Here is a 116530-nt window from a genome sequence, read left to right as displayed (position 1 = left end):
AATGAAACATTAATGAAACATAATGTATTTCAGAACAACACTAATGTATTTGTTACTAGTCTGCTAGTCTGCGGTCAGGACCTGTGATGCCAGTTTGACCTGCCCACCACTGGGTGGTGCTATGTAAATGAGGTCTGTTTACCATATTCCATAAATAAGTGTAAAATTGGCAGTGTTGGGCAAGTTACTTCAAAAATGTAATACATTATGTATTACTTGTTACTGTCATTTCAAAGTAATTCGTTACATTAGAATATTACTGTCTCTGAATTGTAATGCATTACACTACTGCTGCATTACTTTTAAGTTACTTTCACCAAAATAACTGCAAATATATATATACTTAAAAGTTAGGGCTGTTGCTAATGACTGTAATGTGTTGGTGCTGAGTGATAAAGTAAATAGATCGTTTGGTAACTTATAGGAGCCACGCCCCTCAGGTGGTCAGCCAAACCTAAGGTGTGTGCGCGCTGCGTGCGTGGGGGAGGGAAGGGTAAACGAGAGAGGTGGATCATACCACTGGGGGAGGGGGTCCTCGTTAAAATATTATTTTTAAACCACATACTTTCTTCGATTGTGTTATTTTTGTCATCTTATCATAGCCAAGCCCTTTTAAAATAAAACAATACATTTTTTTTAACTCTTATTTTTTAGGGGTGTTGGGACAAAGTTTAGGGTGCTTGAGCACCCCTAAAAACGGGCTATTGTCCGACGTCGAGCCTGCTTCAGCCCTACAGGAAGAAACGTTTTACAATTTGTGCTGTATTTTTCTCCTCTGCTGATCTCGCGGTGTTATTGGCGATAGTATACAAACAAAACACCACTTAATTTCGGGTTAAAATGCATTGTAACACGCGTTACTGACCTTTGTACAGAGTAAAATATTACCCAATTTTTTGGGAATGCCTTACATTACAGCAAAAAGCAATACATTACAGTAATTACATTACTTTTGTAACGCGTTACTCCCAACATTGAAAATTGGTGGTACTGAGTTGGAGTGAAGTTGACTAACAAGGTGAAATACAGAATTGGGTGATAATGTTTTGCTACATGCTTTACAACCAGTCAAACCAAAAAAGGGAACATTAAACTTAAAAGTAAATATAAATGTACTTTATTTATATAGCACCTTACATCAACCGATAGGTGAACCAAGGTGCTTTACAAAAGATTAAATAACGCTTTAAAACAACACACTGGAAAACAAGTACAGTAATAAAACAAAGCTAAAAAAAAAGAAACTAAAAACACTAAATGAGAGGATAAAAAGTAAAATAAAAATAGAATAAAAATAAATTTAAAAGTGTCACCACACTACCGGGTACTAAAAGCCATTTTAAAAAGATGCGTTTTAAGTCTTGATTTAAAAAGGCCCAGGTCAGTAATGATACGCATGTCACTGGGGAGCTTATTCCAGAGCTTAGGTCCAGCAACTGAAAAGGCTCGGTCTCCCCAGTGTTTAAGTTTTGACTTGGGCACTTCCAATATGAGTTGATTTGACGACCTCAAAGTTCTACCGTAATCACGAATGGTCAGCATCTCAGATAAGTAAGATGGGGTGAGGCCGTTAAGAGCTTTAAAAACAAACATTAAAAGTTTAAAATCAATTCTAAAATGGACCGGGAGCCAATGGAGGGAATAGAGAACAGAAGTTATGTGCTCTCTTTTTTAGTGCTCGTTAAAAGACAGACAGCTACATTTTGGACAAGTTGAAGGCGGCCAACAGAGGACTGGGAGACACCAGTATACAGGGCATTGCAGTAGTCCAGTCTGGAGCTTATTAGAGCGTGAATAGCCTTCTTGAGGTCATGACGGTTTAAAAAGGTTTTTACTTTTGCCAGAAGGCGCAGCCAACAACTTGACTACATTGTCAATTTGTTTGTCGAATTTCATAGAACTGTCAAGTTTCTTACAGTCTGATTGGCAGTTGAAGGCCAGGTACCAAATCCGTTTGACACAGACTCTCCAAACACAATATATTCGGTTTTATCTTCATTTAAGTGTAGACAATTTTGGGTGAACCAGTGCTTAATGTCCACAATGCAGTCAACTAAAGTGCTTCATGCATTACCAGGCTTCAGTGGCAGATAGATTTGCAGATCATCTGCATAGCAGTGAAAAGATAAGTTGTGCCTGGCTATACTTGACCCAAGTGGTAGCATGTATAATGAAAACAGAATAGGGCCAAGAATGGAACCTTGCGGGACTCCACAGGAGAGAGAAGCACAAGAAGAAGACAAGTCACCAATCATCACAGAGAAGGTTCTTTTGGAGAGATATGACATAAACAATTTAAGTGCAGTGCCATGGATGCCAACATAGTGCTTCAGGCGTGACAGGAGGACTGTATGGTCCACCGTGTCAAACGCTGCTGTGAGATCCAGCAGCACTAAGGCAACAGGACCCTTGGTGTCAACAGACAGCATAATATCATTGTGCACCTTTAATAATGCAGATTCAGTGCTATGACGAGGCCTAAACCCGGATTGAAATTTCTCAAGAACAGAGTTGTTTTCCAGAAAGGGCTGTAACTGTATAAAAACAACTTTTTCCAAAACTTTAGAGAGAAAGGGAAGATGGGAAACAGGTCTAAAATTAGATAGCACTGAGGAGTCAAGGTTAGGCTTTTTAAGAAGGGGCCTAACCACGGCATGTTTAAAAGCAGCTGGGACGGTTCCTAGACTAAGACAGGTATTGATAAAAACCACAAGACCAGGCCCTACAGTGTTAAAAACCAGTTTCAGCACTCTAGCAGGAACAACATCCAGTGGCAATTTGTAGGCTTCAAAGATTTCACTATGTCACCAAGGGAGGAGAAAGAAACCAACTGAAACTCCTCAAACACAGCAGACACAGCAACACTGGGGCAAATGAAAAATCCTTATTAAAAACTTTCCTGGTACTCTGTCTGACAGAATCAACCTTGTCAACAAAGAAGTGGAGAAAATTTTCACAGGTGGTAGTTGAGACATTAGCCAGAGCAGAACTAGGTGGGTTTACAAATGAATTAATTGTAGTGAATAGGACCCTGGGACAATGACTGCTGCTAGAAATTATATCAGAGAGATACTGAGATTTTGCCTCCCGTAGGGCCCTCTGGTAATCAGCAAGACAGGCATGCAACATTTCTAGAGAGACATGCAGTTTGTCCCTTTTCCATCTCCTTTCAGCCTGCCTGCAATGTTGCCTAAGGGCACGGGTATTGTCATTTATCCAGGGATCCGTTCTTGGTTTGGCCAATTTATGCCGAAAAGGGGCAATAGAGTGCAGAATCCCAGAGCAGGCGGAGTGAAAGGAAGAAAGGATATTGTCTGGACAGATAGGAGAAACCATGCCGTTCATGGCAAAAAACTGTGAGTCCCTGAATGCAGCAATGAATTCATCTGCTGTGGTGGAAGTGATGATGCGACGCTGGCACGATGGAACAAGAGACTTTCTGGCTGTTGGGGGGGCTGTATATTCAAAAACAAAAAGTAGCAATAGAAAACTAGAAGAACTACTACACAGTGAACTGAAAGACTAAAGTTTTATTAAAAATACTTGAAATCAAAATTGTAGCCTTGCTCACCTAGCATCATGAAAAGTAATGACCATAAAATAAATGATACTATTGATAAAATAAATCATACTGTTTGTCCATTGGTTTGATAAATGCAATTTCTGTATGATTCCCGTTGCGGGCAGACTGGGACAAAAAAATCAGTCCTGGCATTTTGGACCAGACCGGCCCACCACATTTGATAACACACACCTTTTCTGTCTTTGGGTCTATTGAATGTGCCACTGTGTAGCTCTTTAAAACCACGTAGCTTAAGCCATGCAACGAGTTAACGGGAATCAGTGAGAGTGGATACATTAAATACACTGCAAAAAGGTTCAAGTCAGTTAAACTTGCAAATGAAAGTTCACCTGCTGCCTTAGTCAACTTTGTTTCAACTCAGAAATTAACATTTAAAAAGATGATAGTACTAAATTTTTATAGTTGACTCAACTTTGTTTTTGAAGTTGTCAAAGCTGATTTAATGTTTTATCACTTGTTGTTTCAACTCAATAATGTGAGTTAAAACAAAAAATTATTAAACATCACCAATACAATAACTTTCCTTAGGTAGTTGAACAAACACATGTTTCTGCATTATTAACTCACAGTTTTGAGTCAAAATAACTTACTATGTTTATATGACTTCCCATTTCAAGTTAAGAGGATTTAAATTACAAATTTGTTATAACTTACATGGTGCATGACAGAATACACTGAATTTTTGCATTTGTCCAAAAATACATTTATTAGTAATTAAACATGTAAACATGTCACCCGACTAGCCATTTACAACAGTGTCAAAGTTTGACCAGTGTGTCTCACAATTAGCTCTTGCTGAGCATTGGTTTGGTTTAATGCTCATGATGACCTTCTGTTCGCGGGCACTCAACATTAAGGCAGTAGATGGCTCCCAGCAACATGCCAAAGCCAGTGGGCACATCTCTGATGTTGTGTAGGATGATCTTCTCCTTTAAAAAGTAAATGTATGCTGCAGAGGCCCTTCATGCATGATCAGCAGTGCAACTTTAATTCCTCTCATTATCACATTGAGGGTTTCACCATGAGTCTGAAGACATAAAAAGACATACACATCTTACTTTAACCGTCTTTAGAGTGAGTGAGTGAGTGAGTGAGTAAATAATGGGACTGAAAGGCTGTGGTATCAACCAATGATAAATAAAATAACTCAATTTAAAACTAAATCTAAAGAGTATGAAATGTGTAAATATAGTGTCTGACATCACACATCCTGATGGCGGTGGAGGAATCATCTGAAAGGTAGTGCGGGAGACCAAGTAGGGAAGCTGTTCATTGGTTTTGGTTTGTGTCCTACAAAAGCAGGTAATAGTACGTGAATGCAATACACAAGCTAGAATCTTAATCTTAGTACTCTTTGATAGGAAATAATCATGTACATACCTCCTTTTGAAGACAATCCAGAATGCTGCTCAGGGCCAACCTCCTCCCCGATGCAGTAGCTTCTGGGGGGAAAAACCTCAGCAGCACATGAAATAAATAACGAATATTACGGTCACATTTAAACACTACACCAATTAGTTATATATTTAACATTTTACACGTTTTAACAAAAGCGTGACCGATTGTCCACCATAGTGGAGGGGTTGTTATGTTAGCTTACCATCAAAGCCATGAATTTAGCTTTTACGGGCTATTAAAAAACCTACACAGTTACTGTTATTACGAGCTAAATGGGAAACGCGGAGTGGATTTCAGTCTGCTACGGCCAGTGCAAAGACCTGTTGCATCATCAAGTAGCAAAATTGAACTCTTAAATGCACAGTCTATTACAAACAAATCCTGCCTTATTCATGACCATATCCTGGATAAACGTCTGGATTATATGTGCATTACAGAGACCTGGCACCCACCAAATACTTTTTCCTCTTTAAATGAGAGCTGTCCCCAGGGATATAGCTACCTCCAGAAAGCTCGCAGCACAGGACGCGGTGGCGGCCTGTCAGTTATCTATCGCAGCGATCTGGAGCTATCTCTGCAACCATTACCTGAACTGTCTTCATTTGAATGCCTTGCATTTAAATCTAAGTCCCCTTCCCCTGTGCTGTTCCTCCTCATTTACCGACCACCAAAACCAAACCCGTCATTTATCACTGAGATGTCAGATCTTTTCACAACTTTCTGCACATCCTCTGCCGATGTCATAATTTTAGGTGATCTGAACATCCACGTTGACACCCCCTCCTCCCCTTTTGCAGCTGAATTTCTTCAGATACTGGACTGTTTTAATTTAAAACAACTTGTTGATGTCCCCACGCACACCAGGGGACACACCTTGGACCTGGTCATTACAAATTCTGCCCCTCTCACCAACCTGCAGGTGTATGACCTAGGTGTGTCTGATCACAAGGCCATTTCTATGGATCTGCAATCCCCATCCAGCCTCTCCAAGCCTAAGCGGAATATCTGTTTCAGAAACCTAAAAAACATAAACCCAGAACTCTTGGCAGCAGACTTTCAACATCTTTCCACACACTTTTCATCAGCCGATGAAGCAGTGGACTACTACAACAGCCATCTGAGCAGCCTCCTGGACCTCCATGCCCCTGTTAAAACCAGAACAGTCACCTTCACCCGCTCAGCTCCCTGGTTCACAGATGGGCTTCGTAAGATGAAGGCAGCAGGGCGAGTCCTTGAGCGGCGCTTCAAAGCCTCTGGCCTCACTGTCCACAAACAAATGTACCGGGTGCAACAGCAAAAATATGCTCAGTCCCTCAAAGATGCAAGGTCACAGTTTTACTCCGATGCCATCAGAAACAGTCCAGGAAATTCCAAGCAGCTTTTTTCCACCGTAAATCACCTTCTCAAACCACAACCCCCTCCACTTACTGCCACTACAGAAGAGCAGTGCAATAAATTCATGGATTTTTTCACATCAAAAATTGCACATATTCGCTCTGCTCTTTTTGGTCCTCCCACCCAAACTGTTCCTACAGCGTATACTGTCTCACAACCCCTAATCTGCTTTCCTGTGGTTTCATCAGAAGAGGTGCAGAACATCATCAGGAAGATGAAATCCTCGACCTGTCCTCTGGACCCTCTCCCAACCTCCCTGGTGAAAACCCATATCACTGTCCTAACCCCCCTGATCACCGCTATTATAAATCATTCCCTCCAAACTGGTCACGTTCCCCCTGCCTTAAAAAATGCCATAATCAGACCATTACTCAAAAAACCCACTCTTGATCCGGACGTCCTATCCAACTATAGGCCCATTTCTAATCTCCCCTTCATATCGAAAGTACTTGAGAAAGCAGTTGCCACCCACCTTCTGGACCACCTCAAACATAATAACCTTTTTGAAAAATTCCAGTCCGGTTTCCGCTCCGCTCACAGCACAGAGACCGCCCTCGTCAGAGTCACAAACGACCTCCTCATGTCATCTGATGGTGGCTCTCCCTCCCTCCTCATCCTCCTGGATCTTTCTGCTGCTTTTGACACTGTCGACCATGGCATTCTTTTAAACCGGCTCCACCTCACCACTGGACTCAATGACACTGCTCTCAGTTGGTTCAAGTCATACCTCACAAACCGGACAGAATACATCTCCCTGGGTCACTCCAAATCACATCCACACACAGTCACCTGCGGTGTCCCCCAGGGATCAGTCCTTGGCCCCATCCTCTTCATCCTCTACCTCACCCCCCTTGGCCAAATCATCAGCCGTCACAAAATTTCATTCCACTGCTATGCTGATGACACGCAGCTTTATGTAAATGCCACAGCTGCAACCCCATCCTCACTGTCATCCCCATCAAAACTCACCTCCTGCCTGGAGGAGATAAAGTCATGGATGGAGCACAATTTCCTCCAACTAAACAGCTCCAAAACCGAAGCCATACTGATTGGCACCCCTCACCAGACCAAATCATCATCCATAACCAGCATCACCTTCTCTGGCGCCAACATCCCCCTTTCATCAACAGTCACTAATCTTGGTGTAAAAATGGACTCTCAACTCACGTTTGAAGCCCATATAAATCACCTCTGCAAGACCTCCTTCTACCACCTCCGTAACATTTCCAAACTCCGCCCCATTCTCTCCCTCTCAGATGCTGAAAAGCTGGTTCATGCTTTTGTCTCCTCCAGACTGGACTACTGTAACGCACTTCTCATCGGGATTCCTAGCAAGAGTCTGCAGAGGCTTCAGTACATCCAAAACTCTGCAGCTAGGATCCTGATGAGAGTGCGGAAACATGAGCACATTACCCCCATTCTCCACTCACTCCACTGGCTTCCCGTCTCCACCAGGATTGAGTACAAAGTTTCCCTCCTCACTCACCAATGCATCCATGGACACGCACCCCCCTATCTCAAAGAAATCATCAATCCACAAAACACAACACGCTCCCTCCGCTCCACTCAATCAAACCTCCTCCACATACCCAGAACCAGACGGAGGACCATGGGAGATAGGGCCTTCTGTGCTGCTGCCCCACGTCTGTGGAATGCCCTCCCTGACACCTTGAGGGCACCACAATCCACTGACTGTTTTAAAAAAGGTCTTAAGACATTTCTTTTTAGCAAAGCTTTTGGTCCCCTTTAGATGTTTTTTCTTTTTTAAAACCTTTTCTTCTTCTTTTTAACCTGTAGCACTTTGAGATATTTGATGTAAAGTGCTTTATAAATAAAATTTATTATTATTATTATTATTATTACTGCACCGACAGACAATGGAAAAATAGTTTATTAGCGATTATTAAACTCACCTTGCACTACTCCATCCACCTGACCATCCTGCTTGTTGGATGAAGAGTAAAGATAGTGTTATGTCTGTGAAGGTTCTCAGTCATCCAGGTCATGGTAAGATCCAAAAAAGGTTCAAAAAGGGCAACTGGACTTGTAGAGTTTTTTGAGAAGACATTTCACCACTCATCTGAGTAGCTTCTTCAGTTCTAGGGGACTGGTGGGAAGTCTGAGGTTTAAATAGGAACTCCTGCTGGAACTTGCTTGTTGTGTTAACAACCAGAAACCAGTGCAGCTAATCTCCATTAACAGTTGAGTACTTACCTCTCGTTGAGGACTGTTTTTGTCACCGTCCTCTTCCCTATGAATGGTACTATGACGACTCTTGTCCATCAGAGGCTCCAGTGTCAAGGTGTGAATGAGGTTGAAACTTTCTGGCATCTGACATCTTCTGTTAATTAACCACCCAGAAGCTGCAAATGAGGAAAGAACAGTTGACTTGGCATCAACATCTCATGCAGACTACTCCTTTGGCACACTTAACCAGCAGGACATGCAGGAGCTAGTTGCTGCAGTAAACCCTCTTGAACATGATGGTAACAAAGGAAAAACATCACAGAGTGCAGGAATTTGTATTCCACAAGATTGTAAATGTGTAACTGCAACACAGCTGCTCTGGTCTTTGATGGCTCTGGTAAAAACAAAACAACATAAAAACTTTTCTGTCATTTTATAGACAATCATAAAAATAACTGACAGATCATCATCAGAATGAACAATGTATCAATTAGTAGTGGTGAACATTTGGTAAAGCCTGTCAACTACTACATACTGACAGACTTTAGAAAGACTGAACAGTCATGAAATGTCTTAACAGAAAGCAAAAATAAAATCAGAAAAGCCACCCACCAGTTTATTCATTTTACGTCAATGTGCATAGCATTGTGTTGTTCTTTTGTTGACTACACTGCACTAAAAATGGCTCCATTCATGAGAGCCACAAGAAAATGGTAATCAAACTCATCATCATCTGCCAGATTCTTTCTGTTAACAAAGATCTGAAGCTCATTAGCGCATGTATGAGCGATGGGAAGGTGTTTCGTGCCATCATGGACAAAAGTTAGTTTTGGACTGGGAAAAAATCCAATTGCAGGTGCTTCCTGTTGCAAAGGCAAGGATGTGTCCAGGACTCAGTGTCAGGGTGAACGCCTTTTCTGCCTCAGTTAGGTTCCTATTATGAAGACGTTCCCCAACCTCTTTCTCTACAAAGGTAAAAAACAACAGACAATAAAAACATTACAATCCATGTACCGCTGACATATCTTGAACTCAGATTATAGACAGTGAAATTCCAGTATTGTAATTCCTACAGGAAGGTCAATGTAAAGAAAGGGAAGTACAAGGTTGTAACACTTGTATATGCAATACGAGAATTCATAAATTGCATCTGACAAACAACAATAACCTTTCATCAGGCTTTCTAACTGGTAGGTCACAACAACTCACTCATTCTGGATGAGTCAGAGACTGTGTGGCCCCAAATATTATTTAAATACTTAGCTATCGGACATCTGACTTATTTTGACAGAGGTGCATGAAAGACATGCATGTTAGCCATTGCCATGGTAATATCACCATTTAATTAAAAACAGAGAGGCTACGTTTACATTTTCCTTTGTAGACAAGATGGACCAACACAGATTTATCCCAGAGTATGTAAAAGATGTATTTACATACTGGATTACTGATAAAAAAAAAAAAAAGGACTAAAAGCCCAGTGTGTGACAAGTAACTCAGTCCTTGCACAAGAGCAAGAACCATTAAAATTAATATGTTACTTAAAATTGAAACATCACTCATACGAGGATGACTCCAGATGAAAATTTCTATAAATTTCTTACTGATATTTATTGAATACAGTTGAACTAAGAATACAGCAATTCCAAGTGTGACATGATCCAGTAGACAAAAGCATCCTTTCTTATTAGTTGCATAAAATGTGCATTAACTTTATTTGGCCTCTTGTCTGAGTTGGGAATGGCAGAAAAGGTTCGAGAACTGCTGCATTAAGTTTGCTAATCAATGAACACTGAATAAAATGACTTTATTATGTAAAATTGTTGACATTGTTGCCAGCTTTGACTCAGGCTATTTTATTTTCAAAAGAATGTGCACAGTCAGCATATAAAAGCATCAATATCTCTACATCAAATAAAATAAAATTGGGGCTCTGTCTTTTGGTGCTTTCATCACAATATGAATGATAGGTTAATTATGCAGCCCCACTGTTAATACTTTATTTACACATCAATTTACCTTGTACACAGTGAAGAAACTCTCTGAACTTCACCACCATTAACTCCTCCTTTGGTCTTCTGTTGCTTCCTAGAACCGAGTAGTTGGGTTTCAGAAGGGTAGCCACAACATCTACTGTGACATCATTTGGTTTTTCAGGCATATCAAGAAGGACCCTAAGGCAAGGGTTTTCTTTCAAGAGTGGTAGAACCTGTGAAAACAGAATTGACAGAAATTATGCATCAATACATTATATTCTAGTACTTTTTAACCCTATTTAACCCTATTTTCACTTCACACAATTAATGATCATAGTAATGTTCTCTTTCTAATGATTGTTTTTTTAAATTAGTCGATTAATCTAAAACCTTATTTATTGATTATTCTCAAGATTATTTCTTATTACTTGAGTTATTGTAAAAATTTACCCCAAATATCAAACTTGTCTCATAAAAATACTTATATGATCATCTAATCCTGTTTTTTCAGTCTTCATAACTGACTGCCAATGGAGGGCATCAGCCTAGTAGTGTATTAACAGTAGGCTATTGAAAGTGCAAGTATTGAAATGGAATAGTTTAAAAAAAAAAAAAAAAAAAAAAAACTTTTAGCAGGGAAACAAACCTCCGGAGGAGTCACAGAGAAGGATCTTTCACCCTGAACGGACAGTCATGCAATAGACGTGCACAGAACAGCGTGAAAAAGATCACCTTATATCGATCATCTATGTGCATAATTTGTGGTACATGTAAGATGATGTATGACTTGGTAGATTTCTTTAAAGCACATAGTATTATGAAAAACAGAGAACTGATGGCTTGACTTGAAAAAAAAAGTAGAATTAATCAAGAGGCAGGTTAAGGTGTGAGGGAAAGGTAGCACGGTGTGGGGTTTACTGTACTTAAGCACAGCTCATTGGCATTTCACATTAATGGTAGAGTCAGTAGAATTTTCCTTAAAAAAATTCAATATAGACTTGTACAAAAGTTATGCTGCTAATTCATCACTTCTGGGCCTCTAGACATGTGGTGGTGACTGTGTCTGCTGAGTCTTGCCCTCTGCCTGTATTTTGATGTTTTGGTTTAGTCAGGACGTTTCTGGGTGGGGGGTGGGTGCGTTTCCTCACCAATGACAGAGCATAGGTGAGGTTAAGAGTTGATAAAACATAGCGACTGGACGCCATTCAGACAGGAGAAGATTGCAGATGCAGACGTATTCCTACAAAGTCTGTTGTGTGGGTACAACTAGTATAAGTATACACTAAGGTACTTCTGGTGGCATTGAGCCGAGAGGAGGGGCCTAATTTGTGTGTATAAGCCGCAACGGACAAATGCTGCTGACTCTACCTTTACCAGAGTTATTAAACTACTGGAAAAGTGCGGTCTATATTTACTTCCCAATATTTATTCATTTAAAATTTTCAAAAAGGACTGAACAGCATTCAGTGTGCAATAAAACCATGCACAGCCATTCACTTAATGTTGTGCAACAGAATGCAATTACAGTTACAGTTCAGGCTAAACTTACCTCATAGTACTTCAGACCCTCGACTAACTGATTATAGCAGCTCTGTCGTTGAATGAGGACATGGAAACGTATTGCATTCTGCACAAATGCATCTTTGTTGTTCATGCTGACTGGGTTTGGAAGACCTTCGATTTCATATCTCCATGAGTCACAGCATTCCAGTGCTTGTTCCAGCTCATCTGTCGTTGCTGCCTCATCAACCTCAAGGTGCATAATGGAAAAGTATGAAAGGGAAAATTCATTCACAATTAAACTAAACGACATAGGAATTGGTGTAGAAGCCAAGAAAAGCTATCAACACTCCTATATATTGTACCTTCTTCAGGGCTTCTCTCAGTGCCATGTCAGCTATGTCATCTGGAGTAACATTCACCTGAAAGCTGTTTCCTGTCAGAAAGTAGTCCACAACAAGAGGAGAAAGGAGAGCTGGAGGTTCACCACCCTGTACTATGAAGGTTGACATCATCTGTCCAATAGTGTGGTACACTCCATTCTGCATATGAGAAATGTTCATTCTTGGAATGAAGCCTTTTGGAGACTCTAGAGGAAAGGACAAAAACAATTGTGCTTATATATTAAAGAGAAACAGTAACTCAAGATATCATAAGCAGACCATTACCCTACTAAATAATCTAAATCTTGGGAATAGAAACAAACTTAAGAAAACATGCGTCATATTGACCTACTGGGCCTATGGGGTTAAAATGTACCAAATTCAATTCAATTCAGTTTTCAATTCAATTTTATTTATATAGCGTCAATAACAATACAAATCGTCTCAAGACGCTTTACAAAAACCCGGCCTGAAACCCCCAGAGCAAGCCTGAAGGCAACGGTGGCAAGGAAAAACTCCCTTTTAACAGGAAGAAACCTTGAGCAGAACCCAGCTCATATGGAGGGACCCATCTGCCTAAGGCCAGCTGGGTACAGACAGAAGAAAGAGAGAAGAGAACAGCAAAGAGAGAAGAGAAGAGAACAGCAAGATAAACATACATCTGTCATAGATACACATATCTGACTAAAGTGTACATGTGGAATCTTATGATACAAACTGATGATGTTACATGACAGTTTGAAAATGTAAGAGGAATCATAGGCAGGTTGGAGAATTGTTCATTCAGGTAGGAGTGGATAACTGCAGGATTCCATGAAGACTGGGCAGGCTGATGAGACCACGACAACAGATGTAGTATAGAGCTCCACAGGAAACACACCACTCCAGGCCAGAGATACTCACAAGAAGAGGGGGGAAGAGGGGGGGAGAAGGGGGAAGGGGGGGGAGGGGGGTGGGACACACACAGCAGTAAACATTCTATATAGTAATAGCACAGAATTGTATGACTAGTAGTATATAGGAAATTGGAGGGCAAGAGCTCTGTGCCAGAGAAAAGAAAGTGGAGGATGCGAGAGAGGAGAGAGAAGAAAGAAGGAGGACATGTGTTTGGTGCATCGTCCCCCAGCAGCCTAGGCCTATAGCAGCATAACTAAGGGATGGTTTAGTCCAGCCCTAACTATAAGCCTGATCAAAAAGGAAAGTCTTAAGCCTGACCTTAAAAATAGAGAGAGTGTCTGCCTCCCGAACCCAAACTGGGAGCTGGTTCCACAGGAGAGGAGCCTGATAGCTGAAAGCTCTACCTCCCATTCTACTTTTTGAAATTCTAGGAACCACAAGTAGGCCTGCACTTTCAGACCGAAGTGATCTGCTGGGATGATGTGGTACAATAAGGTCTTTAAGATACGATGGAGCTAGGCCTTTAAGGGCCTTGTATGTAAGGAGGAGGATTTTAAATTCTATTCTAGACTTTAAAGGGAGCCAGTGAAGAGAAGCTAAAACTGGAGTAATATGATCTCTCTTGCTAATTCCTGTCAATGCTCTTGCTGCGGCATTTTGAATCAATTGGAGGCTTTTTAAAGAGCTATTTGGACAGCCAGACAGTAATGAATTACAATAATCCAGTCTGGACGACACAAATGCATGAACTAGTTTTTCAGCATCACTCTGAGACAGGATGTTCCTAATTTTGACGATATTACGCAGGTGAAAGAAGGCAGTCCTGGTCACTTGCTTTATGTGACATTTAAAGGACATATCCTCATCAAATATAACACCAAGGTTTTTTACAGTAGTACTGGAGGCCAAGGTAATGCCATCCAAAGACACCATGTGATTAGATAATGAATCTCTGAGATGCTTAGGACCGAATACAATAACTTCTGTTTTGTCTGAGTTTAAGAGTAGGAAATTACAGGTCATCCAAGCCTTTATGTCTTCAAGGCATGCTTGGAGTTTAACCAACTGATTAGTTTCATCTGGTTTCATAGATAAATATAGCTGGGTGTCGTCTGCATAGCAATGAAAGTTTATGCCATGTTTTCTAATAATCTTGCCTAATGGCAACATGTATAACGTGAAGAGTATTGGTCCTAGCACAGAACCCTGAGGAACTCCATAACTTACTTTTGTATAAGTAGAGGAATCATTATTGACATGAACAAACTGGAATCTGTCAGATAGATAGGATTCAAACCAGTCTAATGCAGTTCCTTTAATCTTGACCTCACTTTCAAGTCTCTGTAGTAAAATATTATGATCAATAGTGTCAAATGCAGCACTAAGATCTAGCAGAACAAGTATAGAGACAAGTCCACTGTCTGAAGCCATGAGGAGATCATTGGTAACTTTAACCAAAGCTGTTTCTGTACTATGATGAACTCTAAAACCTGACTGAAACTCTTCAAACAGACCATTCTTGTTTAAGTGGTCACACAACTGATTAGCAACAACTTTTTCTAGAATTTTGGAAATAAAAGGAAGGTTGGAGATTGGTCTGTAGTTGGCTAAAACATCTGGATCTAGAGTGGCTTTCTTGAGTAAGGGCTTAATTACAGCAATCTTAAAAGACTGAGGCACATATCCTGTTAATAAAGATAAATTTATCTGGTTCAATATGGAGGTGTTAATTAATGGAAAAACTTCTTTGAGCAATTTAGTTGGGATTGGATCTAGAAGACAGGTTGATGGTTTAGATGCTGTAATTGTTGAAGAGAGCTCAAGAAGATCTACTGGGGAGAAGGATTCCAGATATTGATAAGGTCTTACAAAAGTTTCTAATATCACTGTACTTAATTCACTCATCAACTAAGCCACATGACACTAGCACTCTTCTTACAGGAGACATCCATTTCTGTTCTTGAGCCCGAATCTTATATCAACCAATTCGTAGGCTATAGAAAGGGAATTGGAACCCTTTGTTCAATATTTTATGAAGCTGGTTCCATTTTACTCAATGAAGACACATCAACAGAATGCCAGGAAAAAAAGTCACTTTAAAATCAGCATTATTTTGTATTTGCTCATGTGTGTTAAACAATGATTAACAAGATACTCGTGTTAGTCACAAATGTGCTAATAATGACCACACTAATGACTAATAATAGAAACTGTTGCACAAACCGAATGTCATCAGTTACTTCAGATTAGATAAACACAATGATCATTTTCATGATATTTTTGTTTTTATTTCATGATACATCAGGTTCAATACATAAGTTTATGATACACCAAAAATCCATTATGACAGTGACATACAATACAGCATGTTACTGTCAACAATCTTTTTTTAACCTTAAGATATTTCTTTCCCTGGTCGGGTCATACACTCTTATCCACTGAGTCTGGAGTGGAACTCTTTGACTCTGTGTGTAGATGGAGGTCAAGGCACAGGGTTGTTGGCATACACTGTCATGCTGTTGGCCCTGGAGTAACTCCGATTCCAGTGCTGCATTCGGCTCCAGTACCTTTCTGTATCCACTGTGTCCAAATGAGCTGATTTCAGAACAGCATAGTAGTGTAAGGTGTTGTGCAGAGCACGAAATAATAGCCTACAGATAAGAACACATTAGTCAGTTTTTTAGGACTGTGGTTTTACATGGAACAGTTTAAGGAGGGTACAACATTAAACACCGAAAAAGAAATTCTTCTGAAGGCAATATATCAGGAATGCATTGAGGATTTATTTATATATATTGTTTTTAAATTAAATATATAAAGTCAAAGTCACTGTAACGTCATAAAACATATTTCTGGTCATAACTTAGAACTAAAAATGTCTGTTAGGATAACAAGACAAAGTGATGACATTTTATATTATAAGGTCTTTTTGATATTACAAAATTAGTTTGTGCAATGAGAAGGATGAAGGAAAATCCTTTAGGTAATTCGTGTATTCATGAAACGATAGGAGATTGATCAACTCCAGTGGAGCTCAAACTTAATTTCCAGGCAGTTCGCAGTCAGAATGAGTAAACACCAAAATAAGTGTAGGATTGGAACGTGGGAATATGGATGATGTACCAGCTATTTCACATATACTGTTAAACTCAAACAAAAGAGAAATAGAATAAAAAGGGAAGGGGGAACTTTCCCTTTTTGGGGTTGTATTCTTATTTATTTAGTTTTTTAAATGATTGGTTGTTATTATTACTTATTTTGATTGTAAAGAGTGGGGGTCCTAGGCCAAAAAAGAGCAAGGCATGGAAAAAGATTGGACCATAATTAACTCTGTAAAACTCTTAATGAAATTAAAATAAATGGATTAATCTACAAGGTCCCCGAAAGTGACCGCCTGCTGTCTCGCATACTTTTCATTTTCATCTTCTGTACCCGCTTATTCCTGTTAAGGGTCGCGGGGGTCTGCTGGAGCCTACCCCAGCTGTTTGTCTCGCATACTATTACAGTCAGGGGGCCAGGAAATAGTCAAAGTAACAGACATGGATGATGCTGATGACTCTCAGTACTGAAGACATCAATGCTGAGAGATTTCTCTTTCCAGGGTGCAATCTGATATTCAAGTGAACAGTGACCCAGTACCAGACAGCATACCGAAAAATGTCTGCAATATCTGAAGACAATGGGATGCATCAATCTAAATTTCTACTTTATTTGATTCCATATTAGACAACCTCTTTTTAATCTCCATGTTTATTGAATTGTTCCTAAACTGCTTTTGTGTGTGTGCCTGTGTCAGGCTGCATCCTGCTGGGGATGGCTGCTGCCACCAAGGAGTGTCATTGTTATGGGGTGGGAGTAACAGTCTTGTCTCGGAATCTACTGCATTTTTACTCGGTCTTGTCTCGGTCTCGGTCTCGGTCGTGCTAGACTCGGGATTTTTTGTCAAGACCAGTCGAGACCATGTGATTTTTGTAATGACGCGAGGAAAAACGGGTTTGCCTGGAAGGGCCAACATGTTTGCGTGTGGACGTTTTCAATAGACGTTTTCTGAGAAAGACCCACGGATAGCGATTTGCAAAGAATTTCTCCACGTCGGGTTTAATTTATCACCTGAAGTCCAAACATCCAGATCGCTATGCTGAATATGAGGCGGAACAGAAAAGGAAAATCCCTCCGAGCACGCCCACTCCACAATTAGAACGCCAGTCATTTGAATTAAATTGCAATAAAGTTACACACGGCCCACAACATGAATAACAAAGAGCATAGGCTCAGGAACAGATCACAGAAAAAAAATCCATCTGAGGATTTTCAAGAGCAGCGCAGGCTGCTCGGCTAGGTGCGCATATACAGTACTAGAAAAAGATAACTTCTTCTTCGCCATTACATTTTTCATCTCGCGCACCCCTAGAGGCAGCTCACACACCCCCACCACACTTTGGGAATCCCTGCCTTAGATGATCAGCCGTTCTCTGTTTTAGAAGACGTGGGATTTCGTTTGCATAATAATTTCTTTCGGTGTTTTGTTTTTCGGTTTTTGGCCTTGGTTTAATCATTTTTGGTTTAGAATTTTTTGGCAAGAATTTTCGTTTCGGTACATGCCTAATATAAAGCAATAACATAAAGATAATTAAAATTGTTCAGCCAATATATAAGCCTATGTGTGTGTATAACCATCTGAAAAACTTGGTTATACCCAGGGCTCTGAAGTTATGAACTTCGTTTTGTTTGTTTTTTGACAGGAGCGAGGGTGAAGTGTGTTTGAAGATGACCAACATTTTGAAATGAATTTATTTTTCAATATGACAAGTAGACTAATGCTTCTGTTTATTCAGTTCGGTCTCGGCTTTGGACTTGGTCTCGCCCCTCCTCGGTCTTGGTCTTGACTCGGTCTCGCCCCCTCAAAGTCTTGGTCTTGTCTTGGTCTTGGTATGCTCTGGTCTTGGTCTTGACTCGGTCTCAGGTTAGGTAGTCTTGACTACAACACTAGTATCTTGTATGGTCTAAGTGTACGATACATGTCTAAGTATCATTCACATGAATGCCAAGTCAAAAAAGTTTCTCAGCAGAACATTGTCGTGTCACAAGATGTTCAATGTTATCCACTTCACCTGTCAGTGGTCGTAAAGTTATGCCTGATCAGTGCATGTGTACTTCATGGTACATTTAAAACATTTTTGCACTAAATACCCTTGACAATATAACTCTTGTGCCATATTTTCAAATCAACTCAATGTAAGGCGCACTGAAACGGCATCCTACAGCAGCATTTGTTTATGTGTGCATATGGGTGTATTTACAGTAGTATATAGAGTAGTCACGTGTGTACCTGGGTAATAGAGCTGTCACAGTAGTGAGAGCACATATGATGTAGAAAAGTGGTTGGGACATCTGCAGTGTTTCTACCCCCAATGGGTTAGTAAAAGGGCTGCAGGTCACACAGAGCACACTGAAGAGCAGAACAAAGCCAAAGTAGAAACCACCACTGAGCACCAGTACTGTCACATGGATCCAGGTCTAAAACACAAGCAGATGATTAGAGACTCAACATCACAAGTGAAGACGGTTGTTGATGAATCCTCATGCTTAGCTGTTCTCAATCAAATCAATTTTGGACTGTGTTTACAGTTTTGCAGAATACGCACACCATTTGTGTACCATAGGGTAACAGAAGTAACATCCAGGGCACACAGTTATTCCAATAGCAAAACAATTGAGACAAAATGTAGTCTGATAAGAAGTAAAGGCAGTGAGTCTGACCAGAGTATTACTCTCGATAACTTGGTGCAGCAGAATGATGAAGAGAGCTGAGGCATTGATTGGTGAGCCAAAGGAGAGCTCCCCAACATCTGATCCTGCAAATGCCTGAGATAAACACCAAAACAATCATAGTTACAAAGAGTTTTTAACTATACATTTTATAAACCACTGTATATAATTTGTTATGAGGAGAGGTCTAGTGGAGAGTTACGGGAAAGCTATGTAGATGCAGAGAGGCTCTTACTCACTGTGTAACACATCATGTTCTGATAACCTAGACAATTAGCAGGGACATCAAAGTCCTGCTGAAAAGGGAGAGGAGAGCTTTTGTGGCAGGGGACACAAAAGCTCACCTGTCAGCGGTAATAATGTTATGGCTGATTGGTGTATGTACACACAAATAAACACCAGAATACTAGAAAATGTCTCATTTGTGTTTTGTTTCTAATTATTCTGTCATTCCATATTCTGTTTCCATTTTTATCTTATTTTGTAGACGTCTTTTGATGTATAGGCCTATGTAAGTCTCGTTTTTAACTTAACTGTGTCATGAATTTCCCCTACAGGGGATTAAAAATAAAAATGCCCTCTGGAATGAAAACAATATGACAAAACAATGATTGATAATGAGTACTCACAAAATAAGGCACGAAGAAACAAACAAGGCTTTGGTAAAAAGCATCCATGACTGTGATCCAGAACATGTTGGGAACATTAACCTGCACGGAAACCATTCCCATCTGTTAGTGTTTCTAAACATAGAGTAAGCAGGTATATACATGTCACAATATAAGAGGCAACTTTCTAGTTAACATATTGGTGACCATCCAAATTTAAATTTAACTTTGAGGTCTTACTATATATAGTCTGACTTTTTAAAGTTATTATATCAGAATGTTGCAATCAGTTTTGTTCTCAAGCACTATATTAAGCCTTTTTGTCATGGTGAGGACACAACATTGCTTGCTTGAGTCAGTTTTTTTCCTGCATTCTGACCCATCCATTTGTTCACACAGTAGCGTGTATAGTCAGAGAAGGGGGCCGTGCCCAGAAAGCAATTTGGGGGTTAGGTGCTCGCTCAGGGCACCTCAGCCGTATGTTCCGTATTTTCCGGACTATAAGGCGCACCTGAATATAAGCCGCACCAGCTAAATTTTGGGGAAACTGCAGATTGTTCCATATATAAGCCGCACCCGACTATAAACCGCTGGTGTTTTAATGTTTAATTACCGTAAGGGTTTCTTCTACCACGGAGGGGATTGTCGGGACAGAAATGACTGTTTGGAAACGCAAAACATAAATCTTTCGATCAATCAAACAAAAAAATCTATCGATCAAACTTTCACATCTTTGACATTGCAAACAGCATTTGTGCAGTGCACAAATAATACAACGGTGCGCTCCTAGCGCACTTCAGTCATAGTAGGCCTACCGTAGTGCAGTATAACAAAAAACAAAGCTTACAACGCTTGACGAGGCAATAACGTTAAATGGGTAAATTTAATTCGTTTTTAAATGTGCTTGCCTGTAACACGGCAGCAAAAGTGCAGAAACCCAGCTGCTCAACAAAATAACCAGCATCTTTTTCGAAAACAGCCAACACAGCAGTAAAGGTGCAGTAACACGGCCGTTTACTGTATCAAAATAACCAGCCTACTATACCAGAAAAGTCAGTTCTTAATCCTCGTGTCATCGTCTATGACATGATAGTGCGCCCCTGGTGACCGTTAGCTGTAAAAATCCATCCGCCGTTGTATGAGCCGCAGGGTCCAAAGCAAGTGACAAAAGTAGCGGCTTATAGTCCGGAATTTACGGTACACTGAGATAAGGACATCATGGTGAATGTCATGTATGTATGTTTATTTTGAAATCTCAGATTCTTAATCTTTTACAGTCCATGACAGGTTCCACAGATGAGCATGGTCACACACCAGATCTCATTGAATTATCTACCTTTTTCTGTTTATTTAACACTAGAGCACACACCTCACCTCCTTACAATAATCCATCACTAAACCTGCACTGCTGTTTTTACCAAGTTTGAGTCTGTACATCTTTCTCTTTTAAAGGAAATCACTGGTCATTTGCAATGCTCAGCTTGAGACTAATTTACAGTTAGCCAGGTTAGCCATGACCATGCTCAGAACCACACCAGCTCAGTTTCTCCTGAACCTCCATCAGCCATAGGGAGCTTTCTGCAACCACCAATGCAGCACTGCACTGATGCATACATTTAACAGTGCCAATACGAGGCTTAATTCCAGCTCCACAACCTGGAATGCAGATGAAGGGACTTATATCAGCAGTACCAGCTCCAGCTATAATGCCAGCATCTGCCATCAGGTCCGCAATGCAGTCCTCACTGACAACTACAAAGTCATCAATTGCCAGTCCCAGCTCAGCTAACCAAGTGCCACCCTTACTGCCATGTTCAACTACACTTGTAGTTTCAGCACTACCTCCTACAGTGCCGTCTACAGTAGTGTCTCGCAGCCCCAGCCATGTCATTGCATTCTGTTTCTTCACCTGTTCAGCAACCAATGGTAAATACGGCACCATTTTTAAGGCAACACCTCTCCCTAACCCAGCATCATGTGGTGTAAAGTGGTAAACCCCTTCAGTGTCAGCATCAGCAATGACCCACCTGGAGCCCATAGTGCCAGGTGCCGTTCCACCCAACCGACGCCACCAGCTCCAGCTGCTGACCCATCCAGTTTTACTACCACAACTTGGAGCAGAACTGTTACTTGTCCCTGCTGCCAATGTTTGAGAGATGTGGCTTTGCTCTACTGAAGATGACACTGGATAATGCTGCTGAACAGCTATATTGAATTCAGTGAACAATAAGTATCAGGTACTGCTCAGCCACTTGAAACTCCCCAGTACTTTTCAAACAGCAAACATCTATAAGCACCAGTCACACCCATAGACTGCCACACTTCTGGCTCTGCAGGAGAAATATGGGCAAGCAAGACAGCTTGTGCAGTGAGTGCTGGTTGCCATCCTAAGTAGCACTCAAGATGGGCGACGCTAATGCTTTTGACTCTTTTGCGCTGTCCAGTCCCTAGTAGGTGTGCTGCAGAGTCTTGAAAAACAGAATGACTATGAGCTCATATGTGGGTCCTACATAGACCCGCTGCTAAGCAAGATCACTTCCAACCATCGAAACAGCTTTGTGGAGCACAGTCTTAATCAGCGTACTCTGCAATCTGTGCCAAAATTACAGACATGTTTTCCACAGCAGGGCCTTCATCAGTTCCCGTGGCTGATGACAGATTTTGTGGTGGTGATGGTGGTTCTGTGCAGTGGACTCAGAGAAGTATTTGTATTTCATTATTAGACTATTATTGCTGGTGGGGTGATTAGTAGGCTAGCCCAAGGCTAAGCTACTTTTTGGCACTGGAAAAAAAGTGTTAGGCAGTTTTTATGTAGGAGGTTAGGGACAGTGTACAAAAATGAAAGAAAATCAAACAAATTCTATCAATTTATCTATTGCGTTATGTTATGCCAATGCAGCTGTGCGCCTCCTTACAAGAGAATCCAATAATTCTAGGCGTATTTGTAAATGTAAAGCCACCACTCACCAACATGAAAAGTGAGTCAGCGGGCAACATTCTGATTTCATTATTAGGCTTTTAATTGTTTAACTAGTAGGCCTAGGCTAAGCTACTTTTTAGGTGTGGATAAAATGAGTTTGGGACACTTTTTATGTGGGTAAAGACAATGTAGGCTACATTGAAAGAAAATCACACTAAAATGACATAATTTTGTTCATTGCCAGTGTTATGCCAGTGCAGCTGTGTGACTGTTTATCAGAAAATCCAATAATTCTTCAACCTTATGTAAAACAAAACAAAACAAAACAAAAAACTAACTCCACAGTCTCTATTCATGTTTTGTTGAGCTTGGTTGAGATAGCACCCCCAGAAGAGGAAAGTGTTAGTGAGAGAGATGAGGCTCAGTTTGCTATAAAAACGATCGAAATGACGGGAATCATACCGAAATTGCATTGATATCACAGACCAATCGACAAAAAGTATAATTTATTTTATGGGCATTATTTTTCATGATGCTTGATGAGGCACCTGACCACATGTCCCTGTTTTAATTATGTTAACCGTTGTGTACTATTGGGGATGAAAACAGCTACTCGGGGTCACTTTTTGCTTTTAATTTGACTATAACTTTCACTCTATTGCAGCAAATGGAATGGAATTTTTGGGGAGGAACCTTAATTTTACATCAATTTTGAAAATATGATCTCAAAATTTTCAGTAGACCAATAATATACTGTGGGCAAATTTAATACCCTCTCATACTGTTAGTGGCTGAAAACAGCCACTAACTTTGACTGCTGTAAAAATATATCAGATAAATATTTTTTTGCTTAAATCTGTTAATCAACTTCAGTCCTGATCAAAACTACTGAATATAAAAAAAAGAAGAAAATAATCTAAATTTTAACCCTTTAAATGCTAATTTAGAAAATAAAGTCACTGATATGGGGAAAAATACACACAAAATGACTTATATTCAATATAAAAAATGATCGGCGACAGGAGATTTTTTACCTGTTATCACAGTTTTGGATATGTCAAAGATTAGAAGCAGCGTTGCCTTTTATGCATATTTAGTTTTTGGGCAGCATCAGATTTTCATTAAAACTCCCTTTCATACTGTTAGTGGCTGTTTTTGCCCCACTGACTCCCATTATAACCACATTATTTGAATGTACAGACATGACACTAAATAACAATGCATTTTACAATCCTGGTGATTGCCCCTGTTCAGAAGGGCTCAAATTTGGCAGTTTTACTGTTGACCACCAAATCGCGCCATTTACCCATTACATAGGCCTGCTGTATAAAAAGCTTAGTTTCTGTATTTGATATATGGAGTTTATGAGAATGTTAGTGTATGTGTGTGTGTGTGTGTGTGTGTGTGTGTGTGTGTGTGTGTGTGTGGTGGTGGTGGTGGTGGTGGCCATTTGCTCGTGAGAAGAACAACAGGAAACATGAAGAGGTACTTCATCGTCAGAGAAGCTCTTGAAATTATTATGGAGACCGAATCCCTTGCCAGTGAGCTGCAGGATCCATCAGGAATGTCCTCCTGCTCAGCATGAGGTACCGGGAGCCAGCAGTGACACAGGGCCCAAAGAAGAAGGCAGAGATCATTGTCGCCTACAACTGCTGCAAAGGTGGTGTCGACAATCTGGACAAGGTATGTGCCAGTACATATTTACCACATGTATCCTATTCCTGTTGATTTTTACTGAATTTGTGCACTTGTAAGAATGCATTTAGGAGATGCATTTTGAGTTTTGATAATGTTTGCATGATTATTCCCACTGACATGTGCGGCTATAAAATAAAATTAAATACTTATAGTTAATGAAATCAGTACTTATTGATTTCTTGTTCTGTTATCTTTAAAGGTTGTCGGCACCTACAGCATCAAAAGGAGGACCAAATGGAGGCTACAGGTGTTATTTTTTAACATGGTGGACGTCTGAGCATATAATGCTTTTGTTATTTTCATTGCTGTGGATCCCTCCTGGAACCAGGGAAAGCACTTCAGGAGGAGGCTTTTCTTGGAAGAGCAGGGAAATTCTTTGGTGTCTCCAGCAATTCTAAGGAGAGCAACTTCCTTGTGCCCCAGTTGCTGCTGCACTGCTGAGATGCGGGTTGCTGCAACTGCCCTGTCAGAGCCATAGCCAGAGCCAGCAGCAACCACCAGCAGCTCAGCACACACACACACACACTAATATTCCTAGAAACTCCATATAACAAATACAGAAACTAAGCTTTTTATACAACAGGCCTATGTAATGGGTAAATGGCGTGATTTGGTGGTCAGCAGTCAAATTGCCAAATTTGAGCCCTTCTGAACAGGGGCAATCACCAGGATTGTAAAATGCATTGTTATTTAGTGTCATGTCTGTACATTCAAATAATGTGGTTAATGGGGCAAAAACAGCCACTAACAGTATGAAAGGGAGTTTTAATGAAACTCTGATGCTACACAAAAACTATATATGCATAAAAGGCAATGATGTCATTTATCTTTGACATATCCAAGACTGTGATAACAGGTAAAAAACCTCCTGTCTCCGATCATTTTTATATTGAATATATGGCTGTTTTCAGCCACTAACGGTATGAAAGGGTAGTGTTTTTGAACAGTACACTTTTACCTAGTTATATATGCTCCCAGTGCCTTGTGCTGATATGTGAATATGTGTAATTAAGTGGACAAGATGACTGATATGACCACGCATGGAATTGCACTCTCGGCAATACAGAGGAGTTTTTGGAAATTCAACTAATAAAGGAGTTGGAGAATACAAATGGAGAACGCACAATTATGATACACTGCTACTACTACTCGACCATTACAACATTTTTAATGTGTCCAGCAAAGTGTAAAACTGAAACCATCTCTGTGACAACATGATCAAGCTCAGCATTTACCATTCTTTTGCAGATAAAATTGCTACTGAACTCATATATTTATGCTTAAAGAATACAATTAACAATAATGGTAATTACTGTTCCTTAAATAATGCTTAAATGGATAATGTTTTGTTCTTTTTCAGTGTTATAACTGAAGACATGAAGGCCACATTAAAATGCTCCAACAAAAATATTCATGATTCTTTATTTTACAAAATAGAAACAATCAACCTAAATGCACAGGTGGAATTTTAGGAATGTTAAGCACCTTCATTGTTCAATGTAAATATAGATAGAGATTTCAAATCCACTGATTTCATCTGCAAGGAAAAAGTGAAACACTGAGAAATCTGTTGTTTTGCGAGCTACAGGAATGTGTCTGACATGACAGCTCAGCTCTTTTTAAACTCCACCCAATGCAGCTAAAGTTGGAGGAAAAGGTCAAAGGTCAAATAATTTCCATTTGGATAAAATAACAGGGGTATAAGGTTGCAAGAAGAAAAACACAGCGCACACACACTTAACCACTACTAAGCTGCATTATCAGTCATCGAGATCTTTGTTTTGAGGGCGCTGGAGAAGTAGCTTTGGGACAGTGAGGCCACTGGTTTGATCACCTCTGTGTCTATAGTTGAGTTGCCTTGAGCAAGCACTTAGAAAATTACTCCCCAGACACCATGCATGACTGCCCACTGCCCTTGTGTGCTCACATAAATGAAGAGAAAGAAATTCCTTTTATGTGTGTACATAAAGACATGTCAAAACTGATTTAATTTGATTAATCATGATGATTTTGAGGAATGGATTCCACTGGTTTCTGGAGAAATTCATGAATAAGAATTTGTTCATGTGTTTCAATTCCAGTCCTTTATATATTGATATATCCTGGTGGCGAAAGCTCTTACATGAAAAAATCAAATCAAATCATTAAACTGAAAAAAAAAAACAGCTTTTATTCATCAGTATTTAGATTGCACATTTTTGGATTTGTATATCTGTGTGCATGTTGTCACCTTGGAATGTTGTGCAGCCTGGTAGAGCTCAGGCAGCTCCATCAAAGTGTCTGCAGGTGTTTCTTGATCCAGGATGCCATATATGAGCGGAGGAATTGAGGTAAAGAGCAGGTTGAAGAAGATGAGCACCCATGAGTTGGTCATGACACTTCCAGAAAAACCACAGAAGAACTGATACCAGAACAGCAGAGTTGCATACATCTGCAAGTCAAAAAAAAAAGAAGAAAAAAAAAGAGTCACAGCAGTGCGTTATAGATGTTTGCTACTCCTCAGTGGTGTTGGAATTTTTCAAGTTCTCAGTTAATAACTTTTATGGTATTTCTGTTTCTGTTCCCTCCCATTTAAAAATGTAAATCAGCACTTTCTGAGATCGCAGTCTCATCTCTCTTATCGCCCATTGAAGTCCAGGAGGACATGGTGGCAACAATGGGGGAGGGTGCTCCTTCTTACAGCATGGTGAAGAAGTGGTTTCTTGAATTTAAATGTTTTAATGTCAAATGTCTTTCTGTTGTATATTTTCTCAGGCAGTGCTGACTTGCAGTTTTGAATGACCTAAAACAGAAATACCACAAAATGTATTAACTTTCTGTGTAATGACGCAAAGAGTTGATCTGCATTTACATACAACTTACTCCCTTTTACCCTTAGCCGAGACTTATCAATCATGCTTAGGTATTATCGTCATAGATTTTTGGTATGCATTTCTATACCAAAATTAGGACTGTGGCTTTTTTGGATTTTCAAATTATCTGCTTGTCCGCATACTCCAAGCCAATCAGTCTCTAATCCCTGTAGTAATTTCTATTTGTTGCATTTAATTCATTGCATTTCTGTCTCCCAACTTTTCAGGTAATCTGAAGAACATGCTATATGATCCTCATTTCATTCTGCACTTGCCATCTCAGTCATGTGCAGTTCTGACAGCACTACTTTAGGATAGGCAGAGATATTTCAAGGTTATGCGGGAATTAGCTGTGTGATGCCCTTGTGGGCATGTGTGGGTGTGGTTACATTCTCTTAGGCTGATTGCAATAACTCGGGGCACCTGTTCCCAGTGCCCAGTAGTCTTTGGCTGCCGCCACCCTTTCAGTTTAAAAGAGAGGCTGTGTGAGGGCTTACCTCCCGTCCATACTGACTTACTAACTCCCCTCTGTTTCAGGTGCCTTCGGTGTGGTTCCCAAGTTGGCCCTTGTTAATTGTTTAAATACACTTGTTTCTTCTGGCAGCTGATGTGGTGTGTTCCCTTTTTGTTGTGGCAACTTGAGCCAGGTCATAACAAATGGGGGCTCGTCTAAACCTAGTTTAAGTTTCTTGGGAACATCAGGGCGTAGGGTGCCGCTGATTATTTGATTTGGTCCAGCTGGGTGCTGGTTTTGGATTCTTTGTCTTGGGAGATGCATCACGTATATTGGTTTTTAGGGAGCTGTATAGTGCCGGACAGTTATTGGGTTTTTGGGTGTTGTACTGTTATCCCTACGTGTTGGATACTCTGTATGTCAACGCAGATCAACAGCAAGCCAAACTCATGTTTTATGAGCCAGGAAACCGAGCGTCTTGCTCCTTTATTAACAGTCCTCTTGACAGCTTACAATTTGCAATTGTGATGGTAGCTCAATAAAAGCCAGAGTGAAACTGAAAGTAAACAGACACAAAATAAACGCTAGCTCTCAGAAATGAGAATAAAATACACAAATAAATGGCTAGTACCAGAATACTTGCTTATAAATTAACTTAAGCTATTAGAGAGTGATTTCGCGATCTTTTCGAATGCTAATTAGATCGTTAGCAACAATGCTACACTAATACACAGCGGTCAAAGCTAAGCAGGGATAAGGCTAATTCCTGGTACAAATATGTTTATACAAAACGATCTCTAAATCAGACCTTAAACCAATTCTAAGTTAACCAAAACAAACATTAGACTTACAGCCATTGCTTTCGAAGGTGTGGACAAGATTTACGACACAGGAGGCCAAGTTTTCACACTGAAAGGCAGGTTTTCTGTATCATGTTTTCTCCGAGCGGAGCTGTTCCTGTTACCCATAGTGCATTGCGACAATGTCAAAATAAAATGCAAGTAAACTTATGCTGGCTGGATATAAATACTTTTTTAAACCAGATTAACGTTTTTAGCATGAAATTATTACTAATGAATTATGACGTATTTTTAACTAAATTATTCTGAACCATTTTTTAAACTTTTATGAAATACATTTCTACATAGGGCGGAACACTCCCCGCCTGGCACTATTGATGCCACTACTACTTTTTAACAGTCTCTTCATTTTCTAAGAGCATAACGATATCTGAGATGGGCCGCAAGTAAGTCCTCGAGACACCCTGGGGTGATGTCCTCACTTCGACCTTCCTGACCTTCCCATCGCTGCTTGGAAAGGTGGATGTGATGATCGCCATTGTCCATTCATTCCTGGGTGCTTGATTTTGTTTCAACAGCACGATGTCGCCTGTCTGGAGGTTGCGGTGCGTCGCATGCCACTTGCGCCTTGATTGGAGAGTGTTGAGATATTCGTTTCTCCAGCGACTCCAAAACTCATCGGCGAGTGCCTGCACTTGTTTCCACTGATTTTTCAGCAAGTCTTTTCCACAAAATTCTCCCGGTGGTGGGGGGACATGCTGCTTTTGGGTCAAGATCATTGCAGGACAAAGTAGGAACGGTGAGGAAGGGTCTGTTGAGATGGGAACTAAGGGCCTTGCATTGATTATAGACGATACCTCAGCCATTAAGGTACAAAGCACTTCATGTGTCAGACGGGTATGCTTGTTCTGTAGGAGCATAGAGTCCAATATTCTCCGAGTTACCCCGATCATCCTTTCCCAGATGCCCCCCATGTGAGAGGCATGTGGGGGATTGAACTCCCATGTGCAACCGCTGGCATGAAGGTAGTTGACAATGTTGGGAGGGTTCTTGTTTGGTTGTGCCATACCAAGCTCCACGCTTGCTGCAATGAAGTTGGTGCCTCTGTCAGACCGCATTTGTTTTGCTGGGCCTCTTATTGCGAAGAATCTGCGTATTGCATTTATGCAGCTGCAAGTGTCCATAGATTCAATGACTTCGATATGTACACCTCTTGTGGTCATACATGTAAAAAGTATTGCCCATCTCTTACTTTGTGCTGCACCACCTCGTGTGCGTCGAATGACTACTGACCATGGGCCGAATACGTCCAACCCAACATACGAAAATGGAGGGCAAGTTTCAAGTCTCTCAGGCGGGAGATCAGCCATTTTCTGAGTCTCTAGTTTTCCCGAGTTTCCTGCATGTTACACAATGGTGGATAATGGACGAAACCAGTCTTTTGCAACCTATGATCCACAGTCCAGCTTGTCGAATTGCACTTTCAGTAAACTGCCTTCCCTGATGCACGACTTTAGCATGGTAATGTCGGACAAGCAGCTTAGTTACGTGATGCTTGTTTGGCAGAATGATTGGATTCTTGGATGCTGTGTTCAATGAAGCATATTTGAGGCGACCTCCGACTTTGATGAGGCCTTCATCCATGTAGGGGTCGAGAGCGACGATAGGACTCGAGCTGAGCACAGTTTGACCGGCCTGGAGTGCAGCATACTCGTCGGGAAAAGCGACTTTTTGAACAGACTGGAGAATAAGACTGCTAGCAGCATCCAGCTCCTCTGGAGTGTGTGGCTTCCCACATTGATGCCAGCCTCTGCATGAGTCACTTGACGAGTTACTTGAGTGAGAACGAGCTTGGTGTGTTAGGAATGCAATGGCACGTACCAGTGAGTTCCAGTTTGAGAAGCGTTGGAAGCGTTCTGGTGAGAGTCCGTTTTTCTGAATGTGTAGCGAAAGTAGCGGCTTGTCTGATTTCAGCGTCTACTTCAGGCTCGATTAACTCAAAATGTTCATGTGTGTCAGTTTCAGGTGGTTTGTAAAGGAAGTCTGGTCCCTTAAACCACACAGTGCCCATAAGCTGTGATGCAGGTATTGACCTGGTGGCTATATCAGCTGGGTTTTGCTCTGATGTGATGTAGTACCACTGCTCAGGGGATGTGGACTGACGTATACGATGTACACGGTTGTGTACATAGACATAGAAGCGCTTCGAATTGTTGCAAATGTACCCAAGAACCACCTTGCTATCGCAGTAGAATTTGACAGCGTTTGGTTTGTGATCAAGTTCGTCAAGAATGAGCTCCGCCATCTCAACCGCTAGAACTGCTCCGCACAGTTCAAGGCGAGGTATCGTGGGCTCTGGTTGGGGTGAAAGTTTTGCCTTTCCCATCACAAATCCAACTTCACATTGTCCTTCTGTATTGACTGTTTTCAAGTATGCTACTGCAGCAATAGCCCAGCTTGAAGCGTCGCAGAAAACACACAGTTCGGTGTAAGTGGACTTGGATAGGGAAGCCGGTACATAGCAGCGTGGTACTCTGAGACTGCTCAAGTCTTGGAGGGAAATTTTCCACGTTTCCCACGTGTCCATTTTGTCTTGAGGGAGAGCAACATCCCAGTCTTGGACTCCATTTGACAGTTCGCGTAACAAGAGTCTGCCTTTGATCGTCACTGGCGATGCTAGTCCCAAGGGGTCAAAGATACTGTTAATCACTGAGAGAACCCCGCGGCGGGTGTAGGGTTTGTCGTTAACAGATACCTTGAATGTAAAAGAGTCAGTGTTTATGTCCCAGCACAGGCCTAAACTCCTCTGAGCTGGTAGAGCGTCATCACCGAGACTCAAATCTTTGATGCCGGAGGCCAAATCTTCTGGTTTGAAAGCTTGCATAACTGAGACGCTATTTGAGGCAAATTTGTGGAGTTTGAGGTTGGACTCGGCCAAGGATGCACATGTGCGCTTGAGCAGATCAATGGCGGCGGACTCAGTGGGAAGCGAAATCAACCCGTCGTCTACATAGAAGTGTCTCTCGACGAAGCGCCTTGTGTCTGCTCCGAACCTTAGCTCGCCTTTCTGGATGGCTCTTCGAAGGCAATAGGTAGCTACCGCTGGCGACGGGCTATTTCCAAAAACGTGCACCCGCATGCGGTACTCCTGCACCTCTTTTGACAAGTCGTTGTCCTTGTGCCACAAGAATCTCAAATAGTCTCTGTGGTGTAGTCTGACTAGGAACCCGTAAAACATTTGCTGGATATCGGCAGTGATTGCGATGAGCTCTTTCCTAAACCGAATCAGCACGCCGAGGAGGGTATTATTGAGATCTGGGCCCGTTAACAGTACTGAGTTAAGTGACACACCAAATTGCTCGGCACTTGAGTCGAAGACCACCCGTATCTGACCAGGCTTCTGGGGATGATATACCCCGAAAATGGGTAGGTACCAGCACTCAGTGTTGTCGTTGATGGGTGGTGCGATCTCTGCATGAGAGTTCTCAAACAGCTTGTCCATAAACTCAGAGAACTGTTCTTTCATTTGAGGGTTTTTGGTTAAGGTGCGTCTTAGCGAGTTAAGTCTCGACAATGCTTGGTCTCTGTTATTTGGGAGTGGCAAGCGAGGGGACTTGAATGGTAAAGGAGCGATCCAGTTCTTATTTTCGTCCTGGTGGACCTCCTTTCCCATTATTTTCAGAAAGGTCTCGTCCTCGAAAGACATGGCACACTTGTTATCGTTCTCTGTACGCTCAAAAACTTTGTCCCCAAGCGTATCTTCCGCTGCATTGGGTTTTGAGACACGTTTAGAGATGCCATTTTTGTGCTCCCCGCCGTAGCATGTTTTTTCTTTGACGTTGATGCTATTAGGACAAGGAGTGAGGAGCGAAGGACGTCCATTGGAAAGCATGTGAGTTTTGTAGACATTGACGGTTGACTTATGAGCGTTGAGGCACACTTCCCCCACGATTACCCAGCCCAGGTCCAGACGCTGAGCAAAAGGTGCGTTGTGTGGTCCGTTGACTTGCTGCCGTGCCTTGTGGACTTGTATGATGTCCCTGCCCAGTAAAACTGCTATCTGAGCGTCTGGATCGTACTTGGGAATGAGAGGAGCGAGGTGTTTCAAATGGGCGTGAGCTAGAGCAACTTCAGGCGTGGGTATTTCATCTCTATTGAAAACTATTTCGTTGCATTCAATGAGAGGAGGGAGGTCTAGACGAGGGCCTCCACCTATTGGCTCAATTTGGAACCCCACTGCTTTTCTGCCAAGCATTTCAGTTAGACCGGCACACGTTCTCATATGGTATGTCAGAGGGTTACCCTTGATCCCAAATAGCTCGAAGAATTCAGGACGGGCCAGCGAGCTATTACTCTGATCGTCAAGGATCACATACATCTTAATGGAGCGTTCTGGTTGGCCTTTGGGGAAAACTCGAACTAAGCATACCTTAGAGCAGGAACGTGGGAGACAACCTTCACCGCAGATCTCAGTGCACCGTGATGTTACCTCAGGTGGCGTATTGTCTTGGGGCTGGAGCTCTGGCTCAGGTGTGTTTTCCGGATGAAGTTGTGGACTTGCGTCGGGATGCAAGGCAGAGCAATGTTTTTCACTTTGGCACTCCTCGCACTTGAATTTACTGTCGCAGTCCTTTATTGAGTGCATGGGAGAGCAACAGCGAAAACACCGTTTGTGTTCTTTGAGTATATTACGTCTCTCTTGTAGTGGTTTGATCCGGAAAGCTCTACATTTGGCAAGAGGATGACTTTTCTTGTGGATTGGACAGTAGCGAGTTAGATCGTCCTCTTTAGTGCTAGTGGGAGCACTTGTGTTAACCTCTGTCTTGTTTACAGTTAGAGGGGTTTTGTAGCTCGTTTGTTTGAATGGGAGTCTTTCACCTTTGCTGAAGGGTTGGCTGTTGCACGTCGCAAAACTTGGGTCGTTCCTCGCTTTTGCTTCCTCTTGGACAAACTTTACGAAATATGAGAATGGAGGGAAAGTCACGTCATATTTTTGTTTGTACCTTGAACCTGCATGGAGCCACTTATCTTGCAAACTTGGAGGAAGCTTTTCAACTATGGGCTTAACACCACGGGGTGTGTCGAGGTAAGCGAGGCCTGGGAGATAAGCTTCATCTTTAGCAACTTGCAGCTCTAAGAGCAGATCTCCTAGCTCCCTGAGTTTTACATTGTCTCTGTTTGTAAGACGAGGGAAGCTGTCTAGTTTTTTGAACAAGGCGTTTTCTACTACCTCTGGCGTAGCGTAACACTCTGATAGCCTGTCCCATGACAACTGGAGGGCAGCTTTGGGATTAGTAGAATAGACGGCTCTGATTCTTTTCACGTGCTCTGAGGACTCTTTACCGAGCCAGCTCCTGACTATAAGTGAGGTCGATGTCTTCAGTTGCATTTAAGAAAGACGACTGCCAGGCTCGAAAGTTTTCAGGGGTGTCGTCGAACTTAAAGAGCCCTGTTGTGATTAACTCTCTGCGAGCAAGGAACCTAGCAAGGTCTGCTATAGGTGGGTCACCATTGTGGGATGCATGATAACTGCTTGGCTTGACAAAGTCTCTTGGTGTGTGAAAGGTTTCATTTTTTACGTACATTTTTGTAGGTGCTGGAGGAGAAGGAGGATGTTCGGGTCTCCTTGGAGTGAATGACTGCACCTTTGGTGCTGGTTCGACTTGAGGTGTCCCTTCTTCAGCTGTTTGTGACGTTATCTGGGTTTGATGTTGCACATACTCCATAGTTCTCTGTCTGACGACTTGTGGCGGGACTGTGCTTTTTACACTTTCTCCTTTGTCTTGTTCAGCGGCTGCGGCAGCTTCTAGAACTTCTGCCTTTGCTGTAGCAGCTGCCACTTCCTTCTCCATCTCCAATATCTCTAGGTCTGCCTCTAAAGCTGCCTTTTCTAATTCTAACTTTGCTTGTTGCTTTTTTATTTCTAATTGTTTCTTACTGTATGAGGCTTTAGCATTTGTGGCTTCGGCGGCGGCTCGTGCCATGATAGCTGCTTCCAGTATACTGGACCTTGACGATAACTTGGAGGTTGAGCGTTTGGAGCTGGAGCTAGCTTTGGCTGATGCTTCATTTTCGTAGATAGACTTTTCTTCTGCTCTCTCCACTTAAGTGTTGTCCATCGCTGTGTCATGAGTTTTATCTTCCACCAACTGCTGGTATGGCTTTTCACTGTACTGTTATCCCTACGTGTTGGATACTCTGTATGTCAACGCAGATCAACAGCAAGCCAAACTCATGTTTTATGAGCCAGGAAACCGAGCGTCTTGCTCCTTTATTAACAGTCCTCTTGACAGCTTACAATTTGCAATTGTGATGGTAGCTCAATAAAAGCCAGAGTGAAACTGAAAGTAAACAGACACAAAATAAACGCTAGCTCTCAGAAATGAGAATAAAATACACAAATAAATGGCTAGTACCAGAATACTTGCTTATAAATTAACTTAAGCTATTAGACAGTGATTTCGCGATCTTTTCGAATGCTAATTAGATCGTTAGCAACAATGCTACACTAATACACAGCGGTCAAAGCTAAGCAGGGATAAGGCTAATTCCTGGTACAAATATGTTTATACAAAACGATCTCTAAATCAGACCTTAAACCAATTCTAAGTTAACCAAAACAAACATTAGACTTACAGCCATTGCTTTCGAAGGTGTGGACAAGATTTACGACACAGGAGGCCAAGTTTTCACACTGAAAGGCAGGTTTTCTGTATCATGTTTTCTCCGAGCGGAGCTGTTCCTGTTACCCATAGTGCATTGCGACAATGTCAAAATAAAATGCAAGTAAACTTATGCTGGCTGGATATAAATACTTTTTTAAACCAGATTAACGTTTTTAGCATGAAATTATTACTAATGAATTATGACGTATTTTTAACTAAATTATTCTGAACCATTTTTTAAACTTTTATGAAATACATTTCTACATAGGGCAGAACAGGTGTGCCAATCGGAAGGTAAGTGTTACTGTGTTTGATACGCTTTGTGCAGGGACTTCCCCGTTAGGCCGAAGTGACGTTTACCCTTTTGGGTTACGTCAGGTTTGTTGTTTTTATAGTGTTGTGGTGACGTGGCTAGTGTCAGCTGTTTTCGGACAGGCTGTCTCGGCACATACGTGCGATGTTGTGGGATTGCCTGCAAGGAGGTTGCTCCACATATCCACTGGTTTCTCGTGCGTAAATACCTCCCACCAGCCGCATGAAGACTAGGGGTGAGTATTAGTTTTGGCTAGGCAGTTGGGGGGAAGTGTTCCTGTTGGGTGGGTGGTTTGCCCATGCGTGTCGGCAGTTAACACTGCACTGTCTGATTGGATTAAAGTTGTTATTATTATGGCTTCTTTGGTTGTGTTTTTTGAGACACCTTCGGGGGCGTTCATTGATGGTTGCAAGAAGGAGCAGTTAATCAAAATAGCAGAGCATTATGGCATTGAGGTGTCGGTGAGCAAACGTAAGGATGACTTAAAAAATGTAATCCTCTCGGCTTTGGTTGAGCAGGGGATCTTGCAGTAAAGGGATCCTGGTGCTGCAGAATCTCAGTCTATGCCGGTGTGTGCACCAGCGACGGCTCAGATGTCGGGTTTGTCGTTTGAGCAGCAAAAAGAGATGTTGGTCATGCAACTTGAATTAGAAAAACTTCGGCAGCAGGATAGGGAGAAGGATATGCAGCTCGAGTTTGAGAAGTTGCTTGAATTGGAAAAAATTTGCCATAGCACAGAGAGGATGAGATTGGAGCTAGAACACTCGAAATTATTATTATTATAATTAGGGAGGGCAAACTTTCCTCTCAGGAGTCTGGCCCCGGGAGTTTTGCATCAGGTCTTGTCGATATCATTTCGAACTTGCGCCTAGTGCCAAAATTTAATGAGCGTGACCCTGATATATTTTTCATTCTGTTTGAGCGCGTCGCGGAGGCGAGGTACTGGTCAGAATCGGATATGGTGCTGTTACTTCAGTGTGTCCTCACCGGGAGAGCACAGGAGGCTTACTCAGCAATTTGTAGTGAAGCTAATTTGGGTTATGACATGGTAAAATTGGCCGTGTTAAAATCGTATGACTTGGTTCCTGAAGCTTATTGTCAAAGGTTCCGAAATTGGGTTAAGGATGACAGTCAAATGTGCAGTTTGTCCGCGATTTAACCTCCCATTTTAAGCGGTGGTGCGCTGCGCTGCAGCACAGGTTAGCAATTTTGATGATCTTGGTGCTTTGATTGTGTTAGAGCAGTTTAAAAACACACTTAAATGCCTTAAAGACATAAAGGCTTGGATGACCTGTAATTTCCTACTCTTAAACTCAGACAAAGCAGAAGTTATTGTATTCGGTCCTAAGCATCTCAGAGATTCATTATCTAATCACATGGTGTCTTTGGATGGCATTACCTTGGCCTCCAGTACTACTGTAAAAAACCTTGGTGTTATATTTGATGAGGATATGTCCTTTAAATGTCACATAAAGCAAGTGACCAGGACTGCCTTCTTTCACCTGCGTAATATCGTCAAAATTAGGAACATCCTGTCTCAGAGTGATGCTGAAAAACTAGTTCATGCATTTGTGTCGTCCAGACTGGATTATTGTAATTCATTACTGTCTGGCTGTCCAAATAGCTCTTTAAAAAGCCTCCAGTTGATTCAAAATGCCGCAGCAAGAGCATTGACAGGAATTAGCAAGAGAGATCATATTACTCCAGTTTTAGCTTCTCTTCACTGGCTCCCTTTAAAGTCTAGAATAGAATTTAAAATCCTCCTCCTTACATACAAGGCCCTTAAAGGCCTAGCTCCATCGTATCTTAAAGACCTTATTGTACCACATCATCCCAGCAGATCACTTCGGTCTGAAAGTGCAGGCCTACTTGTGGTTCCTAGAATTTCAAAAAGTAGAATGGGAGGTAGAGCTTTCAGCTATCAGGCTCCTCTCCTGTGGAACCAGCTCCCAGTTTGGGTTCGGGAGGCAGACACTCTCTCTATTTTTAAGGTCAGGCTTAAGACTTTCCTTTTTGATCAGGCTTATAGTTAGGGCTGGACTAAACCATCCCTTAGTTATGCTGCTATAGGCCTAGGCTGCTGGGGGACGATGCACCAAACACATGTCCTCCTTCTTTCTTCTCTCTCCTCTCTCGCATCCTCCACTTTCTTTTCTCTGGCACAGAGCTCTTGCCCTCCAATTTCCTATATACTACTAGTCATACAATTCTGTGCTATTACTATATAGAATGTTTACTGCTGTGTGTGTCCCCCCCCCCCCCCCCCCCCTTCCCCCTTCTCCCCCCCTCTTCCCCCCTCTTCTTGTGAGTATCTCTGGCCTGGAGTGGTGTGTTTCCTGTGGAGCTCTATACTACATCTGTTGTCGTGGTCTCATCAGCCTGCCCAGTCTTCATGGAATCCTGCAGTTATCCACTCCTACCTGAATGAACAATTCTCCAACCTGCCTATGATTCCTCTTACATTTTCAAACTGTCATGTAACATCATCAGTTTGTATCATAAGATTCCACATGTACACTTTAGTCAGATATGTGTATCTATGACAGATGTATGTTTATCTTGCTGTTCTCTTCTCTTCTCTCTTTGCTGTTCTCTTCTCTCTTTCTTCTGTCTGTACCCGGCTGGCCTTAGGCAGATGGGTCCCTCCATATGAGCTGGGTTCTGCTCAAGGTTTCTTCCTGTTAAAAGGGAGTTTTTCCTTGCCACCGTTGCCTTCAGGCTTGCTCTGGGGGTTTCAGGACGGGTTTTTGTAAAGCGTCTTGAGACGATTTGTATTGTTATTGACGCTATATAAATAAATAAATTGAATTGGTCTGGTGCAGGTGGTTGTTCCTGTCGGGGTACGTCCTGCCTTGCCACTTGATAAGGTAGATATGATTTTGGACAACGACCTAGCTGGCAGTGCTGTGTGGGCAGGTGTGCCACCACCCGTGGTTGTTTCCAGACCGTTGGCCTCTGGTGATCCAAGTGAAAATGATTTGTTTCCTGATATTTTTCCAGTTTGTGCTGTGACACGTGCACAGAGCTGTAAAATGTCTGTTCCTGATCTGCCTGTTTCAATTCAATTCAATTCAATTTTATTTATATAGCGTCAATAACAATACAAATCGTCTCAAGATGCTTTACAAAATCAGAGTGTAATGAAGTTGTTGGGGAGCATGTGATCTCACTGCCGGATCTTCCTCCATCTGTGCTGAGGGAGGACTGGGTGTAAAACCAGAGGGCCGATCCATCTCTCTCTGCACTGTGGGATAAGGTGTTGTCAGTTGAGGAAACCAGAGAGGTTGCCCGGGGTTATTTTGTTCAGGGGGGACTTGCTGGTGTGTAAGTGGATACCCTGTGTTGGTGGAGCCAATTTTTCAGGTTGTGGTGCCAGATGGATTTTGGGGCGATGTGTTAAAAACTGCCCATGACAGTTGTGGTCATTTGGGTATAAAGAAGACCTATGATCGTGTTCTACGCCATAGATTCTCAACTGGGGGTCTGCAGACCCCTATTGGTCTGTGGTGTAATTGCAAGGGGTCCGTGAAAATAAAATATATTTTAAAAAAGATCCTATGACATTTATAGAAATGGCATTATTTTATTCAAATGTGACTGAGAACTGAAAGCTCAAATTTGTGTGTGAATAAATGCCACAATGCAATTTAAAATGCAGTTTCTATCAAATGCACCGCCACCTCCCAGATCAGGTGGGGGGTTCCTCAGGGTCGATCAAAAATATGCAGGGGGTCCAGGACCCAAAAAAGGTTGAGAACCACTGTTCTACGCCATTTCTTTTGGCCCGGTTTGAAGCGTGACGCTGCCCGTTATGTTAAATCATGCCATGTTTGTCAGGTCATGGGGAAACGCAGTCAGGTGATTAAGCATGCGCCCTTGAGTCCTATCCCAGCTGTCAGCCAACCTTTTGAGCATCTAATCATAGATTGTGTTGGTCCCCTGCCTCCATCCAAGTCTGTTTGTGCATACATGTTAACTATCATGTGTCAAACTACAAGATATCCTGCGGCGTTTCCCCTAAGTTCAATCTCTGTGAAGCAAGTAGTTAGGGCTTTAACTCAGTTCATCTCCACCTTTGGTATTCCACACATGACTGTGAACTGAAAAGGGTTCTAACTTTACTTCCCATATGTTTAAACAGATCCTGCAGCAGCTAGGGGTGAAACATAAGCGTTCATCGGCATATCATGCACAGAGCCAAGGGGCTCTGGAACGGTTTCACCAGACCTCGAAGTCCATGTTGCGTGCGTATGGGATGACATTGGGGAAGGACTGGGAGGCCCTTGCTCATGTTGGCAGCTAGAGAGGTTGTCCAGGAGAGCACAGGGTTTAGCCCTAAAGATTTCTTTTTTGGTCATACAGTACGTAGTCCTCTGGCTGTCCTTCAGAATGGGTTGGTTGAAAGGGAGGCACCTAAAAACCTAGTGGACTATGTAAATGGGTTTCGTCGTCACCTTTACGTAGCTGTTGGTGGCGAGGGAAAATTTGTCGGGAGCCCAAATTAAAATGAAGAGACTGTATGATCAGAAGTCAGAGTACCGTGAGTTTAGCCAAGGGGACCAAGTGTTGGCTCTCATGCCTGTCCAGGTTTGCTGGCCCTTACACCCTTGACAAGAAAGTTTCAGATCAAAACTATCTGATTTCTACTCCCTGTCAGAAGAAACGGTCTCAACTGTGCCAAGCCATACTATGCACGTGGTTCAAGTGCAGTGTGTAATTCTGTCCTTCAGGATGTGAATGTTGGTCCTGTGATGATGGTTAATTCTGTGGATTCAGATTCTGTTGTCTCAGAGGCGGGATTGGATGCAGATGGAGATATTAAGGCCCCAGATATATCTGTCATGTGTGGTAGGCTGAACAATCCTGAATCACTCGGCCAGTTGGATCGCTTGTTGTGTCACTTAACTGTATCTCAGAGAGATGAGTTGACAGCATTGATTAGACAGTTTTTGGTACTGTTTGGTGATGACCCTTCACGTACCAATTTTATCGAGCATGATATTGATGTGGGAGACACCCCTCCTATCAAGCAGCGATTTTATCGTTGTCCGGCAGACAACTGCAAGATACTGGAGTCTGAAGTCCAGTACATGTTAGACAATCAGATTGCAGTACCATCATCCTCTAGTTGGGCATCACCTAGCTTGCTTGTAGGCTACAGTTGTGACGGCTTGGTACTTTGTGTTCTTTTGTTGTGATGGCTTGTCATTGTTGTGGTTGGTGGGCCTGGGGATACCTAATGGTTCATGCCCCTGGATCGTTTTTTTTTGGGGGGGGGGGTGCGCCCCTGTGGGCATGTGTGGGTGTGGTTACATTCTCTGAGGCTGACTGCAATAACTCGGGGCACCTGTTCCCAGTGCCCAGTAGTCTTTGGCTGCTGCCACCCTTTCAGTTTAAAAGAGAGGCTGTGTGACGGCTCACCTCTATGGAGCCAGAATGATGACTTTAATATTTGGCATCCAAAAAAAAAAAATTGGCATTGAAAACAAAACCAGTACTGAAAAAGGAAACATTGGCATTGAAACATTTGTATCGAAAACAGTTGTATTGGCATTGAAACAAGTATTGGCACTGAAAAAAGAAACAAATTAAAATAATTAAAATCTGAAAATCTTATTTTATTTTATTGGGATTTTATTGTATTTTTCAATGATAATCTTTAGATTTTTTCTTCATGGTACTTTTTTTCAGAGACAGATTTTTCTACAATGTCAGTTTTTTTTCAGTGTCACTGATTTTCAGTTTCAACTTTCTGTCACTGTTTTGGCGTCGAGAGGAAGGGGTCAGAGGGGAGGGGCAAGTAGAGCGTGGTTTGCATATAATTTGCATATCGGCATCCTGGAGAAATACGTCTCTTTTCCAGAATCCGCCGTCCGCTCGGAAGCCTCTGGCATGCAAAAATGTCCTGTTCACCGGGAACAATACTTGTTTCAATGCCAATACAACTGTTTTAAATGCCAATGTTTCCTTTTTCAGTACTGGTTTTGTTTTCAATGCCGTTTTTTTTTTTTTGGATGCCAAATATTAAAGTCACCATTCTGGCTCCATACACCTCCCCTCCATACTGACTTATTAACTTTCCTCCGTTTCCCTCCCACAGGTGCCTTCAGTGTGGTTCCCAAGTTGGCCCTTGTTAATTGTTTAAAGAAACTTGTTTTTTCCGGCAGCGTGTGTCTCCTTTTTGTTGTGGCCACTTGAGCCTTTGTCATAACAAGCTGTAACTCTTGTGGGCTAAAAAAAAGGCAGCTTCAGTATTGCATCTTGGCATCTCATCAGATCAGCTGTGGCTCAGTAGGTAGAGCAAGTTGTCCAAGAACCAGAGGGTTAGCGTTTTGATCCACGGCACATGGACCACATGTCAAAGTGTCCTTGAAAACTCTGAAACCCAAGTTGCTCCCAGTGGTGTGTGTGCTCTTGTGGACAAGTGGGTAAATGTGACATTGTGCTTGTAAAGAGCCTGGAGAACTAATAGGTAGAAAAAAACTATATAAATACAAGATGCTTCATAACATTTGGCTTGGCAAGCACTGGAGAATGCCAGTTGTGCAGCAACTATACCTATTCCTTTTGGCCCTCTGACTGACAACTGAGCCTTCATATTCTGGCCTCAGTATTCTCTGCCGCTACCTGCTGTCTGACCCAGAGAAATAAAACTGCAGTCCCCCCATTGTTCTCTTTTCTACTCTCCTCACTGTTCCAGTAACTTGTTAATCATCAGAGTAGTTATCTCCAGATATACTGTAATTTTTCAGCAGCAACACAATAGCCTGCCAATTCCCCACTGGCTGTGAATGCACTGCCAACCATATCTTAAGTTTCCAGGGAACTATCAAAGTCACACTCTCCTTTTTACGCACTTCTTTAGATATATCACAGTTGTGATATTAGTAAATCAAACATCTTTGTGCATCTCTGCCACCAGTTAACAGAGGCCATTCTTCCTCCCCAGACACTGGGCTTTTCATAAGATCTTTCTCATTTGATCCTTAATGCTTTTGTCCTCATTTACTTCCAAATTATCTGATGTATGTTCGTATGCACCAAGCAGTTATGAGAATCCAGCATTTCTAAATTCTGGGTGGAGTCCTAGGGATTCTATATTATATATGACTTCATAGTTCTTTTTAGAGATCTTAACACTTACGTGGGCCATGGTGGCGAAACTTGTGCCTGTACTAGCCATGGATTGTCCATTAAAAACACCATGTTCGAGCAGAAGTTAACTCATTAGAGTACTTGATGACAGAGCACCTTGGGCCAAAAGTCAATGTTTGACTTTGTGGTTATCGCATCAGATCCGCGGCTACTGGATACTCAGGTGAAGAGAGGAGCTGTCAACTGATCACCCCCTGGTGATTGCAGGGAAGGCTACCAGACAGAGCTGATAAACTCAAATATAACGAACAGAGAACGTCTGTCAGATATTCAACTCCTACCTCTGGCAAGAGATTGTCATGCATTAATAGGAAAATTGGGGACATGGCATGCGAGTAGGCCATGTTCAAATCGTTGAACAGGCAGAAGCTGTGGTCAGTGGGTCGACCTAAGAAGCTGCTGGTGGACAATGGTGGTGAAGTAAGATGTCAAGTCTTAAGAAGGAGGCTTTTGGCTCACTGGTCTTCGGAATCAGGAGACATATACCAAGAGGCTGGAAGAGGCACGGAAGGAAAAACATTGGGCTTCTTAGTTCAGCCTCAAGGTGGTCCTGGCAAATTATGACAACTCAGAAAGGAAAGCTGGGCTCTTCTCTCCTTTCCCCAAGCAAAGCCATCATCCTTTAATTCTGTTCATTACCATTAAGCAAGAGGGTGCTGACTTTGTCTCCAACTATTCTTAACACTGGCTCTCCTCAGGGATGAGTCCTCAATCACCTGCTGTACACTGTGCTGACTTATGACTTCTCAGCCACCTCCCTGAACTCCCACACAGTCAAAATGAGAGGGAGTGCAGTCTAGAGGTAGAACAACAGGAAGCTTGGTGCAGAGCCAACAGCTTCTGCATCAAAGTGAACAAAACTAAATAAATTATCATATGGAAGTCCCCCTGTCCCCATTTGAATTAACTATTAACTATTAAGGTCGTCCTCAACTTTATATACAAAGGAATGCACATCAACAATGACATCACCTGGAGTGTCAGCACTTGTATGAAGCCCTGGTGCTCTGCCAAAGAAAGTAGATTGCTTTCTCTAAGTTGGGGGTAAGTTGCTACCCCAAACAAAGGAGGAAGTATCTCGAGGTGTTGTTCATAAGTGATGGTAAATAGAGAGAGAGATGGAGAGGCGGTTTGGCGTAGGGGCAGCAGTAATGTGAGCATGTAATCAATCCATTGTGGGGAAAGCTGTAAAGCCCCTAGACATAGACCCAAAATTCATTGGAGAGTTTAGCTATTTCATCGTGCCTAGATTACTTTTAAAACCTAATAAGGGGAGGGGCATCTGGGATACCATGCTTAGTTCTACCATGCTTTACTCAGGATAAGTAAATAAAAATGTACGCAGTGCATACAAATGTAGTGCAGTTTACAAAAAAGTTCACTTCTATTTTACAAACATTTTTAGAAAGCTCATGAAGAAGTCTCACCACATTCTTGTAGACGAAATAGAGGATCATGTTTGCAAGACGGGAGTAACACCAGTAGCCATGAACCAACAGCAGCTTACTGAGGTGTTTAAACCTGGAAATGGCAAAGTCACTGGACATCACAGCCTGGGGTATGGTACAAAGTGGAAGATATTCAGAAAATTTTAAATAAAACATAAAGTGTTTACCTCATTTAAATCCTACTGTTAAATGAAATAATAAGACTGTCTGCTCTTTTATCACATACATTCTAATATGACCACATACTTTGCATTGTCTGAGTGGCCATTGCATCTTGCGAAACACGACATTTTGTATAGAAATATGTAGTTTACATACAGGGCATAGTTGGTATTAGCAACCTATGGAATATGTATGAGCCATTATACAGTCACACCTGTGAATGCTGGATTAATAAATTAAACCCTATAGCAGCTTGTCAGAATGTCATTACCTGCATTCCCTCCTGACCAGATATTCCAAGGCCCACATCAGCCACCTGAATCATGCTAACATCATTGGCTCCATCACCTAAATCATCCCAAAAACTTATTTTAGGCCTCCATGTTTGAATATTAAATACTAAAAAAATATGCAAAGGTGATTGACAATTCCATCTGAAGGAAAATATAATTTTGTTCTTCAGCATGTTCCAGTCTCCAGGCAAAGAATTCTTTATCCATTAATCATTACCAAACAACTTCCAAGCTTTTTCTTAATTTTTTTTTAGGCTTTTTCCTTACCCACAGCCAAGGTCACAACACCAAGCTGCTCCCGGATCAACTGGACCACTAGGCTCTTCTGCAGCGGAGTAGACCGGCAGCAGATAACAGCCTTGCATCTCTGGCTCAACTCCACAAAGTTGTTCTTTAGTTCCTCCTGCAGAGCCCAGTCCAGTGTCAGGCCATCTATAACCAGAACAAAGCCAGCCACACTGCCTGAAAAGGATCCCCTTCTTGCAGCAAGTTCAGTCAAATTGTCTTCACCACACTGGACTTCCTGCTTAAGGTCCTCAAGTAAAGCTGCACATGCATCCTGAAAGAAAAGAAATCTAAACATGTGATCACCTGTTGTTACAGTGTTTTTGTCTACTTGTATTACTTGTTCAAAACAGGCCAGTTGTGGCTTTCACAGATGATTTCACTGAAAACAGGTTTGTACCGAAAGCTTAACAGAACATTTTTAGGAATAATATGAAGACTCCTCATCCCACCGACTTCAAGCCTGCACTGAGGTTAGTGCCATGGTTTAAAAAGTTCATCCCCCATTATGTTTCATTATCAGCTGAGCTGTGTGTTTCCTGTAGGAAGAACATTCATTCATTCATTCATCTTCTGTAACCACTCTTTCCTGTGAAGGGTCGCGGGAGGGCTGAAGCCTATCCCAGCTGTCATCGGGTGAAAGGCGGGGTACACCCTGGACAGGCCGCCTGTCTATCGCAGGGCTAACACGGAGAGGCAGACAACCATTCACACTCACATGCACACCTACGGCCAATTTAGAATCACCAATTAACCTAATGAGCATGTCTTTGGACGGTGGGAGGAAGCCGGAGTACCCGGAGAGAACCCACGCAGACACAGGGAGAACATGCAAACTCCACACAGAAAGGCCCAGTTGGCCCATGGAACCTGGGACCTTCTCGCTGTGAGACATCAGTGCTAACCACCTCGCCACTGTGCCGCCCCTGTAGGAAGAACACATCTATGTTTTAAGTTCTGCTCAGCTAACACTATTATCTTATTTCTGTCCCTCCCTCTGTTTAAAATTGCTGTTCTTAAACGGACAGTCAAAACTTTCCAATAGAGGAAAACCTCCCTTGGTGCTTCAGTCATTTTTGTTGTCGTTTATTATACATTTGCATAGACTTTTTCCTGCTTTTCTCTCCTAAATTTTGGATTTCTTTAAATCTAAACCTTTTTTGTTTGTCCAACTGATCATTCCCTAACTGTTTTCTCATTTTTAAGACAAAGTTGATGAATATGTCAATATCTGAGACAAAGTCTGTTATTTCCACTGCTTGTCTACCATATCAAGTAAATTATTAATCTCCTGTAAAAAATATTATTGTGCATCGTCATGCACCATGATATCACAAAACGTGACAGAGAGTTGTCGTCATCTTCATTTTGGAGATGATGACTTTTAGGATGAGCATTTATGGCCCGACATTGCCACACTGAAAACATTTCATGTTTCGGGCGCTAGCACAGATGGTGTAGAAAACATTGTCATACTTTACCTTGAAAGACACTTCTAAAGTCTTCACAGGATCGTTCAGATACGTGAACGTTTGTCTCCGTACAGACCGAACATTCCGCAGTCTGGTGTCTTGTTTTAAACCCACATAAAAACCTTTCCAATATGGCTCAGCTTACTTTCCAGCAGTTCATTAGGGATGAATGGAGGTAACCCTGATACAATGATGCATGTTGGCGGTACAAACAGTGGTGAGACAGTTGTGTAGACATCATCCACTACCAAGCCTCTTTCAACTATCAAACTGTTTCTCTATGAGAAAAGTCACCACGGATTTATTTGTCCAGGAGCCATATGTTGTTTTCTCATGGCCAATCTATTCTCCCACAGCCAACCTGCTCCACAGAGAACAATGGCTCAGCCACAATATGAATGCTATGCCTCATTGACAGGCCAGGCAAACAATCACCAGGGAGGGACACCATCCTCAGAGGACAAAGTTACTACCATTCTAGTTTCTCTCACTTTATTCACAAATTGATCAATGAAACTCCTCTTACCTGCTCATGATTTTTAATGTGAAAGACTGAAAAAGCTAAACCACATCTTGTCAATGGAAAGTCCTCGCAAACATGGAAACATGAGTTGTGTGAGTCTATTCTGTATAGACCCTCATACAATGCTATTTAACAAGGCTATTTGACATACTTAATTCTTAGATAATTCTTTATCAGTTTAGCAGGTAAAAGATCCACAGGAATCCAAAGGTGGCATGTGCATTTGGAAACTGGTAGGGTAAACCCACAACATGCAGTAAAAGGAGCTGTCAGTGCAAGTGAAACTAGCCATTTAATCAGTGGTGGACTTTCATTCTCTCCATTGGAATGGATCTTATTATTTTGAGACATTTACATTTTCTTTGACAGCGCTAGCAGGGCTAAATACAAATTTCATATAGAATACATATTTCAGATTCTGAAAATCTACTAAATGTTTGTACATATAGAGGCAATGCAAGACCAAAATAGCTTTTGATAAACATCTCAATTTATCCAAATCAGACCCAAAACAATTGAATTATGCCTCAACCACTGACCTTAGTTCTGCAGTTGGCTGTGAGCAGTTGGTCACTGGCAAGAAGAAGTTTGCAGGCGTACGCAATATTGATGGCTGTCTCCTGTTTGTCTCCAGTAAGAACCCAAATTTTGATCCCAGCTCTCTGAAGAGCTTCAATGGTCTCTGGGACCTCCTCTTGCAGTCTATCCACAATCCCTGTGGTACCTAAGCACACATACAAAGACAAAGCACTTATAGTACTATTAATTCAAGCTCTGATACAGCAATGGTCCATGAGTAAGTTGTAGTTAGTGACTTTCCCACCCAGAAGAGTGAGGTTGGTCTCCAGTTTCTGAGCAGACTCTAGCAGCAGCTTCTCTCTGTTTTCTATACTGCTCTCTGCCACTATGTGATTTTTCAGCCACACATCATATTCCTTCTCCTCCAGAACCTGTTACAAAGACCACTCATTAATTCAAGCAACAGGCAAGTATGCTTAGATACAACTCTAAAAGTTGATGATATGACTTAAGTTCATGGATGAGACAGAATGGAATTCAAGAGGAATAGAGAAATAATGAAAATTCAAAAAAAGAAATCCTACAAAGGCATTCTCATCAGATGGCCATAGTTATATTATTATGACTCTTCACTTTATTTTCTTCTTGAATTGAATTCATTATGAAATGGATTTTAATCACACATGAAAAGAAATGTATGCATTTCACTATTTTGCACTTGACCTTGTTTCTATTGAGGCAATTATATCTTGCTTTTGATCAGTTCATAAATATTCTAAATTGAAATATCTAACACAAAGTTATTCAGAGTTTTAGATTAGATTAGATTTAGCTTCACTGCCATTGCTGTTGTACACACACAACAAAATGCAGTATGGCATTTAATCAGAAGTGTGATTCGCGGCAAATGCAAAGTTACTAAAATATTTTTTAAGGTATGACTATTATACAGGCTATGACTACTGTACCAGCTTTGACTATTGTACACGCTTGTGTAAATATTGTATAAGTACTAGTCTGCAGTAGGCATAAGATAAATCCATAGCCACACAAAATAATTATGAATATTTGCAGACAACAAAACACTGGCACAAGTCAAGATTTAAAATCATTGTCTAGACAAAACTGCATTTAAACATTACCAAATTGGTTGTCATGAGAATAACTGTCTAATAGGAATAGGAATGATAAACAAGTGTTTGAACGATAAACAAGCCTCCAGTCACTAGGTGGCAGCAGTGCTGAAACGAATCAACAGGCTGCCTGAAAAAAATTCTGTCCCCTTTATTGATTTTAACCTGTGACCAATACTACATGGGAACTAAACTCAAGGTTACTCATTGAACAGGATTTTAAGAAATAAATTAAGAAAGAAGTTAGTCTCTAGTTTAATTTGTTTCAGTGGCTCCTCTTTGCTTGCTTTCTGGACTTGTATGAAAATCTGCTGATGTTTTGAGTCATTTTTATTCAGAAATGTAAAAAAGTCAGAGGGCCGCAAAAACTATACTTTTTTCACCTTTTTAGCGATACAGAGTGTGCGGAGGCCTTCTCTGGCATAGGCCTCCAAATGTTTTTGAGTTTGTTCTCTGATGTGACCGTAGATCTCCTGAACTTGCTCTGCACCTGAAAAAAAACAACAAAAAAACATAAACCAACATATAAGAGACAGTAATACAGAACTAGAAAATTCCGGCAGAAATGAATGTGCCAGTGCTGCTGCTGCCGTTTCATATGTATGTTATATACATACAGTACATTATATACGTATGTGTTCAAGTGTATGAATATGTGCAAGTGTAAATGTTACATGAGCTACTTTTAACTTTTGGGAGGTTTTATTTTAAAAGTCCAGTCTTCTTCCAGGCTAAGGTGTTTCTTACTGTAACTAGGTGTGGGCTTTTATTTTGAAAATACAGTGTGCACAAAGCTCTTTGTGAAGAGTTTAACCTCTTGGCACTCTTTCAGAGGACATAGACCCAAAAGCATATGGAAGCAGATGTAATCCTAGGATTCAGGGTATAAACTAATACTAATAAATCATCTACAATATACAAGTTGTATCAGGAGGATGTGATTTTCACCACAGCCAGGAAGACAAAAACCAAAAAAATTAAGAGAGGTCAGAGTACTCCCCACTCAGTGGAACCTGTCGTCAAAACTATAGGTCCTATGACAGGCGGCTGTGGTTCAGTAGGTAGAGCGCGTTGTCCATGAATCCTTGAGCAAGACACTGAACCCCCAGTTGTGTCAATGTATGTGTGCCTGTAATTGAATGGGTGCTTTGGTAGAAAAGCGCTATATAAAAATCCATTTACAGTCACATCGTGTGAAAGCCAACAATAATTCCTGCGTTTTGATATAGAATTTCTCTTTGTACATAGGAAATTGTGGCCAGGAGTGTAATCGTGTTTTTTATTTTTTTTCTTGAATTTTGAAGAAAGTCAAAAGTAAGTAAAAACACCCATTTCACTTCAGTGACCCCTTACTTCGCCATTGCATTGGCACATATTACAAGAAAATTACGGCATGATGTATGAATACACTTGAATATGTGCAAGTGTAACTGTCACAAATGAACATGAACTACTTTTAACATTTGTGATGTTTTATTTTAAAAGTCCAGCCTTCTTCCACGTGACATTGTTACTTACCATAAGTAGTTGTGGGCTTTTATTTTGAAAACACAACATACACAAAGTCCTGTGAGTGTCAGGAGCTAAACCTCTTTTGAAAGCCATGGCCTTTATGTACCATCGCATTGGCACATATAATAAATATAAAGAGAAACAGTATCTTAATAGTTTTAACCGCAATCAAACTAATAAGCCTGAGGAACATGTAATAAACCAGACGAGTAATAACATATGTGTTATCACACTGGTACATATAAATAGGTTCTTGCTGTTAATATATGTTTACCTTTAGGTGTTTCAGTCAGGTCCATGATAACAGAGTCTGCTCCTTTGGTGTAAACCACCACCTGTTCTGTCAGTGGGTGGCGGACCACCACTGACATTCTCTTTCTGTTGGAGTCAAAAGGCAGGATATGGAGTAGCTGAATAGCCATACATCCAATTCCTGGCAGATCCACCAGCAGGCTCTCTGCTGAGCGGCCTTTCAGGGTGCAGTGGTATGCTCGGGCTGCATGGACCAATGCTGCTTCATCTGGACTCTCTGCTTCATAAAACAGTTCATCCTCGGTGTCACCCTGAAAGCCCATTTCCCTGGCCAGGTCCTTCACACAATTCCTGGCCTTGTAAGTGTTTGTCTTTGTGTCACTGAAATCATCCTCTGTCTTCCTGTCATCCACCTGTCCAACAACTTCTTCCTCATCCCTAGCTGTTAAATTCAGTTTACTCTTCAGGTTGGAGGTTCTCGGGTTGCTTTCTTGGCCTAGTTCTGACCTATCTGTGGTGCTATGGGGTACAGAGAAGGTGAAGGAACTGGTCTTTTTCTGAGAATACAGCCTGCAGGAGAAGCTTTGAGGGCTGTCTTTGATGTTGGGAGGGGAGAGTGTTACAAAAGGAGAGGCGCTGAAACGTTGAAACATTTGTTTAATTTCCACCAGGGTCTTGAGAGGTGTCTGTCCTTCTGGTACCTGTAAAAACAGGAAACAAGCAAAAATGTCATGATTTAAACAATTGTAAATTGCAATTGTAAGCTTTAAACTGAAATCACTTGTCACCCTTTTCCTTAAATGTAATGTTTGCAAAAAGAAAGAAACAGCATTGTATCAAATTTTAAACTGTAGAAACTGAAAAACAATGTGACGAGGTGCTGGAAGGGCTTGCACTGCTTCTGCATGCTTCTTTCTTGTTTGTTTTTATTCTTTTTAAATTATTCTTTTTTTATCTTTTTATTATTGCCTTGATTGTTTAAATTATTTTAGTTATTTTAATATTTTAATATCTGTTGATTTTATATGATTTGTTAAGCACATTGGGTTACCTTTCTGTGTACGAAATGGGCTATATAAATAAACTTGCCTTGCCTTGCACTAATGCCCTAACAAGCAAATTTTCGATATACTGTAAGTGAGTAATGAAATTAAAATAGTGAGTTAAGTAGAAAACCATCATATTGTAAAAGAGTTTAATTTATATCCCAACCCAAGTAACACTCCTCTTTATTCTGAAATTGCTGCACCTCAATGAAATGTATATGTGATGCACTGAATCACATTACTATGAGTTAAAGGGATTTGACAGGAGCCACCGACCACTGATGAAAACACATTTTTAGATATTTATTGCATTGAATTTTCATTATTGTATATAGCATAGAAGCCATTCTTCAGTCTGTTAGTACTGGCCTTCAGTGTTGTAAATCGTCTACCAGATGGTAGCAGTTCAAAAAGTGAGTGTCTGGGGTGGGTTGTGTCCTTAAGTATATGCCTGTGCCTTCCTCAGGCAGCGGAAGTTGTACAGTTCCTGTAAAGAGGGGATGGGGCAGCTGATGATCCTCTGGGCTGTGGTGACAACCCTCTTGAGTGCCTTCCTGTCTGCTGCAGTACAGCTGGAGAACCACACGCAAATACAGTAAGTGAGGATGCTCTCTATGGAGCATTGGTAAAAACACAGTCTCTGAGAGAGGTGGTTGTTCCTTAGCATCCTCAGGAAATAGAGTCTCTGCTGTGCCTTTTTGACGACGGCTGTGGTGTACTCGAGGTCCACACCCAGGAACCGGAGGTTGGAGACCCTCTCCACACAATCCCCTCCAATGTACAGTGGCTGAATGGCTGCTTTCCTCCTCCTTAAATCTAGGACGATCTTCTTTGTCTTAGTGTTGTTCAGGATGAGGTTGTTCTCTGTGCACCATACTGTCAGCTGCTCCACTTCGTCCAGGTATGCAGACTCGTCCCCACCTGTGATGAGCCCCACCACGGTGGTGTCGTCAGCAATGTTGGGCATGTTACTTTTAAAAAGTTATTAATTATAGTTCGCCTGTGTGATACTGTGTGATACTGCTATGCGCGCGTTTGTGTGTAAACAACACCCGCCCAACTGAACACTGCCCTGCCGCTGATTGGCTTACCATGAAATCTTACCCTACCTTAGCCAATCATCATCACTTATGCGGCCCCACCCCACCCAGAGGGGAAAAAACACCTTCGCAGCTCTTGTGGCTGGCTGACGGCGCAACGTAATGCACCACATTTCAGTGTCGGTAGCGGTAACAGCGTTGTAACGGAGGAAATAGTAATTAGTTAGATTACTCGTTACTGAAAAGAAATAACGCCGTTAGTAACGCCGTTTATTTTAACGCCGTTATTCCCATAACTGGTCGTCAGCAAACTTTATAATGCTGTTGCTGGGGTGAGTTACATTTATTTGTTCGATAGATGGGCTGCTGCGCTGCACGCTGTGTTGCTCAGGGTGGCACCCAGTCGCTCCCACCTCTGCTGGTCTCAGGTCCACCCGGTTTCGCAGGTAGCATGCCCCTACGACATCCACCAGGCACAATCTGGGGCCCACTTGCTGAAAGCAAACTCCTCTTTTCTACCTGCCCGTCCTGTATCTGGGCAAGGGCTTCATTCTAATGTCCTGGCCAATGCACAGCTCGGGCAGGTCTCTAGCTGGCTTGTCATACCAGAGCTTAGCTGTTTGGTGCTTAATCCACAGTTTGTCTGGGACCCCAGTGACCAGGCAACTCAAAAGGTGAAAAGCATGTCAAGTCATGATTAACATCCTGAAACACAAACAAAATAAATTGCAACTACTTGTCACAGTTCTTTACAGTCACTGACACAAACTCCCCGAGCATTCCTTTCAAAGGCTGGCTGAAATGTCACACAGACTGTGTGACTGTGTGACTAAATAGGTTGGAAGCTGATCAGTCAGCACCACCCGGATTTTCTCAAATGATGAAAAGAAGTGACACAAGTGATACTGGAGTAGTATCTTTATTTAGTGTGAATTGGCATTCTGGACAGGTTTTACAATATTATTTGACTCGCTTGTAAATTAATGAGCAGTAAAAACTTTCAGAAATGTACTTGAGAGCGGGATGCCCTGCCCATGGAGCTTTATACTACCTTCGAAACTTTGTCTCTACAGCAGAGGTTGCACTAGACTTTTTCGTTGTCGGTCATTTTGACTGACAAGGTCATAAAAATTCCGTCATAATCTGTTTTTACCGGTCACTTTAATTTTTATTTTTTTTAAATGATAATAAAAACATATTCAATATTAACTTTAAGTACTTTTTTTCAGAACAGTATTTGCTTTAAATGGTAACCAAAAAAAGTTTCGGCTGCTGACACTTCTTGTCCGTACGGGATAGCGTAAACAGCTTAGACGGTAGGGTTGAAGTGCTTCGGTGGTATGCAAATTCCATGTTGGTAGAGGTTAGCTGCATTGACATATATACATATATATTGTATAGTCTATGGCAGCAGTTCCCAAACTTTTTTGGCCGCCTCCTTCTATATATCAACCGCGCTGACGCACCCCCAATCCCCCACACTTAAAAAATGCAACAAGCTTTTTCATATCCATATTAAAGGCAGCATGTTTAATCATGCTCAAGTTACCAGAACACACATATAACAAAATAATCACGATCACAACAATTTGAATTAAACTGAAACACTTTAACATTTTCAATATAATGAAACAAAGTTACGCACAAGCTTCACTTTTAAGAGCAAATTTGTGGATGGATGACAGGCTCAGAGAGGCAGAAAGCAGATAAGTTGGGGAAAATATGACTAATATTTTCAGCTGCATTAAACAAAAATTGCAGCAAAATGACCGTGGAGCAAACACAACCACGTCATCATAACACAGCGGTTATGGAAATAAAATTAGAACGCCAGTAATTTGAATTAAATTGTAATGATTACACACAACCCACAACATAAATAACAAAGAGGATAGGCTCAGGAACAGATAAAAAAAAAAAATATATATATATCCATCTGACGATTTTCAAATGCAGCGCAGCTGGCTCAGTTAGTTGCGCATATACGGTGCGTAGAAGAAGATAACTTCTTCTCCGCCATTGCATTTTGCATCTCGCCAGAGCCCGTCTATGGAGAACCTTGCCACTCTCTATTAAGTCCCATTGTAACGAATTTTGGTTGCAGTTCCACCAGATTTCCACTGGGGGTGATCGCCATGAGTGCAACATGAATGGGACTCTATGGAGCTAAACGGCTAAATGTGTCTCTTTCACCCGATTGTCGTTGAGAAATCTCAGATTTGATTGTAGGTTTTGCTAGTTCAAAATGGGTTATAGGTCAAAAGTTGAATGAACGAGGTTGAGTTGTTGTTGCCCATAACACGCTAGCATTGTGCTAATGAACGCTGATTGGTCAGTGAAGGACTGATTACGACCAGATCCCGCTTGACGGCATCATGGCATCCGAAGCGGGACCAGAATGTTAAGGCAGACTTTTTCGCCCAAGTTTTTTTTTTCAACGTAACAACTTTTAAAACAACAAAACAAAAACTCTTCTAGCAGGTGTATTTACCTGTGTCAGCTGTGTTGTCCATGCCTCGAGAGAAAAGAAAGTGCAGAGCGCGAAAGCACCAAAGCAGTGACTGAAGGATTGCCGTAAAGCAGTATCTCTGGTCGTACGATGTGTATGACGTCATTGACGTTTTAAAATACTTTTTAAAGCAAATAAGTGACTCTAAAAAATCTAACACCCAGCAATGTGTAATTTCTTTGCATCTCCTTTCAAATACAATATTCAAATTACTGCACAAAAAATTATATCCTGAGAAAAGTGGATTTTGAGGGGTATTGCTCCATAGACCTCCATTCATTCTGCACTCGTCCTGAGAGCGCCCTCATATGGAACCAGAGTGTAACTGCAACCAGTTCAGAAGCCGGAAGTTCACTGAGAGTGGAAGTTCTCCCCTTATTAGACATTCTCTGATCTCGCGCACCCCCTAGAGGCAGTTCACGCACCTCCAGGGGTGCGTGCACCACACTTTGGGAATCCCTGGGGCCTCATGTACTAAGAGTTGCGTAGATTTCCTTCTAAATCGTGACGTAAGTTCAGATTTAGAAGCATTTCGAAGCACATTTCTTTTGTACATCCCGATTGAGCGTACCCGACTCCTCCCTGTCCACGCCCCTTTTAAATATGCAACTCCCCGTCCACGCCCATTTTACATATGCAACTCCCTGTCCACGCCCATTTTAAATATGCAAATTATATTTAAATTGACCCTGCACCTGAGATTCCCCTCTCTGGAGACGCTACTCACTGGAGTGGAGATGCGCAAAAATGTGTTCTTTGGCACGCTGCCACAATGTTGGTTACTTGGATTTGCGCATCACGTATGATCTGTACATTGATCGAATGAAAATGTTTCCTGTTGACATTTACAAATTCATGCGATGGCGCTTTTATATCAATGTGTGTGCAGTCGATAGCTGTGATTACATTCAGAAAACCATCTGCTGCAGATTGCTCTTTAATGTTGACCTGTTCAGATGCATTGTATGGGAATCTGATATACCTGGCTGACATGAGGATAACTCCGTCCCACACTGCTGGCATGGATCTGCTCAGGGTCGACCAGCACAGTCCCGATCGGTCGGAGTAATAGTTTTCACATTTATGACAGTTTCCCGGATCACCTCTAAGTGTCGCCAAAGGATCGACATCTGTAGAATCCTACTTACACCAGCCACGCCGTTGGCGTAGAGACGTACAAAATTCCCGGACATTTCACTCTTGATACATCTGAACTTTTACGTGAGCGAGTACTTACGTAACATTTTTGTACTTAAGCAACGTTCGTACATGAGGCCCCTGGTCTATAGTTTGCCGCATAGGTTCAGTGTAATCAGTGTACCAGGAAATCGTGCACCGACAAAGTTCCGCGATGTTTGGAATGTAAACTTCAATGAGAGACAAGAGGCAATTAATAAGGTCACTCGCCACCAAGTGGTCAGGGGTGTGAATTGCAATCTGTCAAAATGACGGACGGCCTTCAGATTTTTCCATCATATTTAAAAAAAAAACGGTGAATGACGACCATAGCTTGCCTTCTTCCCATAGTCCATCCTGGTGCTCTGTATCACCCATTTAAGCAACACAAACAGCCATCCACATGAAGTAGCAGTAAACACGATTCATCAGACCAGGCTAGCTACCTTTCCTTTTTCAGTGGTCAAATTCTGATGTTCACATGCCAACTGTGGGTGCTTTCAGCAGGGGACAGGGGTCAGCATGAGCAGACTGGTCTGTGGCTACGCAATCCTATACTCAACAAACTAGATCAAACTGGATCACATTGTCCAGCCTCCCCACATACATTGTCGGTGGTTCACCACGTTGCCATCCATGGACCACTTTTGATAGGTACTGACCACTGCAGATGAAGAAGCCCCCACAAGACCTGTGGTTTTGTAGATACTCTGACCCAGGCAGCCATCACAATTTGAACCTTGTTTCTCATATCTTTCCACTTGCACTCTAGCACACAACTTTGAGGACAAAATGTTAGATGCCTAAGGTATTTCACAAACTAATAGGTGCCATCACAATGAGATAAACCGTGTTATTTACTTCACCTGTCAATGGCCCCAGTGTTTATAATGGCTGATTGGTGTATATATATATAAACAAATTTATTAAACTAAACTAAACTTAAATTATTTGAAAATACACAACAGAAGGTCAGTAACTCAAGGGAAAATGCAAAACTATTCTATCCAGGAAGTCACTTCAAACAATTATATATTGATAAATAAACAACTTGTAAAAGCAGTACTACTTATTTAAGGCAGGTAAATATTGTTTTGGAGAATAAAGCCTTTGATGTGACACACAGGTGTTATCTACTCACCACATGTCGAGACTGACTTGGTGATGAGACCACCACGCTGTTACAGATGGCCAGTGCTAGGAAGAAGTCTGTGATATGGATGAGCTCCAAGCTCAGTGGAGTCTCTAGCAAGCAGTCACTTAGAGAGCAGAGGCAGTTCAACTTCCTTACCAGATTGGGGTCTGGTACCACCTCCCTTGCCTGAACAGAAAGACACAGGAGCAACAGGTGCTTTCTCAGACTTTTGTCATGTTTATATTTTTATGAAGCACTAAATATATGATGAGAGAGAGAGAGACAGACCATGCAACTGCAGAAAGCAGCGTAACTGGAGAATTGGTCTTCCTCTGCTGACTCAGCAGTGAGTGTATGCAGAGACACGTGGCTGTCACAGCTGAGGGAGCGACAGTTCATAGATTTCCTACTGCAGCCTGACTTCAGAGTTATCAACTTCCCAACTGCCTCATTCTTTTCTGCTTCATAAGCGTTCAGTCTTTGACCTGAAACAACATCACATACTGAATCAGAAACATACAGATTTTTTTGCCAGGTATGTTATACATACAAGGAATTAAATGATACTGGTTTTTGCATTAGTTTTTATACTGCAAAACTAATGCAATTAATGCTACCAAATGACATGAATGAATGAATGAATGAATGAAACCTTTATTGATCCCGCAATGGGGAAATTACAATAGTGGGGGGAGGAAAAAGGGAAGAAAAACAAGAGGAGAGGGGAGGATAAAAAAAGCAGCTCCCAGACTACACTCATCTGGGGGAGTACAGTGTGGGACCGGGAAAAAAACCTCAGCAACATAAGCACATATGAGCACACTTTACAACATAAAAACTCAAAACAACTTGCACCAGGAGACTGGGGAAAGGGGGGTGGAGATTTTCCAGCGCAGACAGGCATCCCCCGGCCACAGCCAACTACGGCGCCGCCTTCAGACCCCGTCTGTCGCACTGGGGGGGTAAAGCGGCAAAGGCGTGGAATTGGGGGGTAGTGTATTGCATATGTGCATGTGTGTAAGTGTCCGTGGGTGCGTGTGTGTACATAAGCCTGGAGAGTCGCTTCGTCTAGGCTCCCAATCAGTGCTTCAGTTCGCAGGATGTCATCTCGATAACACAGCAGGTTGCCATGGAGATGTCCCTGATCGGGTCCCAGACGGAGTCAACCATCAACAGGTGTCAGTGAAGGAAGGAATAGGACAGAGCGTCTCACTGCAGCGATCTCCTGGCCAAGGCCGGTGCCGCTCAGGGGCCGGAATGCAGATTAGATTATGATTGTTTGGGTTAGGGCGAGTAGTCGCATTTCAATGGACACGACTTACTCTATTTGTCCATTCTGGTCTTCAAATCCATTCATTCGCCTTGCAAAGCCGAAAAGCTTCTCCAAGATGGTTTCCATGTTGCGGTTAATGACCACAGTCTGAGCACAAACAGCTCTGTCCAAGATGTTATCCATGTTGCGATTTATAACCACAGTCAGTGTGCTGATAGCTCTTTCCAAGGTGTTTTCCATGTTGCGGTTTATACCCAGTCTGAGCGCTAACAGCTCTGCTCACTCCATAATCATGTCGGGCAGCTTCATGGGGCTTTGGACTGCTGACACCGTCTTCCTAATTTTCCGATACACCAGGCAAATGCCTAATCCAATCAGCAGATAGCCTGTTATCATAGTTCTGAATATGTAAAGATCCTCGATGCCCTCGACGGAAAGAGTCGCCAGGCACACGGAGTCCATCATGTATCCAGCGGCAAACGTTCCGTCAGGGCAGACAGGTTCCCCCAAACCCGAGCTTCTTGTTTAGAAGATTCTGTCAATTGCGTTGAGAGACCAGTTGACCAATTCCATGATTTTATATTTGGAGAGCAATGCGGAGAGAGGCTCCCAAAGTTTGAGACAAGACAGGACGAGACATGAGAAGCAAAGCAGGGAAGATAAGGGAAAGGGGAGAGAGAGACAGATGCGTCCACCTTCGTTGAGTGCCAGGGAATATTTATGATACCCACATTAATGGCAAGAACATCTTGCTTTAGAGTGAAACTTTTGGTGACCAGATGTTAATACTGTGTTGTAAGTAGATGATAAATGTCTCAGTCCACCTCTGGTGTTCAGATAAGGGTTTTCCAAATAATAAGAACACCCCACCAGTCATTTAGAACTGAAGAGGCTACTTGAATGAATGGCAAAACAGCTTCAAGAAACTGCCATGTCCATTTGCCTTTAGTTTAGCTTTGTTTTTGGATATAGCATGGCCAGAATGAATGAGAACCTTCACAGACAAATATAATAATTAAGAAAAATATAGTAAAACTACATAAAAATATGTAAAATGTCTGGAATAATGCCTGCGGAATAAAGGAGCATTACAATTTAATCAGGGATGCAAATTGCAATGCACTGTACTGATACCTTTCTATCAGAACCATATAGCAATCAACTAAAGAGTTCTTACCGTTTTCCTCATGAGGATATTCAATCCCAAAAATACTGCAGCGGCGAAACACCATCTTATTCTCTGTCAGTGTTCCTGTCTTATCAGAGAACAAGTACCGGATCTGACCCAGGTCCTCAGTGATATTGAGGGCCCGGCAATTGATCCTGCAGTCTAGCTCTTTGTTGTACAGGGCTAAGTCATTGTTGATAAAGTAGATCTGGCCCAGTTTCACAATCTCAATGGACACGTACAAAGAAATGGGAATCAGCACCTGTAAAACAGAAATCCATTTCTCATTGTGTATTTAAACATAACAAGTAATTCAAAATCTCTATTTTGGCCAAATTTTATTGAATATGTAATACATATGGTGAAATGTCTTTTCACAATGAAGTAACAAAAACATTGTAAATCGGGAAACTCATCAGAGTGAAAATAATTTCAAAGGTCTGCAAACAAATAAAAGCTGGTCTTTTAGCAAAAAATAAGATGTAACACGCTGACTTTTATATGCAATGCAATCCAGCATAACACCATATTGGCAATCGAAACAGGAGCATCAACACATTCCTTATAATAATAATAATAATAAATTTTATTTAAAAGCGCTTTTCAAGATACTCAAAGACACTTTACATAAGGTGAATGGGCTAGCTACTACATTGGGTCCCAGTGTTCTGATGAATCTTGAGCCAAACATAGAGAAAACCGTAACTATATATTGCCCATACAGCATTGCAGGAAAGAAAATAAAGTCGTTGTGTCAATCTGTTTATCAGTGTCCACTGATCTCCGTTTGTAAGATGGAACTTTTGGCCTAAAACTGTAACTAATATACCTGTAGCACAATGATCATAGTCCAGAACACACAGAAACCAGCCATGGCAGGGGATGTCTCCCCATCAATCTGAAAGACAGGGTCTTTGAGGTTGTTTAGCCAGAGGCCATTACCTGAAACATAAAATATCAAAGAACAGCTTTTGACATTAAGTAATTAAGTTTAATCTGGACATAATTGAATTATTTTGCTTTTAAGTTTACTTTTGTACATTTTTGTAGCTTTATATATATTGTTTTATATTGCAAACATTGGCAGAAAACTGTAGCCGTTTAATGCTTCACTGAGAAAGAGCTGTTGGTGTCAGTGTAAGTACATACCTATAGAAGTTGTCAGACACATGATGAGGAGGAGGAACACACACCATAGGATGTCTGTGTTCAGACACTTCTCTAGCCGGCTGCGCTTATACCTTGGTTCATTGTTGTTCATCATGGCTTTAGTTTCATGTCCTACACACACAGAAAGGAAAAAAAATCCCACCACCAAACAATGTTGATTTATAAAGACCAATTTAATGTAGAAATGGTCAAATATGAATAAATCTAAATTAATTTTAATTTAAAAAAAAATACAAGCGGCAGCCCTATACAGAACAATGGATCGTAGCTGGTTGTGATGTGTACAATGGTCTAAGGAGTTCCTTCAGTAGGGGGATTGACATATTTTTACAGGTTCTTACAGGGTATGAACTGTAGGTTAATAGTTAACAATGGGAGCAGTGCGAAAACACAATATGTGATATTCAGAATACTGTGCATTGTTGACATTGGAAAGTAGCATTTAAACAGACTGTGAGTAACAAAAACAATGTACATTGTATAAAGTAGAGAGCATATCCAAAGCAGCAGTGCCAAATCTGTATGTGATATTCGGAATACTGTATATATTTACATTGTTGACAATGGAAAGTTGCATTTAAACAGACTGTAAGTAATATATGCTATGAAAACAATGCACACTGTACAAAGTAGAACGCATATCCAAAAACGTTAAAAAAAACTGAAGAATAACTGAAGAAGCAAGTCAGATTAGTGGTAAATCATCCTCAAGAAATTACAAGTCCAGTTGCCTGTCGAACTGAGAAACCCTAACAAACCTACAGCCAATATGTCATGAGACGTGAACTAAATAAATGCTGCTGGCTTGTACAGACTGCTCAGCAGCAAACAAACAAAGAAATACTTAAGTATTTTTCACTCCTCCTCCAATTAAGCAGTCTAAATGAACAAAGTAAATGCTGCTGGCTTGTACAAAGAAAAGAAAATACATTCAAATAAAGCATCCAAAGGCCTTTGAGAATGTTTAACTGAATATGGAACACTCAAATAAATTGATATGTGAGGCACCCAGACAGTGGACAATTCAAACCTAGACGCCATGTGAAATATGAAACAAATGCTGCTGGCTTGTACAGCCCGCTCAGCAGCTAAACAAACATAGAAATATAGCAACCAGCCAACCAACACAAAGACATCAGATACCTGGCCTATTCAGCGGCAGTTTGCAGCATGTCATCTGGGTTTTCAAGTGGGCCCTTCACCGATGTTTCGTTAAGTTAGGCCCACGACACCTCAAGAAGGCTTAACAGTGAAATCCAACATAATGTAGAGAGCAGGAAATGAAGATTATGTGTACTAGTTGTGTAAATTAGTGGAATGATATAGAATTTAACAGGGTCACTGCCTTATACAGCAAGAGTACGAGGACAGTTCTGACAATCAATTCAGTTCAATTTTATTTATATAGCGTCAGTTACAATATAAATTGTCTCAAGACGCTTTACAGACCGCTTTGAAACCCCTAAAGCAAGCCTGAAGGCGATGGTGGAAAGGAAAAGCTCCCCTTTAACAGGAAGAATTGTCTATGACATCTGTCATAGATACATACATCTGACTACAAGCGTACATGATGATGATATAAATACAAGATATAGCTGATGATGTTACATGACAGTTTGAGAATATAAGAGGTATCATAGGCAGTGGGAGAATTGTTCATTCAGGTCGGAGCCATGAAGACTGCAGATATATATTTTTAAATTTAAATGGTTTTTGTGGACGACTTGTCTTGTCCATACTCGGACCGGGACTGCTAGCGCTAACAGCTCCGGCGGTTTCTGTGCTCACTGCAACATGTTTTGCATTTAGATGGGACTGTAGGGTTGAAGTGTTTCGGTGGTATGCAAACTCTTTTTTTTTTGCACAATTTTCACAAACCCCGCTTTCATCAAGGCTTCCATGAGGTAGTTTTTTAAAATTGGATCCGGGTGCGCACATCCAAATAAAATAGTTCAGGTGCTAGACAAAAAGGATATATATTGAAAAAATGTGGTCTGCACACTGTGTATGCTCCAAGTGCAATTTATTTATTTTAAACAGGCAACGTTTCGATCCTATGGGATCTTCATCAGACAATGAGGGAAATAGTTGGAATGACTCATATCACGTGACCCCCCACAGGGCACCTGTCTAGAAAAAAGAGTGCACCACGTGAGGTGACAATTGGCATAGCATGTGCTCAAAGGCACTGGCTTACATGCATTAAACCACAAGAATGATCAAAATTAGGTGTGTATCACAATTAGTGATACACAGCAGTGTAATTTCACTCATAAGTGTAAAACATTCTGCCATCCACACACAGGGAAGACACTAAAAATAAAAGGGGTCATATCATGTAACACTAAGAACGTGATCTACATGACAAAGTGCCCTTGCGGCCTTGCTTATATAGGTAAGACTACACGCTGCATTAAAACACGGATCTCAGAACATAGAAGCAGCATAAGATCAAATGACCAAAAGAACCCAGTGGCTGTTCATTTTAATGCCTTTAAACATAATTTGTCTACCTTGAGATACATTGGTATTGAACATGTTTCCACCCCCAGACGTGGAGGAGACATTGACAATCTTCTCCTTAGGAGGGAAGCATTTTATATATATATGCTAAATACACTGTCTCCTAAGGGCCTCAATATGGAGTCTGACCTTAGGCCTTTTCTTTGATTGCTCACTCTCTACATTGAAAAGTTTATATATGAATTTGCTTGTAATGTACTTATATGTATATATCAATGTGTACTATCAAAAACTTCTTTTGATTGTCTTTTTAATTGTCTGCTAATTGTGATACACACCTAATTTTGATCATTCTTGTGGTTTAACGCATGTAAGCCAGTGCCTTTGAGCACATGCTATGCCAATTGTCACCTCACGTGGTGAACTCTTTTTTCTAGACAGGTGCCCTGTGGGGGGTCACGTGATATAAGTCATTCCAACTATTTCCCTCATTGTCTGATGAAGATCCCATAGGATTGAAACGTTGCCTGTTTAAAATAAATAAATTGCACTTGGAGCATACACAGTGTGCAGACCACATTTTTTCAATATATATCCTTTTTGTCTAGCACCTGAACTATTTTATTTGGATGTGCGCACCCGGATCCAATTTTAAAAAACTACCTCATGGAAGCCTTGATTTTGTCAATATATGGGTTGAGGGGAGGGGCCTCTGTGGATCAGGCTTGTTCCACTGCATCCCACAGATACTTGATCAGTTTGGAATCTAGTGAATTTGGAGGCCAGGTCAACATCTTGTGCTGTTTTTCTTTTTCTTTTTCTTTTTTCTTTTTTTAGTTGTTTCTAAACTGTTTTTGTGTGTGTGCCTGTGTCAGGCTGCATCCTGCTGGGGATGGCTGCTGCCATCAAGGACTGTCATTGCTATGGAATGGGGTGCCTGATTTGGTCTAGGTGGGTGGCACATGTCTAAGTAAGTGCCAGGTAAGTGACAAATGTCAGGTCCAAACATTTCCCAGCAGAACACTGGTCAATGTAAATGTAAATGTAACTTCTTCTGTCAGTGGTTTTAATGCTGTGGCTGATCAGTGTAAATATATAATACATTTTGTGATATTGGCTCCTAAATATTTAAACCAATTTGTTTAAATATTTTTGTTGAAATTTCAAACGGGAACATTTTCAATTATTTATTGTCGAGCACAACCTAATGGTCATTATTTTAACTAAAATATTATTACATTTTGTAGACCCAACAGTCTACAACATGTCAAGCTTGATTAAGTGAGTGTTTCCTTTTTTCATGAGATTACTATACTGTATTTTTTTAGCATAGCATTTGTTTGCATATAGAATGCAATTTGGGACTAGGGAAACCGTCTTATGAAGTCATTCATAAGAGTTTATATAAAAGACTTTTCTGGTTGAAGAAATCCTCCGTAGTTTGTGGGGAAATAATTCCATTTGCAGTGAGTTTGGCTGGGTTAAAACTGGATAGAACAAGCTGCAGGTCACAATAGCATCTCAGAGTAATATCCTTACAGGAATGAAGGCGATGCGCAGGTTGGTGTCCACAGACTAGGGCTGGGCGATAAAACGATGACGATATCTATCGCGATAGACACGTGATCAATATCAGTAGAAGATACGCAGAACCAGAACCGCAAGTCATTCTGGGGGATGTAGGCAGAGGAAGAGCGTTAGCCTCTCGACCTATCACAGCCCAGCTAAGCCAGGTTGGTGGCAATGGCATCAACAACAACAACAACAAAAAAAAGAACAGCATGGAGTGAAAGGAGAATATGAGTGTGACAGCGCAAGAGGAAATTGTAGATAAAAAGGAAAGGTCACGTCACCAGTTTGGCAATATTTTGGTTATTTAAAGGTTACGTTTAAAAGTATTTAAATTCAGCTTTTTTTCTCCTGGTCCTCATTTAGAATAGGTTAAAAAACAAATCAATAATTATCGATATCGTTTGATATGAAACACTTATATTGTGATACATTTTTCAGCCATATCGCCCAGCCCTACTCACAGCTTTCCATGAAATGCCCTTTCGGGTCAACTGTCAAATTACATTCAGTCCCTTAAAAAAGAAGGGCTTACATATTAAATATATTAAAGCACAAACCACACAGTGTGCAGGCTTGTGCACAATTCAGAATTTCAGAATTGGTCGCCATTCAATTCATGAGTTGGAATTTGAATTGAATTGACTCCGCCCCACAGGAAGTTGAATTTGAATCGGAGTTGGAATGACAGGAAGTGGAATTAAATTCGTGGCAATTCAAAGAAATTCCACACAGTCATACAACAGAAAGAATGTGTTGAATCTCACATACAATTACATTAATTTTGTAATTTAATAGCATAATGTCATTACACATAACTAGTCACTCCTCAACCCTGCATACATTTTGTTCCAGCATATAGATAATGATCAAATTCTTGAAATAAATTACTCCCTCAATGTTTGATTAGTTTTGTTCAAAATGTTATTTTCAGAGAAAGTGTGCTTGCATGCTTTTAAACACATATCCAGTGTTGGGGGTAACTTGGGTATAACATAATATAATCACATTTGGCTGTAACTGAGTAATGTAACACATTAATGTTACTGTTGTGTTGTGAGTTGAAGGTGTGTTTAAGGCATTTATGAGCTATATGCCAGGCTCTTGCTGTGTTGCACTACTGTAATGAGTAGAGTAATGAGTTACTATCCATAGAGAATAACAAGTAAGGTAATGCATTATGTTTTTTAAGTGAATAATGTGTATTACACATTCTTGAGTAGTGACCCCAACACTGATGATATCAAATATCAGTAGCATAATACCATCAACAGATGGTTTTCAAAATAAAAGACTGTCTGTCTGTAGATGCCTTTTGAAATTTGAAGTAGCCTTGATGGAGCCACAGACTGGAGCACTGCAGTGCTTGCATATGGCTCGGTGGTTTCCTGGTGTTCTTGTTGGAATTGGTTCTTCAAAATGTACTAGTACAAATGACCTTTTAGGCCTGCTATTATTTTCCATGTTGCTGTTATTACAGGTGTTAAATCTATAAACGTTTGTAATCTGAAGTTGTAAGGGACTTCTGAAACTTAAAAAGTCCGGTGTTGACCATCAAATTGTGTAGAAAAGAAGCTTTCAAACAAATGTCCACCTCAAATTGTTTGGCAACCATTTTAAATACTTGGTTAAAGCAAAGCATTCTAGGATATGGAGTCACGTTCCATTGTGTTCCACAAAATTACAATTCCAATAAATCAAACTTATTTATGTGTTCTGTGACTAGAGCTTTTAACATTCATTGCTGGGGGGAAACATTTCCTGTTAATGTAATCAGTACAAGTAGTTCAAACTAATATCATAGAATATGTAATGAAATCATATCTGACATATATTGTAAAGCTTCATTGTTAAACACTTCACTTATGTATATGAATGTCTTTGAATTTGCATTGAATTGCAATTCTGCTTCCTTTAATTCAAATTCGAATTGTAATTCTAGATCCTGTTTTTGACATCAATTCAAATTCAATTCAAATTCAAGAATTGAATTGGAATTTAGGAGTCATTCTCAATTCAATTCTGAATTGTGCACAAGCCTGCCACACAGAGGTGCTCAGTTGTTCATAAGAATAATCCAAAAATGCCACTCTTAGGCATTTAGAGCAAGGATTGTATCATATTGAAATAATGAAAATAATGACCATGTTTTCTCTCAATTAGAATTTATACAGTACAATAAACCAAGTCTAATCCATATTTGGTTTGACCACCCTTTGATTTGAAAACATCATCCTTCCTCCAGCATATACTTCTGCAAAGCTTAAAGCTGACTCTAGTTAATGAAAGTACAGAAAGAGGAAAAGGATGAGAATGGTGTACTTAACAGATACAACTGGAGTTGGAACAGGGAGGAGTGTTTGATCAACACCTGCAGGACTTCTAACTAAGAAAATAATCATACCCTTCAATATGTTAATTTTATAAAAAGTTTTTTGTACAAAAAATATTTTAATAAACGTATGCTCTTACCAGCATAGACCACGATGCCTACCACAGTCTCCGTATTGCGGATAGTGCAGCTTCTCAGCAAGAGGTTAGCAATATGGAGGCCAACACGAACTCCACTCGAATGTTCTCTGTGGATCAAGACACACACATGCACACACGCATACAAAGTATACAGTGCTGCTTAAAAGTATTTGCGCCTTCAGAATATTCAACATTTCTGCATTGAAATAACTCAGAACACGAATCATGAAAGTAGACTAAGAGAATCTAATCAAACAAATAGAAATAATATGTGTGTGCATTTATTTAATCAATAATAATAATAATAATAATAATAATAATAATAATAATAATACACATTTGTAGATATTAGGGACTGCACCAACTAGTTGACTTTACTGCTGTGCCATGACACTTTAAGCAGGAAGTTGACTAGTAGCCAATTATGTGACAATAACAACACAGGCGCCTCAGAGAAGACAGGTAAGGAGCCCAGTGGGTAGCAGTGTGTGGAAAATACTTCACTTAAGATGAAGCTCATTTTACCATGAGATTCAGAATATGTAAGTCAGTCCTGAAAAACAACAAATGTATCCAAACGGCCTGCGGTGACAGATAGTAGGAGGCTGCAAATCAACAATTTGCTGGTAAATTTCATTGTCTAAAGTTATTAGAGTGCATATGTTTAAATGTTCATTTCTGTTTTGTTCTGTTAGTTGACATTGTTGCTGTGCTTGGAGAGCATATTTGTTTTTTTGCCGATCGAGAGTCGCATATTACAGTGTCAGACTGACGATGTTTATGGTGTTGACGTGGGCTACGGCTCTTCAAGCATCAATTACCTCGCAGAAAAGCCTCGTAGCTTATTTTGTGTGAATTGCTAGTATGTATTCAGGTGAAGAATATAGATTTCATTTTTGCAAAGCATTATTTTCTACTGTGTTGTGTGACGTCATCGTCTAGTCGATGCCAATACAACTTTCACCACGTATTAGTGGACTTTAAAAAATCCGAAGTTGTTCAACCCCTAGCAGATATTAGCAAAAGTATACATCTTATACAAAACCACAGAGATAACTTTAATTTTCATTGTACTGTGTGCAAGGATAATAAAGGCATTCTGGCATTCTGATTCTGATGTGAAACCTTGTTTTCACTATCTGGTGTTATCCCAATGAGCAGCAATAACTAAACTATTCTTATTCCTCAATACAGAAGCACTTCATTTTTCTTTGAATTCTAATTTTTATGGATTCATTTACCTATTCATTTGTAGAAAGACTTGTTTGCTTGGGCTCGTACTGCTGCATGACCGACTTTATCTTTAGATTCAACTCACAAAACTTACATTCACTCATTTTCTGTAACCGCTTGTCCTCAGGAGGGTCGCGGGATGGCTGGAGCCTATCCCAGCTGTCAGGTTGGCAGTCTATCGGGCTAACCAGTGTTGGGAACGTTACTTTAAAAAAGTAATAAGTTATAGTTACTCACTACTTGTTCCAAAAAGTAACTGAGTTAGTAACTGAATTACTCTATAATAAAAGTAACTCGTTACCAGGGAAAGTAACTATTTGCGTTACTGTTAAAAAAAAAAAAAAGTTGCTATATGTCAAAGAATTTGGATTTTTTTGAGCAGTTTTCACAAGTCAGTTGAAATGACTAGAACAGACAGGTGTTTGTACATAACTTTCGATATTTATATATATATTTTATGATTATATTAAATTTATTTTTATAATATTTATATTTCGGTAGGGTTTAGACGGCGAGCTGTCATCTGTGGTGGAGGTATCGGTGTTTTTGGCCACTAGCTTTGTAGATGCGTGTGTCGTCGTGAGATGCTTCTTACAACGGATGTCGAGAAAGTCTTCGCTCCTGGACATAATGTACACATTACATGCACGTTCCTTCCTTTGACCACAATGAATTTTTTTATTTATTGAAGTAGTGCTTATATCTCCACCTTGAAAATGCCAACTTTTCATCGGATTGCTCCTGACTCGCCATCTCTGCTGCTTCGTCGAATCTCTGTTTAGCTGTTGTGTGTGTGTGCGTGTGTGTGTGGCGCGTGTGCTGGCATGTGTGTAAAACCACTGGCTCTGATTGGCTACCATGAAACATGACTCTGCCTTAGCCAATCATAATCGCTTACCTCGTTATTAACCCACCTCCTCACTAGCGGTGAGCCAGGGGTGCGTTCGGATTACACAGTTTATTCAATCAATGCATAGTAACGCACCGCATTTAACGTCCAGTAACGTTAACGGCGTTGTAACGACGGGAAAAGTAATTAGTTAGATTACCCCGTTACTGAAAAAATGACGTCGTTACCTAACGCCGTTCTTTTAAATGGCGTTATTCCAAACACTGGGGCTAACACAGAGAGACAGACAACCATTCACACTCACACCTACGGCTGATTTAGAGTCACCAATTAACCGAGCATGTCGTTGGACAGTGGGAAACACACCTAACATTTTCTTCATTGATTCATCAATGATGGCAAAACATCCTAGCCTAGATGTCGCAAAACAGGCCCAAACAAGGACATTACTACCCCTAGGATTAGGTTCTGACTCTACAATGCAAACATGATGCCTCTCATTTAGACCAAAGCATTCTACTTTCAATCTGTGAACATCTGTCCACAACACATGATGTTTATCACACTGCAGATGGCCAGAAATGTTCTTTTTGGAAAGTAGTGGCTTTGTGAGAGGCCTATAGTTGCTTTGAAATTACCCAGCATGGGTTCCTTTAGTACCTCTCTGCACATCTGCGAATCTTTGTTGGTCGGACACTCCTGCAGGGTCTTCCTAAATCTCATCCATTTGTTCACAGTATGTCTGACTGTGGATTTCTGGACTGTAACCTTTTCCAGCATGAGCATGAACTACTTCTGAGGTCCTCCGAAAGATCCTTTATCCTGTATTGAGTTTCCTGTTTTATTATGTAAAGTTTTTCCTTGCTTTCCTGTCTGGTGTCCCTTCCTGTGATTCCTCCTTTTGATTGCTTCATTGATTCTCCTTGTGTGCTCCGCCCTAGTTTCACCTGTGTCTCGTCACCCCTCTGCCCACTTGTGTGTATATATAACCCTGCTTTTCCTTTTGTTCTCTGTCGCATCGTACTTGTCACCGGTGTTCATGTCTCCTAGTGGTGTTGTCTCTTCATGTTTGGATTACCTGCCCCACTTTATTTTAATTGCACAACAACAGTTTCATTACATTGATTAGAAACAATTCTGAACAGAGGGTCTAATATGGCCTTGAAATTAACAAGTAATCCCAGAGTTGCACTTACAGACATCTAACCGCACACATTTTTTTTTAAATGTGCAAAGAAGCGTTGCATAAGTAATATAATTTCTGTACATTTTAATTTGTCAGTTAAGCAGCTTTAACTGCTTTGGCCAAAAATTTTGAACATTTTGAACACCTGGTGCTTGGGCTTGACTGTCAACATTCTGCTTTATCTCTTTATCAGAGTGTATTTCTGTACTTAAATTCACTATCCATAAATGTATGGTGAACAATCCATGAAGCCCATTCACAATGGAAAACTTTTTCAACTCTCTCAACTCAGTGCTGTACGTAGGTAAGAAGAACATAAGACAAACTATTAAAAACAGTAAAACAATAAAAAAACACTAAAAGCCCTAAACAAAAACAGGGTTTCATGCTGGGTTGAAAGCCAAGGAATCAGTAGCGGTTTTAGGCACGGGCGAACCGGGCAGCCGCCCGGGGCGGCATTTTTTCATGACACAAGGGGGGCGGCACGAGCACTTGGGAAAAAATAAAAAATAAACAAATAAATCTGCGCCGCTACGTGGTTTTCTATTATCTGTCATATCTGTGTAGGGAATTGGCAAATTGTCGCCCCCTGCAGCTGCAGGCGCCCCTACTGCTGAGAAGGTGCCGTGCACAGACGCTGTGTGTGAGAAAGGGAAAGGGGAGGGGGGCGCGGGGGACAGTTCACCTCTGGGTCTCTCCCAAATTGAACGGACGGGGAGGGGGGGTCCACTGTATAAAAGTTAGTAACACCTTCACTTTCTTCCATGTAAGGCACATTTCATTCATAATATTATAAATACAGGCCTATAATTCATGCACGTTTTGGTTTTTATGAATTGTGTGAAATGACCAAATAAAAATAGGTAATACAAAACGATTATGTGGTCACCAAGGTGAATTGGTTTAGTCTTGACTTCTGGTCGTGAGTGACAGCGCTGGGGGATGGAAATCTGTTGATTGTCGAGTGTCAAATAAACAGAGATGGACAGAAAAAGGAAAGATAAAGGTATGCTGTGTTCTCTCTGTACAGTATCATGTCATGAATGAAGGGCTAATGTTAACTGGTGCTATACGTTTGTTAGCCTTTTTACTATGATGCTTGTAATGCTTATACAACAATAATTCATCTTAACAAACACCAGATCTAATTTCACCCTAAGATTTTGCTTTGCAACAAAACTGTTACAAGGCAGTAACCAAGGATCTAATTGTTCCTCCCTGAAAGATAGATTAATATAGCGTCTAATGACAGACACTTTGAGTGTAAGGGCATGTTTATTTAAATTTGCAATTCATGGATGCTCTTTCTTTCGCGCGGGGGGCGCTCGGAGGTGGTCTCGCCCGGGGCGCAATTCAATGTAGAACCGCCACTGCAAGGAATAAAAGTGGGTTTTAAGACACATTTTAAAAATGGACAGTGAGGGGACTTGCCTGATGTGCAGTGGTTGACTGTTCCACAAAATCCACAAAAAGCTCTGTCCCCTCTGAGCTTAAACTTAGAGGAGGTAACTGTTTCACTAGTTAAAGCCATAAAGGACATCAGTTAGCTCCTCGATTGCTGACTAAAGCTTAGAAAACTAACATGAGAATCTTTTGCGAACCAGCCTCTGTCAGCAAATACTTGGCACACTATTTAGAGAACAAATAGGCATAAGCAGACAATTTGAGGTAAAAGCATCCACTCCATGTTATGCTTCTGTGCTTGCTAATACACTGCCTGGCCAAAAAAAAAAAAAATGGATATTTACTGCATGGGTGATTATCTTTCAGATGATGACAAGTTATTTAACCCCAGCTGACGCAATGAGTAGCTTCTCATTTCTCAAACAACCATGTCTAAAGACACATCCCGTGGTCGTGGAAAAGATGTTAGTCTGTTTGAGAAGGGTCAAATCATTGGCATGCATCAAGCAGAGAAAACATCTAAGGAGATTGCAGAAACTACTAAAATTGGGTTAAGAACTGTCCAACGTAACACATTATTAAAAACTGGAAGGATAGTGGGGAACCATCGTCTTCGAGGTAGAAATGTGGTCAGAAAAAAATCCTGATCGTGATCTGCGATCACTTAAACGTTTGGTGAAATCAAATGGACGAAAAACAACAGAACTCAGGGCTATGTTTTATAGTGAAAGTAAGAACATTTCCACACGTACAATCTGAAGGGAACTCAAGGGATTGGGACTGAACAGCTGTGTAATTTCCTGATAATATAATAACGCCTGAAAATGTAATAAAAATTGCACTTAACTCGATCGAAAACCCAATAATGTAATAACTTCACCAATAATGTAATAAAATATCCTGACTGATATTGTAATAACATTTTTACTGATAATTTAATAACTTATTACTTTATTGGGAATTTATTACATTTTCAGGAGTTTTTTTTTTTTTTTCAAAACTGATTATGTAATTCTTGACAGATAATGTAATATATGTTCATTTTCAGTCCAGAGTTTTACATTTTGTGTTTTGAGAATCTAAGAATGTTATATACTACACCAGATTTGAAACAACACAAAGACTATTGGGTTAAATTGCAGACCTTAGCATACAGCCATATGCACATGTGCAGATACACAGGAACATCCTGGTCTTACTGAGAGGGTGATGGACTTACCTCCTTGGGAGACTAGAATTCCAGCTCAGATAAGCTTCTGAGCAGCACTGGAGACCCCAGGTAACTCTTCCCTAAACGTACCTCTTCACAGATTTCCAACAAATCACTACCTCATGAAAACAACCGTAAACCAACAAAACAACTTTCAGTAACACTTCATTTGAAGAGGGTATACATAAGCATTCATAACACCTACGTACACATTACATGACATCTGACATAAACATAGGCCTACATATCCACTCATAAATGGTTATTATATCACGTTCAATGTCGAATTGATATCTTACTCTATGTCACTGACATCGTGGTCAGCTGACATACTGTCATACTTATAGTATATTATGAGATTTACTTGTATAAATAAAGATTAAGTAAAAATGTCAGCATCAAAATGACAAAACACAACTGACATGGTTATTTTTCAAACTCCTTTTTGGGGTTTATACAGGGTTTCTGAAGTTGTATGTTGTTTCTAAGATTAAGGATTTAAATCCCATTTTATTGACATGACATAATTTCTGCAATGCTATCTGCTGGTAATGTCAGTAACATGTTTATATCGGATTTTCCATTATACAGTCACTAGTTTCGTTATAAAAATTATGCTTTTGATATGTTAATTAATTTCAGACGCCGGCATCCTGGCCACTAGAGGGCCTGCAAGGGAGAACACAATCAGGGTCTTTTTCAGTGGTGGCTAGCTGAAAATATGTCCAGCAGCAATGAAGCTTTCTCTCTGTATATGATCACTTGGTAAGTGAGTATGCAATGTCTAAGCATCAATACCTTCAGATTTCTGTAGGATACCAGAAAAAGTTTGATAATGGTTGGATAGTGGTAGGCTTTAGACTAGATTTTATTGACCATGTGGCTACATGCTAGTTCTTACTGATGTTAAGGTATTGATGCTTAGACAGAATATTAGGGGCTTCAGCCCCCCTAAAACGGGCCTAACGACGCCACTGGTATAATGGAAAATCCGATATAAACATGTTACTGACATTACCAGCAGATAGCGTTGCAGAAATTATGTCACGTCAATAAAACAGGATTTAAATCCTTAATCTTAGGAAACAACATACAACTTCAGAAACCCTGTATAACCCCCAAAAAGGAGTTTGAAAAATAACCATGTCAGTTGTGTTTTGTCATTTTGATGCTGACATTTTCTTCTGTCTGTACCCGGCTGGCCTTAGGCAGATGGGTCCCTCCATATGAGCTGGGTTCTGCTCGAGGTTTCTTCCTGTTAAAAGGGAGTTTTTCCTTGCCACCGTTGCCTTCAGGCTTGCTCTGGGGGTTTCAGGCCGGGTTTTTGTAAAGCGTCTTGAGACGATTTGTATTGTTATTGACGCTATACAAATAAAATTGAATTGAATTGAATTGAATTTTTACTTAATCTTTATTTATACAAGTAAATCTCATAATATACTATAAGTATGACAGTATGTCAGCTGACCACTATGTCAATGACATAGAGTAAGATATCAATTCGACATTGAACGTGATATAATAACCATTTATGAGTGGATATGTAGGCCTATGTTTATGTCAGATGTCATGTAATGTGTACGTAGGTGTTATGAATGCTTATGTATACCCTCTTCAAATGAAGTGTTACTGAAAGTTGTTTTGTTGGTTTGCGGTTGTTTTCATGAGGTAGTGATTTGTTGGAAATCTGTGAAGAGGTACGTTTAGGGAAGAGTTACCTGGGGTCTCCAGTGCTGCTCAGAAGCTTATCTGAGCTGGAATTCTGGTCTCCCAAGGAGGTAAGTCCATCACCCTCTCAGTAAGACCAGGATGTTCCTGCGTATCTGCACATGTGCATATGGCTGTATGCTAAGGTCTGCAATTTAACCCAATAGTCTTTGTGTTGTTTCAAATCTGGTGTATTAGATTCTGAAAACACAAAATGTAGAACTCTGGACTGAAAATGAACATATATATTACATTATCTGTCAAGTATTACATAATCAGTTTTTTTTTTTTAAAAACTCCTGAAAATGTAATAAATTCCCAGTAATGTAATAAGTTATTACATTATCGGTAAAAATGTTATTACAATATCAGTCAGGATATTTTATTACATTATTGGTGAAGTTATGACATTATTGGGTTTTATTACATTTACGATCGAGTTAAGTGCAATTTTTATTACATTTTCAGGCATTACTACATTATCAGGAAATTATTACATTATAGGGTGCTACAAGCTTTAAGAATACCACTAATCAGTGAGGAAAAAAAGGCTTCAATTTACTAGGGGCATAAAGATTGGACTCTGGAGCAATGGAAGAAGGTCATGTGGTTGGATGAGTCCAGATTTACCCTGTTCCAGAGTGATGGGGGCATTAAGGTAAGAAGAGAGGCAGATGAAGTGATGCACCCATCATGCCTAGTGCCTATTGTACAAGCCAGTAGGGGCAGTGCTATGATCTGGGGTTGCCGCAGTTGCTCAGGTCTAGGTTCAGCAACAATATGTGCCCAAAGAATGAGGTTAGCTGACTACCTGAATATACTGAATGACCAGGTTATTCCATCAATGTATTTTTTCTTCCCTGATGGCACGGGCATATTGCAAGATGACAATGCCAGGATTCATGGAGCTCAAATTGTGAAAGAGTGGTTCAGGGAGCATGAGACATCATTTTCACACATGGATTGGCCACCACAGAGTCCAGACCTTAACCCCATTGACATCTTTGGGATGTGCTGGAGAAGGCTTTGCACAGTGGTCAGACTCTCCCATCATCAATATAAGATCTTGGTGAAAAATTAATGCAACACTGGATGGAAATAAATTTTGTGACATTGCAGAAGCTTAATGAAACAATGCCACAGCGAATGAGTGCCGTAATCAAAGCTAAAGGCGGTCCAACAACCTTTTTTTTTTTTGGTGGTGACTTTTTTTTTGTCCAGGCAGTGTATTTTAGAAGTTTTAAATCTGCAGCACTGATTTAAAGTGTCTGCATGTTCTCTGGAGACATTCTCGTTAGGTTAATTGGTGATTCTAAATTGGCCGTAGGTGTGCATGTGAGTGTGAATGGTTGTCTGTCTCCCTGCGATAGACTGGCGACCTGTCGAGGATGTACCCCGCCTTTCACCCAATGACAGCTGGGATAGGCTCCAGCCCCCCCGCGACCCTTAACAGGAATAAGCGGTTACAGAAGATGAATGAATGAACATGGTCCAGTTGTGAAATTTCCTTGCATCTAAATATTCCACAGTCAACTGTCACTGGTATTATAACAAAGTAGAAGCGATTGGAAATGACAGCAACTCAGCCACAAAGTAGCATTTCACGTAAAGTGACAGAACGGGGTCAGAGGATGCTAAGGCGCAACTTCTGCAAAGTCATTCGCCACAGACCTCCAAAATCCATGTGGCCTACAGGTTAGCTCAAGAACAGTGCGTAGAGAGCTGGGTTTCCATGGCTGAGCAGCTGCATCCAAGCCATACATCACCAAGTGCAATGCAAAGTGTTGGATGCAGTGGTGTAAAGCACACCGCCACTGGACTCTCGAGCAGTGGAGACGCATTCTCTGGAGTGACGAATCACGCTTCTTGCAATCTGATGGACGAATCTGGGTTTGGCGGTTGCCAGGAGAATGGTACTTGTCTGATTGCATTGTGCCTAGTGTGAAGTTTGGTGTAGGGGGGATTATGGTGTGGGGCTGTTTTTCAGGAGCTGGGCTTGGTCCCTTAGTTCCAGTGAAATGAAATCTGAATACTTCAGCATACTAAAAGATTTTGAACAATTCCATGCTCCCAACTTTCTGGGAACAGTTTGTGGATGGCCCTCTCCTGTTCCAACATGACTGCGCACCAGTGCACAAAGTAAGGTCCATAAAGACATGGATGAGCGAGTTTGGTGTGGAAGAAATTGACTGGCCTGCAAAGAGTCCTGACCTCAACCCGACAGCACACATTTGGGATGAATTAGAGCTAGGAAGGCCTTCTCGTCCAACATCAGTGTCAGACCTCAGAAAAAAAATTCCCATAAACACACTCCTGAACCTTGTAGAAAGCCTCCCCAGAAGAGTTGAAGCTGTTATAGCTGCAAAGGGTGACCCAATGTCATATTAAATTCTAAGGATTAAGAATGGGATGTCCCATGGTACTGTGTACCAAGACTATGGATGGGAATTGATTAGATTTAATCACTATCAATGCCATTGTTAATCCAATTTTGTATCGATTGCCTTATCAATTCCTGATCAGTTTTCAGTTTGGAAAAAAAGTAATCCTTTACAGTTTTCAGGACCAACCCAGCTGTTTAATTATCTGTTAGAATACAATCTCACACTTGACTTGAATGAACTGACACTTGACTTGAATATGTTGAACACTGAACCGTAAATTATTTATAAAAAGTAGACAAAAAAACATGAATGATAAATAAATAAGACTGATAAAATAATTTGCTAATTTGCAAACTTACTGTATGTGGTAGGAGCACTGATATGAACATCATGTTCAAATTAGACGCAACAAAACAATTCACTTTCTTCGCAACAGCACCACAACATTGAGTTAATTATGATATGGTAGCAAGAGCATTGTTGAGAAGAATCTGTAACTGTAGAGGCATACAATGTAGATGGATTGTAAAAAATGAGACAGGTTCTAAGTCTGAATCGGTTTTTGATTGTTACCCCTAACCGCTACCCACAAAAGCATATAAAGAATGAAACTTACATGTAACCTCTGAACCTGTTGAAGTCATTGTTGGGGTTCTCACATTCTATACGACTGTGGAGGGCCTCCGGGGTGGGCTGTTCTCCCTGGAAAACACACATACACAATTCAATCAATCCTTTCGATAGTACATATAAACAGATACAAATACCTTGTGTTCCATATCTTTCAATGAGGCTAACAAAGCACTGATATTCATTGCTTTAACACCTGGGATGAGTCAGTCCTGAAACAAGTCCTTAAAGTTCATTTACATGTAGTACATCATTTCCGACATAATCCAGCTCCACAGGGCATATGTACTGTCAGCGATAATAGAAGACATGCAATTGCCAGTTTAATTCATTAATGACACAAGAAGGTTGGAATACTGGACACTGTTGAGGCCAAATTGGCACATCTCACATCAACAAGTCATTTATAATACAAGTGGGTTTTGTGGGTGCGGGTCTTTGTTCAAATTTGTAAATTACAATTGTTGTAGAACGGCTGATCTTAACTATTAAGCATTAATATCATAGTAGTATTGCTCTTTATTGTAAAATTGAATTAGCTAAAGGAGCTTGTTGTGGCAAATACTTTAACATACACAGTGACAGAGAAAAAGGTACTGGAATGAAAAGAAGAGAGTGTGTTTTGCATTATCATGCTAACACAGAAATATAGCTCAAATTAAAGTGTGATTTTGTAACATGTTCAGCCTACATCATTAGTGAGAGAATGTGTGAAACTTTAGAATAACTTAGATGTGCCAAAGGCATCTGGATCCCCAAAGAGGCCTGCAGAGATCTTGAGACCTGGCTGACCAAAGTCGATAAATCTGGACTTACTGGTTGGTTAAAGGTTTGAGTGTACCAACACGCTTCTCCTACCCAGGGTATTGTTGTTCTGGTGCTGTATGAAATCCCAGTGTCAACTGTAGAAGCCCTGGTGAAGAGGATTACCAGGCATCTGCAGAGGTGGCTTGGCCTGCCAAGGAGCTTAAGCAGCACTGCACTGTATGGGACAACATACCCCCTACAACTTCCCTTCAGAAGCCTCACAGAAGAGTTTGTGGTGACACGAACAAAGGAGATCATGCAGTCCAGAGACTCCAAGGACACAAAAATAGCTGCAGCTGGGATCAAGGCCTGCACAGGCAGGATGTGGAGTGCTTCCGGAGAGTTACAGGTGGCAGAGTCACGGCTGAGATAGAGGGCCCTGGTTGGAAGCATCACAACAGGATGAGCAGGCCTGGACCACATTCTGTGCTGCCACAAAGCCACAGGGAAAGAGAGGCAGTGGTCCATGGTCAAAGGCAAGCCTCTTTTTCTTATTCTTCTTAGCAACAAAGCAAACGTCTTAGAAGTGGTGTGTAGCATTCAAAGTGTTCTAACACTACTTTTATGCAGACAATGGGGGTTGGAAGTATTCAGTAAAAGTTGAGACACATGTAGGAACTGGAAGCACCAACTTTTAAGGGTTTTACAACTGCTAACAGCTTTTAGTTGTTAACCCATTTCTTGCTACCTGAAAAATGTCTTCCTAATAATTCTGAAATGTACATTAAAAAAATGGAAAATTGGGGTCTTCTAAAACTTTTGACCGGTAGTGTAGTTGTTTCCTATTTGATTTTGAAAGTATTCCTTCTTGGATATTCCAAGATTTAACTTGCTTCCTGTCTTTGTTTTTGTTACTTTGTGATTGTGTGCTCTGACATAATTAGTTTTCATATTGTTTTGTGGTCATCATCTTTTTGTGTCGTCCAGGCCTGCAGTTGTCAGTTTGTCTTGGAATACTCCTGGTGTTGTTAGTTTAGCTTCTTGTATATTTTGTTTGTACTTTTGAACTTTGCCTCAGTCTCTGAATCATTAGTTAACTGCCTGCTTTGTCATAAGGGATTAGCTTTAATTTATTAAATCTTACTTCGAGTTTTGTCAACCCACGTGCTGCGTGCGGCATTTGGTCCTCCCTTTGAACTGAACCACAGCGATACTGTAAAGTTACTGTAAAGGAGTGCCCTTAATTGTTGCAATCCTTGGAAGCGAAAATCCCTCACTCGATATGGGCATAAATGGAAAAAGAGGTGAACAGATGCAGTTTTGCTTCTGGAGCCACAAACTGGGGTGAACATAGATGTTAGATATATTGATTATATAATTAATATTTTCCATTATTACCTGCAGTTTGAGGTCTGAAACAACCTGTCTCTGTTTCAGGTTGGTCTCTCCATCCAGGTTAGCAGTTTCAATGTAACAAATCCCACGAGGGTCAGAGGAGTACAGCAGCAGTATGTCAGCAGGGATGATTTCATTACAGGACAAACGGACAAAGTCTCCAACTCGCACATCCTTCCAGCATTGGTCAGTGTAGGCATTCTGTGTGCTATGGAAAAGCATGAGTAGTAAGAGAGGAAGGACATATCAATCGTATGTTGAAACAATGAAAGTTTCCAGAGTGCTTTGCTGGACAGAATACAGAGAATAGTGGACACATTTCCCCACACAAGCTTATAAACATAGGTGATAGGTGAAACTGTTCCCCCATCACCCTCTCAGTTCAGTCATCAGTCAGCAGGTGAACAGCTGATTTTACCACCTGGCTGATACACCATCACGTGACCCACATCCCCGTATGTGACCATAGCAACATAAACCAATTCTAGCTGGCGCCAACACCGGGTGATGGTTTGTTTGTACCATCCTTAGCATTTTTCTGTTGAGCAAAAACAGAATTATACAGAGACATCTTTATTGAAAGGCCGTGGACAGGACCCCTTGATGAAAATGGGGAAGGGTAATTCAAAGGAGTTGATTTCTCCAGACGGTTCACTTTGTGATATTAAGAGAACAAAATATGGAGAGAGTTGTTTGAAGAGCTGCAATGAATGGATGAGAAGATTATGGATTCCCAAAAAGGGGGTTCTTTGAGTTTGGATCAGTTGGGAAAGTTAGAGGACAACTTGAAGAAAAATAAAAAAAATTGAGAAAAAAAGCAGTGCGTGTGAAAGATTTTGAAGCAGTTGAGAAACATAAAGAATGTTTGACAATATGGAAGAATGAAGCAACATGCAGGGAAAGAAAGCACTTAGAGGTGATGCTGGGAAACTGTCATAAATGTGAAAACAATTAGTCCAACCGGTCGGGACTGTGCTGGTTGACCCTGGGCAGAGCCATGCAAGCCGTGTGGGATGGAATTATCTGCATGTCAGCCAGGTATATCAAATTCCCATACAATGCAGCTGAACAGGTCAACATTAAAGCGCAATTTTGCAGCAAGAGCCGGTTTTCCAAATGTAATCTGAGCTATTGACTGCACACATATTGCTATAAAAGTGCCATCACATGATGAATTAGATCGGATGAAAATGTTTCATCCGATCAATGTACAGAAAAGAAACATTGTGGCGCGTGGAGGACAGCGTGCTAAAGAGTACATTTTTGCGAGCCTCCACTCCAGTAGCATCGAGTAGCGAGTAGCATCTCCAATTAGCTTTCTGTGAGGACGTTAAAGAAGATTCAGTTCGCCTGTTGGACCCTGTAAGATCAAGCCCAATGTTACAGCTGCAACTTGAACAGCATGCACAGGACACTCTGTTAATGAAGAAACAGATCAAAAATGAAAAGATCCAGAAAGACCTACATACAGTATAGCATCTGTGACAGTATTCCAACATACAGAGGCAACAGACACAACAGAAGAATGCCTAGAGGCTCCATGGTGATGGTGCCACTGTGGTCAAGAAGGACATTGGTCTCATGATTGTTTTAGTGACCAGATGCAAGTTTTGCAACCAGACTGGACACTGGGCTTGTGATTGCTCACGAAAGAAGCAAATATCAGACTGAGGGCAGTGGTAAACCTGATGTGCAGTGGTATACTGTTACATAATTCAGGAGCCGCAACAGAAAAAGCTTTGTCCTCTCTAAGCTTCTGCTTAGACCTCGGTACCTTTAGGAGCATCTGATCAGCTGACTTGAGACACCAAGCAGCAGTGTAAAGATGGAGAAGCTCAGAGAAGTAAGGCAGGACAAGACCATTTAAAGATTTGAAGGCAAATAAAAGAATAGTAAAATTAACTCTAAAATGTACAGGCAGGCAGTGGAGGGAGGCCAGATGTGAGTTATGTGCTCCCTCTTACGTGCTCCAGTTAAGAGATAAGCAGCCGCATTCTGCTGAGATGTGATGAAGGCATGGATTACTGTCTCAAAGTGCTGATGAGTAAGAAATGGCTTCACCTTTGCCAATCTGGACTTAACCACTACAGCAATTTGCCGATCCAATTTAAAATCACTGTCCATCTTGAAGCCCAAGTTTGAGACTGCTGGCCCAAATCAACAGGGAGGGGTTCACAAAAGCCACTGGGACCAACACAATATTCATTCAAAGTTCAAGGCCATCCAGGTTTTAATGTCTTCAAGACACAACAGAAGTGGCTTGAGCGAGAAGGCATCCTTCTTCTTTAGCGGCTCATAAATCGGACTATTGTCAGCATTGAAAAGAGATACCATGCTTTCTCAAGATGGAACCCAGAGGCAGTAAATACAATGAAAAAATTCCAAAAACGCGTTTAAAAAAGCCAGCTGGACTTGAAGAGTTTTTTTTTTTTTTTTGAGAAGACGTTTCACCACTCATCCGAGTAGCTTCTTCAGTTCGAATCAAGCAGATGCCCTAAAACTGAATCCTGTGGAACCCTATATGACAGCAGAGCAGAGTAGAACTCAGAACCACCAAGGCTTACACACAGTCCTGTCTGCCAGATAAGACCTAAGCCAATCCAGAGCACTATCACAAATGCCCACGGTAGAATGATCAAGGGCGGCTTTTCTCCGTTTAACTCGGCTTTATTGTCAGCTCCAAACACACAGCTCCTCATCACAACATACAGCATTTCCTGGGGTTTTCTCTCACTGCCGGTCTGCCATCATAAAGCGTAGCTAACACAAAACTACTGTAACCACTAACATTACTCTGTCTCATATAAACCATATGTGACATCTCCCCTTTTCTTAAAATGTTATTTCCAGTAACAATAACAACTGTAACTGTAGCAGGCTGGTAATGTCACTTCTCTAGTAAACACATTTCTCCTACAACGGAGATAATCATGTAAATAAACTTAAAGTGCAGTAAACTGTAATCATGTCTGGTTTAATTCAAGATGTCATTTCTTTGTCTCAAATCTTATCAAATATTTCAACATTTATGTATGAATATATTGAACAATACAGTCAGCAAACAATTTTTTTCTATTTTTCTTTCTTTGTCACTCTATCTTTATTTTTCTCTTGTGTTTTTTTTCAGTCTTGCCTTCCCCAATTCCCCCCAAAAGGCCATATGATTGACACTTCAGTGTCTGTCTACAGGTCTAGCCTGTTGACTGGTTTGCACACCCTTCCAGCTCTGGCGCAAAACTGTCCTGGAGCTTGTGTAGGAGTGTGTGCAGGGCTTGTGACTTCACCCGGGCTGGAAGAAACCGTCTCTGGGGTGATGTCACTTGCAGATCGGAAACCTTCTCCAGCACTGTCAGTGAAGCAAGAGGGGTGTCTCGGGGAGGCTGCGAAGACAGATCACCTCAGTACTGCTCCTTGCGATGTGTCAATGAGGTACGACCTCAGACTGACACATTCCTTTGAAACAACTGCTGGTGTCGCCAAGGACTTTTCCCGACCCAGTTTGATTAAGACCATATCTCCTGGTCGAAGCGGTGGAAGAGGTCTGACTCCATGACGACGATTATAATAGAAAGCTTGTTTCACCTCCTCGCCAGCATCGTTTTCTGCAATTTCCCCATTGCAGGACTAATAAAGGTTTTTCTTATTCTTAATTTTCCTCCCCATAAAGAATTCTGCTGGACTGACTCCTGTGGTGGCACAGGGAGTTGATCTATAGCACATCAAGGCTATTAGCGGATCTTCTTGATGTAGGATTCTCTTTGCAGCGTGTACTGCTCTCTCCACATGACCATTTCCTTGGGGATGGTGAACACTAGACGTGATATAAGAATAAGAATAAGAAAAACCTTTATTAGTCCCACAATGGGGAAATTGCAGTTCACAACAGCTTACAGAAAGATGCGGAATAAAAAAATAGCAAGCGCAAAAAGGGTAGCTATAAAAGATAAATAGTGGAACAGAATCAGGTAGAAAGTTATTGCACGGGTTGAGTTGTAAAAATGTTTTAACACTTATGGTGTAATACTATTGCACATATTAAGATTGTACATTGTGGAGCCTAACAGCAGCAGGAAGGAAAGACCTTCTGTATCTTTCCTTCACACATCGAGGGTGAAGCAGTCTGTCACTAAAGCTGCTCCTCAGTCCTGTCAGATCACTGTGCAGGGGGTGGGACTCATTGTTCAGCATGGATGACAGTTTAGCCAGGACTCTCCTATCACCCACCTCCCCCACTGAGTCCAGAGGGCAGCCCAGGACAGAGCTGGATTTCCTGATGATCTTATCCAGCTTCTTCCTGTCCCTCACTGTGATGCCACTGTTCCAGCAGACCATTCCGTACAGGATGGCTGATGCCATTACAGAGTCAAAGAAGGTCTTCAGGAGTGCCCCTTTCACTCCAAAAGACCTCAGTCTCCTCAGAAGGTAGAGCATACTCTGTCCCTTCCTATAGAGTGCATCAGTGTGGTGAGTCCAGTCCAGTTTGGTGTTGAGGTGAACACCCAGGTAATTATAGGAGTCCACTTGCTCAATGTCCATTCCCTGGATGTTCACTGGCGAGGGGAGGGCAGAACGACGTCTACGGAAATCCACCACCATCTCCTTGGTCTTGGTGGTTTCGCTGGCACCATTTCACAAAGTTCCCCATCAGTCCTCTGTACTCTGCATCGTCGTCACCTCTGATGAGGCCAACAATCGCAGAGTCGTCGGAGAACTTCTGCAGTACACAGCTGTCAGTGTTGTGTCTGAAATCTGCTGTGTAGAGGGTGAAAAAAAAGGGGGCCAGAACAGTCCCCTGGGGGGCACCCGTGCCACTGGTGAGCAGGTCAGACACAGAAGGTGAAAGTTGTCCAGCATAACAGTGGAGTCCAGGATGCTCGGTGTAAGCCAGGTCTCCGTGAAAAGAAGGATGCTGCTCTCTCTGTACTCCCGCTCCGTCTTGTTGGGTAGAGATCTCACATTTCCCATGGTGACGGAGGGAAGAACAGGTCTGAAGCGTCTTTTCGCGACGCTGTTTTCCTGCACGGCATCCGCGGCGGGTCTTACGGAGTAGTGAAAAAGTGAAAGAGTGCAGAGCAGTCTTAAAAGTATATACAAAGTAAAAAGCCAAGCAAAAAGTGAAATAAATTAGAGAAAAAAAGAGGAAAAAGAGAGAACGAGTAAGAGCTGTTGCAAGCAGCTGCCGGCTTCGACCGGTGCCGGAAGCAGGAATATATATGACTGAAATCAAGCTGAAATCAGTGGCACATTTCCATTATATTCTGGCCATCCGCTCTCATGAGTTTGATGACAGACTGCAGGTCGATGTCAGCTGTGGTGGCTGTTCTGATGCTTTCCATTCTGCTAGGAGATGCTGGGACACCCTGTATTACACTGGCTACATAGCATTCCACCTCGCTATGTGTGTCAGTATTTTCCTTTGTGTAGGTTTGCGCTGCTGGTATGAAATGCTTTCTCTAGGAGAAACCTTGATTATACAGTTGCAGGGGTTGGCCGGGCTTGACGTGGCGAGGCAGCTTGTACTTGACCCGAAACCTGTCTGGACCATACCTGTCAAGTATCCCGTTTTGGCCGGGAAAGTCCCGTATTTTACCCTTCTTTCCCGCCGTCCTCCCGTATTAGTATTTTCCCGTAAATCTCCCGTATTTTAACATGCGTTATTAAAAAATAATAATACCCCGGGCCCGGGCGGAGTAAAAAAATAAAATAAAAATATTCCCAATCTGAGCTCTGTCACTAGCCTCGCGATAACTGCCACCTGCAGTAGCATACTACAGATAGGCTACTGTACATCGCGATGGTAGTGCGGGTAGATCGCGTGCCATTGAATTTTTTTTTTTTTTTTTTTTTTTTTGATGTTAGTCTAAAACATGTATCCATTGCAACTCCAAAACAAACAGCAAGACAAACCTTCATCTTTATTTTTACTTTATAGTTGCAACATGCCCTCAGTTCAGAGGCACACATCCACAGCCACGCAACAACTCCAGACTACCGTCTTTCTTAAAGAGACAGCGCTATTTTTGTAAAGGTGCAGTGCACCAATTTTTCTTGATAAAAATAAAAACAAAGATGGATAGAGCTTTTAACACTGTAACAACTATTAATATGACAATTTAAAAAAAAATGTGTATATATATATATATATATATACGGGTAGATCACTTTGACTTGGTCATTGTAAAAGTAGCTCGCAAGCCAGAAAAATGTGGGCACCCCTGATATAAGGGATACTGGAGCTTGGTTGGGGTGGTGGGACTGCTTGCGGCGGGCGCTGGAAAATTTCCCTTATTTTTAAATCCAAAACTTGACAGGTATGGTCTGGACTCACGTGGTATGAGACTATAATCCATTACCTGGAGGACTAGCGGTTAGGGAGCCCTCAGATGGAACCCCCAACAGACTCCAATCCTGATGGAGGAAGGCTCTTCTCTAAGAAGAAGCATGAAGCTGGGTGATGAAAGCCACAAAGTCTCGGAAGTCACTGAACCGAAGCCCCTTCTGTCAAACAGGAATATTAGAATCGGAACCTGGAACGTCAGGACTATGTATGAGATAGGAAAAACAATGCAAGTAGCAGCAGAGATGAGGAGATATAACCTAGAATTGTTAGGAATTAGCGAAAAGAGGTGGATTCAGTCTGGACAACGTAGACTGAGAACAGGAGAGCTCTTACTGCATTCAGGACATGAAGAAGACAAAGCCTCGCACACAGAGGGGGTAGGTCTGCTGCTATCAAAAACAGCTCAGAAGGCATTGATCGGCTGGGAACCACATGGACCAAGAATCATAACAGCCTCCTTTAAAACCAAGAAAAAGAAGCTGAACGTGGTACAGTGCTACGCGCCAACAAACGACAGTGACGATGAACATAAAGACAACTTCTACAACAGACTGCAGAGCATCCTGGAACAACTTAAAATGAAAGACATCAACATCCTCATGGGGGATTTCAATTCAAAAATTGGATCAGACAACACAGGATATGAAGAAGTGATGGGAAAGCAAGGTTTAGGGGAGATGAGCCAGAACGGAGAGAGGTTCATGGACACCTGTGCCCTGAACAACCTAGTGATCGGAGGAAGTGACTTCCCTCACAAGAGGATACAAAAGGTGACATGGGTATGACCAGACAGGGTAACCGAGAACCAGATCGACCATTTCTGTATAAATAGGAAATTTAGGAGGTCAATGCAGGATGTAAGATCAAGGAGGGGAGCTGACGTGGCATCAGATCATCACCTTCTTGTTACCACACTGAAAGCTGAAGCTGAAGAAGCACTGGACACCAACAAAAACAAACCGACAGAAGTACAACATCTGTCTCCTGAAAGACCCAGAGAAATGTGAGGAGTACACGGTTACTCTAAAGAACAGATTCCAAGCTTTACAAGAACTGAGCAAGGAGGAGGAAGAGCTAACAGACAAATGGGAAAAAATAAAAGAGGTCATCACAACAACCTGTCAGGATGTGCTTGGACCAAAGAAGAGCCAACAGAAAGAATGGATAACACCAGGAACACTCTGCAAGGTCCTAGAGAGGAGACAGAAGAAATCTGAAATAAATAACAGCAGAACAAGGTTAACAAAGGAAAAAGCCCAGAAAGAATACACGGAAATAAACAAACAGGTGAAGAAAAGTGTCAGGAAGGACAAGAGAGAGTACATCGACAGCCTAGGGAAGGAAGCAGAAGAGGCAGCTGCTGAAAGAAACACGGCGGATCTCTACAACATAACCAAGAAATTGTCAGGCAAAAACAATCCACCAGGGCGACCAGTGAAAAGCAAGGAAGGGAACGTGGTCAAAGGGTTACAGCAGCAACAGGAGAGATGAGCAGAGTACTTTGAGGAGTTCCTGAATAGGCTGACACCACCTAACCTTCCCGACATACAACCAGCAGAGACAGACCTGCCCATCAACTGTGGAAAACCAACCAAGCTGGAAATTAAACAGGCCATCACTCAACTGAAGTTCGGAAAGGCGGCAGGACCGGATAACATCCCAGCAGAGGCTCTGAGGGCAGACATAGATGCTTCTGTGGAGTTACTCTACCAACTGTTCAAGGAGATCTGGGAAGAAGGAGGAAATTCCACCAGACTGGAAGGAAGGATACCTGGTCAAGCTCCCTAAGAAAGGAGACCTTGGTCAGTGCCATAACTACAGGGGAATCATGCTGCTCTCAGTTCCAGGAAAGATCTTTTACAGGACTATGCTGAGACGAATAAAGAAAGCTGTGGACCCATTGCTAAGAGACCAACAAGCAGGCTTCCAGCAGAGCAGATCCTGTATCGACCAAATTACAACTCTCCGTATCATAGTTGAACAATCAGTGGAATGTAACTCTCCACTCTTCATTAATTTCATAGACTATAGGAAGGCGTTTGACAGTATGGACAGAAACACCCTCTGGAAACTGCTCAGACACTACGGCATCCCAGAAAAACTGGTCAACATGATAAGAAACTCCTACGAAGGGACCACCTGCAGAGTCATTCATGGGGGCCAGCTTCCCCGTGAAGACTGGAGTCAGGCAAGGCTGTCTACTGTCCCCTTTCCTCTTCCTCCTAGACATCGATTGGGTTATGAAGAACACAACAACACAGGGATTCAGTGGACACCGGACGACCTAGACTTCGCGGATGGCATCGCTTTGCTCTTTCACAGCCAAACGCAAATGCAAGAGAAGACAAGAGTTCTGGCAGACACCTCATCTCAAGTAGGCCTCACCATCCATAAAGGGAAAACAAAAGTCCTCAAAGTCAACACAGCACATAGAGATCCAGTGACTCTGGAGGGAACAACACTTGAGGAAGTTAAAGCCTTTACATACTTGGGCAGTGTCATAGACAGTCAGGGTGGCACGGATGCAGAAGTCAGAGCCAGAACCGGCAAGGCAAGAGTCGCATTCATCCAACTCAAGAACATCTGGAGCTCTAAGGAAATCAGTCAGCGGACCAAGCTCAGCACAAACATCAAGCCGGTACTACTGTACAGAGCAGAGACCTGGAGGACAACCAAGACCACAACAATGAAGATACAAACATTCATCAACAGCTGCCTGAGGAGAATCATGGGCATCCACTGGCCGGACACCATAACAAATAAAGATCTCTGGCGGAAAGCTGGAGATTAAGTGAAGGAGGAAAGCACAACACCAGCATCACTCGACAAGCCCTCAGATGGAACCCCCAAGGCAAAAGAAAAAGAGGCAGACCAAAGAACACCTGGCGCCAGGACCTTGAGGCTGACATCAAGCAGTGTGGTACGACATGGAAACAACTGGAAAAGAATGCCCAGGATAGAGGACTCTGGCGGACTGCGATCAATGGCCTATGCTCCATGAACGAGCACTAGGCAAAGAAGAAGAAGAAGAAGGTTTGTGGGCTTTGGGATAAGGTGTCAGCAGTGAAGTGGGTTTTTCAAGACACATATTCAGCCACTGGTTTGTACTTCATGAGTCACACTAAAGGACACTGACATCTCAAGGGGACGTTGTCGAAGCTCCTGTTGTTAATAAGCGGCACTAAAAAAGTAAGTGTAGTTGGCTGTGCCCGAGGGCAAACTCAACAAACTTCTCTTTGTTGAGTTTCAAGCCAGCTGATTCGACACGCTGCAGTGCCCTTTCATGCCGGGCATCATGTTGCTCCATGGAGGTCCCATAGACTAGGATGTCCTCCATGAAGATTTCCACACCTTCTAGTCTATCCAGTCAACAGCTTCCGCTGGAAGATCTCTGGTATACTTGTTATGCTGAAAGGTAGTCGCTTAAAACAATACCTGCCAAACAGTGTTATAAATGTTGTTAGCTGGCAGCTGTCTGGATGTAGAGGAATTTGAATTTCCATTCGGGCCACTCAGTTGGCTTATGAAAGGAAAACACTCACGGTTACAACGGAAGAAGGCGGCAGTACGCCGTGTTGTTCAACCCCCGGCGCACTGTTGTCTTCTTCCATTATAACCGTGAGTGTCGAAACACTTCTGACACCATGTAGAATGATCAAGCTTTATTGTCTGCTCCAAACACACAGCTCTTCACCACAACATACAGCATTTCCTCTCACTGCCGCAAAACATCCAGTCTGCCACCACAAGGTGTAGCTGTCGCAAAACTACCATGACCATTAACATTACTCTGTCTCATGTAAACCACAGGTGACACCCACTAGGTGTCGTAACCGAGCCACTAAAATGTTGTGGTGTACAGTGTCAAAGGCTGCTGTTAGGTCCAGCAGGACAAGAATAACGAATTTGCATCATTTGCTAGGAGCATGTCACTAAAAACTCTTAATAAAGACTGAGCTATGCAGTGTTTAAAGCAACACAGAAAGACCTCCAGGACATCATGCTCATCCAGAAAAGATTTTAACTGAGCATGATCAACTTTCTCCAAGATTTTTGAGATAAAAGGCAGCTTGGAGGTGGGTCTGAAACTGGCTAGCACGCTACGATCGAGGCCAGGTTTCTTAAGCAGTTGTTGCACCACTACATGTTTAAAACTGAACGGAAACAACACCAGAGGACAGTAGTGTTGCGTCGGTCGCGAATGATTCGTTCGTTTGAACGAATCTTTTGAGTGAATGTACTGAATGGAATCACTTCATGAACTGATTCGTTCCTTTCTCAGTTCAGTTGAGCTCTGCAGCGAGCGTGCCGGCCGGGAGTGGAACTGCCGGGGGGCAGTTCCACTCCCGGCCGGCACGCTCGCTAACAATCAGACATTTGGTCACAAACACAGGCTGGAAAAATGCACGCACATAATGTTCGGTCTTCGGTATGTATTATTGCACCAGACGGAACCTTACATTAATACACGTCTATAAGCTCTGACTGCCAGGCAGATTTAAATATCTGAAGTTTTTAACAGAATTTCTGCTGTAGCTGTGATGTGTGTTTGGTTTTTTGTTTTTTTTAAAAAATATATATATAAACTCCTGCTGCTGTAGTGTTGTGTCACTCGCTACAAACAGAGAGGTGAGTCTGTCAGGCGATTCACGTTCGCACTGCCACTCATGATTGGCGAACGTACTGCAAGATTAGCGAATCAGTACGTTCGCGAACGTGCAGTACGTTCGCGATTCTAGTGATCCTAGAATCTTACAGCGAATCACGAGGCCTGTGTCACTCACTGTATTAGCGCTGGCTTGTTGACATCCGTGTAGCACCGTGTAGTACTGTGTAGAATAAAACGAGGCTAGAAGCTAACATGCTAATGTTAAACATGTTGTTATTTGACGGACACTTTCAGTGTGTATGTTAGCATGTACGTTAACATACTGGTGTTTAGCCGCAGTGGTGTTGTCATTTGTATTTTAGTAAGTTTTCTGTTGGCTGTACTACGTGCCACCGTGGAACAATTCATGGGTTTCACCAGGTCCCTTTCCACAGGTGTTTAAAATCAAGCACCTAGACTATGAATGTAGACTGCATGGTGCTTGATTAAAACACCTGTGGAAAGGGACCTGATGAAACCCATGAATAGACTAACCGATTCAGTCCGTTGTCTGCTAATTAGTACAACGTTACTACGTCTTTGTGTCAGAATCTCCATTCATATATTTTAGTATTTAGTGCTCTAATGCTTGTGATTTGAACTTTTATTGGTCAACCGTATGGACTGATGTCGCAGATCGCCGGGCTGCCGACCACAGATACGCTGAGCGGTTGCCTTGGCAACCACCGGATGTGGATGCGTGTGACATCAATCAGGGCTCCTGCTAAGGACGGAACGATTCAGTGAACGAATCTTTTGAACGAATCATTTTAATGAACTGATTCTAGTGATTCAGTACAGTCAAAAGAACTGCCGTTCCCATCACTAGAGGACAGACTGCTGTTAATAATGGCCAGAACTGCCTGCCCTATGCTTGGAAAGACCTCTTTTAAAAAAAACTGAGGGCAGCATCACAGGGAGAGCCTGATGGCTTAATGTGGGCAACCACATCTTCTAAAAACAACTAAGACACTGGCTCAAACTTTTCAAACACAGCAGAGCAAGGGACAGGGTCAGAAAGGTCGAATTTAGGAGCTGAGATGAGAGCCCTCGCAGAAGCAACCTTATTGATAAAAAAGTTCAGGAAGCTATTGCACATTTCAGGGGATGTCTCAGTGCAAACAGGCTGTGGGGCATTAAGAATAGTGTCAATGGTATTAAATAACACATGTGGGTTGTGACGGTTGGACTCAGTTTTGCCAAGTGTTCCCTTTTGGCCTCTGTAACAGTGTTCTGGGTTAGGGCCACCAGCAGTCCTTCAGGATCTGGAAAGAAACCAGCAGCTTATCCTTCTTTCACCTGCGTTCAGCTCTGCAGCCCTCCTGTCTAGTAGCTTGAGTTCAGAGTCCTGTATGGTTCAGCAGGAGGAGTGAAACCAGGAACAGAGCTCCTCAGTGTTAACAGATGTTGCTTCAGAGGAGACGCAGAGCTGGTCAAAAGCAGAAGAGAACTGACGGCCAGTAAAGGGGTTAAAAGTCCGACAGCACTGAGCAGGAGCACCGAGTTTAACTGTGGCACAAGACAATGCAATTTCAAACACTACAGGCATATGATCAGAAATCACATCGTCACAGATCTCCAAGTTAAACACACAAAGACCGTGAGAGAGAACAAGGTCTAATGTGTTTAATAATAAGTAAATAATGTTTAAAATGTTTAAAAAGTCCTTCACCAACGGCTTATCATAAATCTCCAATAAAAAGGGCACGATCATACGTAGACATAATTTCTACCAAGAGATCAGAAAAGTCATTAACGAAGACCTTATTGTGATCCACCTCAAATAAGGTCTCTTCAAAGCTGGAGACTGAAGATTAGACTGCTTACATTTAACACCATTTTTGTAAACAGTCACCATTATATTTAACCCCACCTTTTTTTTATCTTTACAAAAAACAACAACATTACACTCTAAGAAGTGAAACATGGATGTTGTTTGCATTACATCATTTTTGTAAGGTGAAACTATTGAATAATTCCACTTTTGAAAAATAAATCAAGAGAGTTTCATTGCATTAATGTAATACAAAAAGGTTTTGGGATTACAAAATTGTGCTGAATTGAATCTACGTAATCAAGTTATTTAAAACACACTGCAGGCGTTAAAATGAATTAAGACCGTCCCAACGCGGTTTCCGTACTTTCTTGCACATGCGCAGTGTGGCTGAGGACGCCTTGGAAGACACGCCCATAGACACGTAGTGACGGCCAGTCGAGGCTTTGTTGAAGCCTCGACACGTGATTCAAAAAAAGGCTCATTACTCGAAGCTTCAATGACACAGTGCTCTATTAGGACATAGTGGAGAATAAAATGCAGTACAATCGAGACGTGTCTTCATGCTTGTATGGGAGTTGATTTGCCATGCACATTCCTGTGTGACTACACCACATGGATATGTGGTTTAAAGCTGATAATAAATAAATTATATACATATTACAATAAAATACATAAAAAGCAATCAATGGGAATCGAACCCTTGCTTCACTAACAAAAGACCGTTGTTTTTTCAATGTAGGCCTACCACTAACCCCTTTTGTTTCGCGTGTTTGACGTTGGACCTTTTGATCTACGTCACTAATACACTCTACCTTCGGTAGTTTACACTAATGTTTATGTTACAGCAGAACGAGGCAAATGCGTAGGGCCCCCACGCCACCAGGGGGCCCCAAAGCTGCATGTTCATCCTCATCTGTGAATTAAAATGTCCTGTCTTTATCTGTAGCTATCTCGTGTGTTTGTTACATCCCTTTTTATGCTTAAAAATAAACGTCGTAGGATATAAATAAAATAAACTGCAATAATAAGCAGTGACTGGTGTTTTTGTGGCAATAGGCTACGAATATAACGCACATAGCCTATTCGTTGGACCGCAGTGTCGCAATGTGAGTGACGTAGCGGGCCGCCGACAGGTGTGATGGGCATGATTGACAGCTACTCATCATTCCCGTTAGCGAGAATATTAAACAAAACAAACACAATAATGTACGGAAGCCGAGAACGGCCATGCATTCATACATTTTATTTCCTCCGTTTTCCCGTGATAACGAGTTAATTTCCTCCGTTTTCCCGTGATAACGAGTTAATTTCCTCCGTTTTCCCGAGATAACGGGATAATTTTCTCGAGATCTCGTGATAACGAAACTTGTTTTCCCGAGATAACGATATAATTAATTCGAGATCTCGAGATAACGAAACTTGTTTTCCCGTGATAACGACATAATTAATTCGTGATCTCGAGAAACAAAACGATATTGTAGTAGGCTATATTAAATCATTGCAGGAAACATCATTCAGTGTAGCAATGTCAGAGGAGCAGGAGCATATTGATAACCGAGTCACATATCTTTTCAATCAAGGCCTGACACTTGCTATTACAGACACATTAGTGAGCGTAATCTAAGAAGCCTACTACAATATCGTTTTGTTATCTCGAGATCTCGAATTAATTATATCGTTATCTCGGGAAAACAAGTTTCGTTATCACGAGATCTCGAGAAAATTATCCCGTTATCTCGGGAAAACGGAGGAAATTAACTCGTTATCACGGGAAAACGGTGGAAATTAACTCGTTATCACGGGAAAACGGAGTAGGCCTAAATAAAATGTATGAATGCATGGCCGTTCTCGGCTTCCGTAATAATGGCATCAAACAGAAGTTTTCTCAGTTATGCGGAAAACGGAAGAAAAAGAAAACGGTGGAAGAACAACGGTCAAAAGATAAAGGTAAGGCATTTGTTGGTGGCGTAGGCTGGATAGGTGGAGGTGAAACGCCGTTTAGCAAGTTTGTTTATTTGTCCTGCTAGCCAGCTCGCTAGTCCTGGATAAATGTTAGCTAGCTAGCCCTGGAAAAATGTTAGCTAGCTAACTAGCTAGCCCTGGATAAATGTTAGCTTGCTGACTAGGATTTGTTCGTCACAAACTCACAAATGTAAAATGAATATGTCGCATGTGAATGGACAGTCTGTCCTGTCATGGTCATTTTCAAGTTTGTGTGTATTATTAGGCCTCTAATTAGAAGTGTGCTACAGTTTTATAATTTAAATAAATATTTGAAAGGTTTGTCTTTTAAGTGATTTATACATGTGACACATTGTGTTTATTTTAGACTATTGTGGCAGTGGATCATTTATCTTATTTCTTTCTTTCACTAGTCCTATGTGTAAATGAATGCAGTAAACTCTTAAAAGTGACAACTTTGTTATTGGGCACACTGTACGTCACAGTGTTTAATATAAAAACATTCATTTTAATTATCTGTATTACAGCAACATCACTGCAGTTATAAAATATGAATATGCACTAATGATCTATTTTACGTGATAACCTAAGGAGCCTTGTCTTTACAGGAGCAATTCTAGAATATTTTGGAGCTCCAGACGTTGAGCCAGAGGGATCTTCTGAACTTCCCGACCAGGAAGCTCCAGAACCATCACATAAACTGTTATTATTACTTTGATTAAGTATATCAGGTGTTGCTGATAAGTGACTGTGATGTTAAATAAGTATTATTTTTAAGTGTTGTTTTGTTTTCATTGTTGCACTTTAAAATAAATGTTGGTTTGTTGTATTTTCTTATGTAAACATTTTTATGAACACTCAAAATATGTTTTATTTATTGACACAGTCCCGCCCACAGCCAAAGAGAGCGGTGGTGCCGGAAGTACGGTTCCCATTCATTTCTCCCATTGACGTTTGGAAAAATCCGTATCTAAAGAGTTTTAGAGCATGTCTTAGGATAACCAGCTACGGCTGAACTCATAAACATATAACATATCATTTCGAGTGAAAAAACGAAGAGAAAGTCCAAAAAAAGTCAAAGGTACAAGACTGTGTACATATTTTCATTTCCGAGAGAAGGAACTATTCATCCCATAAACCACCGCGCCTCACTGAAGTGATGTGACGTGATGCATTCTGGGTTGAACAAGTTCATTTTAACCAATCATATTCGAGGTCTATGAGCATGAACAACCCAGCATGCATCACATCAAGTCAGATCTGCACAGAGCTGCATGAAGTCGAACCATGAGTCGAACACGCCTACTGAAGTCGACACACAGCAGCACAGACTCTTCAGTCTTCTCGGATCTTCGCGGGGTTTAACAAGACGAGTTCCACCAATCAGATGCATCACTGTGGGATTGTGGGATTGTTCAGGATTGTGGGTAATGAAGTACTTATCCAAGACATCGCGAATAAAAGGCATTTATCTCAAAACAAGGTTAGTGCCCCATGAACTTTTGGTGTCTACATGAGCATATACAATCGCTTAGTACAGCCGTAGCTGGTTTTAAGTCAACCATGTGCAGTTAAGTTTTTATGGCTTATATCCGAACTGTCAAGGGAGAAATTGCATTGGATTTTTACTTCCGGCACCAGCTGTGGGCGGGACTGTGATGCTCTATAGAGGATTGTTGTTTTCCTTGTATTATAGCTTTTTATCAGTTTAACTTGCCTGAATGCAGTCATTTTGCACAGACTCCAGTAATGCACAATTGTCACTTTCTATATTTATATTACTTACTTGCCTATTTTTTAAACTTAGTTTGCTAATTTTATTCTATTTTTATACTCTTAATTTTACTGTTTCTGCTTTGGCTTGCAGTGGAACCAGGGTAACTCATTTCATTCCACCTCATGTACCAACATGTGTGTAATGACAATTAAACTCCTTGAATCCATCTAAGGGTTAGTAATCTCTTCATCGTAGTTTGACAAACTAGGGGTCCCCAAACAGCATCTTGCTTAGGGCCCCCACGAAGCTAGAAGCAGCCCTGAGTACAATCAACAAAACACTACAACATAAATACAACTCATTTGTGTCAAGTAAATCAACATAAGCGCGTTGAGTAAATTCAACATAAGCACGTTGAGTAAATTCAACATAAGTGCATTGAGTACCTTGCGCATTGAGTAACTTCAACATACGCTCGTTGAGTACCTTCAACATAAGCGCGTTGAGTACCTTACATAAGCGCATTGAGTAAATTCAACATAAGCACGTTGAGTAGTATTTAATTAGGATGGTTTGGTGGGATTTGCTTAAAAGCATGTAGTAATAATTAGTTTTCTAGTATTCTTCCCATTTATTCAGCCTAGTTTCGTGGGACCGGTTGCCATTAAGTAAATGTGATGTTTCATTTCTTAGAGTGTAGTCATTTCCATGCAATTCTACGATTACTTGTTTTGAAGCCAAGTGAATATACACTCTAAGAAATGAAACATCACATTTACTTAATATAGTTATGGCAACCGGTCCCACGAAACTAGGCTGAATAAATGGGAAGAATACTAGAAAACTAATTATTACTACATGCTTTTAAGCAAATCCCACCAAACCGTCTTAATTAAATACTACTCAACGCGCTTATGTTGAATTTACTCAACGCGCGTATGTTGAAGGTACTCAACGCGCTTATGTTGAAGGTACTCAACGAGCGTATGTTGAAGTTACTCAACGCGCTTATGTTGAAGGTACTCAACGTGCTTATGTTGAAGGTAACTCAATGCACTTATGTTGAAGGTACTCAACGCGCTTATGTTGAATTTACTCAACGCGCTTATGTTGATTTACTTGACACAAATGAGTTGTATTTATGTTGTAGTGTTTTGTTGATTGTACTCAGGGCTGCTTCTAGCTTCGTGGGGGCCCTAAGCAAGATGCTGTTTGGGGGCCCCTAGTTTGTCAAACTACGATGAAGAGATTACTAACCCTTAGATGGATTCAAGGAGTTTAATTGTCATTACACACATGTTGGTACATGAGGTGGAATGAAATGAGTTACCCTGGTCAACAGTAAAATTAAGAGTATAAAAATAGAATAAAATTAGCAAACTAAGTTTAAAAAATAGGCAAGTAAGTAATATAAATATAGAAAGTGACAATTGTGCATTACTGGAGTCTGTGCAAAATGACTGCATTCAGTGCAAAATGTATCTGTGGTTGGTTGTTGGGGGGGGGGGGGGGGGCACTCAGGCAAGTTAAACTGATAAAAAGCTATAATACAAGGAAAACAACAATCCTCTATATGTCAATAAATAAAACATATTTTGAGTGTTCATAAAAATGTTTACATAAGAAAATACAACAAACCAACATTTATTTTAAAGTGCAACAATGAAAACAAAACAACACTTAAAAATAATACTTATTTAACATCACAGTCACTTATCAGCAACACCTGATATACTTAATCAAAGTAATAATAACAGTTTATGTGATGGTTCTGGAGCTTCCTGGTCGGGAAGTTCAGAAGATCCCTCTGGCTCAACGTCTGGAGCTCCAAAATATTCTAGAATTGCTCCTGTAAAGACAAGGCTCCTTAGGTTATCACGTAAAATAGATCATTAGTGCATATTCATATTTTATAACTGCAGTGATGTTGCTGTAATACAGAAAATGAAAATGAATGTTTTTATATTAAACACTGTGACGTACAGTGTGCCCAATAACAAAGTTGTCACTTTTAAGAGTTTTCTGCATTCATTTACACATAGGACTAGTGAAAGAGAGAAATAAGATAAATGATCCACTGCCACAATAGTCTAAAATAAACACAATGCGTCACATGTATAAATCACTTAAAAGACAAACCTTTCAAATATTTATTTAAATTATAAAACTGTAGCACACTTCTAATTAGAGGCCTAATAATACACACAAGCTTGAATATGACCATGACAGGACAGACTGTCCATTCACATGCGACATATTCCTTTTACATTTGTGAGTTTGTGACGAACAAATCTTAGTCAGCAAGCTAACATTTATCCAGGGCTAGCTAGTTAGCTAGCTAACATTTTTCCAGGGCTAGCTAGCTAACATTTATCCAGGACTAGCGAGCTGGCTAGCAGGACAAATAAACAAACTTGCTAAACGGCGTTTCACCTCCACCTATCCAGCCCACGCCACCAACAAATGCCTTACCTTTATCTTTTGACCGTTGTTCTTCCACCGTTTTCTTTTTCTTCCGTTTTCCGCATAACTGAGAAAACTTCTGTTTGATGCCATTATTGTGTTTGTTTTGTTTAATATTCTCGCTAACGGGAATGATGAGTAGCTGTCAATCATGCCCATCACACCTGTCGGCGGCCCGCTACGTCACTCACATTGCGACACTGCGGTCCAACGAATAGGCTATGTGCGTCATATTCGTAGCCTATTGCCACAAAAACACCAGTCACTGCTTATTATTGCAGTTTATTTTATTTATATCCTACGACGTTTATTTTTTTTTTTGCATTCTTTTTTTTTTTTTTTTTTTTTTTTTTTTTTAAACGTATCTTTATTACTTTTTCAATTTATACAGGAAAGGCTTTGTACAAAAGCATAAAAGTGCCTTATACTACACAGAACATGGTGAACAGACAAACAAACAACCACAGCAACAACAAAAACCCACACTGTGAAAGAAAGAATAAATAAATAATAATGATAATAATTACCAAAAAAAAAAAAAAAAAAAAAAAAAAAAAAAACAGGAGACCCTGTAAAAATATATTCACATAAGATAAATGTAAAGTACAGACATGTAAGAGAGAAAACTTGAAAAAATTATTAAATAAATAAAAAAAAAAAAAAAAAAAAAAAAAAAAAAGGGGGTGGAGAACCAAAACAAAGCAAAATCATACAACAACATTAAAGGTCAAATTTGTTCATGAGTTAAAGGGATACGTAAGCAGATATTCAGGTATTACAGCATTACTATGGTGTTTGGTTGATTTCACAACTTAAGTGTGGCTCCCTCTAGGGATGTCCGACCAGATAAGTCCATAAAGGCCCTTCTGTAGAGTCTGCGCACTCTCCAAACCGATATAGTCTAAAAATGGATTCCAAGTTTTGTAAAATAACAGAGGCTTGTCCCTAAGCCAGTAGGTCATTGCTTCCAGGGGAATAAGTTCCCTTATACTCTGCAGCCACTGTGAAAGCTCAGGAGGTTTGTCAGAGATCCACTGAAGTAGGATACATCGTCTGGCACCAAACAGAAGAACATCAAGCAGTCTCAGCATACAAGAATTAAGGTTCAGTGCAGGATGTAAACCAAGGATACAAGACAGTGGGGTTAGGTCCAGGTCTTTACCAAATATGTCAGAAATTTCTTTACAGACCTTTCTCCAGAAATTTTTAATAAAAGGGCAGTCAAAGAAGCAATGGTAGTATGATCCCTCTGAGATCTTGCATTTATTACAGTATTTGGAGAGTGTGGGATTAAATTTGTTCCTTAGCACTGGTGTAATCTGGAGCCTGTGGGTGATTTTGAATTGAAATTCCTTAACTTTGTTAGTGGACAAACAGCCGAGAGAGCTCAACCACACATCACCCCAATCATCATCTGAGATTGATACCCCCAGATCAGCCTCCCAGAGCAATTTAAGATGACCCGTGCTCTCAACTGGGGGAAACAGAGCACTATATAACCTGGTTATCAGTTTTCGGGGCTCAGGGTCTTGTAGTATCTCTTCTATAGAAGAGCGAGAGAACCCACCTGGACACAACCTTGTTTTTGAGGAGATAAAACTACGGACCTGCAGGTATCTAAATAAATGTCTGGAGGGAAGGTCATATTGTTCGATTAGCTGGTTAAAGGATTTGACCGTGCCATCAGTTACCAAGTCTCCTATAGTACAAATACCCTTTTCAGACCAAGAATGAAATGCATTGTCTTCAAGGCCAGGAGGAAACTCTGGGTTAAAATGAATGGGGGTGGAAAGAGAGAGACAATCCTCCTGAGACCCTATTTTATTGAAAATTCTCCAAACCTTTAATGTATTTTGGAGGAGGTAATTCCCCCTTACTTTGTTCGACACCCATTTTTTAGAAACATATAAAACATTACGAAGAGGAATTGGATCAAGAGGGCCAGCCTCAATGCTAAGCCAAGTGGATCGGGGATCATTTCTAAACCATTCCCAGAGATAGCGGCCGAGGCAGGCTAGTTGATAATATTTAATATTCGGCAAGGATAACCCTCCTTCTCCTAGGCGAAGTTGTAGCTTTTGTAATTTCAGTCTGGCACGTTTGTTCCTCCACAAAAAGGAAGATAAAGAACTATTCAGGATAGAGAGTGACTTTCTAGTCAGAAGAACTGGGACCATTTGGAACACGTAAAGCAGACGAGGAAGTATGTTCATCTTAAAAAGGTTTACCCTGCCCATAAGAGATAATGGGAGACTGGTCCAGCGTGCCAGATCCTCTTTAATTTTACGGATTAAAGGTACAAAATTGGCTTTATAAAGACCAGAGAGGGAGGGGGTTATATGAATACCAAGATAAGTAAGCCCAGAAGGTGACCATCGAAAAGGTGCTGCACTAGAGGAGGACCAGGGGGTGTCGAGGGTTAGGGGCATAGCCTCTGACTTTGAATAATTAATCTTGTAGCCCGAAAACTGGCCGAAGGTACCAATAATTTCAACAATTCTGACAATAGAAATCTCAGGGTTACTTAGGAAGAGCAGCACGTCATCTGCATAAAGGGAGATGGTGTGTTTCTGGGGACCTATGTTAATGCCAGCCACCTGAGGATCGCTCCTAATCGCCTCTGCCAAGGGCTCAATCGCAAGCGCAAACAGAAGAGGAGAGATTGGGCAGCCCTGGCGTGTGCCACGCGCAACTGAAAACGTGGGAGATTTCCAACCATTTGAAATGACGGACGCACGAGGGGAATCATATAAGAGAGAAATCCATTTAATGAAGCTATCTCCTAAATTAAATTTAGAGAGGACATTCAGTAAATATGACCATTCGACTCTGTCGAAAGCCTTCTCGGCATCGAGAGAGACTACGACAGCTTTAGCTTTCAAATTTGTGCCAAATTGAATAATATTCAGCAGTCTCCTGATGTTATTGCAGGAATTACGTCCTTGAATAAAACCGGTCTGGTCCATCGAAATAAGGTCTGGAAGGACAAGCTCTAATCTTTTAGCTAAAATTTTTGCAATAAGTTTTCTATCAACATCAAGCAAAGCAATTGGTCTGTATGAGGAGCAATCCTCTGATGGTCTGCCCATCTTCAGGATCAGCGAAATGTTGGTATCCATCATTGTATTCGGAAGGTGGCCGGAATTAAACGAATGGGATAACATTTTAAGCAGAGGGTCGACTAGCAGGTTCTGAAAAGATTTAAAAAACTCAGGAGTCAGGCCATCAGGGCCCGGGGCTTTGTTATTTTGTAGTTCATTAATAGCAGCAATAACTTCTTCTCGTGAAATGGGGCTGTTTAAGAGATCTTTCTGGGTCTGAGAAGCCTGAGGTAGAGTGATGGCTGACAGAAAATTTTGCATCAGGGCCTCAGACTGAGGCTCAGTTTCAGATTTATATAAAGATTCATAAAACCCTTGAAAGCAACTATTAATATCCTTACCATAATGGACTATTTTACCTGTCTCATCTTTTATTGCAGAGATAGCTTGTGAGTTAGATCTGGTCTTAACTAAGTTTGCCAAGTATTTACCAGACTTATTCCCAAACTCATACATTCTGTGTTTAGAAAAAAACAGGGATTTCTGAGCTTCTGCTGACATAAGTGTATCCAGAGCTGCTGTTGTGGTATCAATTTGAGATCTCAAGTCAATGGAAGGGTTGATATCAAATTCTCTCTGGAGCTTCTCTAATTGTTGTTCCAAATTCTGCCGTTCTGCCTCCTTATTGCGCTTGAGATGGGCAGAAAAAGATATTGTAATGCCCCTAGAAACAGCTTTAGAAGTCTCCCAAAGCACATTAGGAGAGACATCGGGGGTATCGTTCTCAGCCAAAAAGAGCTTAAACTGCTCAGTAAAGTATTTTATAAAATCTGGGTTTTTAAGCAGGAAGTTTTTAAAACGCCACTGAGGCGGTGGACGCTGTTCTTTACTAGACATAACCAGAAACAATGGGGCGTGATCTGAAATAACAATATTACCCATTGAGCATGAGAGCACTTTTGAGAGAGCATGGCTGGGAGTGAAAAAATAATCAATCCTCGAGGAGGATTTGTGTACCTTAGAATAGAATGAATATTGTTTGTCTGTAGGGTGGAGTGCCCTCCAGGTGTCAATGAGATTTAAATCTTTACAGCAACCTAGAAGTGACTGACTAGAACTAACATTAGATCTCGACCCAATATGGGATTTATCTAGGCGGGGGTTGAGACAGCAATTAAAATCACCCGCAATTACAGAGGATGCAACAATCCAATCAGAAAACAGGGAAAATGCTTTGGTGTAGAAGTCAGGAGGACATATTGGTGGAGCATAGACATTTAAATAAGAAACAGTGTCACCATATAGAGACCCCGAGATCATTACATAACGTCCAAGTTTATCACTCTTGACCTTCACTTCAGTAAGAGGCAAGGCTTTATGGATCAGAATTGCAACCCCTCTGCTCCTAGATGTAAAGGAGGAATAAAATATCTGGCCAACCCAATCTCTCTTTAATCTCTGGTGTTCCTCATTACTCAGGTGGGTCTCTTGGATGAAAGCTATTTGTACCTTTTCCCTCTTTAAAAAGTTAAGAACTTTCTTCTGTTTAACAGGGCTTTGCATCCCGTGTATATTCCATGAGCAAAGTTTAATTGTTGAGCTATCAACCATAATCGAGCAAGTTTTGAATAGCTGAAAGCATGCCTGAGATATCAAGAAACAAAAAGACAAGGGAAAAAAAACACATGTGTGGGAGATAAAAACCATATAAAAATAGTAATAAAACCCGCCCCGCCCCCCCAGTACTTCCCCAAACGAAGCACCAGAATCCTAAACCACTGTGCATCTAAACTGTGCACTAGACCAGTACTCCAGGTGTATATATACATTAGCAAAACTACCATCAGAGGAGAAATTTCACACATGAAATTAAACTGTAATAATAATAACAGTAGGCTGTTTTGTAACAGCCGCCACAGTCCCGAACATCATATGGCATAGTAAATAGTTTGTGGAGCCAGATCAAGCCATTATCAAACAGTTCAATTCACATAGTCTGTGACTCACCCTGAAATAGGACACTGTGGCGTTAAGAACTCAGTCCCAAACGATAAGTCCATGAATTTCTGCCTGGTCGACCGGGTGCATAAACCCTGAGTGTAGAGATGAGACCCGAAGAAAACTTAACCATTCGGGGCAGGAGATGCAGGACCCGTCCGCGGTGGCCGGGCTGGAGCAATCTTTTCCTCGTAGTATTTTTCGGCGGCCTCTGGGGTGCTGAATATGTGCTTCTCATTGTTGAACGTGAGCTGCAGCCGTGCGGGAAACAGGAGGCCATATCTGACCTCGGCAGCTCGGAGCTTCTGCTTGATGCTGGTGAATGCAGCTCTCTGCTTAGCAACGTCCACGGTGAAATCCGGGAAGATGCGCACCTGATGTCCGCGGAACATCAGCGGAGCTCTCTCCCTCGCAAGCCGGAGGATCCGTTGTTTAACCTGAAAGTGATGGACTTTAACAATCATCGGGCGCGAGGGAGCTCCTGGTTGGGGCTTGGGAGCCAGCGAGCGGTGGGCTATATCTAGCAATGGGAAGACTCCGGAGTTGTCGATGCCCAGCAGCTCAGCAAAAAAGTCTGACATGAATGAAGTTGCTTGAGGCCCCTCGGTGTTTTCGGGGATTCCCAAAACCCTCAAATTGGAGCGTCTGCTTCTGGACTCCAAGTCTTCAGTTTTGGACACAAGCACCGTGTTGCTTTTGCTCAGCGCCTCACACTTCGCCTCGAGCTCGGCGACCCTGCCGTCAATATCTTGAAGTGAAGATTCAACATCTGTGAGACGAGAGGCGTACGAATCAATTGTGGACTGAAGATTACCAATGGAGTTGCGGGATTCGTTCCGGAAGGATTCGATCAGCCTGACCACGGAGGAGAGGGAAGGCTCATCGTCCAACGAGACGTCGTCGTCGTCATCATGTGCTCGCGGGTTAGCAACAGCGTTAGCAATAGCATCAGTCGTATTCCGCGTCTGGCGGCCTCTCTCGGCCCGTTCCTGGCGAGAACTGCCTTTCCCTGTCATCTTGCGGGTCTTATTGACAGAAATTTGGCCGTGTAGGAGAGCAAAAGAGTAGTTTGCCAAATTATTTTAACAAAATGTGCAGGAGCTGGTCAGGACGCGTCTACTCCCTATCCATGCTCCACAGCGCCCCCTACGACGTTTATTTTTAAGCATAAAAAGGGATGTAACAAACACACGAGATAGCTACAGATAAAGACAGGACATTTTAATTCACAGATGAGGATGAACATGCAGCTTTGGGGCCCCCTGGTGGCGTGGGGGCCCTACGCATTTGCCTCGTTCTGCTGTAACATAAACATTAGTGTAAACTACCGAAGGTAGAGTGTATTAGTGACGTAGATCAAAAGGTCCAACGTCAAACACGCGAAACAAAAGGGGTTAGTGGTAGGCCTACGTTGAAAAAACAACGGTCTTTTGTTAGTGAAGCAAGGGTTCGATTCCCATTGATTGCTTTTTATGTATTTTATTGTAATATGTATATAATTTATTTATTATCAGCTTTAAACCACATATCCATGTGGTGTAGTCACACAGGAATGTGCATGGCAAATCAACTCCCATACAAGCATGAAGACACGTCTCGATTGTACTGCATTTTATTCTCCACTATGTCCTAATAGAGCACTGTGTCATTGAAGCTTCGAGTAATGAGCCTTTTTTTGAATCACGTGTCGAGGCTTCAACAAAGCCTCGACTGGCCGTCACTACGTGTCTATGGGCGTGTCTTTCAAGGCGTCCTCAGCCACACTGCGCATGTGCAAGAAAGTACGGAAACCGCGTTGGGACGGTCTTAATTCATTTTAACGCCTGCAGTGTGTTTTAAATAACTTGATTACGTAGATTCAATTCAGCACAATTTTGTAATCCCAAAACCTTTTTGTATTACATTAATGCAATGAAACTCTCTTGATTTATTTTTCAAAAGTGGAATTATTCAATAGTTTCACCTTACAAAAATGATGTAATGCAAACAACATCCATGTTTCACTTCTTAGAGTGTAGTTCTGTGGGAACCTACAGAGAAGGGTACACTTGGAATGTGTGATGGCTTCCATGCACCTTCCATAACTGTCAGACAGACAAGAGGACTTGATTAACACCTAGTGACCATCTAAAGTGACTCCATATATGGCACTGGTGAACCTTGCACTTCCTCTATTTAGATTAGTGGTTCTCAATTATTTTCTGTCATGTCCCTCCTAGGGGACAGAAAAATTTTCACGGCATGAATTTTTACGTGTATTTTAAATGTCCAGCAGAGAATGCTGCAATTTTGCACGGAGCACATTGATGGCTAACTAACCTAGCAAATAGTAGGCTACATCTCATGAGTTAGCGTTACTTTTACCGACAAGCTAATGCTAAACAATCTGTGTGACACATGCTACGCTAGTTGGTCGACTTATCGAAACTTATCAGGTGCTATTGGGGTTCTGAGCTGGAAAGAGTCTCCGTCACTGCCCCTGAAGATGTAGATGTATTGCTGAAAGTCTGAATTTCTGTTAATATCGCTCTTCCAATGCTTTCCGCTGAATCGCAGGACATGCAGTCAGTCAGTGAAGGGCAGCACAGAGAGCGAAACTGCTGACAGTGGCGTGCGGTCACACCGCCTGACCACAACATTGGGAAGCCCACCCAGAGCTCATGAAGCTTTTATTTTGGTACTTCTGCTGACTGGCAGTGCAAATTTGCATATTAGCTAAATGTTTAGTTTCACCAAGCACTTTATATAACGTGTAGATTTAACATTTAATATTTAGATTTAACATTTAATATTTATTTGACAAGAACAGTGAACAATGCGGTATTATTTATAAACAGTGAGCTGCATATTACAGTCTTGACATTGACACAGCCAGAAAGAGCAATTACTCAACCTATCCAGTTTAGGTACAACATGAGGTCATAAACGAACTACTCATTAATGATAAAAACTAAACTGAACAGAATTCAGGATGGCTCTCGGGCTATTAATGTAATGAAGTTTAAAAGAGAAAATGTAGGTTTATTTATTTGAGACTGGTATGACAAATTTATACATACACAATAAATCATGTGTGTATGTCTGAATTACAAATAACAGTTTTTAATAATATTTTCTCCTTAACATTATACAGTTGTTGTCAAACGTTGCTGTTCCACATTTTGCTCTGATGTTTGACCTTCAAAGTTCATTCCTGACCTGAATGTGTAAGACAAAGACTAATTTTAGGGGTCCAAGCACTGAAAGCGGTTGGAACCTTGTTGTTTTTGTTCAGATTTTTTTTGTTAGCATTCCACTCGATTTCCCATGATTTTTCCATAATGCAAAAGATTTGATGGAATCGTCCCTCTAGGGGGCACTATTAACATTTTCATAAAATGCTACTTTATTAGTACTTTTCTAGATTGAAAGAGTGGGTTCTATTAATGAAACGAGATTGGCGGGGTGGCGGATTGTCCACATGAAGAAGTGTCCTTGAGCAAGACACTGAACCCCCCGTTCAGTCAGTGTGTCACGCTTGTGTGAGCGAATGGGTAGATGCATCTCTGTAAAGCGCTTTGAGTACCAACGGGTAGAAAAGCGCTATATAAAAAAACAAGGCCATTTACCATTTATTGATTCTATGCACTCTACAGCAGCAGTTTAAAAGCTTTTATGTCAATTGGCCAAGCCATTTATTTATTTATTTTTTCATAAAAATTAAAAAATGTTATATTACTCCATTAAGAGTTGTGATGGTTCACGTCTTATTCTGTAGCTCCCTCTGTTAGTGTCACTGGTTTGATAGAAGGACTCGATGAAATAAGTGTGTTATTTCTGTGATTCTTAAAGGCAGTCTTATGTGACTCTGATTGGACCCTTTTATAATTTGTTACAATTATAGTTTGTTATTTTTGTCAAATACTTGTTTTAATTTTAAATAATGCATTCTATTTTATAGGGTTATTTCTGGCGTCTGCAAAGCTTAACCAGCAAGATCAGATGTGATCAATTGTTGCTCCTTGAAATTACAAATATAATTAATAACATTTTGTTTTCTGGCTACAAGGCTTCCTTGACTAGCCTGGCTCCGCCTGCCTACGTACTTCCGCTCATTTGCATTCCCTACAGTACTCCGTCTGGAATAGCTTGATCCGCTAACGTTTACTCCGGCCAACTGGTTGGCGGACCAATCAGCGAACAGAGGGCGGGTCTGAGAGCGATTACGTTTCAGTTGCGCGCCGAGTTTGAAATGTTTACACGAACGGACACGGATATACTCGAAGCCATTCGCTCCGTTGTGGATATGCTTCCTGGCATTACAGCACTTTTATTCCAATTTCGCGTCCTTAATTGCAATGGGGGATGGTAGAGTAGCGATTTGTTTACTTGTTGCGTTCTTGAAAGCGGAAGTACGAGGCAGCAGAGCCTGAAGGCGCCGGCGCATAACATACGTCATTACCAAACGTTAGTGATTGGTTGAAGGAACTCCGAAGATTTTAAACTTCAAACTGTGCCCTCCCACCAGGAAATAAACGTTTGCCAATGGAGCTAGGCCAGACTCTCTGCGAAGTCAGAGAGTCTGGTATCCAGGCTATTCCTTGACAGGAAGAAAGTACTGAGCAGCAAGGAAGATGAAAAAGACATTAGCCATACAATGGAGTCGCTCAAATAGATGCTTTGGCAAGAAGGACATAAATTCTTTGTCATCCTGACCATACTGCTTTTACACAACTTGAGGAGATGCCTCAATCCCTTATCTTCTGGGCAGGAAGGTAATACTGTTTGCTGATTCTTCCACAGGTGTTCCTTAGTGAAATGAAGACAGGATAGTGGGTATATGTGAATGCTGTTCTTAGACTTTAGTTCAGCATTTAACACAATCATTCCCCAGCAACTGATACCAAAACTGAGCTACCTCGGACTCAAAACCTCCCTCTGCAACTGGGTGCTGGACTTTCTCACAGAGAGGACACAAACCGTGCAGGTTGGCAGCAACACCTCAAAGACCATCACACTGACCACAGGAGCTCCACAAGGGTGTGTGCTCAGCCCGCTGCTCTTCACCCTGCTAACCCACGACTGTGTTCCAACCTACAGCACCAACCACATCATCAAGTTTGCGGATGACACAACTGTGGTGGGCCTCATCACCAACAACGATGAAACCAACTACAGAAGAGAGGTGAGCTTACTGGTGCAGTGGTGTAAAGACGACAATCTCATCCTCAGCGTGGAGAAAACAAAAGAGATTGTTGTCAACTTCAGGAGAGGTCACCCCCAGCATCCCCCGCTGACCATCGAAAGTGCTGCTGTGGAGAGGGTGAGCAGCACCAAGTTCCAGGGGGTGCACATCTCAGAAGACCTTTCCTGGACAAACAACACAACATAACTGGCCAAGAGGGCTCAAAAATGCCTCTACTTTCTCCGGAAACTGCAAAGAGCACAAGTCCCGCCCTCCATCATGTGTTCTTTCTACCAGGGCACCATTGAGAGTGTCCTAACTGGCTGCATCACTGTGTGGTATGGAGGCTGCACTGCCTCGTGCCGAAAGACCCTGCAACGCATAGTGAACACAGCCAGCAAGATCATCAGTGCCCCTCTGCCCTCCCTCACAGACATTTTCCACACTCGCCTCACTCGCAGAGCCATCAGCATTGGCGGTGACCCTTCCTACCCTTTACAGTCCCTCTTCAGTCTCCTGCCATTGAGGAAAAGGTACTGGAGCCTCCGGGCCCGCTCCACCAGATTGTTGAACAGCTTCGTCCACCAGGCTGTCAGGGTGCTGAACTCTGCTCATACCCCCACCCCCGGCCTCATGCCCCCTGCCCCTTGGACTACAACCCACCCATCACACAGGGATTCTACCTCACCTGCCTAGTGACTTAAAAAAACACTCAAAAAAGACTCAAGGACTCTAACCCGACAGTTATCTGCACCTTACTACACCTTTGCATATTTACTGGGTAAATCCAAGCTGTAACCACACATTGTACTGTTGTACATAGACTAATTTCTATTTATTCACTATATTTATATCCAGAATGTTTACTTTGTAGCTGCTTCACTGCCGAATTCCTTCACATTTCGTCTACTTAGGTTTTTTATTCTTATGTGTGAGAGAGAGAAACGTTTTTTAGATTTTTCTGTATGTTGTGAACGTATTGAGGAATTGACAATAAAGAAATCTTGAATCTTGAATCATGATACACGATCCTTAGCGCCCTGAAGCTCAAGTCTAATCATGTCTGGCAAGATGCCAATGGGAGGCATGAGTGAAAAGTTAAAAACCATGGTGAAGAAATTCATTGCCACTCCTCAAAAGAACACTTATGCTATAAAAACAACTCAGGGCTCAGGTTTTACAACATCCTGAACAGACAGACTGAGTAATCAGATGTAGAAGAAATTACAGTCACAGCACTGGTAGGGACCACCACTGCTCTCTCTTGCTTACTGAGTCGGTGAGGATAAGCCGTTGGAATAATCGATTTTAATGCATTCCATCAACAGCAACCAAAAAATTTTACTTTTTAACTTTGCAACCGGAATCCTCCACTCCTAAAGACCACAGTCCACCCAATAATTGGCCCTTGAGCTGAGACAAGTTCACTCACCCACAGAACACTTGCACCACACTGTTGTTGACATTCTTGTCAAACAAGTATCGCCTGTAGTCTTCCACAGCATCTTTGATAGCGATAGCAGTGAGAACCAACAGCAGAGGAATCATGGTAATTTCCTTTTGAAAGGCTTCAACAACTGGCACCCAGTTCAGCAATACCAGGAACAGAAAATAGAGGTTGGCAGCCCTGCAAAATCAAGACAAAGCAGAAAATTATTATACAGTGCCACACAGTATTTACACCCCTCGGAATTTTCTACATGTCTTCATAAAACTTCAGCAGATTTTCACACAAGTCATGAAAGTAAACAAAGAGAACCCAGTCAAACTAATATAAACCAAAATAATAATTTAAGTAATTGTTTATTCAGGAAAATGAGCCAATAATACATATCTGTGAGGTGCTAAAGCAAGAGCACCTCTTGAATTAAAAGTTAATTTCGAGGTCAAATTGGAGTCTGTCTGTTCAGGTGTATTTCCAAACAATGTAATGAGACTCAGATGTTATTCAACACAGTGTTGTTTAACATTGTGGAAGTGTATGACAGCAATGTCTTGGAAAATCTGTGGATGGTGGATCTGATACTAATATGACCAGTGTTGGGCACCTTACTTTTAAAAAGTAATTAGTTATAGTTACTAGTTACTTCTCCCAAATAGTAACTGAGTTAGTAACCAAATTACCCCACTATAAAAGTAACTAGTTACCAGGGAAAGTATTGCGTTACTTTTTTTTTAACCCCTTCACGCCTAGTGTCGCGAATTCGCGACGCACTGTTTCCGCTCAGACTACAGCCGAAATAAGTTTAAATATGTCTAAGAATTGGATTTTTTCCATTCTTTGCAGCGCTTGCTTGTGGCTGGCTGAAGCCTGAAAGCCAAGCCGGATGTCTGCAATAGAGGTCCGGACTTCACGTTACTTTTTTGTTGACACCGCCTTATTGGCAGGAAAACTGAGAAGGTATTTAGAAAAGTGCGCTTTCCTGCCAATATGGCGGTGTTGTGATTACTTGTGCATAGTGACGTCAGCTACAGGAGCTCTATTAGTTGTAACGATAGAAATAGTTGTAACGATGGAAATAGTAATTAGTTAGATTACCCGTTACTTAAAAAAATAACACTGTTAGTAACTCTGTTAATTTTAACGCCGTTATTCCCATCACCGAACATGACTAGGGTCTGTTAATGACCCAATACTCATCTAATTAATCATTTGTACATATGTAATATTGGCTCATTTTCCAGAATACAAGTGAAACAAATACAGAAGTATAATATTTTTGTTTTATATGTTTGATTGAGCCAGTGGGGTCATTTTTACATTGTTTTCTGAGGGGCACTCTTTAGAAGCACTGTATAGTATGTACTATGTACATGCTACTCTGTATATGAAACAAATGTATTTAAAATGTTTGACTCTGAGCTATACCATTTCTGAGTCATTTAACAATCATAACAATGTCCATTGTAGTGCTCCCTTATGGTTGATGAGAATGTTTTACTTTTTCTACTGAAGACCACTTTCAGGGTCACTAATGATAATATATGTGTATAGTAAACATGCAGAAGTTTGGACAAGGCACCCTAGAGGTGCATTTACTAATGTTTGTTGACTTTATGGCTAAAACAATTTCCAACATTGTTTGTCTTTTGACATAAAAGAAAACTGACCTGTGAAACTGCTGGAACAGGTTCATGGGGATGAAAGTCAACAAGCTGTATTTGGTAGTGCGAATTGCATTGCCCTTGAAGTTTTTAGATATAGCTTCATATTCCCGTTGGTGGGGCCCATGGCAGGAAAACACTGTCCTCAGATTTGCACTAACTCCGTGTGAGGACCTGTGGGCATCCTGGGGGCTGTTGTTGGGCATGTCATCAGGGGAAGAGTACCATCCTCGTCCTGAGTCTTCTGCCAGGAGCTGTCGACAGCGATGTTGCACCCAGTGGAACCGCTCCATCTGCGCAATAGAAGTTGTAGTTGGGTTGTGAGTGTTCCTGAGCCTCTCATTTCTTGCCTTTGGCTAGTGCGTGTGCTGTTTTACAATGCTCTCATTGTAGAGAAAACCACAAACTTCTTTCAGATATGTGAATAAGATTTTCAGTTATCCAGGTGAAGGTATTTCTGACGACAAAGGCAACTCGACTTGTCTGATTATTATTATTATTTTTTTTAATAAGAGGTTTCATCACTCATCACTCTTAAGTACTAAAAGACTGGTGGGGATTTAGGTTTAGATTAGATTTGACTATAGGGTCCTAGACCCATGTCATGTGTTTTAAGTGGGCAAGCTATACAGTACACACCATACACATCTTAATTGCAAGTTAGACAATAATTGCAGTTATATGTGTAAATCTGAAATCAAAAGAAAGCCAAATTGCAGAAAGAGTTGTAGAGAAATATCGCCTAAACAGATTGTATCATGCAGTACACAAACAAAATTAATATTAAAAGAGGTGGCAATAAGAGAGAATATGGTGATTAATATGTACAGCTGTGATCATGTATTTGCATGCCATTGCAGGATTTGCAAAGTTTGTATTATTCATTAAAGAACACGTATGATCAGGGAAGACTGTTTTATTTTTGCAATGTGATTAAGTGAAACAGTACCTACCAAGCTACTAAGTAAGTAAATTCTGAAGGATGCAAATACATTTACACAGTAGTTCGCTTACACAGTAGTGTAAATGTATTTGGCTAAGGTGTAAACTTTAGATTTCACAGCCTCCACTTTTGAGATTTCAGTATTTTCACTCAAAAGCACAAGAGCAGTGTTGTTGTTTTTGGTTGAGGTGATATTTCTTTATGTTGGCTTTGTGTATGGGTAAACTTAAAGGAACTCTCTACAGTAGTATAAATTACAGCCTCAAAAACTGGATGACCTTGCAGTAAATATGACTTGTGTTCATCTTTTCTGTTCTCTATGAACAAGTATAGTCAAGTTGGGTGAACTGATTTTTCCTACAGAAATGTACCGCTATTGCATAAAAGCTGACAGTCGACCAACGGAGAAGTGTCTCCGTTCATTCCAACAACTGAGTCCTAAATAATAATAATAAATCATTCATAATTTTAAATGTAATTTATAAATAATATTCGCTTCCGCATATGGTTCACCCTTAGTGAAATAAATGAACAAATCTCTGATCTGCCTTCACGTCTCTTCCTGGAAAACACCTGGTTTAATCAACACTTACCCTGTTGTTTATTTCCTTCCCGATTTGAAGTTTAATACGAACAGCGACTATGCCGCTTTTTGGCTTCTCTCTGTCAAATAAAAACTCGAAGAATTACTGTGAAATACAAAAACAGGATATGAAATACACGGTCACACGGCTGCGACTTAGTTCCGTTTTGCAGCGGAGATTTCCAATAGCAAATTGTCGAATTTCAGTAACAGGAGTGACGAATTGCGTGGTTTAATACGAGATAATGTATGAATTACCGGGCCTTTGCGTAACATTTGGCAAGTGATGCATTATTGATGGTATTCTACATGTGTAGAATAACATTTACACACTTTCTTTTAGTTTACTCTGCATGTTCTGTCATATTTACAACGACTGAGGTCACACTAAAATTGGTAGGTCTTCTGATTTAATTTGATCTGGACGATAGCTTCACTGCTGACATATGCCGAATAATACTACATTGATACAGCATTTACGTAGACTGTTTTGAGTCTGAGATAAAAAGGAGGACAGATTATAAAATTCCCCAGCGAATTGAACGCAACTTATCTATCATGTGACATCAAGCAAGTAGGGTCGAGCTGCCATGCGAGCTGCAGCCTCGCAGACGGAACAAACCACGCCCCCTGGTACACAACGCCACGGTGAATGAGGAAGACACATAGCAAATCCAAGACATTGAAAATGTTATACAGTATGATTTTAATGTATAAATTTGATAAATGGATAATGAAAATAGAGTTGTATTTTAGCGTCTATTAAGCAGTTATTCAATTCAATTTTCAATTGAATTTTATTTATATAGCAACGTCAATAACAATACAAATTGTCTCAAGACGCTTTACAACATCCGGTCTGAAACCCGGCCTGAAACCCCCAGAGCAAGCCTGAAGGTGAGGAGAGGGACACACAGCAGTTAACATGCTATACAGCACAGAACTGCATGACTAGCAATGGATAAGAAATTAGAGGACAAGAGCTAGGTGCCAGAGAAAAGAAAGTGGAGGAGCTTGGTAGGAGAGAGAATAGAGTAGAAGACATGTGCTCAGTGCATCGTCCCCTAGCAGCCTAAGCCTATTGCAGCATAACTAAGGGATGGTTCAGTCCAGCCCTAACTATAAGCTTGATCAAAAAGGAAAGTCTTAAATCTGACCTGAGGGGGTGTCTGCCTCCCTAACCCAAACTGGGAGGTTGAGGCTCTACCTTCCATTCTACTTTCTGAAATTCTAGGAACCACAAGCTGGCCTGCACTTTGAGATTAAAGTGATCTGTTGGGATGATATGGTACAATGAGGTCTTTAAGGGCTTTGTATGTAAGGAGGATAATTTGAAATTCTATTCTAGGTTTTTAAGGGAACCAATGAAGAGAAGCTAAAACTGGAGTAATATGATCTCTCTTGCCAATTCCTGTCAATGCTCTTGCTGAGGCATTTTGAATCAATTGGAGGTTTTTTAAATAGCTATTTGGGCAGCCAGACAGTAATGCCGGTCTATTCAATTGGCGCCCTCGGGCCGAGTCCCGCCCCTGAGGAATTTTGTACCGGCCCTTACAGTGTAGTGTAGTTACATGTGGATACAGCGCATGACTTTGGCTAATTGTACATTCTCTCGTGCAGTAGGAGATGGTATACACACGTTGGGCCTATATTTTGAGGGACCGCACACAGTGGCGTCGTTAGGCCTGTTGTAGTAAATATTCTTAAGCCCCCCTAAATAGTTTGGTGTTGTTTTATAAAAACACATTTATTTATTTATTTATTTATTTATTTACAAAAAAAAGCCGACAAATTCAATATAAAGCGGCCAGCATATAAGTTTAAATAAATAATCATATAACCTGTCATTAAGGACTTCAATGTGACCATATATCTGTCAGTTTCCATTCACTTCGTAGTGTAGAGAGAGCCCCTTTGGTACCTTGTTATCCAGTTCATTCCGTTTACCCTGCGACCTTGCTTGCGGCTCAGTACCCGCAGCCACACAGAGCCGAACAGAACACCGTTAGGAGAAGAATATGAATGGATGGATGGATGCGCAAATGGATAAGAAAGTTTTTCAGGAAAGTAAGTATTCATCACTGCTGGTAGTAACAATTAGTTAGCTCCAGCCCACAGCTAACAGCAGAAAGTCCCATGTAATTAATGAAATTATGCATGTTTGACAAATAAAACCTGGCTTACACACTACAGACAATCTCTGCGCACGTCTTACCTTTGTTGTTTTGGGTCAAAAGTTACATTCCAGCTGTAAAAGAACGCTGCTACTTAGTTAGCTAGTTAGTCTGAAATGCACTGTGAAGGTCCTGGTTGTTTATAGAGTTCAGTGTGCACTCTCTTTACCATATCTTTGGGGTGACTTCCTTCTGGAGCATCAGCTGTGTTTCTCACTTTACGCATGTATGCACACCGTGAAACAGGAGCTGAGCTCATTCACGTATGACTAGGCGCGTTCGACTTCATGCAGATCTGTGCAGATCTGACTTGACGTGATGCATGCTGGGTAGAACAAGTTCATTTTAACCAATCATATTCGAGATCTATGAGCATGACAACCCAGCATGCATCACGTCAAGTCAGATCTGCTCAGATCTGCATGAAGTCGAACGCGCCTATTATCATCCAGTGCCGGCGCTCCGCACACGCACATCACGCACTGCGCGTAGGGCACCAAGTGCCTGGGGGGGGCACCAAAAAATATTGGTCGTGAAAAATCATCACAATAGGCTACTAGTATAAATAACAAATAAAATATGTCTAAAGCATGTTAATATACAAAAGCAATACAAAAATAATATAGCCCTAGACCAAATTCGAGAAAAAGGTGAATCTCCTGTGCGGCCCTCTCTCCAGTCTCCTCTGGTGCCCCC

The 116530-nt window shown here is 41.3% G+C and overlaps 1 protein-coding gene across 8 annotated transcripts; it reads right to left on the bottom strand.

The window, feature by feature from the left end:
• Window positions 1–4254: 4254 nt before the first annotated feature.
• On the bottom strand, window positions 4255–113867 carry atp10d (ATPase phospholipid transporting 10D). 8 transcript variants are annotated; one of them, XM_084569708.1, is made up of 31 exons: window positions 113671–113867; window positions 112141–112427; window positions 110462–110656; window positions 79923–80127; window positions 77764–77849; window positions 67174–67280; window positions 60649–60780; window positions 60329–60441; window positions 59509–59761; window positions 57347–57543; window positions 57065–57244; window positions 50175–50853; window positions 48772–48878; window positions 47560–47686; window positions 47276–47460; window positions 44724–45015; window positions 44435–44511; window positions 43981–44106; window positions 26545–26745; window positions 19718–19798; window positions 19328–19384; window positions 19080–19184; window positions 18649–18836; window positions 12405–15970; window positions 12089–12289; window positions 10583–10772; window positions 8591–9528; window positions 8290–8483; window positions 4964–5039; window positions 4784–4873; window positions 4255–4610 (listed from the first exon to the last, which is right to left on the bottom strand). In XM_084569708.1, exons 2-24 carry the CDS (start codon window positions 112425–112427, stop codon window positions 15802–15804), a joined length of 4149 nt encoding a protein of 1382 aa, XP_084425834.1. In that variant the 5' UTR covers window positions 113671–113867; the 3' UTR covers window positions 4255–4610; window positions 4784–4873; window positions 4964–5039; window positions 8290–8483; window positions 8591–9528; window positions 10583–10772; window positions 12089–12289; window positions 12405–15801. The 8 variants fall into 8 exon arrangements, with proteins under 8 accessions (XP_084425834.1, XP_084425833.1, XP_084425837.1 ...); XM_084569707.1 differs by having other exon boundaries at window positions 4255–4873; XM_084569711.1 differs by lacking the exon at window positions 19328–19384 and having other exon boundaries at window positions 4255–4873.
• Window positions 113868–116530: the final 2663 nt, after the last annotated feature.

Source organism: Chelon labrosus (assembly GCF_963514085.1).
Source record: "Chelon labrosus genome assembly, chromosome: 20".
Classification (NCBI taxonomy): Eukaryota; Metazoa; Chordata; class Actinopteri; order Mugiliformes; family Mugilidae; genus Chelon; species Chelon labrosus.
Note: the sequence above shows the minus strand (reverse complement) of the source record. Positions and strands in the feature narration are given on the sequence as shown.

What these genes read in the sequence shown, in the direction of transcription:
- atp10d (XM_084569707.1), bottom strand. Translation starts at nt 112,427, where the DNA reads ATGGAGCGGTTCCACTGGGTGCAACATCGCTGTCGACAGCTCCTGGCA. An exon ending in TTTCAGACCTCAAACTGCAG is followed by an intron (nt 77,850 to 79,922) that starts GTAATAATGGAA and finishes TGTGTTTTCCAG; the next exon opens with GGAGAACAGCCCACCCCGGA. An exon ending in AACAGGTTCAGAGGTTACAT is followed by an intron (nt 67,281 to 77,763) that starts GTAAGTTTCATT and finishes CTTGATCCACAG; the next exon opens with AGAACATTCGAGTGGAGTTC.